This window comes from Macaca thibetana, chromosome 3 (genome assembly GCF_024542745.1).
Source record: "Macaca thibetana thibetana isolate TM-01 chromosome 3, ASM2454274v1, whole genome shotgun sequence".
NCBI classification, from domain to species: Eukaryota; Metazoa; Chordata; class Mammalia; order Primates; family Cercopithecidae; genus Macaca; species Macaca thibetana.
In genome coordinates this window covers 87,191,362-87,335,540 of record NC_065580.1, presented here as the reverse complement: position 1 = coordinate 87,335,540, position 144,179 = coordinate 87,191,362, and the positions used below count along the sequence as shown (strand labels likewise).

Sequence of the window (144,179 nt, the reverse complement as noted above, 5' to 3'; positions counted from 1 at the left end):
AGCAGCATAAATATAAGCATACACTACAGGGCCCCATCTTCGTGACCTTATCTAAACTTAATCACCTCCCAAAGCCCCATCTCCAGACACTATCACATTGGGAGATAGACTTCGACATTTACATTTTGTGCGGGACACAAACATTCAGTGAGTAACGTTTTGCTAGGGCTGCTGGGATAAATAGAATTTATCGTATCACAGTTACGGAGGCTGGGAGTCTGGAATCAATGTGGCCGCAGGGTGGGTTCCTACTGAGGGCTGCATGGGAGGATCTGTTCCATGCTGCTCTCTCGGTTTCTGGTGGTTTGCTGGCAACCTTTGGTGCTCCTTGGTTTCTGATGAATCATCCCAATCTCTGCCTCCGTCGGCACATGTTGTTCTCCCTCTGTGCATGCCTGTGCCCAAACTGTCCCTCTTTATAAGGACACAAGTCAGATTAGGCGACCATCCTACTCCATTATAACCTCATCTTTTTTTTTTTTTTTTTTTTCTTGAGACAGGGTCTTGCTCTGTCACTCTGAGGCTGGAGTGTAGTGGTGTGATCTTGACTCACTGCAGCCTCCACTTCCCGGGCTCAGATACTCAGGCGATCCTCCCACCTCAGCCTCCTGAGTAGCTGGAACTACATGTGCATGCCACCATGCCAGGCAACTATTTAATTTTTTTGTAGAGATGGTGTTCACCATGTTGCCCAGCCTGGTCTCGAACACCTAGACTTAAGCCATCTGCCTGCCTCTGCCTCCCAAAGTGCTAGGATTATGAGTGTGAGCCACTGCACCTGGCCCATTATGCCCTCATCTTAGCTAATTACATCTACAATGTTTGTAGTTTCAAATAAGTTCACATTCTAAGGTATTGGGGATTACAATACCAACGTATAAATTTGGAAGGTGATGCAATTGAACCCATAACACCTAGTTACCTTTGATATCTATACAGCTTAGATAAGGATATGAAACCTGGTTTTTTTAAGCTCTCAAGTGTTCACAGGCTATATTAATTTTCATACAATTATGAAATATTGTGTGATCTAAGTTTTTTCACTTGATATCTTTCTTCTGTGAGAAGTATTGGTAATACCGAAATAAAATTCGGAGCTGTGTGTAAGGAACATTTATTTATAAAACGGAACTGAATCCTACATGTAATCTAGGAACACTGCCAGATCAAATTAGCAATGTGCTAAGTTTCCCGGTATGGTACTTCCAGTGTTAAAAAGTGGTCTCTAAATTAGCTATTAAAAAGCATTTAATTTTGCATAAAGCAGCTTTCACTACAGAGCCTTAATTAAAAGCCAGTACTCAATTATTTATGTACCACTCAGGGTATTCAAATGATTTAGAAGAACTAGCAAGTGACATTTTACAGATTTGGGCCCATTGGCATAAAGGAACTCCAGGGTAAATTCAAAGTCTTGTTGTGACTTTACTTCTTTGGGTTTGTATTCATTAGCCTTTAGAGAACATTGCCAGCTAATGCAGTCTCTGCTGAGATCAAAAGCCAAGGAGATGCTGGAAGTATTCTGAATACTTCTTTAAAAGTTCTGAGAAATTTGAAGCTGTAAAAATTTTGCTAGCTCAAAAGAGAACAATTAGGCTGATAATACAAACAGATCCTCCCTGCCCACCCCCCACCCGCCCCTCAGATGGAGTCTTGTTCTGTCACCCAGAGCTAGAGTATAATGGTGTGATCTCGGCTCACTGCAACCTCTGCCTCCCGTGTTCAAGCAATTCTCCTGCCTCAGCCTCCCAAGAAACTGGGATTACAGGCACGCGCCACAAGGACCGGCTAATTAATTTCTCTGTATTTTTATAAGAGATGGGGTTTCACCATGCTGGCCAGGCTGGTCTCAAACTCCTGACCTCATGATCCGCCCACCTTGGCCGCCCAAAGTGCTGGGATTACCGGTGTGAGCCACCATGCTCAGCCATACAAACAGATTTTTAAGAGCTAATTAATAATCACAGCCAAAGAAAGAAGACTCGGGTATCTAATGCAACTAGACCTCTGCAGCTCAGTGGTGACTAAGTAGGCTCTGAGGGTGTTGACCTCCCCATTGTGGTGAACTCCAGACATGGGCAGCTGCCTGCCTTGAGGATGCCTGAAGGGAGAGGAGTTTAAGGGGATATCCATGCACCTCTAAAACAATGAGCAAAATTAGCAACACGGGCACCCACCCCTCCTCTTTGATACCTTGATGGTGTCCATGAGGTGTTCTGCCATCGGGACATGTACTGCAGGACAGCTTCAGAGGCTGACACTGCCCATCATGGGCAAGGAGCTCAGGGATGAATTGTAGGAGTTACATTCCATGTGTGCAAAAGCAAGTCTAGTAGTTCCAGGTGTGACTGTTTTGGGGCAGTGCTTGAAACCCAGTGGCTCAGTAGGGACTCAGGCCAGGTATGGCTCCAGCCAGCAAACCTGAATCTCCGATTTTACATACATGGTGTCCCAAAAGTCTTAGTTCAGTTTTGAGTTTTAATATGTTTAGTAGTACAGATACTGTGAACATACAAAATGAGCTTACAAACTTACAAAATGAAGAAGACTATTTAAATTTATCTGTACTTAGTTTTGAGATATTTGAAAAATTAATTTTTAAAACATTGTAATCCCTCTAAAGATGGCAGACACTGACATCACTAAAGATTAAATTAAAAATGTATTATTTGGCTAAGTCTATGAAATAATCATTAGAGAAATGCAAAGAAAAACCACAATGAGATATCGCTGCACACCCATTTGGATGGCTATTATCAAAAAAAGGAAAGAAAAGAAAAGAACAAGTGCTGGCACTGATATGGAGAAAGTGGAACTCTTTGCACCATTGGTGGGAATGTAAAATAGGGCTACTGCTATAGAAAACACAGTGGTTCTCAAAAAACTAATAATAGAACTACTGTATGATCCAGCAATTCCACTTCTACACATATATCTGAGAGAATTGAAAATAGGTCTCGAAGAGTTATTTGTACATCCGTGTTCATAGCAGGATTATTCACAATAGCCAAGGGGTGGAAGAAACCCAGTGTCCATCAACAGATGAGTGCATCAGCAAATGTGGCATATACACACAAGGGCATATGACTCAGCTTTCAGAAGGAAAAAAATTCTGACTCATGCAACAACATGAATGAACCTTGAGGACATAATGCAAAGTGAAATAAGCCAGTCACAAAGACAAATACTGTATGATTCCACGTATATGAAGTAACTAAGGTAGACAAATATTTAGAAAGTAGAATGGTGGTTGCCAGGGGCTGAGGGGAGAGGTAAATGGGGAGTTATTATTTAATGGTGTCTTAGTTTGGACTGCTACAACAAAACATCACAGACTAAGTGGTGTATAAGCAACAGAAATGTATTTCACAGAGAGCCTGGAAGTCTGAGATCAGGATGCCAACATGCTCAGGTTCTAGTGGGGGCTATCTTGTAGGTTGCAGATTGTTGACTTTTTTTGTAACCTCATAAGGGGAAAGAGGGCTAGAGAGCTCTCTGGGGGTCTCTTTTATAAGGCCTAATCTCATTCATGAGGGCTTCACCCTTATCACCTCCCAAATTCTCTTCCAAAGACCCTGCCCCCTAATACTTCACATTGGGGGATTTCTACCTACAAATTCTGGGGAGATACAAATATCAGTCCACTGCAATGGATACAGAGTTTCAGTTTTGTAAGATGAAAAAGTTCTGGAAATTGGTTGCACAGCAATGCTAATATATTTAACACTACTGAACTATACATTTAGAAATGGTTAAGATGGTAAAGTTTATGTTACATATTTTTTACTACAATAAAAAAGTATTATTGAAACTTTCTCAAAATGTCCTGATTGTAATATATTTAAATCATTACATTTCACTTTTTAAATTTTGAAGGATTTATTCTTCTGAAATTACTAAAACTTAAAACTGCAACAGGACTTTTGAAAGATCCTATGCTTTGGGACTTCTCTCCATTTATAACAGATGGTGTGCACTATTAGTGGGCTTTAGGTTTGCAGAAGTGTCATTGCTCTAAAATCCATGTTGCAAATCAAAGCTTCCATATTGCTTTGACATACTTAACATTTACAAAGTTTGTATGGATTTGAAACCATTTGCATTATCACAGAAATTTCAATATCACATGTGGCAATGAAAGAAGTGAAGTGCCATTAGATTCTTAAAATATAATTTCAAATGTATATTTTTGTTTCTTTTCAAATGTATATTTTTGAATGGTCACAAGCACAGTTTAAATTTTTTCAATTATAATTATGAAAATTTCACACCTATAACAAAAAAGAAATGCTGGGAGAATTGGACATCCACATGCAAGGCACAAATGCAGTCTATTGAGAAGAGTCAGAAGGATCAGAAGACACAAACATATTGTGCTACAGAGAATGGGAAGATTTTTTTGTTGTGTTTTAAAAATGACAATTTAAAAAATCAACTAGTATTGATTTGTAAATAAAGTTTTCCAAGTAAGAAGGCTATGAGTAAATAGCCTTCTTAACTTATATAACTGAACTTCTATTTTTTTAACTGGCTGAATTGATTACAACAGTATCAATGAAGTCATAGTCAATAATGATCACCAGGCTGGTGAGTAAATTCAACCTCCTAAGCAAACATTGTTCGCAACTTTAAGTGAATAAACAATTCTCTAAAATGAATATTTTCACAAACATTGTTTTTCATAACATGAAAGGGTTCTAAGGTCAATAGTCCTTACAGCGTAACTAATAAAAATAATATAAATGTAAAAAAAAAATTGACATATTAAGGGAGATTTCCCTTCCCTTTTTAGTAAACGGACTAAGATATTCTGTTTTAGGATGATAAGGGACAGACTAAGTGTAGATTTAACTTATTTTTTTATGGCAAATAAAGTCTAAATATCTTCATTCATTCTTTCTCCCTTACCTCTCTAAGCACATAGTAATGACTAACCTAGTACCTTGCATTCTCAGTCTATTATTTCAATACCTTTTCATTTTTCCTTACAGTTTTGCTTTTAGAAATCTTTGTCTAGTACATTTTCTTTCCCCTTAATTTAATCAAGGCTTAATTAAAGTATCTGGGGATTATAATTTCTTTTACCTTATTTACTGTGAATGAGCATTGTAATAAAACTGCTTTATATTCTGATTCACATTTTGACAGTTGTTGTAGGTTGAATAATAGCTCCCAAAGATGTCCTTTTCCTAATCTCTGGAACTTGTGAATATGTTACTTTACATGGCAAAGTATAATTTACAGATGTGATCAAGAAAGGATTTTGAGATGAGGAGAGTATCCTGGATTATCCAGGTGGGTCCCATAGAATCACAAGGGTCCTCTAAGAAGGGGAGTAGGCCCTGTGACCAGAGAGGTAGAAGCTATGCTGCTGGCTTTGAGGCTGGAGGAAGGAGCCACTGGCCAAGCAATGTGGGCAGCCTGTAGAAGCTAGAAAAGGAAAGGACCTGGATTCCTCCCTAGAGCATCCAGAAGGAATACAGCAGCTCTGCCTATTGTAAAATAATACATTTGTGTGGTTTTAAGCCACTACATTTGTGGTAATTTGTTTCAATGTCATTAGGAAACAAATGCAATGATCTGTATGTAATCAGCTATCAGTCATCTCTGTTGTGGGATTTGCACATTTAGTCTGTGGTGTCGCTTTTAGGTTTGTGTTTGTGAGATTAATGCTGTTCAAGTCACTGCCTCCATTTGCTGACCAACCTGAAAGGTAGTCGAAGTCTCAGGTGAGTTGTGTTGCCTAAGCTGTCTTATAATATAGCTAGAAGCTGGTGCAGGGTGCCTCACGCCTGTAATCCCAACACTTTGGGAGACCCAGGCGGGCGGATCACTTGAGGTCAGGAGTTTGAGGTCAGCCTGGCCAGCATGGTGAAACCCCATCTCTACTAAAAATACAAAAAGTAGCTGAATGTGGTGGTGGGCATCTGTAATCCCAGCTATTTGGGAGGCTAAGGTGGGAGAATCGCTTGAACTCAGGAGGCGGAGGCTATAGTGAGCTGAGATCGTGCCACTGCACTCCAACCTGGGCAACAGAGTGAGACTCCATCTCAAAAGAAAAAAAAAAAAGCTAGGATTCTCCTACATGTGGCTAAGATATAGATTAGAAGGCTTATTCACTATAACAAAATCACTAACAAATTAATCTAAGACAGACAATTTAGAGGACGATTCAAGGAAACGCTAGTACCTAGACTCAGTTAGTGACTCTTATCGGGAAATGTTAACTGCTCATCCCTGCTGAATCTAATTTGGGTTTCCTGCAAATTTGAGTAGAATTAACTCACCCTGAACCTTTATTATTTGAGATAAGTCTAGAACCATCAGACCAAATTGATATAAAAAATGTTTCTCCACTGCAATACTTTTATTTTCCTTAATTAAATATTGATCTTGGAAATTTCCTCTAACTATCCTCTCACCTATTTGATTCAGAGCCCAGATTGTCTACTGCTTACTTCTGCCTCCACGTAGAATAAAAATATTATTCCATCCCCCTTCATTCTCTAGGCCAAATTCAGTGCTTGCTCTCTCGTCCCGACCTCATTTATGTTCTGAGGCAGTAAACGGAGGGTTGTTCTGCTGTGTGTGTCCTCCAGCACTTTCTGCTACAACCCTGCTGAAAGATGGGCTGTGGGAGTTCACATTTTAAAAAAGGCGAGGCACAAAGTTAAATTTAGTTCATTCTGGGTATCGCAATCCTGGGAACTAGCACCACCTCTAACCATGCCAGTCACGTTGCAAAACTGAGATCTTCAACACTGTTTTTCATTTTTTAAATTTTGTTTTCAGTGTTTAGGGGAAGAAAAGAAGAATGCATCCAAAAGAAACACTACTAGACCATAATCCTTAATTGATTATAGGACAATTCAAATTTATTACCTGAGCTTTGCTGTTGTTGTTGTTGTTTTGTTTTGAGACAGGGTCTTGCTTTGTTGTCCAGGCTGGAATGCAGTGGTACAATCACAGCTTACTGCAGCATTGAACTCCCAGGCTCAAGTGATCTTTCCACCCTGTCTCCCAAGTATCTGGGACTACAGGTGTATGCCACCATGCCCGGTTATTTATTTATTTATTTTTTTGAGATGGAGTACCACTCTTTTGCCCAGGCTGGAGTGCAGTGGCACAATCTCGGCTCACTGCAGTCTCCTGCCTCAGCCTCCAGAACAGCTGGGATTACAAGTACAAGCCACCACACCTGGCTAATTTTTTATATTTTTGGTAGAGATGGGGTTTCACCATATTGGCCAGGCTGGTCTCAAACTCCTGACCTCAAGTGATCTGCCCACCTGAGCCTCCCAAAGTGCTGGGACTACAGGCGTGAGCCACCACACCAGGTCCTGGTTATTTTTTTTGATTTTTTGTACAGACAGGGTCTCACTGTGTTGCCCAGGCTGGTCTTGAATTCCTGGGCTCAAGTGATCGGCTTGCCTCAGCCTCCCAAAGTGTGAGATTACAGGTGAACCACTGCACTGGACCTATTACCTGAGTTTTTAAAAACAAAAATATAATTTGAGTTATCATATTTCTTAGAACATGGGCTTTTGCTTTTTAAAATCTTTTTCCCCTCAAACAGTATTATGCAGTGTTCTTAGGCTAATTGCTGAGTTGTGAACAGGAGAAAGGGGCCATTGGAGCAGGCACTTAGTTATGTCAGCACCGATTGACATACAATTCCTTTCTGTAACTCTCTTACTCTTCACACCGCATTTTCCCCTTTCTTCTTCATTTTTCCATTGTGAGAACATGTCAGAAGGAAGAACGGCCCTCAGGACAAAAATGAGATTCAGTTAAGAGACTGATATTCAAAATGGCACATACATTTCATGTGGGAGGCAGGCTATTGGCTATAACTAACTTCCATGAGTTACTTTTGGGAAGCCCTCACTAGCTGGGTGCTATTTGTTTTTTGTAGAAGTGGCATATTCTTTCATGTGTCCTATGTAATTTTCCTGAGTGCACACATTTTTAGCATATTTTGCAGTCCAATTTTCAAAGGCATCTACTGTATTGCTTCAGTTACAAATCTTTCACTGTTAGAATCATTCTTTACTTTCAGAATGATTTTAAGAATTAGAATATTTTCCCCATATCTAACATAATGCACAAATCATAATAGATTCTGGGGAGTTAATTTGTTTGCTTCCAACTTTGTTGGTCATTGTATATAGAAATAACTTTTTTTAACAGAAGGGGGCGAATATTAGTGGCTTTTATGAATTTCATCAATTGTTAAAAAATTGTGATTTGTGGAATTAGAAAATCTTTCAATCTCTCTGTGTTTTGTTTTTGTTTTTGTTTTTTGTTTGTTTGTTTTTGAGATAGGGTCTCTTTCTGTCACCCAGGCTGGAGTGCAGTAGCACAATCATAGTTCATTGTAACCTCAAACTCCTGGGCTCAAGCGATCTTCCTGCCTCAGCCTCCCAAGTAGCTAGAACTATAGGCAAACACCACCACGTCCGGCTAATTTTTTCTTTTTTGTAGAGACAAGTCTCACTATGTTGCCCAGGCTGGTCTCACACTCCTGCATTCAAGCAATCCTCCCTCCTTGGCCTCCCAAAGTGCTGGGATTACAGGCATGAGCCACCATGTCTGGTCTAATCTTACTCTTATAATCGTTTTTTAGGGTATCCTGTGAGTGTTGATTCAAAGAGGTCAGAAGGCAGTTCTGGATCATCTCCAAGTCTCAGGTCTTATTTATGGAAGTGTGGAATAGTTCTTAGAAAGACTCAGAGAAATACTAGAGGTCATCATGTCTAACCTCTGACATTGCAAGAGAAGGAACTCAAGACAAGAGGAGATAAGAATGAACAACAGAGAAGCTGTGATCTTTTGACTCCCCACACAATGCACTTGTCTCCAAAATTATGCTAATTCGGACTCTGAACATAAACAAACATGGTTCCCCACAAGCTATTGTAAGAATAAAAAGGTTGTAATATCTATTTTAGAGATTTTTCTGGACGGTTTAGGGAAATATAATTTTGATCTGAAGAAAACGTGAATTCATAATATTTTCAGCACTTAAAAAATGTAATCTTGTTATCCCCATGTAATGATGTATAAGTCTGTTCTCATAATGCTATGAAAAAATGCCCACAACTGGGAAATTTATAAAGGGAAGAGGCTTAATTGACTCACAGTTCAGCATTGCTGAGGAGGCCTCAGGAAACTTACAATCGTGGCAGAAGGCAAAGGAAAAGCAGGCAACTTCTTCACAGGGTGGCAGGATGGAGTGAGCGCAAGCAGGGAAAATGCCAGATGCTCGTAAAACTCTCAGATCTTGTGAGACTCACTCATTATCATGAGAACAGCATGGGGGAACCGCCCCCGTGATCCAATCACCTCCCAACTGGTCCCATCCTTGACACGTGGAAAGTATTACAATTCAAGGAGTGATTTAAGTGGGGACACAGAGTTAAACCATATCAAATGGAATAACCACATAATGGTTAAGAACATGGTTTCTGAAATAAGATTGCATTGGATCCATTTTTATTATCTGTATGAACTTGGGTGTGTTCCTTAACTTTTCTATCTTTGCAATATGTGAAAATATAATCAATCACATTGACTTCAAAAAATTTGTGAAGCTCAAATAAAATAAGGGATACACCATGTTGAACATGATTGCTAGAAATATAGAAGTCACCCAATAAATATAAACTATTAATTTTATTGTTGTTAATAAATATAGAAAGACATTAATTTTGCCATCAAGTAAGAATATGTCTTTAGAGAGATATGATATGTCAGAGAAAATGAGTTTTTTTCCTTTGTTGCTATTCATCTACTCTCACCCCTGATGAAATGAACTAAAAAAGAAGCTAATCTGAACTGAAAGTAAACTACAGAATTAATAGATCTATGGTTACTAATTTTTTAAAAGGATGATAACTAAAGATACTCATATAGATACACACACACACACAACGTAATAAGGATCAGTGTTCTTATGCATTAAAATATGCTATTTCTAGTCTCCAAGTCTCTTTGCTTTGGCCATAATTAAGATCTGTATGCATCAATATGTGGAACTTATTTTTTTAAAACTACTCAAGTGAGGCAGGGCACAGTGGCTCACACCTGTAATGCCAACACTTTGGGAGGCTGAGGTGGGTGGATCACTTGAGGTCAGGAGTTCGAGACTAGCCTGGCCAACATGGCAAAACCACATCTCTAAAAATACAAAAATTAGCCAGGCATGGTGGTGCATGCCTGTAATTCCAGCTACTCAGGAGGCTGAGGCAGGAGAATCCCTTGAACCCAGGAGGTGGAGGTTGCAATGAGCCGAGATCACACCATTGCACTCCAGCCTGGGCAACAGAGAGACACTACATCTCAAAATAAAAGAAAAAAAGAGAGAGACTCTGATATTCAAAATGGCACATACATTTCACGTGGGAGGCGGGCTGTTGGCTATAAGTAACTTCCATGAGCTACTTTTGGCAAGCCCTCACTACCTGGATGCTAGTGGCTCTGTCTCAAAAAAAAAAATTTATTATTTTTTTAAAAGACTGGTCAAGTACAGTAGTGAGAAGGGGAAAAGAATATATGGAATTTAAAAAGAGAAAAATGGAAATCTTCTACCTACCTCTTCTCATTCTCCTTTTACTAAGCACTAGAATTTAACCTTAAATGAAAACAACCTGTGAATATACATTTGCTTCTAATGTAGAGAAATGTGAAAAATCCATTTCTTTTGCCAAATTTAATTATGCACTAAAAGAAATATTTTAGTAGTATTTTATGAGATTGTTAGAAATTTTAAATTTTCATAAATAATTAATTAATTAATTAATAAGAATTTTTAAAAACCAAGAAAGTATTTTAGTAATCTGCCCTGATTTCTAAGGATATTGTTTGTTTAAATTTTTACTAAAAGTCGAATAGGAGGAGGGGATCGTAAAACTTCCTCTGTCTATGCTAAGCCCTGTGTCTGTCCACATTTTACTTATGCCTCATCCTTACTTCCAGAGAAGAGAAGCTGCTGATCTCACCATTGTATTTAAAGCCATGGATGAGGAAATAGTTGCTCATGAGTAGAAACACTGTATGTGTCAGAAAGTGAACATCTCGGTATTGAACCTCTTCCTGCCTCATGCTGTAAGTACAGATAGCAGGGCCTGCCCTCTGGCCAGTAATATCTCTTCTTCTTTTTCCATGTGGCTTGTCAGGTAAATAGAATCAGGGTCTCTCTGGGAGCCTGATAATCTCCTTCTGTCTAAAGATGCCTCTAAATATGCTACAATCAAGATATAGACAGATGTGGGGAGGCAAAGGGAAGGAGTAGGTTCAGAATGTATTAGTGTTCTCTTAATTTTACCCACACCCTGTAAAAGATATTGTAATATATATGACATTGTGATATTATCATTTCTATTTACTCTTGATTCTTGTGTGTATGGTTCTCTTGGGACCCTCATAGGGAGTGAGAGTGGAGGGGGAGAAGTAGAGTAATTTATCAGGGGAGGATTTCAACAGTATTGGGACTTTTGCCATAACAAACAAATCTTATTTTTCTTCCTACTAGGCTACACGTTCTCCATTTCCAGCAGGTCTGTAACTCACAGTATTTTTTTTTTTTTTTTTTTTTTTTGGTTATTCCATGATTAGTCCTATTTAGTACTTAATGTTCTTAAATATGTAAATATGTGATGGTTTGCTTTGTGTGTCAACTTGGTTAAGGTGTTTTGTAGATGTGGTTAAGATCTACAGTAAGATGACTTTAAGTAAGGGAGATTATCCTCATAATCTGAGTAGGACTTATCCAATCAGTTGAAAGGTTTTAAGAGCAAAAATTAGGTTTTTCTGGTTTCCTGGGTCTTCACAGGAAGAAATTCCACCCATGAACTGCAATCTTAGCTCTTGCTAAAGATTTCTAGCCTGCCTTTTCTGTGAACTTTAGACTTGCCTAGTCACCCCTACAACACATAAACCAATTCTGTGCAATAAATCTCTCTCTCTCATACACAGACACATGCACACACTTACATACATGTACATGCATCTGTATATCTGTGTGTATGTGTGAGTGTGTGTGTGTGTGTGTGTGTGTGTGTATATATATATATAATCTCCTGCATTCTACTGGTTCTGTTTCTCTGGTAGAATACTAATATAGATTTTAGTATCCTTATATATTGATATCACACTACAGTAAATAATTGAGACATTGAGTCAGCTCTAGAAAGTAATGAAACCCATAATCTGTTTCTAAAATGGTTTATTATCATTATCTCTTAAGTGCTTTGAACAAGTTGCCAATGGAGGTGATTCAAAAACTATCAGGGAATATGGCAAGATTTGTAATTTTGTGTTTTTCCAATCAACTAGAGCATAAAATGGTATAATATGTTTTGAAGGTGCTAGAAGCCCACAAAACAATCAGAGCCCTGACAGCTGCCATGCCTTGGATCCCCTGCTCAGATGGTATGATACTGATTCTCATTCACTGTGTGATATTAATTTTGTGATGTGATAAGCTATGACTTAAAGGTAGTGTTTCTTTCCCACATCAACATAAATTCCCGGTTCCTAAGTTTTAATCAAGATTTTTATCCTATAGGACCTAATCAGTAGGTAGGTACATAGATAGATAGATACAGATAGATAGATGATAGATAGATAGATAGATAGATAGATAGATAGATAGATAGATGATAGATAGATACACACATACATACATACATATGTACATACATACATAGTATAGAGAGATAGCTTTTAGCCTGGGGGCAGGTCTAGAACAATGATTTGAAAGCTCCCTGACTGCTCATCAGGAAAAAATGGAGCCATAAGAAAATGTAACAAGATCTTTAAAATGCTGAAAGATAAAAACTGCAAACCCAGACGAACACTCTATCCAATAAAAATATACTTTAAAAATTAAAGCAAAATAAAGACATTTTCATACAAAAGGAAACAAGATCATTTTTCAGCAGATTTACACTACTAGAAATTCTAAAAGTAGGGTTTTGTTTTTGTTTTGTAATTAATTTGTACAATCATTATATGTATATGTAAAAAAAAGAAATGATACCAGATGGAAACTCAGATCTTTAGATGGAGGAACACTAGATATAGTAAATAAATGGGTAAATATAAAACATATTTTGCTTTTTTTATTTTGTTTTTAAATTTATTTTTAGTTTGTCTAAGTTTCAGGGTCCACGTGTAGGATGTGCAGGTTTGTTACATCGGTAAATGTGTGCCATGGTGGTTTGCTGCACAGACCGACCCATCACCTAGGTATTAAGCCTAGCAACCATTAGCTATTCTTCCTGATCCAGTCCCTCCCCCCACCCCAACAAGCCCCAGTGAAAAACACATTTTTCTTAATTTAAAATGAATAGAACTGTTTAAAACAAAAATTTATAACATTGTATTTTGGAGTCCAGAATCTTTGCAGATGTAATATATATGACAACTGTTATACAAATGATTGAGGAGAGGGTAAATAGACCTGTACAATTACACGGTATATTTTATGCAACAGGTTACAATATTAACTCTCACTAGACTGAAAATTGAAGATTGTACAGTGAAATCCCTAGGGCAACCACTACAAAGATAACATAAAGAGGTACAGCTAAAAGGCAATAGATAAATTAAAATGGAATTCTAAAAAATATTCAATTATCCAAAAAGAAGGCAGGAAAAGAGGAGCAGAGGAATACAACCGGAAGGAAAAGCAGGAGAAAACTAAAATTATAGACTTAAAGCAACCATATTAATAACGAGCCAAACATATCATTTAGAAGGCTGGAATTGTCATAATAATTTTTTTTAAAGCAAGACTTGGCCCAGTGCAGTGGTGTACATCTATAATCCCAGCTACTCGGGAGGCTGAGGCAGGAGAATTGCTTGAACCTGGGAAGCAGAGGTTGCAGTGAGCTGAGTTCGTGCCACTGGACTCCAGCCTGGGCGACAGAGAGAGACTCCATTTCAAAAAAAAAAAAAAAAAGAAAGTTAAACTGAAGACTGTTAAAGTTGTTTTATAAAAATCAGATATCTGTGGATTAAAAAGGGGACAAAACCAAGATTATTACCAGGTAAAGAGGGACATTTCATTGGCCAACTCATGAGAAAGACATGACAATCATAAATCTGTACGCATCTAATAACAGAGTTTCCAGATGTATAAAGCAAAACTGGCCAAATTAAACAGAGAAACGTACAGTTTACAGTCATAGTCTGAAATTTTAATACCCATTTCTCGCAACTGATACAATTACCAGGCAAACAAAAACAAAACGAAAACATTAAAGACGCAGAACTTCTGAACAACACCATCAACTACCAAGACCTCATCAATATTTGTAGAACACTCCACCCAACAACTGTAGAATACACATTGTTTTCAAGTGCAAATGGCATATTCACCAAGATAGACCATATGCTGGGCTATAAAACAAGTCTCAATAAATTTAAAAGCTTTGGAATCTTACCATTTATGTTCTCCTACCACAATGAAATTAAACTAGAAAGTAATTTCAACCATATATTTTAAACCTCAAATATATGGAAATTAAACAATGCGCTTGTAAATAATTCATTGGCCATTGTCATTGCTCAAAATATTTCAAAGCCATTTAGCAGGTACAAGCTATGATGTGAAACAGGTTGTGATTTAAACAAAGCACTAGAGGCCATATTGGCAAAGTGAACAGTTTTTCTAAAATCCATGAAAAAACTTTAAGGTTGGTCCAAAGCAAGATAAATAATCAAATATTTCATATGTTATTTTATCCTCAGTATCAGAATTTTAAAATCCTTTGTTGCAAGCTAGTTAGCCTGGTACCCTCCTATCTAGACTGCTAGAAGCATATACACAGAAAATTCATCTTTCCCTACTCGGTAGCCTGTGTTACTCTCTATTCTCTGAAAGTTTTAGATATGTTGTAAATAGTCATCTCTTAGATTTTCTTGTATTTAGAAGTTTTTGTTTGGTACCACAACAAAAATTGTTGTTTAGTTGTAATTGTGAGCACACTGGAAAAAAGAAAAAAAGCTAAATACATTTTCACTTTATTGCTCACTAAGATAAAAAAATCAAGAAAGACCAGTTTTAGGACTATTACTTTTCATAGTGTTCCCACACACTTGGGAATGAGTTCAGATTAGCTGTCATATAGCTATAGGGCACTGACGTCTTCTAACCTCTTACATCAGGTAAAACCCACTGAAGGATGCCAGGACATCTTGCCCCGAGAGATATCTGCCAGACTTTAATCAGCTTTCAGGAAAAATGAAATCTACCATCTCACTAATCCCTTATCCTGTGCCAAAGCCTGGTCCTGCCTCAGTTCTTGTCTGCTTGCCTTTATGTCTCCTTGGGAATGTGTTCCAAGATGTTTTGACACCTGAAGTTTGGGTTAGGTCAGTACTCTTAAGCCTAAGCTTGCGTCCGAATCACCAGGAGGGCTTGTCAAAATAGATTGCTCGGTCCACCTCCAGAGTTTCTGATTTCGCATGTCTTGGGGGGATCCTGACAGTCTTCATGTCCAGCTAGCCCCCAGGGAATATCCGTGCTGCCAGTCTGGAGACTACACTCAGAAAACCATGAGGATTTCCTGCTAAAAAGAAAAGATAATGTTACAAAAAGGTCTAAGATTCCTCAAAGGATTTAGTTGGTTGTAAAACATCAAGGACTGCTTCTTCCCTGGGAACTAAAAAATTTTTTTAAAAAGTCAAGACTATTTGAATTGAGATATTTCCCACCCTCCTGTACCTCTTAAAATACTTTAAAAGTGTTTTGTTTTATTTTATTTTATTTTGAGACAGAGTCTGGCTCTGGCACTCAGACTGGAGTACAGTGGCTCAATCTCGGCTCACTGCAACCTCTGCCTTCCGGGTTCAGGCTATTCTCCTGCCTCAGCCTCCCAAGTAGCTGGGACTACAGGTGTGAGCCACCACACCTGGCTAACTTTTGTATTTTTAGTAGAGATGGGGTTTCACCATGTTGGCCAGGCTGGTCTTGAATTCCTGACCACAGGGGATCCACCCGCCTCAGCTTCCCAAAGTGCTGGGATTACAGGCGTGAGCCACTGCGCCTGGCTGAAAAAAAAAAAAAAAAAACAACCTTTAGGATTTTAGGAAAAAAAAAAAAACCCTCAGAAACAGAAAGTCAAATATCACATGTATTGACTTTCACAAGTGGGAGCTAAACAATGGGCACACATGGACATAGAGTGGAAGAATAGACACTGGAGACTACAAAAGGCAGGGGTGGGACTGAGGGGTGAGAAATTGCCTGTCGGGTACAATGTATACTATTTGGGCGGTGAGTACACTAAAAGCCCAGACTTCACCACTGTACAATCTATTCACCTAAGAAATCTGTACTTGTACTCCCTAAACATATAAAAATTTGAACAACTTTTAAAAAAGAGTAAGTGGCATTGTTACAGAACCTGGTTAGACAATCCTCACAGTAAAGTTCTTTTGGCTCCGTTTGAAAAATAATAAAAGAAAGTGTCAGGAATATTTTGTAAATAAATTATGGGCCCACATTGTATTTGGCTCTGTTCCAGAGAATGACACAATCAATAATGATGCGTTTTTATTTAGTGCATTAATCCAAATTCTCGAGAAGTAACAGCCAGGCTGTGGCTCCAATGCCAAAATTTTTAAAGAAGGTATAGGACAAATTTAGGATGAATTTATGATCAGCTCTTTAAAAAGGATTTCTATTTTTTTGTTTTTTTTTTTGAGATGGAGTCTCACTCTGTCTCGCAGGCTGGAGTGCAGTGGCGCGATCTCGGCTCACTGCAAGCTCCGCCTCCTGGGTTCACACCATCCTCCCGCCTCAGTCTCCCGAGTAGCTGGGATCACAGGTGCCCGCCACCACGCCTGGCTAATTTTTTTATTTTTAGTAGACACGGGGTTTCACCGTGTCAGCCAGGATGGTCTCGATCTCCTGACCTCATGATCCGCCCGCCTCAGCCTCCCAAAGTGCTGGGATTCCTTTTTAGGCCACCATGCATGGCCTAAAAAGGAATTCTTAATACACATTCGCTCATTTAGACATTCAAACTTTATGGGACACCAACTTCCTGCCAAGCTATGTGCTACACTATAAGGCAATTGAAGATACAGAGTTGAACAAAATACATTTGTCTCCTTAATTGAAGACATAATGGACTTCAGAAAGTCAGCGCAGAAATGGAGCTTAGTAACCATTTGGCCCTGCGGTTCTCCAAATGTGGTTCTGACACAGAATAGTGTCATCTGGGGACTTGTTAGACATGCAGATCCTTCGACCCAGACCTACAGAGTCAGACACACGCTGGCAGGGGTGCAATCAACCGTAACAAACCCTTGGGTGATCCTGATGCATGCTGAAGTTTGAGGATGAGCAAGGTAGCCCCGTCATATTTTACTTTCCTTAAGTCACAGACCACTGACAATCTGATGAAAACAGAGTTTTGCAGATTACTTTGGGTGGCTCACACTATTGGTTTAAGGCTGAACCTTGTCCAAGCTCTTATTTTTACAATTAAGCAAAGTAAATACCAAGAGTTAAGTGGCTAATTAGTTTAACAGCAAATTAAGTGGCAGAATGGTGTCTACATGCTCAAGCCAATCAATTCCAAGTTCCTATCTCTACCTTTCTACTTACACAGCCACAAAAGCCAAATGTGGAAAGAAGTCCAGAGGACTGAAGCCACAGTAGTTTATGATTTCATTTAAAACAATCTATCTTGTCCATAAAGATGTGACTACTCTTCCAGAGAAGACACGGATGATTTTTTTTTGTAATGAGGAAAAGCATGTGCTCCAAAGATTATCTCCGAAAAACAGGTATGTACCTAGAAATTATTCTCTGCCAAGAACATAGTGCAACATTCAGGCTCGTTAAAAAATAATGTTCTCATTTCACAGGTTTCTGCTGAAAGAGCTGGGCATTATTGTTGGTAGGTCAACTGTGTCTACTTAATCACACACCAGAAAACAACTAAACACAAAGAACAACAGAAAAGGTAAAACAAGGTTGAGTAAAAGAAGACATTAACAAAATAATATTAAATGCATCCATTTCAAACACAGGCAAAAAGAATCCAGGATCATGATTTCTCAGGTGAAGGCTAAGGTTGGGAGAGGCAGAAGGAGGCTAATGTTCCATTTCTTCATTGGATCGCTGATTACGCAGGTGTGCTATTTCCATTCAAGCCAAAGACTTAGATGCACTTTTCTAGATGCTGTATGTCAATAAAATAGTTAAAACACACATAAAAACAAGATGTAAAGGTTTCGATCATGCAAAGATTAGTTCTAAAAAGGTGTTTTATGTGGAAGAAGCATTTTACACCCATGTATTTCACAAGAAAAGGTATACCAGGGTATATATCAGGTGTAGGGTATACCAGGAGGGACTTCGAAGTCTATGATTCCTCAAAAGTACAGACAGCAGAAAGGAAATGATTTCCATTAGTTCAGAGAAGATGAGGTCAGAAACACTGAATGAGCATGAGCTGGGAGGTGTTTTAGAATTAGTAATGGGACACACATTGTCTCAAGCCAAACAATTCTATGACTATGCAAGACATGATACGTTTCACGACTGTTGGTTTCTTGGTTTGAAAATGAAAGATTTTTATTTCCCTCTACCCCAACAAAATTTTGCAAATTGGAAACTGCTGAATTCCAGAAGTTTCGAAGTGTAGTGTTCTATTTTTAGACACTAACACATAATTTTTAATTTCTTATTGAAATGATATTGCCTTGAACTATGTCCAAAATGGGAGTAAAATGTATTTAAATGTATAAATGCAAATCCAGAAAGTGAGATCACATTGTGTTAAAATGTTCAAACTCTTTGACTCAAATTCCATGTTTTTTCTAAATAACCACACATGAACAGAAATTTATATAAAGGAATATTTTAAATGGTAATTTTTAAAAGCAAAAAGTTAAAGATACCTTATACAGAATTCTGGAATAATTAAATAAATTGTGACCCTTCTGGATGAAGAACACATGTTTTTGAAGAATAGTTATTGATATGGTAAAAATACAGAGTATGATTAAGGAGCAGGATATAAAAATAATATAGAATGGACTTAATTTTTTAAAGAATTAAGCAAAACTGTATTTGCAAAAATATAAGAACATTAGAAGTTCTCATTTTTCTGATTGAATACTGTGTAATGTCTATTTTTTTTCCTAAAGCTTTTTGATGTTTTTGAAAATAAACACATTAATTTTAAAATTATGAATGTATCAGATACTCTTTCTAAGGAAATCTAAATAGGTATGAAGAATAAAAAGAAAAATTATTCTTTCCCTTTCCTCATCCCATCACTGTCCAAGATACATGCAAAAATAACATTTATAACAATTATTAGATAGTATTTCTTTTCTCTTTTTATGTATTTATAAGGGTAAAGTATACATACACATAACTTTTTTGATGAAAAAACATTCTTTAAAACTTGCATTTTTCCTTGAATAATATATTATTAACATCTTTTTTGGTTTACCTTAACTTAAAATCACTATCTCAAGTTTTGTTTGGGAAAAATACTTTGCGCTAGAAAATATCAAGCAGTATTCTAAAATTGTTGAGTCATAGATTGATAGAAATGCATATATGGGACCACCCTGCTAAGCTGCTTCCAGATTCCTGACCCACAGAAACTATGGCAGAAAAAATGTTTTAAAAATGTTCATTATTTAAAGCTGCTAAATGTTAGGATAATTTATTCCACAGGAAAAAAAAAATTGTTCCATGATATAGATTCATGATATTTTTAAGGTAGTCATTTCCTCCCTTCCTTCCTTCCTTCCTTCCTTCCTTCCTTCCTTCCTTCCTTCCTTCCTTCCTTCCTTCCTTCCTTCCTTCCTTCCTTCCTTCCTTCCTTCCTTCCTTTCCTTCCTTTCCTTCCTTTCCTTCCTTTCCTTCCGTTCTTTCTTGAGGCAGTTTCTCTCTTGTTGCCCAGGCTGGGGTGCAATGGCACAATCTTGGCTCACCAGGCTGGTCTCAAACTCCTGATCTCAGGTGATCCACCTGCCTTGGCCTCCCAAAGTGCTGGGATTACAGGCGTGAGCCACCATGCACAGCCGGGTGGTTTTTTTCTTGTACACATTTTACATCTACCAGCCTATCACTAATACAGTGATCAGTGCACATAGGTCTTTGGGTACAACTGTAGAATGATTTCTAGAAATAGAGTGGTGGATCAATGGACATGCATTTAAAAAATCTTGACATTTATTGCCAGATTGTAACTGTAAAGGCCATATGTGAAAATAACTCACTTTTCATACAACCAACGTTATTGATTTTAGTAATTTTTTTTCTGACTTTATTAAGTTGTACAGCTCCAATTAACAGTAAGGTTGAGCATCTTTTCATTTTAATTATCCATTTGAATTGACTCATCATACTCTTTGTATATTTTCAGTTAAATTCTTTTTCTTATTAATTTATAGAAGCTGTTTATATTGTATTAACTCTTTTGCTATTTTTATCCATCTGTTGAAGCTCTACTGATCTCATATGTATTTGGTGTTTATCATTCATATGCCTTTCAGTATAGACACATTTTAAACTTTCCATATTCAGAGCTTTTTATTTTTTGCTTTTGTGTCTTGTTTTCTTTATGTGAAGGCTATAAAGACATTTCTCTGTTTTTTTTTTTTTTTTTTTTTTTTTTTTTTTTTTTTTTTAGTGCTTTGTTTTACCATTAGGTGAAAATTTTAATTTTTAATTTTTTTTTTTTTAAGACAGGGTCTCACTCTGTCACCCAAGCTGGAGTGCATATTATGATCACACCTCATTGCAGCCTCGACCTCCAGGTCTCAAGCAAATCCTCCTGCCCCAGGCTCGAGAGTAGCTGGAACCACAGGTGGTGCCACCATGCCCAGGTTTGTTTGTTAAACTTTTGTAGATATGAGGTCTCACTATGTTGCCCAGGCTGGTCTTGAACTCAAGGGATCAAGGGATCCTCCAGCCTCGGACACCTAAAGTGTTGGGATTACAGGTGTGAGCCACCATGCCTGGCAAGGTGAACGTTTTTAATTTATCCAGAAATTATTTTTGTGTATGTACTAACTACTGTGGTAGCCAGTCTCCAGGTTGGCCTTAAATTATCCTGATGTCTTGGTATTCACACTCTCATTCAGTTCTCTTATACATTATATAGGGTTGGTCTATGTAACCAATAAAATATAGCAGAAGTGATGTTATGTCACTTCCAATATTAGGTTATTAAAGATGACTTCCTTCTTGGGCTCCTTGTCTCTCAGATCACTCAATCTGGAGGAAGTCAGCGATTATGTCATGAGGTCACTCAGGCAGTTGAGATTCTGGCTAAAAGTCAGCAAGAACTGAGGTCCACCAACAACCTTGTGAGTCCCCTGAAAGCAGATTCTACAGCCCTGGGAAGACAGTGGCTCCAGCCCATGGCCTGATGGCAACCTCATGAGGCTGAGCTGAAGCCACACAGCCAAGCCAGTCCCAGATTCCAGATTCCAGACCCACAGAAGCTGTGGCATCACATATGTTTATTGTTTAAAGCTGCCAAATGGCCAAATGTTAGGGTAATTTGTTCCACAGCAATGGATAACTAACTTAACTACTTTTAAAATAGAAACTGGTTTTACATAAAAACAAACAAAAAACAGGAAATTGTCTTTCAGAGAAAGACAGGGCTTTTGGTTTGAGGATTCATTATTGAGTCCCTGCTGTTTGAGCATTCATCTCCCTTCCCGATGCGTGCTGACCTTACAATCGCTATCTCAAGTTTTGTTTGGGAAAAATACTCTGTGCTGGAAAATGTTAAGTAGTATTCCATAGACTTCTAGTTCCATGTTGGTTCCATTCTTAGCCCTTGGATGACTATGCTTTTTGGTTACCTTGGAAATGCTGGAGCCAACAAAGTTGTTGGCTCACATTTTTTACTCATATTCTGCTAAAGTGGAGGAATAACTCTCTTACACATTGACATGTAAAAACACATAAAAGTTGACATAACATTTGTAGCATGTTTTCAATATTTCATCTTTAAATTTTGTCAATATATTAGATATGATATTTAACTTTTTCAATTTATAGAATATTCTAGCCATGTATCCTAACTGGCAGTCAGGATGTGTCAAATTAGTTGGCCAAGTTTATTTTTCAGTTAAAATTTTGCATTTTTTCATTTCAAATAAGCACATTAATAGACATACATGGTGTAATTACTATTTATCTTCAAAATTATAATTTTTAGATATATGGAAGGGGGCCAAGAACAGTGGCTCACGCCTGTAATCCCAGCACTTTCAGAGGCCGAGGTGGGTGGATCACCTGAGGTCAGGAGTTCGAGACCAGTCTGGCCAACATGGTGAAACCCCCACCTCTACTAAAAACACAAAAATTAGCTGGGTGTGGTGGCTCCCGCCTGTATCCCAGCTACTCCGGAGGCTGAGGCAGGAAAATCGCTTGAGCCCAGGCAGAGGTTGCAGTGAGTCAAGGTAGTGCCACTGCACTACAGCCTGGGTCACAGAGCAAGACTCTGCCTCTAAAAAAAAAAAAAAAAAAAGATAGATGGAAGAGTAGACAGATAATGGAGACTTGCCACGAATTGATGGCCTGTTAGAAATCAGCCACCTCTCCCATCAGTTTCTAGCTTTTCTCTCAAGGGACTAGCCTAAAAGAGCCACACATTCTACAACTGTCCCTTTGTTTAGTGCCATCTGCCTGTCATCCTTGGGGCAGTGTACCATATTAGAATGGATGCATTAGTATTTTCTTTTATAAAATAGGAGGAAAGCAACCGTGAAGGAAAATCAGGATATAAAAAAGGGACATTATCTAGTAGGTCAATTTTAGGAAAGAATACGTATGTTACCTCCAGGGCTATGCTAAGCACTCCAAGGTGACATAAGCTTTTTATTCTATGACTTTCTTCTTGACCACAGCTGTCCTGTCATTATTTCTTGTACAATGAAAATAGCATTCTCACATATAGATGATTTTTCAAAGGGAGGCTGAAGCAGGAGAATCGCTTGAACCCAGGAGGTGGAGGTTGCAGTAAACCGGTATCACACCACTGCACTCCAGCCTGGGCAACAGAGCGAGACTCAGTCTCAAAAAAACAAAACAAAACAAAAACATATCTATTTAAACAGATATTACTTTGTCCATAGCTGGGACAGAGAACTTGACAGAGCTCTAACTACGCAGAAAGACAGACATTTATCAAATGTTTAATATTTAAAAGATGGGAAGACTGGTCCAGTACAGTGGCTCATACCTGTAATCCTAGCACTTTGGGAGGCTGAGGTGGGCAGGTTGCTTGAGCTCAGGAGTTCAAGACCAGCCTGGGCAACATGGTGAAACCCCATTACTACAAAAAACTTAAAAATTAGTTGGGTGTGGTGGCACGTGCCTGTAGTCCCAGCTACTTGGTAGGCTGAAGTAGGATCGCTTGAGCCTGGGAGGTTGAGGCTGCGGTGAGCTGTGATCATGCCACTGCATTTCAGCCTGGACCACAGAGGGCGCCAGCCCCTCTCAAAAAAAGAGAAAATGATCTATCATTTTATGGTTATAAATAGTGGTCAAGTCATAGGGAAAATATTTTTCTTTCCTGAAGACAAACAGGAAATCAGAAAACCCTCTTTAGATACAGGATGATGATGATACAATGACAATTTTCCTTTTGCTTATCTGAATGAGTACAAGGGTTACTGATGTATCATCCTTTTGCTTCTAGTCTTAGATAAAATGTTTCCTTCTTAAGAGATTACCATCAGGCTAGCACCAGGCAGTACCTTAAGCTTTTCAATAGTTAAAAAAAAGAAAAAAAAGACTTCTGTATAAAGTTTTCTGAAATGTTCAGATGTTTTATACTGTTATTAATACTATTGAGAGAAGAATAACTTAAAGGATAAAATAACTTAGTCATAAATAAATATAAACAAAGACCTAAACCTATATACATAAATCTTTAGCTCTCCTCTAAGTGGGGAGAAAATAGTGCTGAGAAAAACATGAGCAATGTGGAACATATATTTATATGCTTAATTATTAATAATATAACCACGGTATTATTAATAAGACCAATGTGCATGTATTTTGGGGTTAATTTCTCCTTTGCCATGAAGATAACTGAAATGTATTACTCATGAGATGAGAGAAATAGCATAGTTTTTTGTTTTTTTTTTTTAATTTTATTTTATTTGAGACAGAGTCTTGCTCTGTCTCCCAGGCTGGAGTGCAGTGGCGCGATCTCGGCTCACTGCAAGCTCCGCCTCCCGGGTTCACGCCATTCTCCTACCTCGGCCTCCGGAGTAGCTGGGATTACAGGCGCCCGCCACTTCGCCCGGCTAATTTTTGTATTTTTAGTAGAGACGGGGTTTCACCGTGTTAGCCAGGATGGTCTCGATCTCCTGACCTCCTCGTGATCCGCCCGCCTCGGCCTCCCAAAGTGCTGGGATTACAGGCATGAGCAGAATAGTTTTTAATAGATGACAAGAAATATTACCATTCAATATTGTGGATAGGAAGAGAAAAAAACACCGAAATACCATCTGTGTAAGAAGTCACGTACAGGAAAGAAATAAAAGCTCTGACAATATAAGCCCAGATTTTTAAAAAGCCATTTATTTTAAAAAACTGGTTTGTCAAATCACATACATGAGCAGATACACAACTACCAAAGTGGCCTGTAATAGACACCAGTGGGGCGGGCACCACACAGTACCTGAAAAATACAGCTAAAAAAAGAGGAGTCTGTTGAGTATTTAATTTCAGATTCCTACTTGACTCCTTGTTGAATGGCTTTAAGTTAGCATATAGTGAGTGAGAGGTAGAGTCCCAAGTATAATAGGTGATGCCTCAGGGCTCCATTTAAAAACAAAACAAAAACAAAACCATTTCTCCCTCTGCACAAGAGAAGCCTATCCTATATTTTTTCCTTTGCGAAAACAGAAGCCAAGTTTCTCTTCTCAAATGGTTCAGCATTCCCAATCAAAAAGTGGTGTGTGGTAACCTAGGTATTGTGCTTGTTGAGCCATTTAATTTTCCTCACCCTCCGATTCAGATTCTAGGAGAGAAGAAAGAAAGAATTTAGGTATTTCCCCCCAGATTCCTCTAATAAAGGTCATAAATTACTACAGTCACCAACCCAGAACCCTGCCATTGCGCCAGCATACTTTTACCCTAGGCACCCATTATTAGGTAAAATAGTCACATGAAGGCAGATGGCAAACTCTTGCTCTTTTCTGCTTTCAGGTAAATTTTGCCTGTCTAAAAATGCAACATGCATATATATACGAATACTTATAAATGAATACATTATATATATATTAAATTTATACATATAAATTATATAAAAATTATATATAAATTATATAAAAATAAATTTATACATATAAATTATATAAAATTACATAAAAATTTATACATATAAATTATATAAAAATATACAAACATATATACATATAAATTATATAAAAATTTGAATATATATAAAATTAAACAATACAACTTTTCTTCTTTGGATCACCTAAGATAAACTTTTTATTCTTTGTCTTTTTTTTTTGAGGCAGAGTCTTGCTCTGTTGCCCAAACTGGAGTACAGTGGCACGATCTTGGCTCACTGCAAACTCTGCCTCCCAGGTTCACGCCATTCTCCTGCCTCAGCCTCCCGAGTAGCTAGGACTACAGGTGCCTGCCACCTCGCCTGGCTAATTTTTTATATTTTTAGTAGAGACGGGGTTTCATTGTGTTAGCCAAGATGGTCTCGATCTCCTGACCTCGTGATCCGCCTGCCTCGGCCTCCCAAAGTGCTGGGATTACAGGCATGAGTCACTGCGCCGGGTCTAAACTTTTTATTCTTAATTAAATTCACTCTATTTATTTATTTATTTATTTATTGAGATGCAGTCTTGCTCTGTCATCCAGGCTGGAGTGCAGTGGCGCGATCTTGGCTCACTGCAACCTTCGCCTCCTGGTTCAAGCGATTCTCCTGCCTCAGCCTACCGAGTAGCTGGGACTACAGGCATGTGCCACCATATCTGGCTAATTTTTTTTGTATTTTTAATAGAGACAGGGTTTCATTATGTTGGCCAGGCTGCTCTCGAACTCCTGACCTCAGGTGATCCGCCCTCCTCAGCTTCCCAAAGCACTGGGATTACAGGTGTGAGCCACCACACCTGGCCTGAATTCACTCTTATCTATTATTATCCTTCCATCTTACATTTCCATTATTTAAAATTGCCAGTTAATTGGTAAAGGTGTCATAAAAATCTATAGAATTCCATAATGTGTGATTAAGCTAAATGTATTTTTCTCCTTTCACATCTACTGATCATTTCTTCTTTACTGTCCTCCATCAGAGTGGATAATTTAAGCACTTCATTTCGTTCTTTGTTTTTACATGTAGAGATTTTTATTGCCGTGATTTCAGAAAGGAAAGCTAAGATGTCGGCAAAATGTTTGATACAAAAGATAACTCAAGAATTTTAGTTTTAGGAAAGCAAGTAAAATCTGTGGTAAATATTTTGACATATAATGAGACAGTGTTTAAAGGTCATCAAAGTTTTTAAACAGAATCATACCTTCTTCTGCATTTTGTAACCACTCAACAAATTTCTTCATCTGGTCAAGAAAAACACTTTTGCCTTTAGCAACATGTGCTTCCTTATACCATTTCAGTATTGCTTCTTCGCTCAGAACATCAGCTGCAATTTGAAATCAAAGATTTCAAAGTTACTACACAAATGTCATGTTTCAAAACAACTTCATGTCTTACAGTTTAATAGAAAGCAATCATTTTTAATATAAAGCATTCTGTTACTTATCAGAAGAGAGGAACCAAGTTGATTTTCATGTAGCACAGTGCCCTATTTTGATAGCTTACTAAAGGCTTAAGTAGGCATCTTAGGCATGATATAATGCAAGCCTATAGCTCACTACTAGGACTTGGAAATCTCTCACAGTGCTAATTTGCTGGTAGGAAATAGAATTATTTTGTAATTTGGCAAATGAATCAGCAATTCCAGCATTTTAGAACATTTTGTGTCCTGCCAAGTTCAACCATATCTTGATTAAAGAGCAACCTCAAATCACCAGTGTCTTTTAAGGGGATTGGGATTTTCTTTTTTAGGAGAAAAATGGCAAAGGAAAAAAATGTAGATAATATGCAATAATGTTAGCAATTAGATATAAAAAGGAACTTCTGGGTTGTGGGAGTAATACACACATAAACTGAAGTTCCACACTTTCTCCATCACTAAATCACGACTTATTTTCCCACAGTATATCAAATTATAAGAGTAATATTTTTCCTCTACTACATTAAGGGAAAATAGACACATTAGCTAGTTTCCTACAGGTTTCTGACAACAACAAAAAAATGTTAACTATCTTTTGTCTAAAACTCTAAATTCCACAAATGTGCCTTGATATTCTCAAGATACCATTAATTGAGAGTATTTAATGTTAAGAATGAGAATATAAAAATAAGTGTACATATTCTCCCAATGTTCTAATGTCCTAATGGGTTGTTGTTTGGGAATTTGTAGTGGGAAACGAGATAGAAAACAGGTACAAAGCATTTATTATTGTCCCTGAGATGTGCTCAATTCAGTACAAATACTGATAAAGCCATATAATGTTAATAAATTACTCGAATGATATATTTTCAGTTAAAATGTAATTTCAACTTATGAAAATGACAGAAACAGTTTAATACTGTTTTCATTTAAAACATCACTGATATTTTCATAACAAAAACACTAGCTTTTTATTTTTAAAGAATTATTGGCTCTTGGAAAATGTTCTTGGATTAAATTGAAGAGACTGACCTGACTAAAATGAACAAGATTTGTTTATGAAAATAAAAGTTGTTTTTTTTTTTTAAACTTGTTTATTATTATCACTAAAAACACTACATTTTGCAAAGGAAGCAAGAAGTCTGAATTTACTTATAGAGACTGGATGCAAGAGTTACAATCAGGGGTCCTATAGAATTACTCTTAGCTTCTAATTATTTTAGCTCTTTGTTTCCAGCTCTCCACTGAGATAAAAGAAATTTCTACTAGCCATCAGAGCCTAACTGTTATAGAGTTGAGGAGCAGGCAGTTGTGTCCCAAGGAATTGACCTGTTATTATGCAAGACTGCCTTGCAGAGACTTTTAAAGAACATTAACAGAGATTTTAAAAGTCCCTTTTATGTAATTTGTAATTTGTCTTTAAGATGCTTGTGATTAGATCCGTAATTATCAAACTGGATCATGTCTTCCTGTCTGTAGAATAATTTTGGGCATATACACCCAACGTATGTATATTTTTGAGTTTATAAATTATATTCATGCACTACTGAACTATCGTTATTAATGTTCTAAACAAACAATATAATTTTAAACTGTGACAAACATGGAAAGGAGAATTGATTTTTTTCTCCACACCTTACTGAACTGAGGATGATACAAAGTACAGGTTGGAAAGCTGATGTAGACTGCAGTTTAGTGATACTATTTGTCTGAGCTTTCCTTTTGAAGGTTGAGAGCTCATTCCTGTGTTTTATTGCCCCACAGAGGCTGAAAGAGACCATGCAACTACTGAAATGCTTGTCGACGTCAGTGCTTGTGAAAAGCACACTAAATGATAGGCAAAACCTATCAAATGCATTGTTTACTGCAAATCCTGTGCCTTGGTATTCTTAAATTGCCATTAATTGAGAATATTTAATGTTAAGAATAGGAAGGAGAATTTAAAATAAGAGCAGTCTACATATTAATGGTGTAATGTTGAGTTCTTAGAAGAACCCAGTTTGGTAATAACTACTTGCTGAAAGATCAAACTTCTAGCACCGGAGAATTATTAACTAAAAGCTACTGAAGTATCTACATGGAACACCACAGAGGCAAAGCATTAACATCAAAGAGTGTAAGAAGAAATTCAACTTCTATTTAGTGAAAGGAAAGGTCTGAAAAGGAAAGAACTCCTTGAGGGATAAAGAATCAGACAATTTTTTCCCTCACTAAGGATAAAGTGGGGAAAAGAGTTAATTAAAACTGAGAAATCATGTTTGGTGGGATATTCCACAAATGCCTCTTAGGAATACAGAATAACAGTAAAAGACAGTAAGAAAGGAAGACATTGTATGATGGCACATAGAGACTGGAATATATGTTTTCCCTTCTATCTGGCCAACTTCTTCACAATGTTTGGTGAGATGCATGCACCTCGAGAGCCTTCACTTCTCCCCCTCCAAATTAGCTTTAACAAGTTAGGTGCCCTTCCTCTGTGGTCCTATTCCTTCTGACACCCTCTGTGTGAGGCTTATTTCAGCAATTGACATGGTGACTGTAATTCTTTGTTTTCTTCTACATCCTGAAATTCAGGAAGTCAGGCACTATATTTTGTTCATCTCATTTCCAGCATTTAATGAAACACCTGCCCCATAGTATCTATTCAACACATGTATAAGGAATAAATTTGTTAACTTGATGAGAAAAAAATAAATATTTCTCAATTTGTAGAGTTCTAATGTATTCATGAGGATCAAAGAGACAATATTGGAAAAGTGGCTTGAGAACTGCTAAATTTTAGATCATGTTAGTTATTTAGAAAGTTAGTCTAAAACTATGTCACTTGAAACTCTTGAAATTCAGAATTTTTTTATTAGGAATGTCACATAGGGACACAAGTCAAAAATAATTTACCCTAAGAATGCTGGGAATATATGCTGAGAAGGGCACTCACCCTTTTTTAGAACTAGAATAAAAAACTCCTTTTAGAAAAATTTGCATGCAGGATAGAATTTAACCTAAAAAACTTCTGCAAACAAGAAAACCCATGACAGAGATAATAACAGTACTTGACAAGGTAGTTTTATATGTTTTAGACCATGCTGAGTCTATGGGACTTATCTTCAGGGAAAAAAGAAGAGAAAATTATTTTTAAAAGTCAATAATGTGATGCTTGAAAGTTAGCAATGGATTTACTCTTTCTTACTGCCTGAAATATACAAATCTAGATTTTAATACAGAAAGAGAATCTTTGCAAAATGACCCATCACCACTTTTTTCTTTGCTGACTAGTATTATTTAATTTGCTTTTATTCCACTGTTATTTATATAAAAGATTCATAAATCTTTCAATAATGATATTCAATTAAGTAATTGGATTTGCCATGGCTAATCACATGCCCAAGTTTCTGTTATCCTCAAGTTCTGGACATGTTGGGAAAGGGGAGCTGTGTGTGTGTATGTCCATGTATGTGTTTGTGTGTGCTGTGTGTGTAAGAGAGAGATAAAAATGAGAATTAAAAAGGAGCAACGGTTTCCATTACATTTTAAAAACCACATTTTAAAAACTATGTTCCTTATGACAAACTAAAGGAATCCACAGAAACTTGGTAAAAGCAGCAGAGAAGACACTATTCCATATTTGTAAGATGTGGATATGTACATGAAATCAAAGGTAAGTATAATCTTGAACATGTTACTGGAGTTCATAGCATCTGTTGCTTCTTGAATTCTATATACTTTATACCAGTGGTCCTGGTACAACAGTCAGAGCATCACTTTGGAAACTTGCTAAAATGAAAATTCTCAGGCCCAATCCTGGCCCTACTGAATCAGAATCTCTGGGGGAGCTGTGTTTTATACCAAGCTCTCTGGGTAATTCTTAGGCATATTAGGAAAAGAGTGCTTTAACACTCACTGTTTATTAAGTCTTTCTAGGCATATAAAACACAGAATGAGAGCATCAGATCTTTACAGAAACAAATCAAATACATGTCTCCTGGTGCACAAGTGTTTGGTGGACAAAATAAGGTGAAAGTAAAAATCTGGCAAAAAAGAGACAAGACGGTAAACATAGTTAACACAGTAATGCTCTTAATGTGGTATGGAACAATCATTCCTCAGGGATTCCATGTTCTCAAGAGAAAACATGGAATTATTTCACTTAGGAAAACAGACTATATATATCATTTTGTGGAAAATTACAAAATTACCTAGAAAATGGTATTTAAAATGTTAGTTCAGTGATGTATTTTAGGTTTCCACTTTTAAAAAAGTTTCCCAATTTCATTTCCAAAAATAACTAAGGCAGAATTAAAATTGATGTTGACACTCACCCTTCCTGTGTTCCCTGGGGCCAGGTCATACTTGCCACAGACCTAACTAATTTTAGGTTATTTAAATGCTGATTACCTAGTTAATCAATAAGCCTAAGAGCTCATGCCTCTTCTTTTTACTTCCCAGTGCTTACTTCTTGAGTTATTTTATAATTTTGGGTCATACTGACCCTTAGCATCTGGGGCTGATGAATGAGAAAAAACTCAAAGTAGCCAGTTTTACTACCTGTCAGTAGTTGTTATAAGAAGTCTAAAGGAAAAGGAGGTTGGCATTAGTGGTTAAAATAGAGAAATCTGCAGGATTTTAATAGTTCATATGCCACCTAGATGCCATTTCCCATAACAAGGGGTTTGCTGATTCTTTGTGATTTCATTGCAATAACAAGATAGGGTGCTCCTGAAGATGAGACTCAAACAATGATGTCTCAGTTAAAAAAAAATTTGGTGAGAAACACTGGTTGAGTTATCTTTTAAATGACAAGAAAGCAAACTATGTTCAGGTAACTAGTTTATGAACAGTTTGGTTTTCTGTAGTGGAAAAAATTTACCACCCTCAAAACAGTGAAACCTGTTCCATAAGTCTCTCTGCCAGTTTTACAAATGGAGCCAGCTGTGGCCACGGAAGGTTGGGCCCCACTTCTCATTCTTGGCTGCTGGGTACCATCTATGAGTTGGTAACACGGCTTGCAGGTTTGGTTCTGATGGGTGGATCGCTTTGGGTATCATTGGGTGGGGCCTAGTTTTAGGACACTGCTATCTTATGACTAAATCCAAGAAGACCCAACTCAGATTTGGTTGGAGAAAACACCAATTACTGAACCTCAAGTGGTAATGGGTGGCCATCATATTTTCCTACTGACTATTATAATTGTTGCTGAATACTTTGTGCTCTGAAAAAGTAAAATATCACCCAAACACCTGTGGACAAGATTCATTCATTTGAAGAATCTATGTGGCCAATTAAAATTCATTGTGAAATGCTATTAAGCATTTTTAAAAGAGCTATTATTTATGTAAAACTTTTATTTTCCAAATTCCCAAGATATAATTCAAAATAGACAAATTTAGGAACACATCAAAGAGAAAATAAACATTTGGCTGGTATTAACTTTTCTGATATCATGATATTTATGAATATAATAACATAAACATGTTACAGTGTTCAAAATGTATCATTTCTTAAGTGTTCCTTTTTCTCCCTCACAAAACTATACAAATTTAGGCCCAAAAAATAGCCTAGGACATTTTTGTATGCTGTAGGTATACAGATTGAGATCAGTTAAAACCTTTAGCATTCATTTTTTAGTGCCAGTTGTCATGGCAACCTAATCCTTATAAATACAATGAAAAGACAGTAAATGTGAAAACCTAAAAATAGCCATTCCCTTGGAAAATAGAAGAATGGCTGGGCCAAGTAACTAAAATACAAAGTAAAAAGGCTAATTACTTCAGTAATTTTAAAGTCAGATTTATGGTACCTAAAAGGGTCTGAACATAATATATATAGCATTTTGATAATCATTGTTATTAGAGCTAATCCTTACAATTCAAAAACAGGCTCAATTTTATATAATTACATTTTTTTCCACCATCCCCAAGAAACAATTACCAGTTCATCTACCAATGAGAAGTGCCCAGGGGCCTAAGCAGGGTTTCCAAGCCAACACATATGTGGCGTGTATGCCTCCTCTCTCTACGTGGTATGGCTGCCTCAATAAAACTTCCACAAATTAGCATCTTGCTGTCCATCTCTAAACAGAGCCCTATGACCTCCTCTGCCTCATTCCCTGCTCTGCCCCTCAAAGAGCTTCAGCAAAACACAGAAGCACAGCAGTGGCACATGGATGGATACCTTTATAAAAGAGAACCACAATCTTCTGAAAGGCTTTCATGAAATGGATGTTGTCGTAGCAGTATTCCTGAACCTTCTGGAGGAGGATCAGCTCTGACTGGCCTTGGGAGCTGAACACGGCCAGCAGGGGAGCATATTGCTAGAACAGAAGTGGAGAGTAAAAGCCATCACTTGTGTGGGAGGTACACAGCTGACACTGCTGGAACCATAACAATAACCTGGAGGGTTGCTTAGAAAAGACTGACTTTAGGATTAATACCTTGTTATCATCATATTGTGTCCAACAGGGTGAGGGGAACAGAACAGTAGGAACAAAGCAGTATGGCAGACCTGTGAGGGAACTGGGAAGAAGATTTACACTTTCTCAATGGCAGAGCCACAGTCCAGTAATACAATGGATATTGTATGAGGATATGACTGCATTTTCACAATATTTCTTAGACATAGCAGGCATAGCAATTATCTTTAATATAGGCAGATTCTCATGTTTGGACTCTTAGTGGGTACAGAGAAAGAATCTTGATGAGCTGCTGGGATAAAAAGCATTCATTTAGAAATATCCTTGACTTTCTGACACTGATGCACAGCCATTGTTTTTCTGAGACTTACTCAATTCAATACTTATCTCTTCTAAAGGGCCTTCCCTGATCAAAGTAACATGGATAGTTTATTCACTGCTATGTTCTCATGAACGGTGGGTGCAAACTTGAAAAAAATTAGGAAGTATATGTTTAGTCTGAGTCTGGGGTAATTGTAGTTGGAACCCATTTGTCATACTCTCAATTAAGACAAATGTGGGCCAGGGGTGGTGGCTCATGCCTGCAATCCCAACATTTAGGGAGGCTGAAGCAGGAGGATAGCTTGAATGCAGGATTTCAGGACCAGACTGGGCAACATAGCGAAACAACATCTCTACCAAAAAATGAAGAAATTAGCCAGATGTGGTGGCAAGCACCTATAGTCCCAGCTAGCTGGGAGGCTGAGGAGGGAGGATGGCTTGAGTCCAGGAGTTCAAAGTTGCAGTGAGCCCAGATTGTGCCACTGCACTCTAGCCGAGGCAACAAAATGAGACTCTGTCTCAATTAAAAAAAAAAAAAAAAAAAAAAAAAAAAAAAAGCTGCAGTTTGCCCTTGGCTGGGTCAGTTCCTTGCTAAGGGCTGTTACCTTCAGGTGCTTCAGAGCCTGCTCTGCAACAAGTTCTTCCTTCTTGTTCCACTCAACGGCGTTCATTATACAGGTCCACAGAAGACCAATCACTGCTGTTTCTGGAAGATCATTCCTCTTCATTTCTTCTTTGACATAAAGCACCACCTACATTTCATGGAAATGGGGTCAGAAAGTAACAGGCAGATGGAGAGCTCCCTCCTCCCTCCTAGCTGCCCAGTGAGTCAACGTTTTGGGGCAGCTAAGAAACAATCTGCTTGGCTTCTCCTTTCCTTGTCTGCATTCTCAGACTGGAAGAGGGAGAAAAAATACAATGATTTGTTCTCAAGCAGACTTATTTTTAGTACCAAAATTAATAGGCTTAGCTCTGGTCAGGAGCTGCTGGATAATGTGGAGTAAGAGAGGATTTTTGTTTCCTCATACAGAAACCCCTTTGAGTCTAGTACAGTAGGGATACTTGGGCCAGTTTGACTTTTTGGAGATTTAAAGAAGGCAATAGAGTTGTGAACTTTTATCTACATCCGTAAACTTTAAAACCTCTTGATGGATACCATCTTGGGTTTGTACAGGTTCATTCTCCATAATTTATTCTTCAATCATTACTTTTGATGATCGTTATGCCCCATCTCAGTGAAAAGTTAATTTGTAAATAAATTGTAAAGTGCAAAGGCAATTTTTAGATTTCATATACATCAATTCAGCAGTATTCAGTAACTTATTTTCCCTTTTGAATTATGTATAAATATGCAAATTTATACTCAACCCTGACAGTATGGAATATAGGCTTGCCTAACAATGTATTTTATATCAAATTTATTTGAAAGGCTTTTTCCTTTTAAAATAAAATAATAAATAGAGGTTTGGACCTCAGAAGTGATTAAAAGTCATCATGATATCTCCAGCATACTAGTTTGCGAGTAGTAGTAAAACCTTTTTCTCCTCCCTTTTCTTGTTTAGTGGAAACACATTGCTTTCTTTACCTCTGGCCTGGCGTGCAGAAATGCCAGCAGTGACCTGAGTAGCCTTTGAAAGCAGAAGGAGCTGGGCAGTCCCAGTCCCTGTGCTGGCTGGAGGAAGCCACATGAAAGTGTGACATCCTGGCATCCACAAGCATCACAAGGCTTTTTATGTTTCCTTCTTTTCCCCATGGAAAATCATGTACAAATTCTTGCTTGGAGAACTATGACTGAATATACTGCTATCCTTAATATCATGAGACTTAAGAATATTTGTCATTCCAACACCTCCACCTGCTGGATAGTATCAGTCCTACATTCTCCAGCCTTCAACCATGTGAGGTGCCATGCAGGGCTTGGAGCATGGAAGTAGGTGCAGGTCAGGCATTTTGGAGCAGGTGGAAAAAAAGAAAGGATGCTTTATATTAATTTTTAGATTGTTGTGTGAAAGATTTGAAACTTCAAATAGAAAGCTTTCTCCAGATACATTAAAAATTAAAAAAAAGATATAGTCATAGCTTTGTGAACGATAGCATGTATATATGAACTATGTATATGCATATTATAAAAAAGATAGCTTTTACATTGTAGGGAAACACAGCTATTTCAAGTGTGAGTGGGATTCAACAAGTCACACATTCAACTAGTCTTTTCCCATGATAGGAATTCAAGCTTTTTTCAAATAAAAAGCCTACATATTCATACAGAGTGATGAACAAAAAATCCAGTGTTAATTCCAAACACTAGGCAGATGCTTAATCAGGTTAGATAATCTGTAACAAAATTTAAAAACTACCATATAATGGGCTATACTGATAGTGGATAGTCAAATCTATTTGACAGATGACATATTTTGAAAATCATAGCAGCCTGGTAAAATGTCATTTGTGTGGAAATCACTATTAATTTCTGGACCATCCTAGAGTGTTAACAAAAATGGAGGATTCTAAATCTATACTTTGAAGCTGAGTTAATTTAAATGGCAGGAATAAGTGGATAAATTTACAGCAATAAGCATAGGGCAGACTTTTTAAGGAAAGCCTTTGCTACACAGCCCATGTAATTCCTCCCATTCATGTATATTGCAGTGATGTCTGCCCGTGTTCTCCCACCTCCTTGATCGGGCATTCCTGAGAAAGACGCTCCTGGAGCTCCTTCTGCAGTTCCTTCCTGGTGCCCAGGGACTGCTGGACTCGGAGGAAGTCAGAAAGCTCCTTAAGACCTGCGTCAGTGAAGTATTTAGCAAAATGATCCACACTCTGTCTGTTAACTGGAAAGAGTTCCTGAAAGAGAAAAAGGGAGACTGTTATACACAAAGCCATTCAAATTTCGGCAAGCATAAAGGACAAAATCTTCATTTCACTTAGAATATCTCATATTTCGAAGAAAAGAATAAGACTGTTTTACAAAACAACAAATCACTGGTCTATTTATTGAGCTATTGAGCTAAACATCTTCTGAAATTAGGCAGTTTCACAAAGAAAAAGAAAAAAAGGTAAGCAATTGAGATAAACTTGGACCCTATTGTGCCAGTATTGAGAGGTGAGGCTTTTAAAGAGTTACTGGATTATAAGGGCTCTGCCCTCATGAATGGATTAATAGGTTATGTTGGGAGGGGACCTGGTGGCTTTAAAAAAGAGGAGGGGAGACCTGAGCTAGTACACTCAGCCCCCTCGCCATGTGATGCTCTGAGCCTTCGTGGGACACTGCAGAGTCCCCACCAGCAAGAAGGCTCTCACCAGATGCAACCCCTTGACATGGGACTCCATAACTGTAAGAAATAAGTTCCTTTTCTGTATAAATAACCCAGTTTCAGGTGTTCTGTTGTAAGTAATAAAAAAGGTCTAAGACACCCACCATACCAATTCTAGTTTATTACATAATTCTGATGGAAATTTTCAAAAAGAGCAATATACCATAGCTGCTCTCATATTTTCACCTCATTTCCATTTTACCCTACACAGTTTGGCAGAATCTCAGTAACACTTAGTCACGATCTAATCCTGGGTGAGTTCAACACCCATCTATGAAATTAAGATGATTTTCAAAGCTCTCACATTTTTCAGACTGCTGCAGGGTCTAAAAAATATATCCAGGCTTTTGTATTGGTTAGATTTGCATACATATGGCCAATGGCTATGTGGTTCCAGGAAAAGCCTCAGTAGATCTGTAATGGGTTTGCCACCACCTATAGGAACACAGCTGGAGGGCTCCTATGTCAGGATTCAAATTTCAATGTTCTATCATCCTATTAATTTCCCCGGTTGAGTCATATGTTTCAAAATGTCAGAAGAGAGCTGGTGGGAGCAGCTATCAAACATGCATTCATAATAAAGCAAACATTTTATACCACACTGAAACTGCATCACTGATATTTCCTCTACCACTCCACATCTTCCAAATCTCCAGGGCAGGGAACTAATGTACTTTTATTGAGTTTCTGCTATGAATCAAAATGTACTGGCACTTTTCCTCATAACAACTGGGTAAAGCAGACATTTTTTGTAGATGATAAACTAAGTTTCAACAAGGTTAAGCAGCTTGACCCAATTTATGCTGCCAAAAATATTTAAGAACAGAGCTGTGTGCCCCAAAGTCAATACTTATTCCATTACTCTGTGCTAGCACTCAATATTCTATTTAGGAAGAGTGTGACTGCAAAGTTTGATTTAAAGTTATGTTCATATCACTCATACATATCACTTATTGAACTACATTCCAAATTCTTATGAATAGTATAGAATACATTAAAAATTATTATTCAGATTAAGTTGAGGGGAAGCCAGTCTGAATCATACCATGTCATTTTTTGACTTGGAACATGGTTTGTATTTTTTAGAGAAACCCTACCGTGGTACAAATCTCTATCATCTCATCCCTAGATTAAGGTCTCCCTGCTTTTGCTCTTGCTCCTGAGTCTATTCCCAAAGTGACAGCAAGAGTGATCCTGTTGAGACTCAAAATCACATTACACACCATTCTGCAGAGAATTTCCAAAAGCTTTCTATCTCATTTGGAATACAAGCCAAAGCCCTAGATGATACGGGCCTTGCTACTTCTCTGAGCTTATCTAAACTTTCGCTCTTACCTGCTCTCCCCTTGCTGTCCCCAACGTGGGCCTTCCCATTCCCCATTCCCTTTGCCTGGAATGCTCTATGTGGAGATACTTAAACAGTTCGCTCCACACCTCCCTCAAGTCTTTACACAAATGTCATCTTATCACAGAGAGCTTTCCACCACTGAAAATCACAGCCCACATTTGGAAGCTCTCTAACTCTTTCCTACTTAATTTTGTTTTGAGATGGAGTCTTGCTCTGTCATCCAGGCTGGAGTGAAGTGGCGTGATCTTAGCTCACTGCAACCTCCACCTCCCGGGTTCAAGCAACTCTCCTGCCTCAGCCTCCCGAGGAACTGGGATTACAGGTGTGCACCATCACGCCCAACTAATTTTTTGTATTTTCAGTAGAGATAAGGTTTCACCATGTTGGTCAGGCTGGTCTTGAACTCCTGATTTCAAGTGATCCACCTGCCTCTGCCTCCTAAGGTGCTGGGATTACAGGTGTGAGCCACCACACTGGGCCCCTACTTAATTTTTACCTTTATTATAATACATGTTTTATGGGTTTTAGTTTATGGCCCACTCTCCTGAAATAGAATATAAGCTTCATGAAGGAAAGGGTCTGTTCGTTTGGTTCCTTTCAATCTCCCCAGCTCTTGGAAGTTTCGGCATATAATATAATCAATACATACTTATTGAATAAATAAAGGAAGAGAGCAATATCTTTAATTTCTTAATCACTACTTGCTTTGTCAGTAATAAGGGTTGTTTTTTCCCATTCCCTCTCCTCTCTGAGTTGCTATAAATTGTTCTTTCTTCTGTGTTATAATAGTGGGTGAGAGCTAAAGTCTGGTAATACACTAATTTTCCTAAAATGTAGTAGTTCAGAGTTAAAGAGAATTTTGTTGTATATGTTCATGAAACAAAATTTCCTCCTAAAGAGTGGGAACTGACTCACTAGTTCCTCATTCTCTTATTGATTCAACAAATATCAGGCAGGCATAGTGCATAGGTAACTACCCTGTTCTCACCCAGTTTATGTGTTTCTCGCAGAAACCACCACCTATGTTCCACGTATACACACAAACACACACAAACCTAGTAAAAACAGCTAGATGGCATGTGTTTCCAAAAAGAAAATGAATTTTCTAAATGAAGCCACCTAATTAAGCTAACCGGGCTATAGTTGTGAATATCTTTAAGAAAATTACTGCTTTAAGAAATAACCGGATAGACTGTATCTTTTTTCCCAATCATCCACCTCCTCTGCTTCAAAAGAGTATTAAGAGAACCCCCTCCTTGCTATGTCTATCTGCAGAGGTGGAGAAGCAGCCTATTAGTGGACTGGATTTTCCCAGTCTATTGCCAGGCATGGCAGCATCCATAGGTGAGTTTTTAAGATACTTGAGAGGTTCAGTTCAGTCTCTGTGTTCTGGTACTCTGCCGTGAAGACAGAATGGGCCAGATGGGAGCTGCTCCCTCAGCCTGCGCCCGAATGAAAAGGCATGTGGAACTAAGTCAGGCTTAGCCAAGATAGAGCTAACCTATAGACAACCCACAGCCTCATGGACAACAAATATGTTCCCTTTGTATGAACCTCCACCTTCCTCAGCAACCTATTCACTTATCTTCTGTGACTTTTGCTTCTGTTTACAGGGATTTGCCCTAAGTCCACTAGAAAGTAGGTTTCACAAGGGCAGGCAACTTTTCTGTCCTGTTCTCTACTGGCTCTGCAGCTTGTCGTACCATGCCCAGCACAGGGTAGGCATTCAGTAAACATATGAGGAATGAAAATTATTATGAGCTAGAACCTAGACTTTTACCATAATGTAAAAACTGTAAACACACAAATCTATTTAAGGTAAACGTCAAGAAACAAAGTATTCTTAAGTGATTTAAATTGCAAGTATTTACATTTAAAATTACTTTCATGTGTTCTTGAGGAAGAGAGAGAGTCTTAGAATTATCTCATGGGATTGGACCCTTGCACACTGAAACACACTGGAAGAGAACAACAGAGAAAAGGCCAGGTGAAAAGAAGATGGCAGGGATGTGTCTTATTTTTACACTTTATCCTAGAACTGTAAAAGCAATTCCACCTGGAAAAATCTTGGCATTTCACAGCTGCTGCATCAAGAAGAAAGAAATTGTAGGGAGCACATAGAAAATAATAATAAAATGAGATATTGCGTGGCAAAAAAAAAAAAAAAGACATTATAAAAACAAAACATTTTTCTGGATTTTCTTAGAAATACACAAAGATGGAGAAATAAAAATATAATCAAGCAACTGTGACACAATTAACTTGTTTACTTTCTGCAACAGCTTAAGTATTTCCAAGGCAATCTTGTTTAAACTTTTTTTTTTAAGCAAACTATTTAACACACATTTGAGATGAGCACAGTCTGACTGCTACTCAAAATAGAGATCACAAGTATTTGATTAAGTGAGATTGATGAAATTTTTATCATATTAAAACCTTAAAATGTCTAGAAGGTTATGACTATAGGCTGGGTGCGGTGGCTCACACCTGTAATCCCAGCACTTTGGGAGGCTGAGGTGGGAGGATCACTTGAGGTCAGGAGTTTGAGACTAACCTGCCCAACATGGTGAAACCCCATCTCTACTAACAAAATCCCAAAATTTGCTGGGTGTGGTGGAGAGTGCCTGTAATCCCACCTACTCAGGAGACTGAGGCAGGAGAATCGTTTGAACCCAGGAGGCAGAGGTTGCAGTGAGTGAGACTGTGCCACTGCACTCCAGCCTGGGTGACAGAGCCAGACTCTGTCTCCAAAAAAAAAAAGTTATGGCTATAAAAGAAAGTCTTAATTCTGATTAAATATTAACACTATGTCAACAAACTTACAAATTTGGAAGTCTATATTCCTCACAATTCTTTAATTTTATTGTGCCATTTGGTGACAAAATAAAGATTAAAATGAAATCAGTTTCTATTAACAATTACACAGAAATAAAAGGAACAGTGCTCCAAGTCAACATAGATCCAGGGATATTACTCATATACTACATTGCAGGCATTGCTTAAGCTCCAAGAAAGGCATCATACATACAACCCTTTCACCAGAAAACACTTACAAGCAGCCTCTTGTCTAAGTTGGCTTTTCTCAAAGACGAGGTAACAGAGTTGGCATCTTTTTCTGCCATCCATGCTTTGAAAAGCTTGACAGCAAATGAGGCCGCAATGCCTGTTCAAAAACAAAAGAGAATTTCATTCCTTTTATGAGCAAAACCAATTGTGATGGTGTGCAAAGCACCCAGGTTTCCTGAAGTGGGTAAATAACTAAAATACTAAATTTGGTACAAAGGAAAAGTCAATAGACCTCTAGGCAAATTCTCCTCTTCTCGTTACTCAAAATAGAACATTTTCAGGAAAAGGAAAATAAATTAAAATATTTTTCAAATTTGGACTCTTTGAATCCAACCTGGTCTAACTGTAAGTTATTTTACCTTGGTCAAAAACATATTTAACACCCAGTATCTTCGGTGTTATTGCCTTTATTTCACCCTCTGGTTCATATGTATTTCATGTTTATAACAGTGATCTTGAGGCACAAGAAAATTAGGAGACACAAAACTGTAATGTCACCTTTATCAAGTAATTTGCTAATAAAGGATGCCAGTACAAGAACACTGATAGTGATAGATATAATAAGTACTGCTACGAATAGATGAACACACATCATTTACCTTAGTTTTACTTTTTATAAAAAGCATTTTATTTATTTATTTATTCCTATTTTTATTTTTTAGGGGATGGAGTCTCACTCTGTTGCCCAGGCTGGAGCGCAGTGGCACGAGCTCAGCTCACTGCAATCTTCACCTCCTGGGGTCAAGTGATTCTCCTGCCTCAGCCTCCCAAGTAGCTGGGATTACAGGCATGCACCACCAAACTCAGCTAATTACTGTATTTTTAGTAGAGACAGGGTTTTGCCATGTTGGGCAGGCTAGTCCTGAACCCTTGACCTCAGGTGATCCACCTGTGCTGGCCTCCCAAATTGCTGGGATTACAGGAATGAGGCATTGCGCCCAGCCATAAAAAGCATTTTAAAATATTCTTGAGTTAAGCTATAAAAATATCAAGGCTGTTTCAAGTTAAACTTTTCTGGATTTTAAAAAAATCGTTATTAAGCTAGTTATATTAAATCAGGAAACCATTCAATCACATGTTCACATTTACATTACCACTTATTTCCAAATAGAAATAATCAGATAATAAGAAGACAGTTCTATGAACACTTCAAATTTCTAAATTTATGTTGTGGTTATTTAATGAAGAGTTAAGATGTAGTTGAAACATTTAACTGAGTTTTCTAAACTGAAGGTTCTACTATTGTTATGAGCGAATGATAATGTGGCCTAAGCAGCCTCTATTCTCTTTACCTCTTTCCTAAAAGAGGTCCCATTTTATCCAGTCCAGGTGACTCCTCATTAGCCTAAGTTCTGGTACCACCTCTTTCTGATGATTAATTTAGTGACCTCGCTCAAGCTCATCTGCCCAAGGCACCCCCCTGGCAATTGCTACTGGACCTGTACTGGTCATGCAGTCTGTGTCAGCCAATCAGCTGAAGGGAAGATAAATTATCCTGTGTTCAGGAGAAGTGTTCTTTCACTGAACCGGAACCAGGAAGAATATGCCATAACTGTATCAGCAGACATTTATAACAAGAGGGGGCAGCATCCTTGGGATGAAGTTAATGCTATGAATGATAACAGGAGAAAAATACTTAAGTTCTGAACGATATTGCTGTTCAGCCTGAAGTCTGTCCTAATTTTCCATTTATTGTTACATAAGAAATACATGTCCTTATATACCAATTTGACCCAGGTCTTCCAGTAACTGGAAAGTCAAAGCATTTAATTCGTCTATCATTCATATAGACACCAACTAAACCTGATTTTCTTCCCTTGAATAAGCAGATAAACTAATTTAAAAAAAAATGGCCATGACAACAAAACATGCATTACATCTTAACTGAAAGTTCATGTTAAACAACTTGTTAAAATGAATTTTTAGCATTATCATTAGCTCATACAACCAATATAAAATTTAATATAAATTAATACTAGGCTGTAATCTGTATTGTAAGTAAAGAAAAACTATGCTTGAAACTAGGAGCCTAAAATTGAGATTTAACTTTCTTTATAGTTACTCCTCTACTGAGTAGGATAATCCCATCTCCCTTGGTCATGTATTGGATGAGTTGGTGAAAATGATTAATTTCTTAACTATTTTCGTTATTTCTTTTTTTTTTTTTTTTAATCTTAGATAGTCTTTCTCTGTTGCCCAGGCTGTAGTAAGATGATGTGATCATAGCTCACCGTAGCCTCAAACTCCTGGGCTCAAGTAATCCTCTTGCCTTAGTCTCCTGAGCAGCTGGGATTGCATGGTGTGCCAACACACCTGGCTAGTTTTTACTTTTTTTTTTTGTAGAGAAGAAGAGTCTTGCTATGTTTCCCAAACTGGTCTCAAACTCCTGGCCTCAAGCAATTTTCTTACCTCAGCTTCCCAAAGTGTTAGGATTTTAGGCATGAGTTACCATACCCAGCCATTTTCTCAATGCTTTTCCAATTAGGAAGCAAGAGTTTAAACCTCTAGTTTGTAAAAGATGGCAGAGTTTAAGGAAAAGCCATATAACAGAGGCACTATACTACTTCCATAGCAAAGTTATTTTTCTCCTCACCACCCCTCAAACATTTTACTATAATAATTTCCAGACATACAGAAAAGCTGAACAAACTGAACAATGACCACTCACATGCCCACCATCTAGTTTCTATAACTAATATTTTTCCGTATTTGCTTTATCACATATCTATCCATCTAATAATGTAATTTTTGGATACATTACAAAGGAAGTTACAGACATCATTTAGGTTTTTAAAATAACTAGAAAGGCAATTATTTTCTGTTATGTTGGCTAGGATAATTTAAAATAATGAATGGTTAACATTTATATACTATGTTGATTTTCTGTGTGCAAAATGGCTAATAGCAAAAATAAGATGTGTGTTGTACTGTGAATTTTCTTCAGGGAAATACTTTAAAATGTCATAATACTAATAACATCCAACAATTACAGAGTCTGAATTGTCATAAATCTGAGTGATTTTAAGCTAAAAACTAGAGTCTTTGAATAAGACCAATTGACTCTCAATTTACTATTCTTTTCTTAGCTACAAGAAAACTATAACCCCTTTCACTACAGGCATGAATGAGGCTAGGACTTCATATACGTAGGAGGAAAACTTTTTAAGTTCTCAGAAGAAACAGATGTTCGCACAAAAGCTCTTTTAATTTGTTTTTAAGGAAAAATAACTGTTTTGTGTTGCATTGTAATTTGACTATCATTATCCTCCTACAAGTAAACAGCCCACTTTTGTTTTATTCTATAACCAAATCATGGTATGCATGCCTACCCAACTCTTAATGCCTTAAAATTAAAACAAGACTCCTTCTATTGCAGCAGACTTAAAACTGTTTTCTAAAACTGAGACAATGAATATCTTAAAAAGTGCAATCAAAATGAGTATCTGAGCATCAGTTTCTCTAGACCTTGAGAGGGGAGCAGTTTTTGTTCTTACAATAGGGGTGAGAGTTAAAGGCTGCCATTTTGTATTGAAGGGCAAAAAGGTCACCAAATCAATTTCAGGGTATTTGACCTAGGCATCAAGTCTTCCATGAGATTTTAATTGGCTATTAGTCTTTCTTAATATGTCTTTGTACAGGTGTGCATATTTTTTTCCTTCAAATGTCCTACAATTAACATGTCCACTCCTTTTATTATTTGAAAGGCAATATACACACATACACGGATATTCTCTTATGTGAAGAATGAGTAGTAGAGGATACCAAAAGGAGCAACTGGCATTTTTATAACTATCTGTGGCTTTATTTTTCCTTTGTTGTGTGACAGGCGAGAAAACAGGAGCCTCATTACCTTCTTTGACTAAGCTGTCGGTGAAGAGACTGGTGAGGATGGTGGCGGGCAGGGTGCCGTTGCCGAGCAGAATCCCTGACAGCATCGCCAACTTTGTCTGCTCTGTTTCGGAAAAGGCTTTAAGGAAGAGGAGAAGCTGTGGGTCAAAAAAAAAAAAAAAAAAAAAAAAGAAAAAGAAAAGAAAAAAAAAAGGAACCATGTCTATGAAGCAAAGGACTGAAGTGGGAAGATAAACAGTGTGAACATCCATGGCTACGTGGCACACACACAGGTCATATGCAAAGCATAGTAATTCATTTCATGATAAATTGGATGCCGTGGAAAGTGACTTGAGCAGGCAGGTTCCTTTCTTCTCAGTTCATTTACTCACAGCTGTAGATAACATTCACGGAAAGGAAAAGAGATATTTGGATGATATGTAAACAAATGGATTTATGTTTGACTATGTGCATGCAAAAGGGTTAAGTATACACGATGGACATGTTTCTGAAATGTATTGTTTTTCAAGTTTTTCCACTTCTTTGGGTGACTACCTCTTCCCCTGCTACATATGCCCGTTTTCTCTGAATAGAATTTTTACGGCAAAAACAGAAACAAATAAAAAGCCCCACAAAACAAAAAACCAGGAAAGAGTCGAAGTTAAGCTTTTGACATTTAATATATACTTTTCTGAGCTCACAGAATACAACAGTCTTCAAAACAAGACTGTTCAGGGAGAAAGGGGTTTTCTAGGTTCTTGATGTTTTTTGGGTACACTTTTAGATTCTCTTGCCCCCGAGGCAGGGAACTGAAAAAGTAGCAACCCTAGAAAAATATGAATGTAAGCTCAAAGCAAACAAAACAAAAAACCCACTTCCTATATTATATTTTCCTATAGTAGTCAGCCCTGTGGGATGTCCTTCTCTCTCTTAACTCTCCTCTGCTTTGACTACATTCTACTGTTACTTTCTCCATTTCACCAGTTATTAGGCTTTCCATGGAAATTCCTCAGGGGCCACTATCACTACAGGAGCCTTGCTGATTTTCCATTATTTTGTGCCAATGCAAAATTCACTGGCATTGATAGAGACTTAAGTGTCTCCATCCTGATGACGTGATTATTCCACTAGCTGCATAGGGGGTAAGAAAATATTGACTTACTATTCCCCAATAATTTAAGGATTATTACATTATAGACTATTTACATTATGTGAAAGTGGCAGAACTGGAACCAAACCAGTCCATTCGCCTCTCAATGTATACCTATTAAATTCTCAACAAATTAAAAAGAAGTTAACATCTAAGTAAGTGCCAGGGAGTGAGGGAATGAGGGTTTCAAAGGCTTAAGCTCCAAGGAGCATCAAGAATGGGGAAGAATGAAAGAACTAACATAAGTATAGACAGTTCATGTCAATTTGTCCTTTTTCTCCATTATAAAAATAACATTTAAATGAGAATAATAAAAAATAGCCTCTAAAATAAAATTTTAACACCACTTCTTCAAGTTCACGCATATGACCAGATTCATTTAAAATATACTTAATCACATAGAAATGGCACAAAAATTAGGTCATCATAAAAATAATAACCACATTGCTCAATTATATTAATCAACATTAAAACATAATTACATGTATACACACATATTGTTTTTCACTGCATTACATACTAATGATAGCTAAAACTTGTGGAGTGGGCCAGACAACTCTTCTGATCACTTTATGTGTATTAATAAGTACAACAGGCTCCATCTCCAATTACAGAAAAGAATACTAAGGTACAAAGATATTAAGTAATTTGCCTGCCCCAGGTCAAACTGCTACCAAATGGTTGCTTTGCACCTCGCATTTCCATTTAATTTGTCATGGGCATTTTCCCTTATTAATACATGTAGTTATGCCTACATGTATAAAAGACTGCATAGTATTCCACTGTATAGATTGTAAATTAATTAACCAGTCTTCATCTCCTACCAATGAACATTTAGGCTATTTTTCAATACTGTGGTGACATCTTTATACATATAGCTTTATATATCCATGCTAATGGATTCTTATAAATCCATGAAGGCCGGGGCATGGGTTATATAAGAAACATTTCTTTTAATGACTATTGTCAACTTGCTCTTCAATATTATACACGGAACTACTTTAAACTGGGTGGGGTGGGGGGCAGTTAGTGTGGGGAGGAGTGGGGAGAGTAAGTAAGTAGGGAAGAAGTAAGTATATGTTATGGTTACTTTTTTCACTTGGTGTTTTACTTTTAGATAGATATCTAAAACTGGAAGCAATGACAAAGTAACGAACAAATCTGAAACAGGTAAAGGTAGTGGGTGCTATATATAAATACAGGAGTTACAAACTGGAAGAGGGAACGTGCAATTACTCTAAAGAGGACATCTTTAAGGAGATGCTACTGTTGATTTGACTAGAGACCAATTACTACACTGAGCTCCTTATATGTTATTTCATATATTCCCACAGCAACCATAAGGTATATCCTCTTACTACAGCTATTTCACTGATGAGAAAGACTACTGAGATTTACACCCATACACTCTATCTCCAAAGAGGTGCTTCCATTCCCTTTGCTAAACTGCATAGAATTAAAGAATTTTGCTGAACATTAGCTGCTGTGCTATGTTCTTTCATAGGCTTTAACTACTTAAACCACTTTATCTTGATTCTAGTTTTCATTTTAACCTCTGCACGGTCAGAGATTATATCCCATAAAACTATTCTTACTGAACAAAGCACACTGTCTTACATTAAATATTAACGGAAAAAGTCCAGAATAATCACATATTTCTTCCTATAGCTATTAGCTAATGATCTTTCATACTCATTTATTTACCAAACATTTATTAAAAACTCACTAAATGTTACCACATGTATGGCACTTTTGGAATATCATTGTACATGTAAAATTTTATTTTATTTTATTATTATTTTTTCTGAGATGGAGTCTTGCTCTGTCGCCCAGGCTGGAGTGCAGTGGAGCAATCTTGGCTCACTGAAGCCTCTGCCGCCTGGGTTCAAGCGATTCTCCTGCCTCAGCCTCCCGATTAGCTGGGATTATAGGCCACCACGCCTGGGTAATTTTTGTGTTTTTAATAGAGACGGGATTTCAGCATCTTGATCAGGCTGGTCTTGAACTCCTGACCTTGTGATCCACCCATCTCGGCCTCCTAAAATGCTAGGATTACAGATGTGAGCCACCGTACCCGGCCACTTATAAAATTTTTATCCACCTCCATTTCATTACTATAAAACAGATAGGCATTATATTTGAATTTTTACCTTTTTCATTTCATCTTCAAATGCCTTCTCCAAATACTTATATCTCCTGATGAGTTTATTGAAGACCTAAACATGAAACAGAACCATTAAATATTAGGTCAACCAAAAAGACACAGAAGGAGGGTATAGAAACTCACTGTAATGACACCATAGATCTACAATAAAAAAAGTGTATAGTTAAACAGGCTCACACTGTAATATAAAAACTATAAGCATTTCAAAGATGCTACCATGACCTAGGGGAACAAATACGATCAAAATGTACATGTAAGATAAAACAAATTCATTCATTATAAAGATATAACCACTTAGATAATGATGTGATGGGGAGGAGAGCAAAGTGCAGGACAGATTCTACTCTAGGTAAACAACAAACATGTTTCTAGCAGATGAGCAAAAAATGTTATAATTTACTGGCAATAAAGGATGACTGGCCCCTATGGTTGTGTTAGAACTGTGAAGCAGAGTTGGCAACTGTATTAGGATCTAGACAGTCTTAAGTGGAATGATGTTTTTAAATGGGGATTTTGTAAATATTGGTTATTTTAATAACTGTGGAAATGATTTCTTAATCTAGTTCCTTTTTCTCCTACACACAAGCTATACTCCTACTTACAACTCTTGGGTATTCGTTTCCTAATGTAATCAAGATGGAGTCCAAGAGTAAAAATAATAATTGCCCTTTATGGGGAAAGAATGACCCAGGCAGGGAATTAACACACGATAAGCAAAAGAAATAAATTACATTAAAATCCCATAAATTTTATTTCCAATTTACACTAATACTCACATATTCTTTAACATGTATACAAGAAAAACAAATTCTCCTGATCCAAGAATAAATTCCCATGAGAGATTAACAAAAAAAAAAAAAAAAAAGAAAGAAAGAAAAGAAAAAGCATTATATTATTGCAGTTCTTTTTGTTTTGTTTTGAGATGGAGTCCCACTCTGTCATCCAGGTTGAGCAGTGGCACGATCTCGGCTCACTGTAACCTCTGTCTTCTGGGTTCAAGTGATTCTCCTGCCTCAGCCTCCCAAGTAGCTGGGATTACAGGCACCCACCACCACACCCAGCTAATTTTTGTATTTTTTAGTAGAGATGGGGTTTCACCATGTTGGCCAGGCTGGTCACAAACTCCTGACCTCAAGTGATCCACCCACCATGGCCAAAGTGCTGGGATTATAGGCTCAAGCCACTCTGCTAGGCCTATTTTTATAGTTTTAATGCCCATTATTTTCATATGTTTAAAGGCTTTTTCTAAGATTCCTATTTAAAAAGTGGGTGGGCTGTAGAGCTTCTATAGAGTTTTCCTCAATCCTCTTCAAATGCTTCCCTTCTGACTCAAGGGCAATCTCTCAAATAGGCTCTACCTGAGCATAGTTTCGGATGGTTTCATGATCTTCATTTGCTGAAAACACACAGTGGTTGGTCATCTTGGTCTTGTCACCATCATCTATGCGTGTTCCTCCAGGGGCTGAAAAGAGAAAGGTAATTATAGTTAGGATAATACTGAAATTGAGAACAGCATTTACAGAACAGATCAATTCTGGCAAATGAAAGAAAATAATGAAAGTAGATGTAAAATCTAAGAGTCACATAAAATGTCAAAGAATGACACACATAGATGTACACATGTTGCTGTATATTTTTTCCTTTTCTTTGAGATGGAGTCTTGCTCTGTCATCCAGGCTGGAGTGCAGTGGCACAATCTTGGCTCACTGCAACCTCCACCTCCCGGGTTCAAGCAATTCTCCTGCCTCAGCCTCCTGAGTAGCTGGGATTACAGGCATGCACCACCATGCCCAACTAATTTTTATAGTATTAGTAGATACGGGATTTCACCATGTTGGTCAGGCTGGTTTCGAACTCCTGACCTTGTGATCCGCCCACCTCAGCCTCCCAAAGCGCTGGGATTACAGGCTTAAGCCACTGTACTTGGCCTTGTATACTTCATGTTTCCAATATAATATAAATTAGTTGTTTCATTTCATGCTCCCACCATAGTGTACTTCATTTTAGTTCCACATCCTCAACTTCACTACATTCTATCACTATAAGTCTGGTTCTTTCCAAAGTATATTCTTAATCATGGAAGCAAAGAACAACCTTTATTCAGTAAATTTAATTTCATTATTCTCAATGCAACTCCAGATACTTCCCACTCCAGGACATAGTTGTTTCTTCAGGCTTGCTAACATTTTGCAAGTATTTTGTGGATACTCTACCTAGATATCACCAACTACAGAACGGACCAGACCTGACTCATAGATCTTTTTGCTTTCTACTTGAGTAGCTATTACAATTGCTTCCTCCTTCGCTAACCCAGTTATCCATGACTGGTTGAACAGCATGGACTCTGATGCTCGCTATTTGAATTTAATCACCCAGCAGCTATGTTGGCTAGAAGAAATTATTTTATTCTCTCTCATTTTTTTTCCCCATGGACTCAATAGATTAGATGCCTTTTTCTTCAATTAACTTTCCATATTCAAAGGGTCCTCCTACAAGTTTCAGTGGTAGCCATTAGAAGCATTAGTTGATTAGAAGAGCAGAATGACAACATTAGGAATTTCTGTTTTCTAATTTAGGTAGAAGGTTTCTAATTTCTGTTTGTAATTAAGGTAGAAGGTTTGAGCAGTTAGCTTAATATCTTTCATATACACAACAAATGTTTGTAGTGTATATACTTACACCAGCTACTGTGCTAGGCACCGAGGATACAATAATGGTCAAAGCTGAAAAGACAAACACTCTCTACTCATTAGCCACTCCCTTTATTTGTTTGTGTATTAGTGTATAATCACCTTGATTTAACTTGTGATTTCAGATCTCTGGATTAAAAGGGCCACCCATAGTCACCTTTTTTAGCAGACATAGGCAAATGAGAATTCAATTGAGTTATACTTTCCTTAGCTTATCATCCCCTCTATGGGCTTCAGACTTCAGCATACGATTTAGTAAGTAAATTAGTTTTTGGAGAAGTCAGCCCCTTTAGGAGTCTATTTTCACTCAATTAATTTATGCATGAGATTTAATTAGCCCTTTTAAATGAATATAACCATCTGGAACTGTTGCGGGAAGACAGGGAACCCGAATGGAGGGACCGGCTGAAGCCACGGCAGAAGAACATAAATTGTGAAGATTTCATGGACATTTGTTAGTTCCCCAAATTAATACTTTTAAAATTTCTTATGCCTGTCTTTACTGCAGTCTCTGAACATAAATTGTGAAGATTTTATGGAAATTTATCACTTCCCCAATCAATACCCTTATAATTTCCCATGCCTGTCTTTATTTTAATCTCTTAATCCCGTCATCTTCGTAAGCTGAGGATGTATGTCGCCTCAGGACCCTGTGATGATTGCGTTATCTGCACAAATTGTTTGTGAAGCATGTGTGTTTGAACAATATGAAATCTGGGCACCTTGAAAAGAACAGGACAACAGTGATTTTCAGGAAACAAGAGAGATAACCATAAAGTCAGACTGCCTGCAGGGCCGGGCAGAACAGAGTCATATTTCTCTTCTTTCAGAAAGCGAATAGGAGAAATATTGCTGAATTCTTTTCTCAGCAAGGAATAACCCTGGGAAAATGAATGCATTCCCAGGGGAAGGTCTCTAAAATGGCCGCTCTGGGAGTGTCTGTCTTATGCAGTTGTAGATAAGGGATGAAATAAGCCCTGGTCTCCTGCAGTGCCACCAGGCTTGTTAGGATTGGGAAATTCCAGCCTGGCGAAATTCTAGTCAGACTGGTTGTCTGCTCTCGAACGCTGTTTCCTGTTAAGATGTTTATCAATGACAATGTGTGCCCAGCAGGACATGGGCCTTCATCAGTAATTCTAAGTTCGCCCTGGCCTTGTGATCTTGCTCTGTCCCCATTTGCCTTGTGATATTTTATTGCCTTTGAAGCATGTGATCTCTGTGATCCACATCCTATTTGTACACTCCCTCCCCTTTGAAAATCGCTAATAAAAACTTGCTGGTTTTGCGGCTCAGGCCAACATGTGATGTCACTCCCAGAGACTCAGCTGTAAAATTTCTTCCTTTTGTACTCTTTCTCTTTATTTCTCAGACCAGCCAACACTTAGGGAAAATAGAAAAGAACCTACGTTGAAATATTGGGGGCTGGTTCCCCTGATATGGAACAAACTTAGATAATAATCTTCTAAAACCTCTGGGCTAATTATTGCTATTGCTTTTGATAGAAATTACAAAACTGAAGTTTGATATTGAAACTACAGACTTTTGAGAGGTATGTTTTTAAAGTTACATTGTTTAATGAAATAAAACACTTATTATATATTAATAATATTGCTACAGCTTGCATTAAAATTTTTGCTGATATTAGGACCAAGTATTATTTGCCATTTCTAATGTTTTTGGAGTGCCTGCTGTTTTTCTCAAGGTAGAAGTAAACTTAATATATTTATTGTATTTACTATACACAAGGTAATATTGAAAGACCAAGATAGCTGCTGTTTTAAGAACAATGGGGCTGGGCGTGGTGGCCCATGCTTGTAATCTCAGCACTTTGGGACAGATCACCTGAGGTCAGGAGTTTGAGACCAGCCTAGTCAACATGGTGGAAACCCCGTCTCTACTAAAAATACAAAATTAGCTGGACATGCTGACACATGCCTGTAATCCCTGCTACTCAAGAGAATTGCCTGATCCCAGGAGGCAGAAGTTGCAGTGAGCCAACTCTCCAGCCTGGACAACATCAAAAAAAACAAAAACAAAAACAAAAGAACAATGGAAGAAGATAAATTGTGAGTGTCAAGAAAATTTCTACATAATAATTAAACAAAGTATTTATATAAGAAGAATGCACCTAGCAGGCTTCAGTCCTTACATTACGTGTCCAGACTCAGCAGACATCTGGTGTTGTACAGCTTATGCTAAGCAAGTCATACCAAACATTTGGCCCTATGTTCTTCTTGAATGTAGAGACATGGAGTGAATAAGTGAAATCTGGGCTGCACTAACCAATGGAAATTGCTTAAAACCCTTCACCAAACCTTTCACTTAGGCATTGATAGCACCCATCAGATGGCCAAATTATTATTTACTGGACCAGGCCTTTTCAAAACTATCAAGCAGATAGTCAGGGCCTGTGAAGTGTACCAAAGAAATAATTCTCTGCACTGCGGTCCATACATTTCAATCCCTGTATCTTTAACCTCCTTGTTAATTCTGTCTCTTCCAGAATCGAAGCTGTAAAACTACAAATGGTTCTTAAATACAAATGGAGCCCCAGATGCAGTCCATGACTAAGATCTACCAAGAACCCCTGGACCGGCCTGCTAGCTCATGTTCTGATGTTAATGACATAGAAGGCACCCCTCCCAAGGAAATCTCAACTGCACAACACCTACTATACCCCAGTTCAGCAGGAAGTAGTTAGAGCAGTCGTCGGCCAACCTCCCCATTAGCACTTGGGTTTTCCTGTTGAGAGTGGGGACTGAGAGACAGGACTAGCTGGATTTCCTAGGCCAACTAAGAATCCCTAAGCCTAGCTGGGAAGGTGACCGCATCCACCTTTAAACACGGGGCTTGCAAATTTAGCTCACACCCGACCAATCAGGTAGTAGAGAGCTCAGTAAAATGCTAATTAGGCAAAAACAGGAGATAAAGAAATAGCCAATCATCTATCGCCTGAGAGCACAGTAGAAGGGACAATGATTGGGATATAAACCCAGGCATTCGAGCCAGCAACGGCTACCCTCTTTGGGTCCCCTCCCTTTGTATGAGAGCTCTGTTTTCACTCTATTAAATCTTGTAACTGCAAAAAAAAAAAAGAAAGAAATCTGGGCTGCAGATATAAATCTGCTGATCATGGTAAATGAAATTTTAAGAAACTCAATACAAAGTACACAGATAATTTTATATGGGGAGGTGGTTAACGACGGAAGCCAGGAGTAATGTAAGAAGTGGCATCCAGAGAGTCAGGAGGAGGTCTAAGTGGTCTCGTGTAAGGGAAGAAAATAAAAGAGTTCAAGAATGACAAAAGGGCCAACAGTGCTGCCTGGAGGTCACTCAGTCTGAAAAGGGTCCATATAAGCGACTACTACAATCACGTGACTTTGACAAGAACCAAAACTCGCTGAAAATCACTCTGATAAAAATATATCATAATTAATGAACTACTAAAAGTCAATAATATGTTAGGAAATATTCAACTCCACTATTAAAGTTTTAAAATGAAAATACTTATCACTTACCTAATTTCAGATATCTAGAAAACTGATGAAATTAGGTAGCTAACATTGTTAAAGGTGTATGTAAATAGGAACTCATAATTTTTGATAAAATATTAAACATAATGTTCCTTTTGAAGACTTTTTCTCTCTCAGCTAGGTAAATGGAGATAAATATAGATAAAAATGTCTCCATCTTTTATTTAATCCATTAATCCGTTGCTAAGTAGATAAAGATGTAATCAGGTAAAAGCACAAAGATAGGTGCATACAGACACTCATAACTGTTGTTTATAATAGCAACAACTGCAAACAGCCTAAATATTCTTTTTTTTTCTTTTCCTGAGAGTTTCACTCTTGTCGCCTAGGTTGGAATGCAATGGAGCGATCTAGGCTCACTGCAGCCTCCGACTCCCAGGTTCAAGGAATTCTCCTGCCTCAGCCTCCTGAGAGGCTGGGATTATAGGCACCCACCACCATGTCCAGCTAATTTTGTATTTTTAGTAGAGACGGGGCTTCTCCACATTGGTCAGGCTAGTCTTGAACTCCAGAACTCAGGTGATCTGCCCACCTCAGCCTCCCAAAGTGCTGGAATTACAAGCGTGAGCCACCACCCCGGCCTCTAAATATTCTTTAACATCCGTTTGGCTTTAATTCTTTTTAGAATCATCCAGTATAACACTCATGGGTGTGCAAGGCAGCAACATATTGCTGAATAAATACAAATCAGCATGCATAATATCATATTTGCATAATATCATCCATTCTCCAAAGTTTATGAGGTAAAGATAGTTCCTTTTTTTTTTTTTTTGAGACAGGGTCTTGCTCTGTCACCCAGGTTGGAGTGCAGTGGCTCGATCTCAGCTCACTGCAACCTCTGCCTCCTGGGTTCAAGTGATTCTCCTGCCTCAGCCTCTCTAGTAGCTGGGATTGTTATAGGCAGCCGCCACCACGTTCTGTCAATTTTTGTATTTTTTTTAATAGAGACAGGGTTTCACCATGTTGGCCAAGCTGGTCTCGAACTCCTGACCTCAGGTGATCCACCCGCCTCAGCCTCCCAAAGTGTTGGTATTACAGGCGTGAGCCACCACACCCGGCTGCTAAAGAGATTTCTAGAAGGGAAATAACCAAAATGTTAACAATGATTATTTTTGGGTAATAGGATTTGAGTTCAATATAGGTAGCTGTTATACTTGAATTATCTACAGTCATAATGTAAGCTCTTCATAACAATAAGAACAACAAAACTAATTCATTATGTGGTGAAAACTAGCAATGCAGAATGACAGAAGGCCTAGAAGTCAATTGGGCCACGTACCAAACAGATTGCTTGAAATAAGAGCTCAAAGAAAAAGGAATTTATGGGCAGTTCCACCTCAAGATGGAGGAATGTATGCACATTCTTTTTCAAAGCCAAGGTAGGCTGGCTTAAGCAGTGTTTTCTCAAGGAAAGACAATGATGGCACTTTGGGCAAGGCAATCTTTCATGATGTTGCATGTTCTTTGCATAGCAGAGTAGACACATACCTGCCCTCCCCTCTCAAGTCTTTTTAACAACTGAAACACTTGCACACATTTGCAAACTAAAAATTCCTGGCCTAGGAAATTCGACCATCTCTAGTGATTTACAGCTACCACAGGAACTAACTATAAGAACTCAGATCTAAAAATGACTATGAGAGGAAAAATGGGTGGTTGTTATACTTAATAAATATTAGAATCATCTACTTAATAAACTTAAATAGTATTCTGAAGCCTTCTTTCCTGATGCCTCTGTTCTAAAAGGTATAGCTTTTATTTTGTTTTTACCTATCTTTAACAATTTCTAATCTTCTATCTTTAATTTTTCTACCTATACTTACAATTTAAATGATTTTTCAAAAACCAGGTTTAAACTATATTTCTTGTAAGCTTTATTTATGGATGAAATGTCATTAATTAAACCTTGGAAATTTATACACTAAGTTACAGTCTTTTGCAGAAATTACCCCTTTTATGGCCCCTCCAGAAACACTGACAGATTATGGACACATGAGAAAGGTGGCTTTTAGGAAAAGCAAAGCGGCCGACTTCATTGTAACGTTAACCAAAGTCCTCCGTCCTATGCCTCTATTAACCAATCATTACTTCACATCCGCATTAATACCATTCCAAATCATAAATCAGGTAAAAATTATAGGCTTCCATTTGTATTTCTATCCACTCTAATAAACATAAACTTATAAAGACTCTATCTTATAAGGAAATACCTCAATAGAATTAAAAATACATAAATATACTACAAGAAGCAATAATGCATGGTTTACCAAGCATACTGCCAGCCACCAGGATATCGAAGAGTGTGTCTGCATAGCGACGATAATCTAATCTTGAGCCTGTAGAGTCCAGAAATTTGGCTACAGCTTCAAGGTCATCACCAGCCTCATTAAGCCCCTGGACAAGTGTATCCCTGAAGACTGTGGGTTCGAATTTCTCTTTTTCATCTAAAATAAAACAATTCAAAATAACAGTCAAATAAATAAATAAATACTGAGAGTATAACAATCAAAACTTAAATTCTATTTTATCTAAGATAGGAAAAAACATCCACAGAGCATCGCCAAAGAATGTAGGAGAATATACAAATATAAACAAACAAATAAAGATGGTGGAGGGGAATAAGGAGGGATGTCTCTTTTAAAATAAGTTACTGCAGGCCAAGTGTGCTAGCTCACGCCTGTAATCTCAGCACTTTGGGAGGCAAAGGTGGGTGGATCACCTGAGGTTAGGAATTCGAGACCAGCCTTGCCAAAACAATGAAACCCCATCTCTATTAAAACTATAAAAAATTAGCTGGGCATGGTGGCGGGTGCCTGTAATCCCAGTTACTTGGGAGGCTGAGGTAATCACTTGAACCCGGGAGGTGGAGGTTGCGGTGAGCAGAGATCATGCCATTGCACCCCAGCCTGGGGGACAAGAGTGAAATGTCGTCTCAAAAAAATAAAAATAAATAAAAAAGAATTTATTGCAGAGTATTTAAATATTTAATAGATGCAATGAGCCATATATGTATATCTACAGCTTCAGGACACATGTGCTAAACTTTTAGGTCTCATGATCTCTTGACACTTAAAATGTACATTTATAATTAGGATCCCAAACTTTGGAACTCTAATTCCAAAGTTTTGGATCCTAATCCAAAAACTCTTTGGAATCCTAATTCCCAAGCATTCCAAAGGGAGTTTTTGTTTATGGAGGTTCAATCTATGGATACTTATTTTAAGAAATTAAAACAAAACATCTTATGTATTTATTTAACAAAAAAATTAGTGAGAAGGACAGTATTGCTTTATACTCTTGCAAATCTCTTTAATGATCGTACATCTTTAAACTCTAGAAAACTCTTCTGTAAAATTATGAGAGAATGTGTGAAAGATGTGAATAATATATTGGTATCATTATAAAAATGGTTTTGATTTTGTGGGGCTTCAGAGGACTGACAGGGATATAGATATGATACAACTTTTTTTCCTTAGCAAAGTGGATAAGACAAATACAGAGCAATCACAAAGGCACACATGAAAAGCATAAATGATCTGTCACAGTGAAATGGACACATGAACCTACAGAAGTAGTTTGGTGTGGTGACTGGAAGTTTGGGTTTGGAAGGAGTTTTGGTCTAGACTCTAGCAAAACTTTGTGGAAGGTCGACTTGGAGCCAGGTCTTGAACAAAGCAGGGATCATACACTGTTGATAAGAAGTGAAGATCACAAACTACATGTCAGATTTGGTGGAAAAAAATTAGTGGATTAAAGGTAAAGTGTCTGTAGTTCAACTCAAAGGACATCACCTTTTTTGCCTACACTCATGGAGAATAACTCTGGATGTGAGGAGAGAGGAGCAAAGGATAAACCCAAAACTTCAAAAGAAAAAATCGCATCATAGATATCTCTAGTGGTGAAAGATACTGCAACAGAAGTGGGAGGGAGGGAAGAGAATATTACAAAAATATTTCATAAATAAAGAGTTCTTAGAAATAAAAAATATGATAGAAAAAGTAAACAACTCAATGGAAGCATTAAGAGAAAGCTAAGATTATCTTTCAGAAACTAGAAAAAAGGTCAAAGACCTAGAAAATAGTAGCAAAAAGAGTAGAAAAAGGGCAGACCTGTCAAATATCCAAAAAAAAAAAAAATTCATCTAACAGAATGAGAAAACAAAGGAAAGGACATTTTTTGAAAAATCTCAATAAACCTCATAGAAATGAAAGATTGTTTCCAAGTACATGGCTGTCTGGGAACCCAGCACAAAGATTGAAAGTAGATTCACATAAGGTACATTGATCACTGTGAGATTTCAGAATACTGGGAACAAAGCAATTATCTGAAGTTTCCGGGGCAAAAAAAAAAAAAAAAAAAAAAGTGGTATGTAAAAAGTATCAAGCAACTCAATTGCTCGACAGAAATACGAGACACAGAAGACATTTCTTCAGAGTTCTTAGGGAAAAGTATTTCCAGCCCAGAGTTCTTGTCAATGTTCAGCCAAAAGAAAAACATTTTTTTTTTTTTTTTGAGACAGAGTCTCACTCTGTCACCCAGGCTGGAGGGCAGTGGCGCAATCTTGGCTCACCGTAACCTCCACCTCCTGGGGTCATGTGATTTTCCTGCTTCAGTTTCCCAAGCGGCTGGGACTACAGGTACTAGATTTGTATCTTCAGTACAGACAGGATCTTGCCATGTTGCACAGGCTGGTCTCAAACTCTTGGCCTCAAAAGATCCACCGGCCTTGGTCTCCCAAAGTATTGGGGTTACAGGCATGAGCCACTGTGCCTGGCCCAGCCCAACTACTAATCAAGGGTAAGAGCAATATGAACATACATATACTGAAACACCCAAGGCCTCAAAAATAGATAATAACTGAAGAGTAAGTCATGAGACCCCAGGCAAGAGGGGAAAAACAAGACAGGCAATAGTACTCTTGTGGATAATGGTGAAAGGACATTTAAAGCTTTTCCTTAAGTGTTTTGTATTAAGAGATTTATACAACAAAGGGAAAGGTTAGAGTTGTCTAATTTTAAGGCACAGAAAACTAAGCCCCACCCCACTCAAGAGATAATTACATTTATTAAATCGAGCGATAACAAAATAATGTTATTTTTTTAAAAATGCAGTCATGTCATAGTTCAGCTGTGAATAGCATGTACAAAGTCACAAAAATATAAACCCTAAACATTGGTGTAGCTGAAACTATGATACAATGAAAGAATAGAGAAGGACAGGAAGTATGGGGGTGGGGAAAAGTGAGCAATGAAAGAGAGCGGAATCATCATTTTCCATAGTAGAAAACGTGTATTTAATATCTCCAACAGAAAAATCAACAACTAGCCATACTATGTGCATGCATAACTTTGACACAATTAAAAGCTACATTTTAAAACCATACAGCAACTGCCTAGTTTGTACTGCTTGTAAGTGGTCTAACAGAAGGGCTGGGTTGTAAGTGGTTAACCCTAGTCACATCAGCATGAGAACGAGAGAAGAATGGCATTCCCGGTACCAGTCAGAGTCACGCAGCGTGAGATACCAGAATGGTAGAAGTAAAACAACTACATGCTGTTATATTAAGTCTTGTGACCAGTTTCCAAAATCAAATAAGGTCATTCCCACAAAGGCCCTACAACATGGTTGGATGTTGATTCAGGTGGTAGAACAGATTTTGATGATTTGAAAATTACAAATGGAGGTACTGGGAAATGTAAATGGATAAATGAGGAAAAACCCAGACTATGCCAAGAATCCAAGCAGAGGACTTTGTTTTCAATTTAAGACACAACTTGAAAACTTGTTTGTAAAAGGATCTTCATCCTCCCATTCCAAAAGAATTACCAGCAAAGAGAAAAAGGAAGATAGCATACTACAGCCAAGGATATTTCAACAGTGAGCAATAAGGGTGGTAGGTCAAAATGATTACTTACAGCTTGGGAATCTTAAAAACTTATGATGGACCGATACGACTAATAATTGTTTTGCAGGCTGAAAAAAGCTCCCAGCTGCTAAAACAAACTGCCCATCAAAAGGACTAGAAAATTCCTATATAAGAAAATGGAAAGAACACTAATGGAAACTTGAGAAACAAGACAACATTGGACCTAAAGAGTCTTTTTCATCTGAAAGGACAGTAAATGTAGTTTGTATTTTATTAGAGGACAGTCTAGCAGAAATACTAACAAAATTCGAATGAAAATATGCCATTGCTTCCTTGGATTTCCATTTGGCAGTTCAAGTCTCCCTTGAAGTGAGAAGGATATAATTAGGGGTCTCCAATTTAAACTGTGCTGGTGAATCATAATTGTGATACTCAAGAGTTAGTCATAATAACCCTGTACTGACACAGAGAAGAAATGGGCCTAATTCTGACACTCAAATATGCCTATACGTTAACTAACTTGCTTATTGTGGGAACTACAGTAACTAGTTAAAAACACATTAGTGAAGGCACGCCAGGCACGCCTGTAATTCCAGCTACTTGGGAGGCTGAGGCACAAGAATCGCTTGAATCCGGGAGGCAGAGGCTGCAGTGAGCTGAGATTGTGCCACTGAACTCCAGCCTAGATGACAGAGTCTAGATGACTCTGTCTCCAGCAACAACAACAAAAAACATTATTACAGAGCTAAAGTCTCAGGGAGAAACCTGAGCGCATGGTCATGCTGAATGCCTGCAGTTTGACCTTTTTTTCTCTCTCTTGTTTTCGCTAATTGTAATCCAATTTTTCTAAAAATGTGCAGAAAGACCAGTTCGATTATTAAATGTTTCATTTAGCAAAGCATAATCCAATTGCTCACGGGAGAAATTTTCATCCTTTCAGATTTCCACAAGCCACAGTAAAAAACATAATTACTTTGGAGAATATATCATAAGCGAGATGTATTTCATAAAGGAAAAGAGAATCTGATTAGAGTTCTATTACATAATGTGTCCTGCCATGACGTTTCTATTTTACTGCTAAGCAATAACGACAATGCAATAAGAAATACACTGTCAGTACTAACTTGGCATGCAGGAGCATTCGCTTTGCTAGGAAATGTTTCAAAGTGAAGACATATCTTCAGAAAACAGCCTATCACAAGGACCTTGAAATATCCTCAGTAGTAATTTTCCCCAGCTCTACAAAATTGCTAACCACTTATTTGATGTCAGCCCCTTCATAATAGCAAAGAAAAGTTAAGGATGAGAAATCATCAGGAGGCATTTCACTACTAAGAGGAGCAGAAAATGAGGTTGACTCCATTTTTATTCCCCCATCAGGAGTGTGGCACAAAATGGCTCAAGTGTTGCTTAAATCCCCAAGAGATATGAGTTATATAAATCCAGATCAACTGGCAAATAATATATATTTCTCGGTGGCTCTCCCTGAGTACTCCAACAGCACAATCTTGACCACCAAGTGATTCAGAGGCAAACCGGTTCTGAAGGAGAGGAAACTTTCCGGTTCTAAACTGAAGACAAACTGTAAGGGCCAGTTTACTCGCTGACTCACGTCTGCTGTTGTGCAACACATTCTGAGGCCCTCTCTTGAGCTCAGTTCCAGTGGATTAGCGTCACACTAATAAAGATGCTTGAGCTGGAGATCCAGCTCCGAGATTAACACGATCCCCCAGGGGCAGGCAATAGCAAACGTTTCTGTGCCTCATAGCTGGGCATATATTGGCTATTATCACAGGTTTCTGAACCATATTGTTCATTACTGATAAATCCTTTTAAAATCATCCATGTCCTTTTTTCCAAGACTGCTTTGAACAATAAGACAATGAATTCTGGTTAGCACTTTGTGTTTGATATCCGCTTCCAGATGACAAGGGGCAATGCAGTGGGTCACAATTTGAAAGATTAAGATGAGGACTAAATAGAGAAGTGGCTCAGGTTATACTTGCACTTACTCTTTTTATGGGGATAGGCCAGAAATGAAAAAAATAGAAAAGGGAGAGTGCAAAACAGAAAAATTGTACAAAGTATTTTTTGGTTAGTTAATTTTTTTATTTTTATTTTTATATTTTACTTTGAACATGAAGCTTCCCAGCAGACAGCACACAGTTAAATTCAGTCTTACTGCTTCCTAGTGACTCTTACAAACACTTCTGATCCAAATGATCTATTATATTGCAATTTCTTTTCTGTCTACATGACTAGACTTGTTACTTAAATGGACATAGCATTGCAAGACAACACAGGCTGCTTAGCAGTGACTGCCAAAGGCATATAGTCAGTTATCAATGAAATAATTTAGTCCTCCAAGATCATTACATGGGATTCTGCTCCAACATCTTTTATCTTTATACATACTACCTTAAATATTTTTCAGTAATTCCCTTCAACTTTATTTAACTTAATCACTCATATCATCTTTCCTCTTTGAAAAAGTTTCCCTATTGAGTTTCAGTTCAGCATTTTTTTTTTTTTTTTTTTTTGAGATGGAGTTTTGCTTGTTGCCCAGGCTGGAGCTCAATGGCGCGATGTCGGCTCACTGCAACCTCTGCCTCCCGGGTTCAAGCGATTCTCCTGCCTCCGCCTCCAGAGAAGCTGGGATTACAGGCATGTGCCACTACGCCCAGCTCATTTTGTACTTTTAGTAGAGACTGGGTTTCACCATGTTGGTCAGGCTGGTCTCAAACTCCCAACCTCAGGTGATCCACCTGCCTCGGCCTCCGAAAGCGTGGGATTACAGGTGTGAGCCACCAAGCCTGGCCCCAGTTCAGCTATTCTTATATCCAAGAGGACCTCTATATAATTATGCAAAACTGACTAAATATGAAATCATGTTTAAAATATTCTTGGCTTGGTGTGGTGGCTCATGCCTATAATCCCATCACTCTGGGAAGCTGAGACAGGAACACTGCTTGAGCCCAGCTTCAACAACATAGCAAGACCTTGTCTCCACAAAAAAGTGGTTTCTTGGGTGGCTGAGGTGGGAGGAGCGCTTGAGCCCAGGAGGTCAAGTCTGCAGTAGCTGTGATGGCACCACTATATTCCAGCCTGGGTGTCAGAGCAAGACCCTATCTCAAAAAAAAAAAAATAAGCCAATAATTAATTTAAAATAAATAGGTGGATCACAAGGTCAGGAGATCGAGACCAACCTGGCCAATATGGCGAAACCCCGTCTCTACTAAAAATACAAAAATTAGCTGTGCATGATGGTGGGCGCCCGTAACCCCAGCTACTTGGGAGGCTGAGGCAGGAGAATTGCTTGAACACAGGAGGCGGAGGTTGCAGTGAGCCGAGATGGTGCCATTGCACTGCAGCCTGATGACAGAGTGAGACTCCGTCTCTAAATAAATACATACATACATACATAAATGTCTTTATACAGGCCAGGTACAGTGGCTCACATCCACAATCTCAGCACTTTGGGAGGCCAAGGGAGGAGGACTGCTTGAGGCCAGGAGTTCAAGACCGTGTCTGTACAAATTTTTTTTTTTTTTAATTAGCCAGGTGTGGTGGTGTGCACCTATAGTCCCAGCTACTTGGGAGGCTGAGGTGTAAGGACCACTTGAGCCCAGGTGTTTGAGGCTGCAGTGAGTTATCATCACACCACTGCACTCCAACCTGGGCGACAGTCAAGACCCTGTCTCTAAAAAAATGTATAAAATATTATTTACACAAAAAGAATGCTAAGATGAACGTTATAAAAGAAAAAAGTCACTCACACAAATAGAAATTTCAGCAGTCATCATCAACATGGGTCTATAACTACCCTTACCACAATGAAAGACACTTGAAAATATGGTTTTTAAGGGGAATTTAGGGCAGTAGATTTATTTTGACTTCCTCATTTCTGAAAAATTAAGAAACTCTTCAATATCTCACTTCCTAATTTACTTTTTATTTTATCATCTTTGCCATCAACGTTTTCATAAAACGACAAAGAAAGCAAAAATCAAATACAATGCTAACGTCAAAACCAGTGAAATTCACCAATTGCCTTCATAACCTCACATGAAAGTAAGACAACCTGAACAGAGATATCTATCCCATTCTGTAGCGTAGGCCAATTAAATAACTTGTCCAACAAGTAACTAGAAGTTCTATGGTTTCACTAAAGCACGTCAGATTCTACACTCAGAGCTCAAATGAGTAGAATCAGTGAGGTTGGGGGAAACAGGAATCATTCAGCTTCTTCTCCAATCTTACATTTTGGTTACAACTTTAAACACACACACACACAACCTACCCCTTTTCCGAGTTTTGAACCGCTGGCCTGTTAGCACTGGCTTCTGATGCTTATTCATAAAATTTCTGAAAACAAAGAAAATAAAGATTATGTATTTCAAATAAGCAGTTTATATAAAAAAATATGGGCAATAAATTTGGTTGAACATATGTTTAACCTCTCTAATTACTGAATATGCCTTTTATTTTTTAAATTGAGACAGAGTCTTGCTGTCGCCCAGATGGGAGTGCAATGGTGTGATCTCAGCTCACTGCAACCTCCGCGTCCCGGGTTCAAGTGATTCTCCTGCCTCAGCCTCCTGAGTAGCTGGGACTACAAACGTGAGCCACCACGCCTGGCTAATTTTTGTATTTTTAGTACAGACGGGGTTTCACCATGGTGGCCAGGTCTTGAACTCCTGACCTCGTGATCCACCTGCCTTGGCCTCCTGAAGTGCTGGGATTACAGGCATGAGCCACGGCGCCCGGCATAAATACACTTTTAAAAATGAGATCTAATTTTAACTCAGACTAGCCAAAATTTTAAAGTTTACCAATACTCAGTGTTGGCAAAAGACATAGGAAAAACCACCACAGACACCAACTTTGATGTAAAGGTTAAACTCTATGAAATACTTTGAGGAAAATTTCGGTGAGTATCTATAAATATTTACAGGGGCATAACCTTGGTCCAGCAATACCTTATCTGGAATTTATCCTATAGTTATGTTCACACAAGAATGCAAATATACTTGTATATGTAAAAGGATTTAGTTGCAGCATTGTTTTCAGTTGCAGCATTGTTGTATACATAAAAATAGAAAATGAAATGTCCTCAAATAAGCTATAATGTAGCCACCAAGTGGGACACCATGAAGCTTATGAAAGCATGAATTAGATCTAACTGTACTACATTTCTGATCCTGGCTACCTTTCTGACTATATATGTATATTCAATACACATCTTGTCTCATCCCTCATTGAGTTCCAGTCACATGGATCTCTTTGTTGTTCTTCCAATAGGCCAGATAAGGTGTGGCTTCTGAGGCTCTGTTCCTGCCTCTCTTTCAGGAAAGATCTTCCCCAGCTGTCCACATGGCTATCTCCTTGCAATCATTCAAATGTATCCCTGAAAAGGGAGGTCTTCTCTGACCATCTCCACCAAAGTGGCCCATTGTCAATAGCTCTCCTTACCTAGCTTTATTTTTCTTTAGCAGTGCCTGCCATTTTATTATTATCTCTTTGTCTAGGGTCTATACCCCCAATGAGTGTAACCTCCACTAGGACAGGAACCTTGTAGGTTTTTATTCCATAGAGCTCCTTTAGCTCCTCCATTCTGCACCTTTTACATTGAGCAAAGTATAAACATATAATAAATACTTTTCAAATAAGTTGCTGGACTGATATGGAAAGATGCTCAAGGGATAATGATAGTGGAAAAAAGCAAGCTGAATAAAAGAATGTAAAGTATTTGGTTATAAGGAGGGTGTATAGAATATATGGTTTTCTACGCAACAACAATTTAAGAAGGATAAAGAAACTATTAATAAATTTTTTATTTTTTGGTTTACCTTAATGGACAGGGATTTGAGTACTTCATACTATTTTACTGGATTTAATACACAATTTAAAAAATGTAATATTATCTTTGAAAAAATGTAAGGCCTGCTCCACAAGACTTCTTAAAAATTGAGAATATGCTTGTTGATATACATATCATAAACTGAAAGTATGTCTAGATTGCTTCAATTATGAAGGCCAAACATTCAATATAACATGCATTACTCAAGCAAATTATTTAATTACCTTCCAAAGATTTTAGCATTCATTTGAAAATGTCTAGATTTCCTTAATTACTTATGCCAGCAAACAATAACAAATTTACATTATTCAAGTAATTTAATTACTCCTGAAAGTTTGTTTAAATCCTTAAGAACATGAAAAAACTATTTATGTACCAAATATTCCTTCTTACTGCATAAAAGAGAAATTTGTAGCTTCACATAATCAAAAATTTGTTTATTATTGAAAACTTCAAGTTAATCATTATTTTAGAAGGGAAACTAATTAAAAGTCACATAAAAACACAAAAAGTAATTACATGGTTTGAGAAGTAATTTTTATCAACCCTATAAAATAAAATGAACTTAATACATCACGCTTCGAGATACAAAGGTTATTAAGCCAGAATCCATGCCCTCGAGAAACTCATTGGGAGGGATAAAATTCAAACATTTGCAACACAATGTAATAGTTCAAACAGCAGAAACACAGACCAGTGCAAGAATAAAGTGATTGCTTATGTGTATGGGGCAACAGCAACATATTGAAGTCATTACAAATTCTATAAACTTAATCAATGAATTCCCATTTCATTTGATGGATGTTGAAAACAGAGCTTCTAATGCATCATTTATATTCACTGCAAAAGTTTCATTCAGAAACTTTCCTGCTGGCATTATAAACAGATTCACTCTGGATCAGCCAATACTTTATTGTTGCAAAAGTGATGATGATATACATATTATTGTCTCCATATCTTCCAAACACAAATATTATACAAAATGTATTTGTGTTAGCAAAGAAAAATATGTGTCAAAGAATTTGGGTGATGGGTCTTGTACCAAGATGCGAAAAGAATGTAGCTCAACTAGGCAGAAATCTCTCCAGCAGATTTCTCTGCCAAAGATGTTTTTCTTCTTTTTTTCCGCCCTTCCTTTTTCTTTCTCTCTCCTTCCTTCCTTTTTTTTTTCTCTCTCTACTTCCTTAGAGATGAGAGTGTTACTATGTTGACTAGGGTGACTTCAAACTCCTGGACTCAAGCAATTCTCTCATCTCAGCCTCTTGAGCAACTGGGATTACAGGCACACACCACTGTTCCAGGCTAAAAATGGTTTTTAATTTGTAATTTCAAAAATTCTAAAGTGTGAGTCCCTCCTAAAAGTTTTATTTTGGGGTTTAGAATACAAACTCATGGAATTCCCTAATTAACTCTTTGCACCTTGTTTCTATTATTTCTGTTAATGGAGAAGTACCACCAAACACAGCATATGAAAGAATTACTCTATTTTCAAAATCTTTAGCTTTTATACTTACTTCCTTTCTAAGCATAAAAGTTTGTTTCTTTATAACCCAGCTATGTGGGCTTACTTTTCATACCCTCGATATGTTCCATGTGCACAAACACATAATAACATGCAAACATAAAAATGTACACAAAGACTTTGATATAACAACCAAAATTAGAACAAACAAACAAAAACTCACCCACTGGTGGTGACAGACTAAATGAAGATATTCTGCTCTCCAAGAGTGTCTATCCTTTAGCTGTTACTATTTGGAGCAGAGGCCCCGCTTCCCTCTAAATTTAGCTCTTCATGCTACACTATAATCTGCTCCAGTAAGGGTCAGCCTTTATAAGGTACTCACTGAGCCCTTATAAAAGCCCTGGCCTAAGAGAAGCAAGGACACTTTGAATAAGAAATTGTTAGCTTCAACCTAGGAAAATAACAAAGAAACAGTAACAATGACAGTTCTATTAGGCCAATGTCAAAGGCTGTTAGTACACTGCCCTACAATGTAGTTTCAAATCTAATAACTAAAAATACATGTTTAAAAAAATAAAAGTTTAACAGTATCCTCAGAGAGAAATCCCTGTGGGGTACAACCTATGCATCAAGACAATTTGGATTCTGTTTTAAAAACTATAAGCCACACACAAAATACGCACATATTCTACCAAAATGGAACAGTTCCATGGTTTAAAATAATATTAAAATTGTATGTAAAATGGTAAACAAAATGGACTTAAGTATTTCACATGTCATCTAAGAGACTACATTTCTTGGATAGTCCATATAAAGAGTAAAAGAAGGTTATAAGAATACTAAAATGATCCAATCAATCAAATATTTAGAAACTTGATACTATATTAATGAATTGAACACTTTTGCAAATTCCTATTTTAAGTGTAAATTGAGAGGTTTTTAGGTCTAACCTATTACATCTATTTCTGTTACCTACCTCACTCTGTTAATCTTCTAACTGTCCTAGCATCTTTTTCAAATTCGGTCCCTTAACTCTGGGCTCAGGTGTAACAATGAGCCACACTGGCACAGGTGCATCTCATGGCAACTGTGCACTAATCCTTCCAGTTGCCCACCCCACCTTAAGTGGATTAGCACCTTCGATGTAAACTGATCAGTCTTACCTGGGACTCTTCTTTACTTCTCTCCATTTTGGAAAGGAACTGATCTACCAGAAGACTTACCTTCTAGTTGTCCCTACAAGGGAATGACTGCTCCTGTCTAATTATCCAGCACTTTGGTCTTAGATTCTATTTTTGACTGTTCTCGTCTGACTCATCTTTGAACTATGATAACCTGCCTTATGTAACATGCTATATTACTAACATGTGCTATGCATATGTTATTCAAACAACTTTAACTTTATGAGCATATATACTCTAAAGCAGGGAATACAACATTTTTTGTAAAGAAAATATTTTACTCTCTCTGTGGGATATAAGGTTTCTGTTCCAACCACTCAATTCTGCTGTTACAGTGTGAAAGTAGCAATGGACAATGTGCAAACAAATGGTCATGGCCGTATTCCAATAAAACTTCATATTAACTCAAGTCGTGGACCAGACTGGACTCCCAGGAGGTCCTTTGTGAACTCCTATTCTAGAGCAGTGTATCCAACAGAAGTGACTGTGATGATGGAAACGTTCTATATCAGCACTATCTAATACGGTAGCCACTACTGATCCCTTGAAATGTGGCTAGTGACTAGAGAAATAAATGTTTAATTTTATTTTATTTCCATTAACTAAATTTAAACAGTGTGGCTAATAGTTACTTATGTTGGGCCATGCAATTCTTATGTCCCAAAACGCTTAAATTTGATACAAAGGTAAAAATAAATCTAAAGAATAGAAATTTTTAATTAATATTTTTCAAATAAAGCAGCTCTAAGAGTATTCTGCACATATTTCAAAGCCAGGTGGCCATAGTGAGGAAAAAAGAAAAATTACCACATTTCAAAGTAATATTCTGTGTGCAGTCAATATTGTTTAAGACTTGAGGGAAAAAAGACTTTTTTTTTTTTTTTTTTAATATGGATTCTCGCTCTGTCACCCAGGCTAACAGGCAGGGGTGTGATCTCTGCTTACTGCAGCCCTAACCACCTGGGCTCAAGAGATCCTCCCAAGTAGCTGGGACTACAGGCATGCCAGCAGGCCCAGCTAATTTTTTATATAGTTTGGTAGAGAAGGAGTTTCCCCATGTTGCCCGAGATGGAAAAAAAAGACTTTGGAGTCTAAAAATTATAGGGCAACAATATCATTCCCAAAGTATAAAATGTTTCATAAAGATATAATAACAACACACAAAACTCAGTAAAATTGAGACACTTCACTGCAGTGTTCTCATGAAGTACTTTGTATTTAATAACAAGTTTCAAGAATTACCTTTTATTCAATATTTTAAATGAGTAAAATGATCTACTATTAAAATAAACTTTAAAAATTACCCATATCTATACAGCATTTTCCTTTCCATTAATGCTAAAATTAAAAGAACAAGCAATATAAAATCCTTTACAGAAAATAAAGGAATCCAGGAGTCTTTTGGGTTGATAACATTGTATTATCATTTTCTCCAAAGAAACAAAAAATAATTACATTGGTTTTAAAAGTTTAAATTATTGATACTCTAAGCAATAAACTAACTATATGCCTATAATAATAACACTAACAATTTGTTGCCTGAAATAACATTAGCTTGTTTAATATCCTTATCATGATTTTGTAACAGGCTCTGCCTACTCAAAATCACTCAGCCAGTACAAAAAGCTTAATTACCAACAAATACTATGAAAGTTGTAGTATTTATAACAATTTTAAAAAATTAAAATTCAAAAATAGCTGATAGTCCAGCTCTAAGGGAAAAATAAAGTCAAATGCTCTTTTTTCTAATATAAAAATATTGCTGTTGGCCAGGAGCAGTGGCTCATGCCTGTAATCCCAGCACTTTGGGAAGCCGAGGAGGATAGATCATGAGGTCAGGAGATCGAGACCAACCTGTCCAACATAGTGAAACCCTGTCTCTACTAAAAATACAAAAATTAGCCAGACATGGTGGCACACTACTTGGGAGGCTGAGGCAGGAGAATCACTTGAACCCAGGAGGTGGAGGTTGTAGTGAGCCGAGATCGCACCACTGTACTCCAGCCTGGGCAACAAAGCAAGACTCCGTCTCAGAAAGAAAGAAAAAAAGAAAAAAATATATATATAGTTATCATATCCCTATTCCTTTCATTCTTATCCTGAATAATATAAAAGAACAAAAATAACTTTTAAAAAAAAAGCATTAAACAGGGTCAGGCGAGGAATTCCAGCAATTTGGGAGGCTGAGGCAGGAGGATTGCTTGAGCTCAAGAGTTGGAGACCAGCCCAGGCAACATAGCAAAGCTTGGTCTCTTAAAAAATAATAAAAAAAATTTTTTTAAAGTATAGTCTCCTCAAAAATGTATGTATTTTCCAGTGACGAACTTTAATGGTGGACTCTTTACTTGCACCAACTATCTACCTTATGAAGAGTTATTAAAGCCCAAATAACTTGTATTCTGTGAAGAGAGCACTTCAAGTTAAATGTTAATGTAAGTCTCCTTTAATTAAACATAAAGGCACCATGATAAAGTTTTCATTTTATTATACTTCCAAAACCACTTTACACCTTAAACTAATTAGTAGACCTAAGTTGTAAATGCTTGTTTTTAAAATTTCCTTTTAAATAAAAATAAAAATATTACAAAAATTACATTTTAAATATCCGTGTAGAAACAATTTAAGGCAACTACACAATGTCACTTACTTTATCTCAGTGAAGCTTTTTTCAAAAACTTTTAAGAAGTATAAATTAATTCCTAAAATCCTTCCGCTCTAGGAGTCACTTCCTGGTCTCTAGTTAATGCAATTCTACTTTTCTAAGAGGCCCCTTAAGGCATGTGCATTCCTTCCTCTGGGCCCTTGCACTTTCCCCAGATGAGTTATCTCCCAGGCCCTGCCCTTCCCCCAACAGCTGGCCAGCTCGTTCAATCTTCCAGATGGTCTAATTTTGCTGATGTCATTCTTATGTCTTTCAACACTCAGAAAGACATAAACACATCTACACTACCCACATCGTAGCATACTTTGGCTTTTAGAAAACCCATCCCTCAAATATAATGTTTCAGGGTACTTTAACAAAATGCCCTAAAACCTCTGCCCTCGATAAGTTAAGACACTTAAGTCTGAAATTTCAATGAAGTGCTGAGGTTGAGAAACCCTACTGTAGAGAGAAAACAATGGTGAGCAAAGCCAGAGATGGTCCCTGCTCTCAAGGGCTGAAAATTCTGCACCCAGGTCTAAACACACCCGTGGCAACTAAGCATGTTTTCATTGAACTACTTACTCGTATTTGCCAAACACTGGTGTCACATTTTAGAAAAAACAAAGTTTATCACTGAATAGATAGTCATATCTCAAACCAAAAGTACAGTTAGAATGTACAAAATACATGTTTCCCAGTCTCTGATACTAACAATTTATTTCTGAAATTGGTAATTTTACATCTTATGCAATTCAGTGGGAGGGCAGAGGACAGGCAAGAATATGGGCTTTAAAGAGAGCAGAGAAAGAAGCTCAATACCAGCAAACTTTTTCTACTTTAGGGTATTGCATCAATGGAAACAAAAAACAAGAAGGAAAAGAGAAATTTTAATATACAATGTGTGACTTAAAAATGAAATTGTCTAATTTCTATGACTTTGAGAAAACAATGACATGCTATGTAGATACAGCAAAATGCAATATTCCATATACATGATGTGATCTTGGCTATGTAAAACACACTCACATCCAGTGATGGTCAACATGAGTAGTGGGTTCAAGGCACCTTTTATTCTTCTTACCTATCCTTGTACATATTTTCTGTAATATAAACACATATCCTTTTTATAATTAGAAAAATGTATATACTTAAGTGAAAAGGTTTTAAACTCTTTTGACGTTCAAACCAATTCTCAAAGAGTCACAAGCAATAATAACATTTTTGCATAAAAAGACATGTGCCACAGGATCTAAATATCACTCCCTACTGAGAGAAACCAAGGTTCGTTGGATAAATGGCTGATTCCAAGGTTGGAGCAGGGGAGATTCACTACGATCCTGGGATGTCTTGTGTCAGAAAATTCACAAGTGCCTTAAAAAAAAATCAAGCTAAAACAAAACAAGAGCAGTCTTGAGGACAATTCCACTGGCCTAGCCCGGGGCAATTTGAGGACCCAAATAACTAAGGACAATAGCTAATAACCCATTCAACAAAATACAAACCCACAGGTCCATGCTCATAACTTTTTGGTTCATGTGAAAGAAAACAAATTTTTCAGTACACAAGGAAAGGGAAGGAGGTGAAAGATTTTCTTTCAGTAGAATGTCAACTAATTAACAGAGAATGAAACATTGAATTAGAAAATCACCATTTTGCAACAATTAAATAAAAAATTGATTCATGCAAGAATAATCAATGTATGCTAAACCTATATGGGTGGGTAGATGGGTGGGGGGTGTGTGTGTGTGTGTGTGTGTGTGTGTGTGTGTGTCTGTGCGCTGTGCGGGGGAGTGCTTGATGATCAACAGGATACTTACATAGCCTTCAAGCATCTTCACATAAAATTTTTAAAAAATATATAACTACACATTGGAGAAACAAGACAACACCTTAACCAAAGGACAACATACAATCGCTACAACTTCAGATGTTTTACACTTAGAAGGACATATTGCTCATGTGGTACTCTAGACAAAAACACATGATCTGAAGAGCTAATCATGAGGAAATAGATGTATATCTAGGAACATTCTCCAAAGCAACTGGTCTGTATTCTTCATAAATGGCAACATCTTTCCAAAACAAAGGCTTAAGAACTGTTCCAGGAGAATTAAAGGGGCGTTGCCGAATGCAATACACATTCCTCCACTGAATGCTGTACTGGGAAAAAATATTTATGTATATATATAGTGGTTCATATATATACACACACACACATATATATACATACAAATATATGACACTATTGCGACAACCTAAGAAGTTGCAGTGTAGAGATAAAATTATGGTATCTATGTTAAAATTTACTGAATTTTTTTTTGCACTGTGGTTCTGTAAGAAAAGTATCTTACTTTTACAGAATAAATACTGAAGAAATAAGGGATAAAGGCAGAAAGTGTATGCAACCTACTCTCAAATAATGAAGAAATAAAATTGATTATGTATACATAGAACCCTGAAGCAATGGCAAACACAGGAAGCCATATGTATTTTAGGGCTGGGCATGGTGGCTCAGGTCTATAATCCCAGCACTTTGGGAGGCAAATATCATATGATCTCACTCCTGTAGAAACTAAGTTGGTATCATAGAAGTAGAGAGTAGAATAGTAGTTTCCCGGAGACAGAGGAGAATAGGAGTGAGGTGGGGATGGGGAAAGACTGGTGAACAGGTACAGAGTTACAGTTAGGAAGAATAAGCTCTAGTGTTCCATTGCACAATAGAGTTATTATAGTTAACAATAATGTATCATATGCTACAAAAGAGCTAAAAGAAAGGATTTTGATTGTTCTTACCACAAAGAAATGACGTGCTCGATGTAATGAATATGCTAATCACCCTGATTTAATTATTACACAATGTATATGTGTATGGAAACACTACACTGTACCCCATATATAAACAATTACTATATGTCAGTTAAAAACAAAACTTTAAGAAACTATTCAAAAAATTATTTTTTCTACAAAGTATTTTAAATACATTTATCAAAGCAATACACATAAACACAAAATGTTATATAGTATCTTAAAGTAATTTAAAAAAACATTTTCCAGCATTTACCCATCAAAGTAATTTCTTCCTTCAATAAAGAAAAACTACAAACTAATAATGTTTCCATTAATCAAAACCCCCTTTAATTAATAGATTTATGAACCTGTTCTAGAATTTCCTCTAGAGTCTATAGAGCATTCTTTTGATTATCCTCAATGATGAGAAATTTCCTTGTTTGATAGAAGATTTAATTTTAGAAAATTGCCAGAGATCATTCAGAGTCTAATCCATTGAAAAAAGTAGGTGGCCACTTTGAAGCTATCTGGTGTGTCTAACCAGGTTTTTATAACAAAATACTGAAAAAAAGCAAAAAAGTAGGTGATTAAGCTGAGAAATAACAGCATCTTTAATTGAAAGTGAGAGGTAACCTTTAAAAATGACTGATTATAAGGTTAGCTTATCATGTATATTATAGAATATTTAAGGAAAAATTAGAAAAAAACCTATCAGCCTAACTTTCAGTAACGACCACTGTTCACATTTAAACATAGGCTGGGCACGGTGGCGCATGCCTGCAATCCCAGCACTTTGGGAGGCTGAGACTGGTGGATCACCTGAGGTCAGGAGTTTGAGACAAGCCTGGGCAACATGGTGAAACCGTGTATCTACTGAAAAAAAAAAAATTAGCCAGGCATGGTGGTGCACGCCTGTAATCCCAGCTACTTGGGAGGCTGAGGCATGAGAATCACTCGAACCCTGGAGGCAGAGGTTGCAGTGAGCCAAGATCGTGCCACTGTACCACAGCCTGGATGACAGAGCCAAGACTCTGTCTCATAAATAAATACATATCCTCCGTTTTTGGGTTTTTTTTTTTTTTTTTTTTTTTTTGGTGGGGAGGGTTACATACAGAAAAATATTAAAATTCAGTTCTACCATCATTTCTCATATTATGCTAAAGTACAATTTAAAAAATGATTTGCATTTGGACTTGGAGTTATATAAGTTGATTCAGTGATATCCTCTAGAATCTTTATTTTAAAAGTCATGCGTTCCACTGCATCACTTTAGGAAACGCGAAACTCTAATAGAGAGGGAAATGTCCTTGAAATTTGTTAATAATATTATAATTTTAAGCTTAGAAAAAAAAGCAAGATGGTCTTTATATTACTATTACTACTTTTTGAGACAGAGTCTTACTCTGTCTCCCAGGCTGGAGTGCAGCAGCACAATCTTGGCTCACTGCAAACTCTGCCTCCCTTGGATTCTCGTGCCTCAGTCTCTCAAGTAATTAATTTTTGTATTTTTTTTTAGTAGAGATGGGGTTTCGTCATGTTGGCCAGGCTGGTCTGGAACTCCTGGCCTCAAGTGATCTGCCCACCTCAGCCACCCAAAGTGATAGGATTACAGGCATGAGCCACCATGCTCGGCCAGTCTCTATATTATTTTAACGAGTCTTCTAAACTATAAAGTAATAATACACTGATGGCAAAAACAAAACAAAATCAATCAAACAAACAAACAAAAAACCCCAACACAGTACAGAAGGGTAGTGCTCTACCCAATCTTTCACTCCTGACCTTATATCCCAGCCCCACTCCATGGAGATAATAATTTAAACCCTTTAACATCATCCTATGTAACCTTTTAGAAAATGCCTATGCATTCGAGATTTTCACCTCCACTGAAGACAAAAGTAATATTAATGAGTCTTCTCATCTCCAATGTTCCTTCCTCCAGAAAAGTGCTTTTTCATTGGAAGATGTCTAACTATATGTTGAGCTTTATGTAGTAGAGGAGAAAGATGATTTTATATGAGATTTACTTTCCACCTAGAGGAAAGGAGCTATGGACAGCACACACAACACCGGCCTTGCTAACTGAGGCAAGGAAAACCAGGAGATGAAAATCAGAAAGGAGTGGAGTGGCAATGCCAGAGAGCAAGTTAGTTTATGAAAGACATAAAACTGATAGGAATGTTGGTGACTATTAGTCCAATGGGAAGTCAGAAGAAAAGTTACTACAGTAAAAGGGTGTTGAAGTGTTTGCCTCTCTTCAGAGGATTTTTAATCAAGGAAAAGGGGAAAATAAAATCTTCGGAAAAAAATAAATAAATAAAAAGAAAAGAAAGGCCTAGACTGGTAACCAGTGAGATAATTTTGTTTGGAGCAATTGCTTAAGAACCGTAATAATGGGCCTTCAGGAAGCTCAAAGGTGGTGGTGGGCATGAGTCCAAATATTTGCTCACTTACTAGTTCTCTCAACCAAGGAACTCCCATCCTCCCAGAAGGAGACCTGCCCAAGCCTGTCTAGCAGGTGAAGCTTTATTTGAAGGGCTACACACACACACAAAGTTACTTTCCATATGCATGCTTATTACACAATGAGAGCATGAACTGGCTAGAAATGCCAAGCCATGATATCGGACTGGATTCCCTGACACAACTTTATAGAAGTGGACCATACAAAGTCAAATTAAAGGAAATAAAAAAGAACTAGGACAGAGCTACAAGTTCTCTCAATCATACATTTTAAAAAGGTTTAAGTGAGGTATGGTGGCTCACGCCTGTAATCCCAGCACTTTGGGAAGCCAAGGTGGGTGAATTACCTGAAGTCAGGTGTTCAAGACCAGCCTGGCCAACGTGGTGAAACCCTGTCTCCACTAAAAAATACAAAAATTAGCCAGGCATGGTGGCAGGTGCCTGTAATCCCAGCTACTCAGGAGGCTGAGACAGGAGAATCACTTGAACTCAGGAGGTGGAGGTTGCAGTCAGCTGAGATCGCACCATTGCACTCCAGATTGGGCAACAAGAGCAAGACTCCGTCTCAAAAAAAAAAAAAAAAGGTTTAAACCTACAGAGAATCATTCATTTATCTGTTTACCAAATATAGTAGGTCTGGTACTAGTCAATAGGGATGCAGCAAGCACTAAATCAGGCAAGTTTCATGGAGGTCACTTTCTAGCAGGTGGAGCTTTGTTTCAAGTATTACACAATCAGGCAGAACAAGTTAGCAAGCACGGATGGTCTCCAGTATGTTTAAAGACAACAAACGATGCATTTGAGTTGCAGTTGTGTTTATTAACGTTTTAATAATTAAGTGCGGTTTTTTTTGTTTTTGTTTTCGTTTTTTACTTTTTAACTTACAAGTGGCATTCATGCAGAACGGAAAACCATGGATTTAAGCCCAGTCCCTAAGCTAACCCTCAGATAAGGCACTGAGATGTCAAACCACTTGGCTGAGGTCAGGAATTCCATTTTAGCATTGGTAAGACAGTGGAGATCAAAGCAGAAAGATCCCTGCCCATCTGGAGCTTATGTACATGGAAGAGTTGGGGCCAGAACCTGATCCACTGTCTCCACTCAGTGCATTTTCCAGGGAGCCAACTAAAGCTGCTGTAATGTCTTAGAGAATTATTTATATGATTCTCGAAGGCAGCTTTTTCATTATTTGCCTCATAAATTTTATAGTTTAGAATTAGATGGAGTAGAGCATAAATATTAAAGTTGGGTTCACCACTTGGATAAATTGAATTAGCATATGTTACTTCCAAAATACCAAAGAGTTCTCCAAAGAGTTCTATTAAGGGGGGGAAAAAAGGTATTTATCTTTAGAGAGAGAATTTAACAATACTGCCTCTTAGGGACACACAAATATTAGAAAATTTATGGCACCATAATTTCTAGCACTATAGGATACAGTTTTTAAATTGTTTCCTGCAGAAGCTCAACTCTAACAAAAACACAATCTTCACACTCCCAAATACTAACACCGCATCCTTTTCCTCCAGCCAGCAGTTTCCTCTGCACCAACAACCAGGGGTTCTCTTTCCTGTTTATAATAGTGCCATTCAATTACCTTGTACACTGAGAAAAACATATAACATTTTTTTTCTTCTTAGAAATGACCATAAATCCAGGTTAGTTTGAAAAGCATTAAAGTCTTCTGTGCGGATTATAAAAAGGATGACAGTAGAATATCATCCAATAGTAGCTTATGATATATTCTCTACAGTGCTGTTATCCCTTATTATTCATCTCTGCCCTAGGGCTTTTCTTGAGACTTATTTAGAAGTCCTCAAAAATAACAGTACACCTGTTATATTTTTTACAGTTCTCATCTAGCATAAAAATAAGTTGAGATGTGAGAAGAAGATATAATTCTACATCTGACACAAAAAATAATTCTACATCTTAAGTTATTGTTTTCCTACTAAAATATTAATATTTTCAGAATTAAAAGGATTAAAGATAGCCAAAGGATTATACTATCTTAAATATTAATACAGCGCTTTATTCTTTCTTATTGTCATTATACTTTTTTCCTTTCATTTTTGACATAAACTTAAAAAACATCAATGGAAACACCTATTGCTAAAAATCAAGACAGGATAATGAAAACATCTTTTTGGCATTTAACAAAGAATGGTTCATTCAATGAATATCCAAACCTTTATTTTCAAAATAGTTTACAAATATGACTATCTGAACATTTTTGGCACTCTTCACTTAATACATGCCAAATTTAGAACAGGGCAAATCATTCCATTTGGCACCTAACTGTCCAAAAGATACTTGCTAAAGAGCTCCATGGCCTCCATACACAGACATGAGTGAGTTAAGAATGAAAAGTATTCTTGTTTATGACCTGCTAATATTGGTGGATTTCATATTAATTAAATATTCTTTTAAGATCCCAAAGTCTAGAATGACATGCTATAAAGGGCATTTAATATATCTAAAACACAATAAAAAATTTAAACATCAAAAAATAAGTTTAAAAAATTGCACAAATTATAAAGTAGGTGTCAGAGTAAGTACTCAGCTAAGCAAACATTGAGTAAGAACCTACCAGTCACACCCTATCCTGGGCCTGCTCCTGATTTTCCTAGACTAATATACTTATCCTAACAGTGCTGACATTGCTTAAAACAGTTTTGGTACTCTTTTTTTTTGAATGCCTTCTGAGTTGGATTATGACACACAGAAGAACGTCAGTATCTCCACTTCATTCACCTCTTGATTTTCTCAGTTAAACTAAATATATCTGTACCCCTTCTTCAAAATTTTCTGAAAATTACTTTGTCAATTTTCAAAAAAGATGAGGATTAACTACCAGTAAGATATTCATCAATTTGTTCTACAAGCACTGAGTAATGCCACCAACCTTTCATTTTTTGGAGAAGTTAAAATGTGATCTGAAATGTTTATGGAAATGCATTGTTCACAAGACAGTTCTTTGCAGATTTAGGTGTAACTGTTTTAACACTTAAACGAATAATCACATAAGCGAAACTCTAAGTATAGAAAAAAGAACATTTGTATTCATATTACTTTCTTATGTTGTGTTAAAAAAAAAAAAAAAGATTTCTTAGAGGCTGTAATACTTCCAAATTTTCTTTTTAAAAACTTCATTATGGAAAATCTCAAATATATCCAAAAGTAGAGAGAACAGTATAATCAAGTGAATGTACTCATCACCCATCTTCAACTGTTAACATAGTCAATTTTATCTCATTTATATTCTCATTCAGTCTCTCTTCCTTTCTGTCACAGAATTATATTAAAGCAAATCTCAGCTGTCTTCTCATCCAGTTCTGCAATAAATCTGTTCCTATCTCTAAAAGATAAGTAATCTTTTAAACATACAACCATAATCTACTTCAAATTTAAAAAAAATCAAAATTTCTTAATAAAGATACCTAAGTCTAAGGAAAAAAAGTCAAATGTCAAGCAAAACAGTACCCTGAAAGATGTAATACTCAAACATGCAATTAAAAGGCAGCATTCTCTTAGAGAGCTGGAAATCAGGGTCTTTAATGGGGAAATCTAAGAATGGCATGCCAAATTTGTAACATGTGCATAGGAACAATTTTTCTTGGTTGACAGCATTCATCAGAATGTCAAGAAGCCTGAGATCCAAAACATTTAAAGACTTTCTGCCTCTGGTTATGATTGTGCGTGCTTAGTGCCACCTCACCTCACATTGCCAGGAAGGATTAGTCAAGTAGGAAAACAAATCCACCTAAAATAACTTAGAGATCAAACTGAATTCAACTCAGCTTGTACTGAGCATACACTAGGTGCAAGACACTGGGTTAAACCTTTAGAAACAAAGATAAATTTGACCTAGTTAATGTATACTCTAGAATGAGAAGGGACCAAACAGATTAATAATAATAAGTATAATAGAATGTGATGAGAAAGTGCTTGCTTTAGGTGTTTTCATGGAGATTCAGATGAAGAAGCAATGATGTCAATTTAGGCAGGGGGGTGGTAAAAGAGGGTTCGCTAGAATCCATAAGAAGAGAGAATTAAAGGCTGCCAGCAGTGATACCAGTAGCCATGTTGCATATCAATATCCTCCACATACAAAGATTTTACTTATAACCCTTGCCAAGAGACATGAATAAATGTATTTACTAGCACGTATATTTCCCTTACTGGACAGAGACAGAGAGAGATGAACACAAAAGCTGAAGAAAAGAGTTTTTGTTTAAATTATGTCTGAAAAGTTGAATAGTTCATCAGATCTGGAGAGGAGATTCAGTGAAAAGGGAAGGGAAGTCATTCGGAGAAGGAGAAAAGCAGGAACAAAGGGGTGGAAATTACCGGCAGGTTGGGGAACCAGCAGAGTGGTGACCTTAGAGCTCAGTGTGTGGGAGGGCCCAGATGACTGGAAATGCCTGCTGAGACCATGGATGGATGGGAACCTTCCAGGCCAGACCCAGCCCTCTATTCTGTGGCCAGAGGAGAGCCATTCACAGAATGATGGGTGCTCAATGTTTATTGAACTGGTAGTTCCCTGAATTAGCTAGACAGAGACAGGTGAGAGAGAAGCAGGCTACTTAAGATGCATTGCAATAGGTCTAGAGTGGTAGTAGTAGAAAAAGATATGAGAGGACACATACAACATTTCACACATTTCAGAAATCATTATTCCAATTCTGACTCTGACACTTCCTAATATGGGGTTGTGGACAAACTATTTCCCTTAGTTTCTGTCCTCTTATTTGCAGAAGTGGGGATAAAATTGGCTAATTCCTGAGTTGTCATAACAATAGAATAATTATATGCAAAGCATCTGGTAGAATATCTAGCACAGACTAAATACTCAATATGAAGTAGCCATCTTATTATCAATAAAACTTCTTTGATGTGAATCTATTTTAATATGCTCATTATCTAATCTTATTCCTACATTAAATATTTACACCATACAACTACTAATGTGATCAATCCATCTAATGAACAGTACCCATTATGAATCTGTTTCTAGAAATGTAAACTGAACATGATTTATCTGCATTTCTAGGTAGATGTTAGATTCTCTTTCAATGTTATTGTCTCTAAATTCACTGGTCATGTATTCAGAGAGCACTAAATACCAAACAAGTGTCATAAGGCATCAAGAAAATAGTTAGTTGCTATCCTCGAGGAACTGACAACCCCAGTGAGACAAACAGGTGTGACCTTCAAGTAACCATGGCCCAGATTTGGCACAAGAGATGGAAATACTAGCAATGAAGTACCCAATTCTGTGTATGCATCTGCTGGTAAGATGCTAAATCACATGTTCCAGGAGGTTACTACTCACGCGTTTTTTTAGGTTTGTGGGTTTCTTCCGCATGATACTGTATTATAAATCAATTGTAACTCTGGAACTAACAGCATTACAAAAGATCGGTCACTCTCAGAAGCCTTACTACTTGCCTGAACAGCCACATCATTATTAAAGCATCATCCAACAAAAGTATCTTTGTTATACACTGAGATGAATAATTTCAAACCATTTTCATGTAAGATGTTCTGGCTCAGATCTGTCCCAGCCTTTGAAGCTGAAGCTTTAGGGGGCAAAAACAGCTGGAGTTTAGGAAAGATTTTTGCTAAAGGCAGGAAATAATGATAAACATACTCCAGGAGATTTCAGATGTGTTAGTGAAAGCTTCACACAAAATAAACGCCTAAGGCCAGAGGAAAATGGATTTCGCTTTTTGTATGGCACTATGAGAAGAAACAGTGGTCCTGGGGATGCTTAACAAAAACCACCTACATAATTATTCAAATATTTCTCTTTGACACATACATGTCTCTTTGACACACATATTGAGAGAAACATCAATACTACTCTGTAGGGAAACAACAGTAAAACATAAACACTAATTTTCAAAGAAACTTTCATTGATGATGTAAATATAAATGTGTACCCTGGAGAAATCACTGATTCCCACATTTTAGCAAGCAAATCTTATTTCTGAGTACACACTTGTATTTATCCCCATCTACCTATGGTTGAAGCTCCAGGCTACATATTACAGTTGAATGAAGGTTGGATTAAGAGGCTAATCTAAGGCTATATATAGGCAGCAACACCAATTTAATCTCCGCCCTCTCCAACCTCCCCACCCTCCACTCCCTATTTCCATAAATCTCAAGATCTGAGTTACAAAGAGAACCAAGAACTCTAGCAGAGCAAAGAAGCCCTTTCCTCCCCCAGGCTGTCTCTCATAAACGAAGTATTAGTGCAAGTGTAAATTGTTTCCAAACATCGTTAACAAGCAACATTAGGCGATCAGGTCCGGTTTTCTTCTACAGCTTCCACAGAAGCCAAAGAGATGACAAGTAGTGGGGAGGGCGAGGATTACCAACGTAAAAACTACCTTCTCCCGAGTCTGTCCTCACTGACTCGCTAGTAATGGGGCGCTCTCCTCCCGACCCCTAGCCCAGAGCCCTGGCCCCAGCCTCCCCGGGAGCCGCGTCTGGCGGTGCCACGCACGAGACCATGTGCACCCGCCACTTCTCACCGCGTGGCTGGCCCCCACCCGCCCGCTTGCGGTCCCACGGTCTCCCGGGGCGGCCAAACGTTGCGAGTCGGAGGTCTTCATCCCAGGTCACTGACACCCCGTAAGCGCGGTGATGATGAGGTGGAGCGGGGGCTTCTCCACCGCGAGGCAGGAAGCCGCCCCAGGAGGCACATGCTTCCTCCCCGCCAGCTCCGGCCCGATGGAAGCCCCGGCGGGGCGGCAGTCGCTGCTCTCGCAACCCTCCCGGCACCCCTTGTCTCACCTGGGCTGCTTCTCACCTGTCCGAGGAGGTAGCGACGACGCGCAAGGCTGGGGACTGCGGCGATTCGTGCAGCGGCAGCGGCGGCAGCGGCAGCAGCGGCAGCAGACAATGGAGGAGTGAAGGACAGACACATTGACATAGACACACGGAACCCGGCGCAGCCCCGCCTCCCGTACCGCCCCCGCCTCCCAGACCGCCCCTGCCCAGACCGCGCCACTCCTGGGGGTATAGTGGGGGTACGGCGACAACCGGGAACCTCTGCACGCCCCAAAAAGCCGTCGCTGAGCACAGAACTGCCAGATGTAGCATTTTCAATATTGCGTGTGGCGAAATATTTGAACCGGACAGGATAGGGGTGCGGAACGTATAAGAGCAATTTAATTCCCCCCTCCAGCTTTCTGCATTTGGTTTTTCCCTCCCCGCTTTCTCCAATGGCGATCTCTTGCTGACACCTCCTGCGGCTCCTCCTCCTCGGCCGGGCCAATGACAGGCGGCGGGCGGTGACTGCCGCTGGGCCTGCAGAGACCGCCAGCCTGGCTCGCCCGAGCTCGCCCGCTGTCCGCCAGCCCGCGGGAGGGAGGAGAGAAGCGCAGCGTTTCCGCGGTTGGCTACTCAGTGTCTTGGTCTCAAGTTGCCTCATTGCGGCTGGCGTTCCCAATACAGACGCATCTTTTCTTTTTTAATACTTCCTAAGAAACAGAATAACCTTCAAGCTGGCGGGAGCAATGGTTCACATGAAGAAAGGCGAGCTGACCCAGGAGGAGAAGGAGCTGCTGGAAGTCATCGGGAAAGGTACGGGTGCTGGGCTGCGACGCCGACGCGGCCAGCCTGGCCGGGGGGCGTGGCAGATCCGGGGGGGCGCCCCTGGCCTGCGTGACCTTTGGCTGCGGTTCTGCAAGGTTGGCAGCCTGGAACCGGGAAAGAGCGTTTCTCCCTTTGGTCTGGGAAGGGTTGCAGGGGCGGAGAGATGGGGAGGTAGAAGCAGTGCTGGGACAGGAGAGGTAGTTACAGAGGCTCGGCCTCTAAATCCGCTTTTGGTAACGTAAGGATTTCCACGCCCCGCCTTAGATTAATGCGAGCGTCCCGAGGTGTGGGCCCCAGTGTGTCAATTCTTCACTGCTCCCCAGGGATTTTGACTGCGTTCGGTCCTGGTAGTTTCAGGTTCTTAGGCGGGTGTCTAAATGGCTCTTTAGACTTCCGCAGGCCGAATGATCTGGATCCTTTGCCGATCCCCGCCCCCGCTTGGGAGTGGAGGGCGCCCTTAGGGAGAGGGGTGCTTCATAAGGGCACAGAACTAGGTCTGTAATTTGCTGCATTGAGACTTCCGCATCCAGGGCCTCCCTGGCTTCCAGAAGCTCCGACAGCCTCAGGAACCCTAGAGAGACAAGGAAATTGGTGAGGCCTCCACACCCACCCCTCGGCCCACGTTGCACAGATGCGACCTTCTAATCGCGCTCCTTCGCGCTTTCTTGTCCACTCTCCCAGTGCGTGCCCCACTTCCGCTGTGCTGAGTCCCAGCGGGGAGCCCCGAGGACGAGCCAGAAGCCATATTTCCCCGGAGTCCCCGAGTGGAAGTCCTAGAGGAGTTCCCTGCCGAGTCCCGTTACCTGGCAGGTGACATCAGCGTGACTGCATACTTCTCCTGCACCCTCACGGTGCGGGAATGGGGATGTGTGGGACTCCGGGCAATTAATGTGGTGATTTTAAACTCAATAATAGGATGGCTATGTTTGTCCTCGAATGGCAGAGGTGCCAGTCATTGCAGCATAAGGCTTCCCAGTTTCCAGTTTTATTTACTTAGTAGCCAGGCCGAAATGTGGGATCCTAGAGAATAAGGCAGATTTATTCTTCATAGCGACAAGGAAATTCTACAGGCGAAGGAGAAAAAATTCAGGTTTGAACTCAACAGGTGCTGATGAGCTGAGCCCACTCGATCTGATCTCAACTATTCTAAGTCAGTCACAGCTATGTATATCAATGATGTGTTCTTTGCCTGGAATTTGGGGATTTGGGTTAGAGTTTATATTGTTGTACTGCATGGTTCTCGCTGACCTATTTGGCATTTCAGTCTTTCAGTTCTTCCTGTCTCTGGGTAATTTCTCCCTGCCTTTGATGGCTCCGGGATTCAATTAAGCAAGCATGTAAGTTCTCGCTGTTTGCCAGGTTGTGTGTTGGGCACAAAGGAGACAAAGGATCAATCCACCAGGGACAAAAATTATTTTAAGCAGTACAGAGCTAGTACATGTCCTCTCTCTCTCTCTCTCTCTCTCTCTCTCTCTCTCTCTCTCTCACACTCACTCTCCCTCTGTCTCTCTCGTTTGTTTGAGACAGGATCTCCCTCTTCACCCAGGCTGGAGTTGCAGCTCTCTGCAGCCTCCGCCTCCCTAGTGGCTGGGACTATAGATGTGAACCACTATGATGGCTACTTTAAAAAGATTTTTTTTTTTAGAGATGGGGGTCAGCGGGGGGGCGGTTCTCCCTATGTTGCCCATAGGGAGGTCTGGTCTCGAACTCCTGGGCTCAAGTGATCCTCCTGCCTCGGCCTCCCTAAGTGCTGGGATTACAGGCATGAGCCACTGGGCCTGGCCCATCCTGTGATCTCTTAAAAGTGAAAAATAATGAGCAGTTTTATAAATTGAGTCTTTGAGAGGGGAGAAAGGATTCCTTGGATATATTCTCAGGTGTCCACCAGTATTTATTTCAAAGATTATATAAACCTAAATTAATGGGCATTTATTTTGGTTAGTGCCATGATATTTCTGGGCTCATAGGGTGCATCAAGTTGCATGAGTGCACTGATGCTTTCATCACTTTAATTGGACCATGCCAGTGAGAAAAGAACTGATGTGGACCTAGTATGTGATGCATTCTTGCCAAATGAAGGTCTATGGGACATCACTTGCACTCATAAAGGAAAGTAATGGGAGATATGAGAAAAACAATCACAGCCAGCGTTTATTGACTGTTACTGCAAGCCACACAAAATTTTAAGTACTTTACATATATTAATGCATTTAATTTTGATGAGCTATTTTAAGCTATGGCAGTATGAGAGACAGCATGGGATAGTGGTTAACCATGCAGGTCTGGTTTGAAATTCTAACTCATTTACTGGTAATGTGGCCTTTGGGCAAGTGACTTTTCCTGAGCCTCAAGTACTCTGTGTGAAAAATAGTAATAATAATAATAATAGCCACCTCACAATGTTGTTACAGGGATGAAAGTAGTTAGTATAGTTAAAGCATTTAAAACACTGCTTGTGTTTGTGATAAATATGGTAATCTTCACTTTATAGGCAAGGAAACTGAGGGACTGGGAAGTTAGGAAACAGTGTCAAACAGGTAAGTGGCAGAGAAGAGGTATCACAGGTATCACAGGGCCCATAGGTAATAAATAGGCTGTACTTAAAAACAAACTAAACAAAACATGAAACCAGTGCCATAGCAGTCCATACAATATTCACTTTGAGAGGCCATTTAGTTTTAGCAAAACAACATCTGTCAAGTTAACTCAGTTTTAAATGTTACTGATTTTGTAGTTCTGTGTGCATTAAATTTAAATTTTTGTTTTATAGTTGAAGAAAGGTCATAAGCAAAGTTTATATTTGTGCCAAAGAGAGGCATTTTTTTTAAAGTGGGTGAAGTGAGGAGTTTTTTTTTTTTTTCTTTCATAGATTTTTCAACTTTGAAAAACTCTAGACTAGACAGTAAGTTCAAGTACTTTGAACTAACAATAACTTTTCAGCAAAGTCTGGCCTGGCATCTTGGCCAATCTGAAATAAACTCGGCAAACATTTAAGTGATTTCCATCTGCCAGCCACTGCTCTCCAGAAATTACCAGACTGTAAGTGGGGCTTTTTATTTATTAGAATGCCAAGAAGTTCCAGATGAAAATGAAAATCTGTTTCCAACATACCCATTTAAATCATAGTTAATGACAGCATTCATTTAACAATATATAAGAGAAAATTGAACTGTGTTTAACTGGCTTATATTACTTGTAGAGTGACCCATTCTCCTAAGCTTTGATACCTTTTTCATTAATCTCCAAGCAAGCACTATTATGAAATAAATTAAACCTTTTTTAAGGCTATGAGCTAGATAATTTTCCCATTACTTCTCTTATTTAGTACCTGAAATTCCTGGGCTCACTGTTGCTAACAAGAAAGTATTATACTTCCTATTTTTTTTTTTTCTTATCTGTGTAAAGGAGCTATGAAACAGGTTTAGATAATAAGGCTTTTTCTTACCAACTTTATTGAGATACAATAAATTGCACATATTACAGGTACACACTTTTTTTTTTTTATCAGTTTTGATTTAAATATACATCTGTGAAACCATCACTAAGATCAACACAATGAACATCTTCATCACCCCCTAAAAAGGCCTTATGCCTCTTTGTGATTTGTCACTACCTTCACCGCTATCTGCAGGCAACCACTAACAGATCTCTGCCTCTGTTGATTAGATTTCTCTATTCTACAGTTTTATATTGGTGAAATCATACAATAAGTATCCTTTTTTTGAGGGGGGCTGGCTTCTTTCATTCAACAGTATGATTTTCGGGTTCGTATTTATTGTGTATACCAATAGTACGTAGATTATTTTCTTCTTTCATTTCCACTGGAAGGATATACTACTATTTGTGCATCCATTCACATTGATGCCCAATTGTTGTTTCCAATTTGGGGCTATTGAAATAAGATCCTATTGTAAGGTCCTGTGTCATTAATAATGCTTCTGGTGTCGTTATGGTTGAGAAACATTCAAGTCTGCTTATAACCAATTATAATACAGCTTTCAGAGAAAAAAATTAACTTAAAATATATGGTTACCATTAGTTGGATGACTGAACAGGTTATGCAGCCTATATGGGCTTCATTATCTTCATTATGTTCATTTTCACAACAACAGCTCTTTTAGCTACTCTCAATTTTATACAGTGCTCCGTAATACTAATTTAAGATCATTTTGTTACAAAGTCTAAAAATAGGTATGAGTAGGAGACCTTTTAGAAACATCACACAAATTCACGATTTCAAAATGCATGTTATACTTAGAGGTCTCCACTTTGTGTGTGTGTGTGTGTGTGTGTGTGTATGTGTGTGTGTGTGTCACGGAGTCTCACTCTGTCACCCAGGCTGGAGTACAGTGGTGCACTCTCGGCTCACTGCAACCTCCATCTCCCAGATTCAAGCAATTCTCCTACCTCAGCCTACTGAGTAGCTGGGATTACAGGTGTGTGCCACCACGCCTGGCTAATTTTTGTATTTTTAGTAGAGATGGAGTTTCACTTTTAAAATATATTTACAGCTTTATATCTATGATTATATCAAAATCTATATCCATATGTTCTTGTTTTAAAATTAAGGCACTTTAAACATTTTTATATGATTTTACTTATACGTAAACACTCTAACAACTAACAAAGCCAAATAGATTTCTAAATCCTTACCTCGATTATATATTCCTTAAAATATCCGTTTTCATGGATTCCAATAAATAATGATTGCTGTCCAGCTGGGCACAGTGGCTCATGCCTGTAGAGTGACGCCTCTGCACTTTGGGAGGCAGAGGCAGGAGGATCACTTGGACCCAGGAGTTTGCAACCAGCCTAGGTCTCAACATACTGTTATAAAAAAAATGTAAAAATTAGCTGGGTGTGGTGGCATGCACCTGTAGTCCTAGCTACTCAAGTGGTTCAAGCAGGAGGATTGCTTGAACCCAGGAATTCAAGACTGCAGTGAGCTGTGATCATGCCACTGCACTCCAGCTTGGGCGATGGAGTAAGGCCCTGTATCTATAAAAAATTAAAATAATAATAATGAATAATGATTGAAATCTATACGTGTTTGAATCTCATGGCTGTGTGATGAATTGCCGAAAACAGAATGTTTGTTTCTCCTGTTCTGTTTGTTTTGGCTACATCTGCTTGTCTTTAGTAGAGACCCGTGTTCCCGATCTAGATATTAGAAATGTCACAATGAATTATATTGTGCTGCTCTGAATACAAAATAAAAAGATCTAATAAAGGCTTATATGTGCTCCACAGTTATCCCTCAGATAACTGTGGGATGGATATTATTATCCTTATTTTGTAGGTAAGGAAACAGAGTTTTACAGGTCTTTTTATTTATTTATTTACTTATTATTTTTGAGACAGAGTCTCGCTCTTGTCACCCAGGCTGGAGTGCAGTGGCGTGATCTTGACTCACTGCAACCTCCGCCTCCTGCGTTCAAGCAATTCTCCTGTCTCACCCTCCTGAGTAGCTGGGACTACAAGCACGTGCCACTACGCCCGGCTAATTTTTGTATTTTTTTTTTCAGTAGAGATGGGGTTTCACCATGTTTGCCAGGCTGTTCTCGAACTCCTGACCTCAGGTGATCCACCTGCCTTGGCTCCCAAAGTGCTGGGATTACAGGCATGAGCCACCACGCCTGGCCAAGTTTTGCAGGTCTTGTTCCATTTTATAGTATTCCTGAAAAAGCTATAATGTAGTAGAAGAGAGAGCAGTAACACTAAGAATATCATTCTTTTTTGAGACAGGGTCTCACTTTGTTGCCTAGGCTGGATTACAGTGGCATGATCATAGCTCACTGCAGCCTCGACCCCCTGGGCTCAAGTAATCCTCCCACCTCAGCCTCCTGAGTAGCTGGGACTACAGGTGCATGCCACCACACCTGGCTAATTTTTTAGAAATTTTTTTGTAGAGATGGGATCTCATTATATTGTCCATGCTGGGAAAATATTATGTACGTAATCTCTTCTCTCCTAAAATGCTTGTTCATCCAGATAAAGTGATCAATTCCACCCTAATGAGGCAGGTTATGCTGTATTTTCTTCTTTGGTTTGAGCAGTTGGAGAAATTCTCTAAAGTGAAATAAATCACTAATTATTACATTCATTAGTTTAGGTCTGTTGTTTCTTATCTCCAATGAAGGTAAATGTTGGCTCCTTGCACATCCCTTCTTATGGTACTCTATCTTCCACTCCCAGTAGTTTGTTAAATCAGATTTAACACATTTATTTCCCAGAATAAAGCAATTAATCTTTTACACTTACTTGTAAAATATTATTTAAGTCTACTGTGGACAGTAGGAATGACATAAAGTAAAAATCCTTCTGTGTGAGCCATGTGTTTCACATTTCTATGCTATTCTGGACCTTCTATAATTTCTGACCAATGTCATTACATTGTGAACAGCAAACTGGAAATCAACACAGTCTTTCCTCTTGGAGTGTTTTGCTCATCCATGTTCCAAATCTATTTTTATTCTCTAGAAGCCCAATCTGTTTCAGATTATTTTTCTCATTCCAGTCCCTGCATTTCAAAAGGCTAACCTTAACCTGTTGAGTGGTGCGTGTGTGATTGTGGATGTGTGTACGTGTGTGATATAATAAGAAATATCTATTTGGTCTCTGCCCCTGGCTCCTAACACAGAGCTCCTAAAACCCATATAATCTCCTGAGCAATAGGGGTGCTGGGTGCATCTATTGTTCTAATATTTGGTCTTTGACCCTGCTACCTGACACAGAGTTTCTAATCCCTTGGAATTTCCTGGGCGTTAGAAATGTGTTTTGTTCTAATGAGGTGACTGTTGGATAGCTTCAGGATGGGGGCTGGTCATGAGAAAGTTCAAGCCATGATTAGAAGGTTGAAATTTTCAACTCCACCCCTCCCCCCATCTTTAGGAAAGGGAGAGGAGCTGAAGACTGACTTAATAATAGGTCACGCCTATGTGATCAAGCTTGCATAAATATTATTGAACTACCAGTTGCTGAGAGCTTCCAGATTGCTGAACTCATGGAAGTTCTTGGAAGAATGGGTGCCTGGAAAGAGCGTGGAATCTCTGTGCCCCGTGCCACATACCTTGCTCTTTGTCCCTCTTCTATCTGGCTGTTCATCTTTTTCCTTTGTAATATTATTTGCAATTGATGGGTAAATGTAAGTAGTGTTTCCCTGAGTTCTGTGAGCTGTCCTAGCAAATTATGGAACATGAGGAGGGGATCATGGGAACCCTGACTTATAGCCAGTCAGAAGTACAGAGGCTTATGATTGGCATCTGAAGTGGGGACAGTCTTGAGGACTGAGCCCTTCACCTATTAGTTGTGACTCTAACTTCAGGTAAACAGTGTTAGAAATGAGTTAAATTATAGGATACCCATTGGTGTCCAGTGGAGAACTGCTTTGTGTATATGGGGGAAACCCCCATATATCTGGTGTCAGAAGTGAAGGATTGAGACTATTGAGTGAGAGTTTAGCAGGAGAGAACAGTTTGTTTTCCATTATATATACATCATCTTTAAAATGTATTGTTCCCTTACAGAGTATATTAACTTAGATTATTGGCTGTTGGGCAAACATCTTAGAGAATTATCAGCCTGTTCTCTAATGAGAACCAAATGTTTATGGTCTTAATCCCCATTCTACTCTTCACATGTAGTAGGCTTTGACATGCTCATAATCCCTGTAGTATTCTCCTTTTCTTGCAAAAACATCTCCTGGGCAGATAGAAAAAGATAGAAAATAACTTTGGTTCTCCGTGGAGAATGGGATTTGGATGAAGCATCTTCCTCAAGAGAAAGTGGGGTGCAGGGTTTTTTGCTCTGCTTTTATTCTTCTATAAAGATTTTTGAGAAATTCTCTGATGAGAAGCCACAGGTATGAATAAGGTTTCATGTAGAACTGGCTTGCATGCTCACACACACAAGAGCTTGGCCCTCTCATAGCCATTCAGCCAGTGATACTAACTGCTTTCAGATGGAATACAGGGTCAGAAAAATGCACTATTTTATATATATATATATATATATTTTATATATATATATATAAAATAGCTGCCATCATACTCCAGGGGCATGTAGATCATTCACTTGACGTTTTCCCAACAGAGCTATTTCTCTGTCTATCTAGGAGACATTTCTGTTTCTCCTGTTGGTGAGGGGAACTCGGGTGACTTGCTTAAGAAGTGGGTCAGAGAGAAAGAAGCATGCTCATCTTTACTTTGCATTTCATCTTTAACTCTAGAAGGCTAGCAGAGTTTAGCACATTCTCACACTACAAGTCTAAACTTAAAGAGAGGAAATAACCTGGTTGGGAGATTTACCTATTCTTTTATATTCTTTTATAGGAGAGGCTTATCTTAGCCTTTCTCCCTCAGCACATTCAATTTCATTGTTCTCTTCCCAGTAAATCAGAAATTTCTTGGCAAAATGTGTGGCTGACTTGTGCTAATGATAATAGCAACATTCTCTCCTGCAAGTATGCTTCTGTCATTATGCCTTGTAGAAGACTGGAAAAACCTGCCAACTGTGGCCCAATTATAGCTTCTTTCCAAATTTACAGAGGAGTGACCTTCAGGTTTACATTAGTTGACTTTCGGGGTGGTGAGTACTGATCACAGAGCACTTTTATATAGTACTAGACATTAAAGATATGTTTCACCTAAGTATTTCCAAACCAAGCATTCTATTATAAATATGCCATCAATTCACCAGATGTGGTGCTGACAAATTATATAAATACTGACTGCATTTTGAATTCCAAGTATTACATTGACTGGAATTTAAGCTTCAGATGGTGATTTGGATTAGATGCCCTTTAAGATTTTTTTCAGTATTAAATCTTATGCTTTGTGGTTATTGTATTACTGCCAAAAGGAAAATGTGGCCAATGTAATATACTTTAAGGTCAGTGAAAATAAAAACAAGATGAAGCTATTTTTAGTTTCTGTAAATCTATTCTACTGGACAATTAATTTGTAAAATAAATAGTTTGTGATTGGATGTTTCATTTCTTAGCAACCTACACTGACTAGACTTACTTTTACAGGTAACTCCTTAAAGTTTATTTCCTTGATGTTAGATTTTTCTCTTATTCTAGTGATAAATAACCTTACTTTTCTTTTCTTTTTTTTTTTCAAGGTACTGTCCAAGAAGCTGGAACATTATTATCCAGCAAGAATGTTCGTGTCAACTGTTTGGATGAGGTAAGATTTTGGAAGTTTAATAAAGGATTTTACTTCCTAAAAGAAGAGATAATATATCAGTTTTTTTTTTTGAGATGGACTTTTGCTCTTTCGCCCAGGCTGGAGTGCAGTGGCACAATCTCGGCTCACTGCAACCTCCGCCTTCCGCTTTCAAGTGATTCTCCTGCCTCAGCCGCCCGAGTAGCTGGGATTACAGGCACCCACCACCACTCCCAGCTAATTTTTGTATTTTTAGTAGAGATGGGGTTTCACTATGTTGACCTGGCTGGCCTCAAACACTGACCTCATGATCCTCCTACCTTGGCCTCCCAAAGTGCTGGGATTACAGGCATGAGCTACTGCACCCAGCCTTCAAATTTGTTAATACAAGTTTTTTTTTCTAGCATTTTTGCTCATATTATCCTAATAATTCCTAAACTAAATGTAAGCAAATAGGTCACAAAAGACAAATAAGCATGTAAAAGTAGTTTAGTCTTATTAATAATCAAATAAGTGCAAATAAAGTCAAAATCATATTATTTCTTGTCAAGCATGGGGAAAAATGGACTTTTAAATGCTAATGGTTAAGTGTAAATTGATATACTATTCTGTAGAAACTTTTGGAATATGTATCAATTTTAACTGAGTATATTATTTGATCCAGCAACTTCACTTCTAGGGAAAGTTAAGTGAATGTAAACTCAATTTCCTAGGATAGTGGGATAGCTTCTAAAATAAGTTTTGGAAATGATGGTAACATCTGAGCATTACAGTAGCCATTGGCCATGTGTGACCATTAAACACTTCAAATAAGGAAAGTTTGACTGAGGAACTGGATATTTAGATTCCTTCATGTCTTTCAGTTATTAGCAGCTTTATGGAGGTATAATTAATATACAATAAGCTATACATATTTAAGGTACAAAATTTGTTAAGCTTTGACATATGTATATACCTGTAAAACCATCACTATAATCAAGATAATGAAGATATCCATCACCTCAAAGGTTTCCTCATACCCCTTTGTAATCTCTCCTTCCTGCCCTTCCCCACCCACTCCTGCAGAAAGCATTAATTTGCTTTTAGTCACAATATATTAGTTTGCATTTCCAAGAATTTTGTATGAATGAAATCACACAATAGGTACTCTTTTTTTTAATCTAGCGTCTTTTATTTAGCATAGAGATTCACCTGTGCTGTAGCATATCTTATTCCTTTTTCTTGCTGAGTAATTTTTTTAATTGTATGTGTATACCATAGTCTTTTTATCCATTCAACGGCTGATAGAGTTTTGGGATGTTTCCGTTTGGGGACTATTACCGTAAAGCTTCTATGAACATTTATATACAAATGTTGGGATGGACATATGTTTTTATTTCTTTTGAATGATTTATCTCCTCTTTATGGGTTGTATGTTTTTATTCTTTCCATGTTTGATTGTTTTTTATTGGGTGCTAGACATTGTAAATTTTACCTTATTGGGTGCTGTATGATTCTGTATTTTGATAAATACTCCTGAGCTTTTTTTCATGAACACAGTTAAGTTACTCGGAAGCAGTTGGATTATTTCAGTTCTAGTTTTTCATGTTTGTTAGGTGGAACTAGCAAAATGCTCAGTGAAGGATTTTTTTCCTGGTGTTGAACTAAGGTACTTCCTTGTCCTCTATGCAATGTTCTCAGATGCTCGAGGTTTTTCAGCCTGGCTGGTCGAACAGGCACTCTTCCTGGCCCTGTGTGAGCTCTGGATGCTGTTCCTTGTAATGCTGTCAGCTAGTTCTTTGCCCAGGCTTGGGTAGTTTCCACATATGCATGTGTTGATCAGTACTCCAGCCAAACACTCTGAAGAAACCCTCTGCAGATCTTTAGAATTCTCTTTCTGTGCAGCTCTCTTCTCTCTTTTACTCTTCCTGGGAACTTAAGTCAACCTGGTTACCCTGGATGCTCAACTCCATTGCCTCAATGTAGTCTGCCAGGCTCAGTCTGGCTGACCTCTCCATATACTGTAACCTAGAAACCCTCTTAAGGTGATAAGCTAGGCAATTGTAGGAGCCAATTCAGTTGCTCTCCCTTTCTCAGGGATCACGTGTTTTATTGCCTAACCGACAGTGTCTTGCAAATTGTTACTTCATCTGTTTTTCTGTTACTCTGGGAAGACGATAACTCTGGTTTTCATTACTAATCTTGGCTAGAAGTACCAGTTTCTAATTTTGTTTAATTTTAATTAATTAGAAGTTAAATTTTAATAGCCATATGTGGCTAGTGGCGACTATATTATATAGCACTAGTGTCTAGTGCTAAAAAGTTCATTGAACTTCAATTTCTCATGCAGAAGGGAAAGGGGTTCTGTTAACTCTTTACCCACACATGGGTAGCAAAATTAATATCAGACAAAATAAAGTTTAAGGCAAAAAATAATTATATGGACATTCTGTCTTATATGTTAAATTAATCATCCACCAAGAACATAAAAGCCTTAAACCTTTTCTTATAAACTTATCAACTGTAAGCATTGAAGTTCATAAAGAAAAAAATGATGGTGCTCCAAGAAGAAATCTGTAAGACCGCAATAGCACCTTTTAGAAACTAACGGATTAAATAGAAAAAAAGTAACGTAGGATGTAGAAAATTTGGATAACCCAATTAACAGTACATGGACTGTATATTAGCAGAAAAAAATAGTATATCTTCTTCTTTACATGTAACATTGATAAAAATTAATCCATGTATTATACTATTTTATAAAGGAAATTGTAGCTTATTTCAGACAGCTTTGCTAAATGTACTATAATACATTCGAAAAGAAACAAAAATATAATCCAAATAATGAAGCACATATCTTGGAATTTGTATTTTTGACTCAAAATAATTCTTAGGTTAGTGAAGATAAAGAAATAAAAATTGCCAACTGTTTACACCTGAAAATACAACATTTATCAAAAGCTTTGTTTGCTGGCCAAAGTGATACTAAAAAGAAATTTTGTAGTGTTTATCATTGCACTTGTAATCTTCGTGGTGTTCTGAGCTTTCAATTCATGAAATTATTTAAAAAGTAAGTATACTAAGAAAAATAGAAATGATTTAGAAAAAAAGAGAAATAAATTGTAAAGCAAATAAACATAAGCAACAATATAAAAATAGATAAACTGGAAATAATCAAAATTAAAAACTATTGTGTTTCAAAGCATATCACCGAGAAAGCGAAAAGACAATCTATAAAATGGGACAAAAATTTTACAAATTGTATCTGATAAGGGACTTGTAACTAGAAAATATTAAGAACTTCTACAACTCAATAATAAAACAATATATAACTCAATTAAAAAATGAGCCAAGGATCTAGATAGATATTGCTCCAAAGAAGATATATAAATGATCAATATATAATGAAAAGAGGCTCAACATCATTAACCATCAGGGAAATGCAAATAAAAAGTACAGTGAAATACCACTTCATATCCACCAGGATAGCTATAATCAAAAAGGTGGGATAGCAGGTATTAGCGAGGATGTAAAGAAATTGGAGCCCTCATACATTGCTGGTGGGAATGTAAAATTGTGTAGCCACTTTGGAAAATAGTCTCTAAGTTCCTCACATGATTAAACATGGAGTTACCATATGACCCAGAAATCCCACATATATACTTAAGAGAAATGAAAACATATATCCACACAAAATTTTGCATATGCAAATGCATGTTTATAACAACATTATTCATAATAGCCAAAGATAGATACAACCCAAATGTTCAACTGATGAATACATCAACAAAATGTAGTATAATCCTACAATGGGTATTATTCAGTTACAAAGATGGAAGAAATGCTGATATTTGCTACAATGTGCGTGAACCTTGAAAACATTAATGCTAAGTGAAAGAAGTCACTCACAAAAGACTGCATATTTTAGGGTTCCATTTATACAAAATACCAAAAATAGGCAAATTCATAGGGACAGAAAGTAAATTAGTGGATGACTAGGGCTGAGTAAGGGAGTGGGGTGAAGTGGGAAATGACTGCTAATGGGTATGGAGTTTCTTTCAGGGATTATGAAAATATTCAAAAATTGATTGTGGTGATGGCTGCACAACTCTGTGAGTATATTAAACCCATTTATTTGTACAAATTAATTGAGTAAATTGTATTCTGTATGAATTGTATCTCAATAAAACAGGAAATAAAAAACAGGAAAAATTATCAACTTAAAACCAAAATATAGATACAGCTTGGGAAGTACAAGAAAGAAAACAATATGTATAAACAGTAAGGAGGAAGGAAGGAAAGGAGAAAGGGAGGGAGAGAGGAAGGAAGGAAAGATGGGTGGAAGGAAATGAGAAAGGGAAGGAGGGAGGGAGGGAGAAAGAAAAACATAACTACAATTATAAAGAAGATTGTCATAACTTTTTTATTAAGCCAACACATTTGGAAACCCATATGATCTTTATAGAAAATTAAAATGGATATATTCATCTCATACAGAAGTAGAAAAACTGGGCCCCGCGCAATGGCTCACGCCTATAATCCCAGCACTTTGGGAGGCCGAGGTGGGTGGATCACCTGAGGTCAGGAGTTGGAGACCAGCCTGGCCAACATGGTGAAACCCCTTCTCTACTAAAAATACAAAAAATTGGCCAGGCGTAGTGGCGGGCGCCTGTACTCCTAACTACTTGGGAGGCTGAGGCAGGAGAATTGCTTGAACCCCGGAGGCGGAGGTTGCAGTGCGCTGAGATCGCACCATTGCACTCCAGCCTGAGTGACAGAGTGAGACTGTCTAAAAAAAAAAAAAAAAAAAAGGTAGAAAAACTGGAATAATCAATAATTGAGGAAAATTTGTATAAATATTTTTAAATCTCCTACCGCCTTCAAAAGCTGCAAACCAGAGTAAGCTTTACCAAACTCTAAGGATCTGTTAATTCTCATTTTACACTAATTATACCATTAGTTTAGAAAAAGATGGGAAGATATTCATTTATTTGATAAGGCTAGCATAATGCTGATGCCAAATAGTAAGAAGTTCCACAAAACTATGGACCCGGGTCACTTTATAAATACAGAGGCAAAAATTCTAAAAATGTTAGCAGGTTGATGCAGCCATCTATTAAAAGGATTATAAGACATGATAGCCAAGTAAGGTTTTTCCAAGAATGTTACGATAGTTCAGTTTTAGAAAACCTTTCAGTGTAATTCACTATATTACAGAATAGAACAGAAACAAATAGGATCATCTCAACAGATGCTAAAATGTATATTATAAGATATAATAACCTTTGATGGTATAAACTAACAAATTAGGATAGAATGACTCTTCTGTAACCCAATAGAAGATTTGCAGAAACCTTCCACAAACTTTAGCATCATACTTAATATTCAAATAGAAGTACCAGAATCAAGACAAGAAACTTCCTGCGTGTTCCTGAAGATTGAGTGGGCTGCAGACAGACTTGGCCTCTGTGATCATCCTTGAACACAGCACAGAGTTTTTTGCACTTTCATTCCCTTTCCCTGGAGCATTCTTCCAGTAGTTATTTGCATTCCTAGCCTCCCTAACTTCTTTCAGGGCTTTGTTCAAGTGCCACCTTTTCAGAGGGACATTCCTTGAATGTCCTCTTTAAAATAATAGTCTTCGCTTTCCCTCTGGCACTGCTCCCCTTTACTTAATGTTATTTTCTTCTAGCACTTGTATCACTATCCATCTAGTCACCTGTACTGTAAATCCCAGGGACTTAGACTGTGGGAGTCATGAAGTTTGCTTATTGCTACCTCCAATGTATAGATCAGTGCCTGACATATATTAAGCACTCATTAAATATTTGCTGAATGGATGCTGCATTTAATGACAGAATTCCAGTGTAATAGCCTAATGTTGATTAATTCTTTGACTTAAGAATTATGGGAGAGGAACTTTATATTTAAGGTGATTGTATCTAAAGAATTGTAGAAGCTCGTTTCTCATGCAGTTCAGTTAAGCAGGCTACCTGCAAGGTTATCTTTGGGAAATGACAAGGACGTGAGGATTTTTACTCTTGCATATCATTGAATCAGAGATGCCATCGATTATAAAGTCATCTAGATATTTTTTAAATGAGGGGAGTGGAAACTGATGGTAATTTGTGAGACTTTAGTAAAGTGACAATTCTGGAGATTTTAAATATAAAAGTGAGATGCATCTTAGAATTGATGAATTACAGTATGATAACATTTTATGAAATCTTATCACTACCTTTCTAGTTTGAGGTGGACATTTATTTTAATATTCTGTCTGATGCTAAGTTATTTCATCTTTACAACTGTAATATAACATTTTAAATTAAGTTGCATCATGTATTTTGAACATGGGAATATTCTCTTCTACTTCTAGTAGATAAGCAGTATTGTTTCAAATTATTTCCTTTTCTGGATATTTACACTGAAATACTATAAAAACACTAGAATAAATAGAAAATTTATAGCATGGTGGGTTTATATCTCTATGGAGCATCAAAATTTATTAATATTACTTCTTTTCTCTTTGCCCATGGAAAAGTTTTTATAAACAACGTGGTACTAGAACCAAGATAATGCATAGTAATCATTGCAGTCAAAATTTATAATTTTCCTTCGCACTGTTCTAAATTCTCATAACACAAAATTGAACTAAGATAGGAAAGTATATGTGATATCCACTTCTTTGAAAAATAAGTGTAAATTTGTTACTTATCAGTAGTTTTTTTTTTTTTTTTTTTTAAATACCCAGGACCATCTACCACAGCACTGAAATTTGATATGGGAAAATCATATACTGAATTATAAACATGACAAAAGGAGCAGGTTCGGAGATTGCACAGCAGATGCTATGATTGGGATATTTACCTTTTTTTTTTTTTTTTTTTTGGAGACAGAGTCTCGCTCTGTCGCCCAGGCTGGAGTGCAGTGGTGCCATCTTGGCTCACTGCAACCTCCACCTCCCTGGTTCAAGTGATCCTCCTTCTCCAGCTTCCTGAGTAGTTGGGACTACAGGTGCCCACCACCACACCTGGCTAATTTTTGTATTTTTAGTAGAGACAGGGTTTCACCATGTTGGCCAGGCCAGTCTTGAACTCCTGACCTCAAGTGATCCCCCCACCTTTGCCTACCAAAGTGCTGGGATTACAGGTGTGAGCCACCTTGCCCGGCCGATATTTACCTTTCTGGAAAGAAACTTCTCTCATTGGGTTGCTCTAAAAACCACTTCCAGCTAAGGTGACAGCTGGTGAACAAAAAACAACAAGTGAGAAAGAGAAAAGAGACAGGACTTTTTTTTTTTTTAAATGAGAGGAAAGGGAGTAGTAGGAGACAGGTAAATGGGCAGAATTGATTAACACAGATGACAGTGAAAACACAAACACAAGAAAATAAAGACAGTTGGTGATGTGAGATTCAAAAGCGTTGCATATCTCTTTTGCTCTTAAGCAGATCATCACATTCTGTTGAAAGCTTTGTGTTTTGTTTTGTTTTGTTTTTTAAACTATAGGTCAGTTCTGTAGTCTGGGGATTATTCATTCTCAGAGCTAGATAACCTCTTGTTGTAGGATTGGATTGCTGGGTGATTGACTGCCCACCTGTTCTGGATAAACAGAAAAAACTAACTCCATGGTGAAGTCTGGTCCTAAAATCTGCAAAAGAAACAGCTGTTTGCTTCTTTGTGGTGGCCTTTCTGATGGTCCTGTGTCCTTCCCCTACCACCCCTCAGGCTACACACTAGCTTCTTATGGACAGATTCTATCATCCTTTAGGAGATATCACCCAAGTCATGCTCGCGATATGGTTTTGCCTTATTGAAAAGCTAAAGGCCATGCAGTCCATTCCTACTCCCTTAAAGCACTCCATTGGCTGCCTCTGTACAACGAGATTTACCCATACCCACCCACCCACTCCCAGCATGCTAACATTCCATCTCTGTAGAGACTCCTAGCTAAGGGAGTCTTCAAAGTTATCATCTGCTTATCATTTTTCCGTTCTTACTCTCAAGCAATGTCCATGGCTTCCATGGAGTTTTCTCTTTTGCAATGAAAGGTCCCAGCCTCTCTATCATTCTCGTCTCCACAACCCTCTGAACATAGTGTGTACTGCATTAACAAGATGATGGCTTATGTTCATAATAATAATTTGGAAGCATCAAGAATAATTCACATTATGTTAGCATTCTAAGCTTCACTAAGGTAACGGATTATATGTTTTACAGAGCTTTTCACCCAAAACAACTTTGCTGTTTTGGTACTTACAGCGTTTTGCCTACATTACTGAGAAAATTCACTCACAGTAACAGCTCATCCATGAATCTACCAAATAATAGTAGTAGCTAGTACGTAAAAGGTTGGATGTTTCGTTGAATATGCACAAAGCATATGGAGACCAAACAGTGTAGCCTAGCGTAAATACTACCAACCATTTCTCCATATATGTATAATCACATATAATCAAATCATATGTATGATCAAAATACACGTGTGATTTGACCAGTGTAGCCTAAATACTACCAACCATTTCTCCATATTTATACAATCACATATAATCAAATCATATGTATAATCAAAATATGTGTGTGATTTAGGGAATCATGGTTTTAAAAAATGATACCACTGTAATATGCATTTCCTGCACCTTTTCTCGTTGACAATAATTTGTGAAAAATGTTCCATTCTGTACATACAGATGAGGTCATTCATTTAAATATCCCATGTTATGCATATGCCATACTTTATTCAACTTTCCTCTTGAGAGGCACTGTTTGAGATTTTTCTTCTTTTTAAAAATTGTGTTTGTATCTGTTTGTTCATTTGCTTTCTGAGAAAGTAAGTATGTTTGGAAAATTTGGGTTTCAGTCCCTCCCACCACTATTAGTCATGTGAGGTTGAGCAAGTCCTCTCTGAATCTGTTTGCTAATCTGTAAAAACATCTCCAGTAATAAAACCATCTCTTCCTCAGAAGTTTATGGAAGATCCAAATGTGGAAGTAAATATACAAATACATATTATAAAGATCATTTTAATTAATTCATATTCATTTTATATTTCTAATTGCAGAAATTGTTCATAGGTACAGAAAAAACAGTAAAATTAATACTTTTTCCCTCTTTCTATTAAAGAATGGAATGACTCCTCTAATGCATGCAGCATATAAAGGAAAACTTGATATGTGCAAATTACTACTGCGACATGGAGCCGATGTAAATTGCCATCAGCATGAACATGGATACACAGCCCTAATGTTTGCTGCACTTTCTGGTGAAGTTTTAGTATTTATAAATATTAGTTACCTATACAAACTTGTTATAAGTACATATATACTAGAAGATTAAATGCATTTTGATTTTATTAATTTTATGATCAAGTTTTATGGAAAGGAATGATGGCGATTGGTTTTTGAAAAGCTATAATGCAGGAAATAAATTATATAATTAATTTGGTGATCTGTTTCTTTTGTTATTTAAATCAATTGATTCTTTATGTGGACAACATTTTGATGGAATTGAGGAACTGGATCTGTTTTTCTTTCAAGTTACCGCTTTTGATATTCTTTATCTTTATATTTTCAAGTGATATGAAAATTTCTTTGTTCTCTTGAACAAACAGTCGCTGTGATAGAGCTATCTGTTTGCCTCACTGGCACTTATGTGCTAAATATGATGATCCATTTAGAAACTTACTTGGATTTGTATTGTTTATTATTTGCTGAATAAGGACAATTTAGAAACACTGTCTAAAATTAAGTGGGGTTATCTGTAATTGGTGTAGCTCTTTGAAAAATACAGAAGTAATATAATATCCTTGTAGTTTGAAGATAATAATCTATATTTTCATAATCCTGGAATCCAGAAGCATTTCTAAGCACTGTATAAACCACAGAATCCAAAAAGAACAATATTGATAAAAATTTAACATTTTCATTTGTAGGATATACCATAAATAGAGTTAAAATACAAACGAAAAACTAAAAATATTTATTATATACCTTAAAGGATTATATTGTTAAATATAAGAAGTTCTTTTAGCTGGGCACAGTGGCGCACACCTGTAATCCCAGCACTTTGGGAGGCCAAGGCAGGCCGATTACTTGAGCCCAGGAGTTCGAGAACATCCTAGGCAACATGGTGAGACCTTGTCTCTACCAAAAATACAAATACTAGTCAGGCACGGTGGTGCACGTCTGTGGTCCCAGCTACTCAGGGGGCTGAGGAGGAGGATTTTTGAGCCTGGGAGGCAGAGGTTGCAGTGAGCCAAGATCATGCCCTGGCACTCCAGCTTGGGTGACAGAGTGAGACTCTGTCTCAAAAAAAAAAAAAAAAAAAAAAAAGTTACTATAAATCAATTATAAAAAGAAAAATACTGCAGTAGAAAATTGGATGGAAAACTTGGGGGCATGGTGGCTCACGCCTGTGATCCCAGCACTTTGGGAGGCCAAGGCGGGCGGATCACGAGGTCAGGAGATCTAGACCTTCCTGGCTAACACGGTGAAACCCCGTCTCGACTAAAAGTACAAAAAATTAGCTGGGCATCATGGCGGGCGCCTGTAGTCCCAGCTACTCCAGAGGCTGAGGCAGGAGAATGGCCTGAACCCGGGAGGCGGAGCTTGCAGTGAGCCATGACCGCACCACTGCACTCCAGCCTGGGCAACAGAGCGAGACTCAGCCTCAAAAAAAAAAAAAGAAAATTGGATGGAAAACAAAAGAAATACAACTGGCTGATCAAAATATAAAACATTTTGCACAGTAATCAAATAAATGCAAATTAGAACAATAAATTTTATTTTTTAGCTTATTATACTGGCAAATGTTAAGAAAGAGCTATAATGCTCAGGAACTTCTTTACACTATTTTGGGGAGTGCATGTCAGTCCAACCTTGCTGGATGGCAGCCTGGCAAAATGCATTCAAAATATGCATAACCTTTGATCTGGCAATATTTCCCAGGAGCTGTTCCTAAGCAAATCATAATTCAAACTTGTGAGAATGAATGGAAAATGCTTTTCACCGAGTATATTTCATAATAGCAAAATACCCATAATGACTACTTTAGTAGAAGAATGTGAATAGAATAGCATGTGTATGTTTAGATAGAAAAAAGGTGTAGAAAGATAGATACCCCTGTGGTTAATAGTTATTCCAGAGCCTGTAAGTGTGAGGAATGGGATGGGTTAGCTGATATTAAAGGGGAGCCCTATTCATTTTATCTCTTTTTTAAAAATGTTTTTGTATGTGTATTTTGATTTTATTCTAAGCGTTACCTCTAGGAAAACATATTTCATTTTGTTTAAAAAAGCGATATTCAATTCCATACTGCTTTTGCATTGCTTGATTTGTTTTCCAGAAAATAAGGTTAATTTCCAAGTAGGTTCTATAGCATTTTATTCTTTACTGTAGTTATGATTCATGTTTTAAAAGAATGAAAATATCCACATGACCGAAACCTAAAATGAACTGGGGGAAGAAAAGGTATAAAGAGTTTAGAAAAGGGATGTTTAAATTGTGTCCTCCTTAACATTAACAAATATGTTTCCTTTAAAACTCTAGGTAATAAAGACATCACGTGGGTAATGTTGGAAGCTGGTGCTGAGACAGATGTTGTCAACTCTGTGGGAAGAACAGCAGCTCAGATGGCAGCCTTTGTGGGTGAGATTTTGCTGCAGTTTTACATTAGATTATACCCAAAATTTCCCTTGTGGAAAAAAAACCACTTTGCTTCTCTTGGTGGAAATATTATCATGTTGCTTTAAAAAACATAAGTATTTACAGTCCACTGTACCTTAATGAAATACCTAGTGACTCTGGAGAAAAACGGCTATTTCGAATTTCCAGTTTTTGGAATACAAAGAGTAGTGGGGCCATTTTAATTGCTCACAAATGCTTATAACGTGTATATTTATGTCTCTAATGAAAGTAGCTAACCCTACTGTTTAAGAATATGAAGAGTGAAGTCAGTAATCTCAAGTTAAATTTTGGCTGTGCCACGTGATAGCAAAGTACTTAATAATTCTGACCTTCACTTTCCTCATGGTAAAATGTTACTAGGTTATTGTGAGGATTAAAAGAGGTGATAGACTTGAGCTTTCCATGTAACACTAAATAAATGGTATTAGTGTTGTTAATAATTATTACAACAATGATGTAACTCTTAGGAAAGAGTACTTGATAATAATATACAACTACTTCATTATCATTCTCATCAACCACAGACATTTGTTTTGTGTGCCCAATAATTTTTGGCGTGTTAATCCTATTACTTGACATAATGTAAGGAGAGAGTGGGAGTGAATTCTTGTTCTTTGGTATTGTGACGCCATTGAATTGGTGGTGAAGAGACTCCACTGAGAGAAAAGCAAAGATAGCAACGTCTGATTTATTGGGAGTGCAGTAAGTGGCCTTGTAGGGACTAATAATTCATTAAACAAATAATGTTCACAACCTATAAAGCAAGCATCACTGTAGGTGTCTTGGTTATAGTGATAAGACAGGCTGTTCATACTTTCATGGCACTTAAAGGATAATAGCAATGACAAATGGTGCGAAAATATATACTCCAAGGTAGAACTTCAGAGCTCCATAAAAATACCTAGAAGAGGAGGATCTATCCCATTCAAGGGGGTTTTGAGAGAAGTCAAGTTCAGATACAGTGGAAAATTAGGTATGGAGGATGGTAACTGAATATTATGTTAAATTTTATTATAATATTTTCTTGAAACTACTAATAGAAGCTGCCATTGATTAAGCCAGACACTCAGTTGCCTTATGACAGCTTTTTCTGTTAGAAGAAATATCCTTATTTTAATTTCAGAAGGACTTGAGAAAGGTGTGGCCTTGTGTAAGCTTCAGAGAAATATTTTAACTCCCATACGTACAGGCCCCAAGTTGCCCCCATCTCAGTTCTAAGCTAATTTTGAGGGTATCACTGCAGGGGGAAAGAACACTACAGTAGGAATCTGGAGACTTGAACTTAAGTTCATGTGTGCTGATGATTAGTTATAGGATCATGGGCAAATTCCTTTACCTCCATAGGCCTCAGTTTTCTGATCTGTATGCAAAGAAGCAGGGGAATTGCGTGATCTCTGAAGTTCTATTTAACTGTACAAGTTTTCTTTATATCCACAATGTAACAAAATATTGCTCAGATAGAGGTAAAATAATTATCCCAAGATCACAGGTCTGGAAATGGAGGAGTGTCTTCTTTCAGGCATTAATACAATGCTCCTTTCTTTTTCTTAACACTACAATACTAACAAAATTTTTACTACGGTAAAAATTGTTTGCAATCCTATCCTAACATAAGAGTAATGTTTTCATTCCTTTTTAATCTATTTAATTTCACAGACAGAAAATTACATTGCACCCTTCCAGTTGTTACTGTATTTTCCAAATAATTAGCCTTTAAAAAGGATCATTCTCCCCTTTTTGTTTCCTTCAAGTGGATCAGTATGTATACATGTGTACATACATACATAAGATTTTTGTCATTTTTTTAAAATGCCATCCATCACACAGCAGATATTCCTTGTAACTTGTTTTCTTCACTTAGTAATATATCATGGAAGTTCCTCCCATCTCAGTAGGCATAATTCATTTCCTTCAACAGCTACGTGATATTCCATGATACAGATGTTCCACAGTTCAGTAAGCTCTCCCTTATTGACCAATTTTACAGGTTTTTAACCACTTTTCCACAAATAAGGTAATAATCATCCTTGATTTTCTATTTTTTATAAGTTAGTGTTTGAATATTTTTTACATGTTAGAACTTTAGTATCTCTAAAGTATTTCCTAGAAGTAAAATTGCTGAGACAGAGGATATAGACTTTTTATTTTATTTTTTATTTTTTTGAGATGGAGTCTCGCTGTGTCGCCCAGGCTGGGGTGCAGTGGCGCGATCTCAGCTCACTGCAAGCTCCGCCTCCTGGGTTCACGCCATTCTCCTGCCTCATTCTCCGAGTAGCTGGGACTACAGGCGCTCACCACCACGCCCGGCTAGTTTTTTGTATTTTTAGTAGAGACGGGGTTTCACCATGTTAGCCAGGGATGGTCTCGATCTCCTGACCTCGTGATCCGCCCGCCTCGGCCTCCCAAAGTGCTGGGATTACAGGCTTGAGCCACCGCGCCCGGCCGACTTTTTATTTTTTTATTTATTTACTTATTTATTTATTTTTGAGACAGAGTCTTGCCCTGTCGCCCATGCTGGAGTGTGGTGGCGCAACCTCGGCTCACTGCAACCTTGGCCTCCCAGGTTCAAGTGATTCTCCTGCCTCAGCCTCCCAACTAGCTGGAATTACAGGCATGCGCCACCACACCTAGCTAATTTTTTTTTGTATTTTTAGTAGAGACAGGGTTTCACCATGTGGTCAGGCTGGTCTCGAACTCCTGACCTCGTGATCTGCCTACCTTGGCCTCCCAAAGTGCCGGGATTATAGCCACCATGCCCGGCCTAGAGTTTTAATTTTAATGTAAGTCTAGATTCCTTTCCAAAAGGACATAGTAATTCACAGTAATGTCCTCACCAGAGCTGGGTATTATCATTCTTTCATTTTTTCCAGTCTGATAGTTAAAAAGATGGTAAGTATTTCCCCCTCATTATTCATGAAATTAAGCACTTCTGTTGTTGGTAGTTTGTATTTTCACTTTTGTGGATTACCCACTTATACTTTTTTTTCATTTTTTTGTGGGGGGATGCCCTTTGTTATTGCTTTGAGGAGCTTTATGCATACAAATCCATTATCTAACAAATGTATTTCAAATATTTTATGCCAGTCCTCCTCCTCCTCCTCCCCCTCCTTCTTTTTATTCCTTTTCCTCTTCCTCCTCCTCTTCCTCCTCTTCTTCTTCTTCCTTCTTTCTTCTTCTTTTTAACTTTATGGAGACCTTTGCCATAGGAAATTTATTTATTTATTTATTTATTTATTTAATTTATTTATTTTTTTTGAGATGGAGTCTCACTCTGTCACCCAGGCTGGAGTGCAGTGGTGTAATCTCGGCTCACTGCAACCTCCACCTCCTGGGTTCAAGCGATTCTCCTGCCTCAGCCTCCCATGTAGCTGGGACTATAGGTATGTGCCACCACACCCAGCTAATTTTTGTATTTTTCATAGAGCTGGGGTTTCGCCACGTTGGCCAGGCTGGTCTCGAACGCCTGACCTCAGGTCCTTCCCAAAGTCCTAGGATTACAGGCATGAACCACTGTGCCCATCAGGAAATTTACTTTTAAGTGGTCATATTTTTTCTTTTATAGCTTCTGTGTTTCTTGTTTTGCTAAAAGTGGGCCTCTTGACCAGAAGTTATATAAGTATTCTCCTAAATATCCTTCAGTTATTTTTTATGATTTTTTTGGTACCTCTAGAATTTGTTTAGAGTTCATTTCTCCCCAGATATATAGCTAATTGTGATGGTACCATTTATTACACCAGCTAACATTATCCTACTGAATTGAAATACCACCTTTGTGGTAAGTTAAATTATATTTTACTAAATGATTATATAATTATTTGCAGAGAATTAACATTTGTATGATGCTAGGACTTTCCATCCAGTTACACAGTATGCCTTTACGTTTCTTTTAGGGGAGGGGACTGACTTTTGGTCTTTGGATAATATTTAATAGGTTCCTTCATCTCAATCCTTTCTTTCAAAATTTATTTCTTAGTAATTTGTGGTTACTGTTCATATGGTAAGAATTTGCACTACCACCTCCACACTCAATCCCTTCCAGCTGGTTATGGATAATAAAGAGAAAAGTTATTGATTTCTGTATTTTTTTCTTATTTTTATTACAGTTTAATGGATTTTATAGCTATTATATTTTATCTTGTTTTCTATTTGAATTTGCTTTGGGCTTCAAAGTTAGAAAAAGTAATAGTGATAATTGACATGTCTTTTTCCTGTTTTTAATGAAAATATTTTTAGCTTTTCACTTTTAATTTGATATTGCTATTGGTTTTATCATTGTATCATGTCACTCTTTTTCTTGTTGAATTCTTTTAGTTCTACTTTTACTGATATTACAGCTATTCCTAATTCCTTTTTTTGTCAATAAGCTGTTTGCTCATCTGTTATTTTCAATCTTTATCATTTCATTTAAGTAGTATAACTTACAAATGTATAGATGGGTTCTGTTTTATAACCCAAAATGATAGTTTCCCTCTCCTAACAGGTATTTAGCTTATGTATATTTAATGTAATTACTGATATATGTGGTTGCATTCCTCCTCTTTGACCTCATTTTTACTCCTTATTTTACTTGACATTGTGCACGCGTGTGTGTGTGTGTGTGTGTGGGTGCACGCGCGCGCACACATGTATTTCCTTAAAGTGATTGGCTGGTCAAAACTGTACAGTACCACATCCCCCATCCCCAAGGCCCCGTATTTACCCATTTAGCAACCTTATAAGATGAAATCCTTATACTTCATTTATTTCTCCACATTCTCTGTTTTTGCCTTGTCAGGCCACAGGTCTTTCCTTTCTGCCTCCTCTGATACTTCCTCAAAACCTGTGCCATCATACCTGTAGCTGTGGACTTTGCTGAGAGAGTCTAGTATTTTTAGTACCAGCTGTAGTGAGAGTGTCATTGACAGGGTGTTGCTTCTCTTTCAGTAATCCACACCACCAGCTGTATGATTTGCCTGTCATCTATCTTCACCCACTCATATGAACTCCCTCTCTTACTGTCCTCTCTCTCCTCCCCTTTGTCTCCATTTTTGTCTTTAGATCTCTGTTCTCATTTAGATTTTGGTTATAGACCTTTTCAAATGGGTTACGTAGGTTGTATATTCTTTGAAACCCATCATGACAAAACTATTAATACCTTTCTCTCTGAAATGTGAGTCATATTTTGCCTAGCTTTCTGACTCATATCACAGTTCTTTTCTCTGAGACATATAGAAGTTATTCTACAGTTTTCTAAGTTCTGGTTTTGCAAATGAGAATTCAACTTACTTTCCATTGTAAACTTTACATTTCTCATTCTGGAAGAGCGTTTGATTTTCAGCTTATCCTTGAAAATAAAAAATTTGAATAGGATAAGTCTTGTTGTATGTGTGTGTTCCTATGAATCACACTCAGTGAGCCCTGTAAGTCTAGAGGACTCAAATCTAGTGATTGTAATATGGGAGCAACATGATGTACTGGCTTTTCCACCCGCAGCATTTATTTTCTATATTAATAGTATTATTTTATTTATGTATATTCAGAATTTATAAATTTAAAACCAGTAAAATATTTAAGAATTTCAATTACAAAAATTTAAACTTGAACAATTAAGTATTTACAAAGATAAACTTTAAACATATTATTCAAATATGTTATTAGCAGATTAATGAAAATATCAAAATAAGCACTACCTAAAATAAAAAAGCTTAATCTGGGAAAAAAGGTAAAGTAATACTATTTTTTCTCTTTAAAAAGGTATAATTAGGCTGGGCGCAGTGGCTCACGCCTGTAATCCCAGCACTTTGGGAGGCCGAGGCGGGCGGATCACCTGAGGTCGGGAGTTAGAGACTAGCCTGATCAACATGGAGAAACCCCGCCTCTACTAAAAAATACAAAATTAGCTGGGCGTGGTGGCTCATGCCTGTAATCCCAGCTACTCAGGAGTCTGAGGCAGGAGAATTGCTTGAGTCTAGGAGGCAGAGGTTGCCGTGAGCCGAGATCGTGCCATTGCACTCTAGCCTGGGCAACAAGAGCAAAACTTCGTCTCAAAAAAAAAAAAAAAAAGGTATGATAATAAATCCCTGACTGTACTAATTGGAGGACTGACGAGAAGATATAGTTGTAAGCTAATTCCATATTTTTCTCTGACTACTTTATCTTCAGGTCTTCCTGTGTCCGGTTCAGTACTTTTGATGAGCTACTTTAGAACTTTTTTTTTTTTTTTTTTGTGGGAACACCTATCTTTTTATTGAAGCTGGATATAGATTTTGTTTTAAGGAAGCATATGCAGTTTGTCTTCATCTTCTCTGGTTTCTTCATATACAGTTGTAAATTTCCTCACAGTTACTTGGGTTGATTTTGATGCTGTGTTCATAATCCACTTGCATTAGATTTGCTTGGTTGAATGTCATTTTTCTCTCTTGAAGATTCTGGGAGAGGTGTTCATTTTCTAAACAGAGCACCTTGGCTCATTTCACATTTTTAATATAGATTGCTACTGTTTGACTTCTCAAGACGTATATACTGGGGAAAGAAATAAAAGAAATACCCACCTCCCCCAATCCCCCCAAAAAGAAAGAAATTGGGTGTTCTGGTACTTAATAAAAGCACGGAGTACCAAAAATGGTATTGTGATCACTATTAATTTCTCTTTTCAAATCAGGGAGGTTTTCTTTTATCATTTGTTTAATTCTCTATCTATTCCTTTTTTTCCTTTGAGATTTCTGTTAATTTTCACTATTAGATTTCGTGGATTTGTTCTTTAGCTCTTTCATCTCTTGCATAATGATTTCTATATCTGAATTTTTCTGTTTTGAGATATTTCATCCACTCGATCTTTTTGGTTTGTTTATTTTGTTGAGACAGGATGTCTCTTACCCAGGCTTGAATGCAGTGGTGTGATCAAAACTCACTGCAGCTTTGACTGGGCATGGTGGCTCACGCCTGTAATCCCAGCACTTTGGGAGGGTAAGGCAGGCAGATAACCTGAGGTCAGGAGTTTGAGACCAGCCTGGCCAACATGGTGAAACCCCATCTGAAAATACAAAATAGATTAGCTGGGTGTGGTGGTACACACCTGTAGTCTTAGCTACTTGGGAAGCTGAGGCAGGAGAATTGCTTGAACCCAGGAGGCAGAGGTTGCAGTGAGCCATGAGCCAAGATCACACCACTGCACTCTAGCCTGGGCAACAGAGCCAGACTCTCTCACCAAAAAAAAAAAAACACCCTCACTGCAGTCTCCAACTCCTGGCCCCAAGCAATCCTCCTGCCTCAGTCTCCCAAGTAGCTGGGACGACAGGCACGTACAACTGTACCCAGCTAATTTTTTAAATTATTTGTAAAGAAGGGGTTGTGCTATGTTACCGAGGGTGGTCTGCACCTCCCAGGCTTAAGCAGTCCTCTTGCCTCAGCCTCCCAAAATGCTGGGATTATAGGCATGAGCCACCATGACTGGCCTTGATCCTCTGTGTTACTAATTTAGTTCTCAATAGTCACCAGGATCGCCTCTTTCAGTTTGCCTGTTAATTTTTAAAATTTAAATCTCTCTGTGGTTCTTGAAAGTCTATTTATATATTATAATTGAACCTGCTTAACTTAAATGCTCTTATTTGCTGTAGTTGTAGTGGTTATTGTTAGGGTAAATGTTATTCACACACTTCCAACCCAAGAAGCCCTCTGTTGGAGACATTGCATAATCTTCAGAATTGCTGGATCCCCATAGGTACTTTGTTCTGTACCTCCCAGGCAGTCAGGTAAAGCTGATAGGGTCCTGGATCAGTGGAAGAAGAAAGTTTAATGTCTCAATTAAGACATTAATTAGTTAGTTTAGAAAATGAAAACCCCTCCTTCCAGAATCTTTAAGAAGAGAGAAAAATGACATTCAACCAAGCAAATCTAATGCAAATGGGTTATGAACACCGCATCAAAATCAACCCAGGTAACTGTGTGGAAATTTACATCTGTGTATGAAGAAACCAGAGAAGATGAAGACAAACTGCATATGCTTCCTTAAAACAAAATCTTATATCCAGCTGCAATAAAAAGATAGCTGTTCCCATTTAAAAAAAAAAAAAAAAAGTTCTAAAATATCTCATCAAAAGTGTTCAACCATTTAATTGAGACATTAAGCTGGTTTGGTCAGCAAACCAGCTGAGGCACAAGGATGAAGCCCGCCACCCCTGGGTTCTTCCAGGAACTTTCAGGGACAAGCAGAGCCCTCTGCCAGCCTCAAGCACCAGGGTCCAGCCGGCCCACAGTGCTGTCCCCACGCAGGTCACCTGTTGTCGGCAGGATCAAGCAGACGCTCCCAGGACCAAGCACAAGCAGGCAGGGGCCACGCAGACTGCCCCAGGGGGACCACTTTCCGGGAGCGGGGACCATGGCGTCTGCACGCTCTGCCCAGGCGCGCCTCCGCTGGTCCCCCAGCCCTCATCGGTCAGAATGGAGGAAGAAGTCTCTCCTCCGGAGATCCAGTCAGAGCCTGCGCCCTCCTGTGTGCCCTGTGGGTTCTGCCTGCTTGCCCAGAGTGGCCACTGCTTTGCTACAGAGAGGTAGTGGAGAGGGAGCTAGGGACGGGAGGCCACAGGAGCACACTTGCAGGCCAGCAGCTTCCCCGGGGAAGAGTTTGCTTTCGTAGAACCATTTTTAATTAGAGATGCCTTAGAGAAGTGGCTTGGAATTCTGTGCAAAGCCACGATATGGATTCCAAGCTTATGGAAGCAAAAGCCTTTTCTCTACATTTCACAAAGAGGGCAAGCTTTTCTCAAATTCGGGGGGTAGTGGGTAAGGGGGAGAGGGTTTCAGTTTAATATTATCATTATAATAAGAACAATACTTTATATGGAGTAAATTTAAATTTTGTGTAAATACAACCGGATGTGATTAGGGAAACATGAGCATCATTTGTGTAGGCTGAGAAGAGGAGACATTTAACTTACAAGCAACTTATGAAATACTTAGGGTCTCTTACAAGTTGAACAGTGCTTTCTTTTGTAATCCACATAATCTTCATATGTATTTTGGATTCTGTGTCTTTCAAAGATTGTTTATCAACTTTACAAGGAATGTTTATAAATGTTCTCTAAAATATTTTACCTGTCCTCCTCCTCTACTCTCCTTTCCTGAAAAATAAAGATATGGGTGCATGTTTACATCACAAAAATGGCAACATAATTTTAAAATCCAGATGTGTTATTTTTAATACTAAAACACAACTTTTCTCTTTTTCTATGAAAAGGTCAACATGATTGTGTGACCATAATCAACAATTTCTTTCCTCGAGAGAGACTGGATTATTACACTAAGCCCCAGGGACTGGATAAAGAGCCAAAACTGCCCCCAAAGTTGGCAGGCCCACTGCACAAAATCATCACCACAACGAATCTTCATCCTGTCAAGGTAGTGTGCTGTCTACTGTATTTGCTTTTTATGTAAATATTGCTTCAGAGCTTAAACTGCTTTTATTATACAGGATCATAATTGTCTTGGGTTGGGTTTTGTAGATGTAGAGCTTGCAGTGGGCTCTTTTGGCCTGTTGATTTATTGAAGGAGCACTCTCCGTTGAAACCTGGCAGTGAGTGAGCGAGAGAGAAACAGACTAAAGCATCAGGAAAAGCCACGCAAAGAGATGGGTTCGCTGAAGCCTGGCTTCCACCTCATCCCACTGGGAGCTCTGGAGTGTGAGTGGCTCCAGAGAAGCAAGGGAGTCCAGCTTTTGTATTCATCAGTCTGTTGTTGGATGGGGCCTGTCTCCAGAGGGAAAGGACAGCCTCCCAGATAGTACCAAGTGAGGTGGCTCCCTTTCAATGAGGGCAGTCTTCTGGAGAAAAGACCATAGTAGCTGACCCTGAGAGCCTCTGAGGCCTGGTATACAGGCCTGGTAAAAAGGATGTAGGTGGGGCACTAACAGCATCTGTTACAATAATTGCCTTTTTAAGAAAGATTCTGAAATGTAATCACGGGAACGTTTTTAAGGTAAGTGGCTATTTGATGCCTTTAAATAACATAGTTTTTCCAGTAATTCATCAAATCAAACAGATTGTCAAATTTCATAGATGAACACATAAGTTCAAATGGCTTAACTGGGAAATTTCAAGAGCTATTCTGAAATATTTCAGGGCTATTGTCTTCTAGATTTTAAAAATATGGGCTTTTACTGTTTTTACAGCATAATTTAAAAAAAATCCAGCTAAACAAGTATAATTTCCTCAATAATCATCATAGAAAACTACACAGCTACATGTGTGCTACAGTGATGAGGTCCTATTTCAATTTCAATATCTGTCACATGCTTTTACTCACAGGGTAAAGATTTGATAGTAGTTCAGAGCTGTTTAAGTGAGCAAGATAGTAAGTTGGGTCAAAAGTTAAGGTTCTTCCTTAACATAAGGCGTTATTATCATGTAGAAAATAGATTTTCCCAGAAGTTTATTACAAAAGAAGAATCTGTGGAGTCTGCTGAGCATCATGAAAATGAGTGGACAGTTCTTATAAGTAACTCTGTTGAAGAGTGACCCTCATTCAAAGATATAAGATCCAAAATGTATATAATCTTATTGCTTTGCTGATGCATCCCTGTACATCTTTCTTGAGTATTTGAAGGTTGAGAAACAAACCAAATTTACTCATTGTGTGTTCCTCCACCCAAATTAATTTTCTAGGCCCTTAAGAGAGATGACAAACTAGTAGATACCTTTCCCATCAGACAGAAAAGTGAAATCTGCTGTTTTTATTTTAGAAAACTCAAGCATTTTTCTTAATATTCTGGAAGAACTGCCAGAGGCAACACTAGTGATACTAAGTGGGCAAATTCAGCTGTGAATTGCATACTCATGTTTTTAGTGGAGACTACAGAGGGCTTAGAATTTAACCTTTAAAAAATATGTATTTTCTTCTTTGTTAGTGGTTCTCTGCCTCCCAGCACACCTAGGGAAAAGAGAACTCCCTAGAGAAGCATTGGCTCCTCTCCATGGTGCTGTCTCAGGCATGGGCTGGCTGGGATGGGGAGACAGGTTTCTGTCAGGGGACGGTATTTCTCAATGTAGAGAATGTGTCTGGTTCTGTAAGACCCTTGTTCCTCCACTGCCTGAGCAATACAGGATATTCTGGCTTATATTGATTTGCCCTGTATTTTTCTGATTCACTGTCTTTCATATCTAGGTTTCTACCCCTTCAGATTGCAGTAAGGGTTTGTGGATTTTTTTTTTTTTTTTTTTTTTTTTTTGAGATAGGGTCTTGCTCTGTCGCCCAGACTGGAGTACAGTGGTGCAGATCTCGGCTCACTGCAGCCTCTGCCCTCCGGGTTAAAGCAATTCTCCTGCCTCAGCCTCCTGAGTGACTGGGATTACAGGTGCCTGCCGTCATGCCTGGCTAATTTTTGTATTTTGGGTAGAGATGGGGTTTCTCCATGTTGGCCAGGCTTCTGGAATATTTTTTTATGTTTACTTGGAACCCAGTCTTTCAGGGTTAAGTGTCCTAAAAATTATTAATACTCTGTCTTCAGTTATCTTTGAAGGTGTATATTTTAAGTAAATTAGATTGAGGGCATATTTATGCAGACAATAATTTGTAAAGGTGTATAGTCTGAAATAGACTACATAATATTTTTTAGAGTATAAAGGGGACTATCCTATTATATACCTTCCTCCAGCCCAGACCTTGCTTTTTGTAGGTTTAAATGATCTATTCACTCAAAAGCTTTTCTTTTATCCATCCTTTGGATATAAAAGCCACCCAGTTGCTTTTGTTGTTGTGGCCTGTTTTTATTGCTCTACCCCTTTCTAAGCTAGCATGGCCTTTCCTATGGAGTATTATTTAAAAAGTAATAACCACTGTATAATGTCAAACAGCTTTTAAAACAAGCTCAGAAATTCTCCCCAGTACACACCTCACATTTCATTACAGTGCACCTAACATAGCTATATTTGTGTCTAGGCTAAGTAGCTGCCATAGCAATAAGGATGCATTTGTTTTCAAAAGGGACTTGGAGGATTGTGCTGATGCCCAGAATATGAAGGTTATCTAGGAGAAAAACCAAATCACAGGAAAAAATGTCAGCAGAGCAGGGTCTATGAGTGGACAGGAGGCAGATGTGCACACAGCAATCCTGTCTTTGATTACTGTGATTTTCAAGCCTGGTATTGTAGATTTAGCAGTTTTTAAAAATGGGATTTAAAAACTACAAGGAATTCAAAATGCCACTACATGAACATATTCTCAGGTAGCAATCCTTTGAATGGTAAAAATTTATCTAGTTTTTAATGCCAATAGAAATATATTTATTAAATGCTCCTCCTCATTAATTAATAAAAAGGATTTCCTTTGTAATATATTACTTCATAATGCTGCAGAGATTAAGGAAGAAAACAAGTACAAATATTATTCTTTTGTGTGTAGCTACGTAATTGTTTCATTAAGCTCATGTTAATGATGTGGTTATTTGTCATTTTTCTTGGTGTATATTTGTGCTGTGTATTAAAAAATAGATAAGGTCTAATGTCTCCAAACAAAAAATTATTAATCTGGGTTCTGTTTGAAATTTTTTGAAAGAATTTCACTTGTAAGTTTAAGATTCTATAGTTGATTATAAATGCCACATATAAAAATACTGATCAAACAATTTTAAATGATTACAATTAGCAGAAGTATAAACAGATGATTACTGAGTCTTTTCTTCTCTACCATAAATTGCCAAAGTATGTTTTGGTAGAGATAGTTATCAAGAAATTTACCAATAAGGATTCTGATTATACTTGCTTCATTAAGTCTAATAACTTATTATTAAGTGCTGGATTTTTGTAAAACACTAGATTGTATATAAATCTAATAATGTCAAAAAGTGAAAATCATTTAATTTTACAGGGACATTTCATCTGTGTTAAATTTCTAATTAGAGGGCTAGCTATGGGCTTTACTAATAGATGATCTTTTTTCATGCCTAAAGAAAAGAAACTAATTCAGGAAACTCTACCTGTTGTTCCCTGACATGTACAGTCCCTGGGATATTGATTTAGCTGTAACAGGTAGGTTAGCAAGTACTGACTGGCTCTCTGCTCTGTGCATACAGTTGTGACCCTGTTACATTTATTGTGGTCTTTGTGCTCCTCAGTTCAGCTAGATCCGAGTTCTTGTCTTACAACCAGGAAGAATTAGACGTGGACACTGGAGAGTGAGTGGAGTAGAATTTATTAAGTGAAAGGAAAGCTCTCAGCAAAGAGGGGATGCAGGGAGGTGGTTCCCCTACCCGAAGGTGGGAAAGTCCCCCGTGTGCCTGGGTCCAGGTCCTTTTATGGACTCAGAATGGGGAGTGCATGCTGATTGGTTTGTGAGTATGTGAAAAAGGTTAAAGCGAAGACACCACTCAGTGGTGGGCAAGACAGTGTAGAAAACCAGTTAGGAAAGGGTAGGTGTATGTAAAATAGGTGAAGGGTAAGGATCAGTCAGAAGAAATTGAGCCAAACAGGAAGACAAGTTCTCAATCCAGTTCGAGGATTTAATTTGTAGCTTGCCTTTCAGGCTTTAAACTGTCTTTGGCTTGGAAATGGCGCTTCATCAAGGACCCACCCCATCTGCCTAGGCATTTGGCTGCCTCCTGCCACACTCACATTCATGTTTACATTACTATTATACCACCATGGATGTTTACAGCAGTCCTATGCAGACCCACTTCAAATAATCTACCCTACAACAATGCTAATACAAAAATACTCCTTATTACACTAAATTTGACTTATTACACTAAATTACACTTAATCTGTGCGTACATAGGAAATGTGGTACTCATAATGTGTAAGATTTGATCATTCCAATATTTCCCCCTTAAAGTTATTTATGGCTTCCTCTTTGACCTATTCTCATGACTGTAGATGATCGGAAGCATCTTCAGGAAAATTTCCGCAGAGAAATGTAGTTAATTGGAAAGTAAAGCATATTTCATTTTTAGACTTCATTCTGAAAAAATCTCATTTTCTTATGCTTAATAAGAATTAATGAGAATTGTAGCTCTCCTAGCCATGAAATTCTAGAGCTGAGTAATGTTAACTAAAAGTGGTTATTGCTCAATGATTTGATTCTTTATGTAAAATGTTCAAATTTGCCATGTTTATCTTTAGTCAAAGCGCACTTAACAGAGACTGTAAAATCATGTACTCTTGAGTGGCATACTGGCACTCTGGCATAGGTAGATGGCAGATCACATTATAACTTTGATATACAGAGTTTAAGAGATTCCACTATTTTACGGTCATTCTATATTGTTCTATATGTTTGTTCTGGGTAATCTGCATTCTAACAAATAGCATAATAGCTTCATGATCCTAAGGAAGGCTTTCTTTGGCAATCTTTTGAAATCAACTAAATGGACTACCTAATTTGTACATGGAAAAGTCTCTCCTTTAATACCTGAGTACACTGGGATTTCCTCTAGATCGTGATGCTTGTAAATGAGAATCCTCTGCTGACAGAAGAAGCAGCCCTGAATAAATGCTACAGAGTGATGGATTTGATTTGTGAGAAATGTATGAAGCAAAGAGACATGAATGAAGTATTGGCTATGAAAATGCATTACATAAGCTGTATCTTTCAGAAATGCATTAACTTCTTGAAAGATGGAGAGAATAAACTGGACACCTTGATCAAAAGGTACTCTTTTTACTACGTCGTTTATAAAATACACTCAACTGGATTTTTTTTTATATGAAGCCTGATTATTATGGGTTTCAAAATGAAACATTTTGGCAGCAATTGCTGTTGTTGGAATCACATTTAGTCTTTGACAAACAGACAATAATGTTATACTTACATTGAGTGATTATTCAGTTCTGTATTCTTTACTGTGATGTTTTTGTTGTTACCAGCGATATACAGATGAGGAATCTGAGGTTTGGAGAGGTTAAATAGCATGTGTAAGATCACACAGTGAGAAAGTGGCCCAAGTCTAAATTTGAGCATATTTCATGCCCTAGGTTGCAGCTCTGGATTTATAATGGCATCCAGGGTGTCTCTGTTACTGTACCTTGGAGAGCTGTGTTTTATGCTGGTTCTCTGACCACCAGAGATCAAATTCTCTTGCATACTTACCTAAAAAAGGGAACTAAGTCTGAAGGGTGTGGCCCTATGAGAGTTTTTATTCTTAGTACAAATAACTGACATGGTAATAAGTAACTAGCTAATCTGATAACAGTGTTTAACGTGTTTTATGGTGATAGTCACCTTTCCATATTCATTTAATGGGCCTGAAAACCTTATAAGGCCTAGCGTGACATATGGGTTGAAGAGCAATTTGAATTGAGCCCGTCATCATGATTTGAAGAGACAAAGGAAATCCTAAGTAACAGAAGATACTACTAAAAACTGTTGGGTTCAGCTAGGAGAGAGTGCTTAGTGATTCAACTCCAATTACTCTTTAAAAAATATCTTTCAGCTTGTTAAAAGGCCGAGCTTCTGATGGCTTTCCAGTGTATCAAGAAAAGATCATCAGAGAAAGTATCAGAAAATTTCCTTACTGCGAAGCTACACTCCTCCAGCAGCTGGTTCGAAGCATTGCTCCTGTTGAAATTGTAAGGCTCCTCTTACCTAAGTTGACTCTATCAGTAAGACCTAATTACCACATATTGTATTGTTAAAGGCAAGTTCTCTTTAGTATTTATTTTTATTATTTCAGAATATTTTTAGGAACAAAGGTGGAGATAGGTTTGCCTGCCAAACCTGTCCCTGTTGATTTATTTCCCATCTCACGATCTTCTTCTTACCTTATTATAGTTCATAGTTTAATAATCAGGATGTCCCTATGTTGAAATGTAGATAGTTAGGGTAGGAACTTACATTTTATATACATCCACTGTGTAATATAGGTACACACTTACACTTGTAGCTATATGAATTACCAGCACAAAGTCATACACTAGATGCAAGTATGAATTGATTGCCTAGGGTGATAGTATCCAGGCAGTGGGGATGTAGTGGGATAAGCCATGGGAAGGCTCCTTGTGGTTCCTGATAACAATCTCAAAGTATGCTCCAGCTTCCCATAATCCTCCTTAATGCCTCTGATTAGAAAATGTCCATACTAAAACCTGTTTATACTTACCCACTATATAAGTGCGTTTTGTTAACTTTATCTGTTATTTTAATTACTTGCTATTCATTTGTCATGTATTTTAATTTATTTGGCCTTTTCTATTTTGAGGCAGAGTCTCTTTCTGTCGCCTAGGCTGGAGTGCAGTGGCACAATCTCAGCTCACTGCAACCTCCGCCTCCCAGGTTCAAGCGATTCTCCTGCCTCAGCCTCCTGAGTAGCTGGGACTATAGGTGCGCGCCACCACACCCAGCTAATTCTTGTATTTTTAGTAGAGATGAGGTTTCACTACGTTGACCAGGTTGGTCTCAAACTCCTGACTCAGGTGATCTACCCACCTCGGTTTCCCAAAGTGCTGGGATTACAGGCATGAGCCACTGAGCCCAGCCACCTTTTCTATTTTGAATACATTTTTGTTTACCCTATCTATACCCATTCATGCTTTTATACGTTTCAACCAAAAACTTGATCAGCTTTTGTCTATCAGGCAAGAAATTGATCCTAAGACCAGTCCCACCCATGGCTTCCTCCCTCCCTCTGGCAAATCTGGTTCCCTTCTCTATGCTTTCTCTCTGGGTTGTTATGTCATCCTCAGTGTGGAACATCAGGGCTCAAAGTGGGCTCCAGATGCTCCTTCGTACATTAATAATTTACCTAGTCTGAACCATAAAATAAACAAGAAAGACCTGAGCAGGCAAGACCATCTCATAAAGTTCATGTATTGATTTATTCATGTGTGCTCCCCCTACTTTCAAGGGTTTCTTTACTCATACTTTTTAACATAGTTGGCTATTTAGTGGTTATGCTTTTGGAAGAATAAAGTTAGCAAATTATGATTTGTCAATTACAAATGTGTCTTAGCAGCACATATCAAAGCCCAACCAACCATGAATTAAATAGATAAGGGTTTATGTATTCACATATACATAGATGCCCAAAGGTAGCAGACTAGGTCTGGTATAGTGACTTAAAAATAGTTTGGGGACCCAAACACTTTCTCATCTTTCCCTTCCAATATTCCTTAGCTATGTAGGTTCTTATACGCATACTTACGATCTCATGGTTACGAGGCATTTGATGTTCCTCCTCCAGCTCATATTCCTATCCCAGGCAGGCAGGAAGAGCAAAGGGGTCCATATCTGGAAAACATAAGCTCTCCCAGAAGCCCTCTGCCTGTGTCACATGACTTTCCTTAGCTACACAGGAGTCTGGGGGAATAAGTATTTTTGGCTTTTCTAAACACTGCTGCTTTGAACAAAATTACACTTCTGTTAGTGAGGAAGCTGGGAGAATTGATATCACAGAAGCAACTAGCAGTACCTGTTATGTGGGATTTCCAGCACTCACAAATGGTTGCTGACCTTTTACCTTCATGAGAAAAAACAGAAAAACTAAAACAGCAAGCCAGAGTTCTTAAAAAAAAAAAAAAGCAGGTCAATATCATGGTCAACAAGTTATCTTAGCTCCATGTAATAGAATAATGTAATTAGAATTTATAGAGTATAATTATTATTTTTATTTATTTATTTATTCAGGGGGAGTCTTGCTTGTTAACCAGGCTAGAGTGCAGTGGCGTGATCTCGGCTCATTACAACCTCAACCTTCCAGGTTCAAGCGATTCTCATGTCTCAGCCTCCTGAGTAGCTGGGACTACAGGCACACGCCACCATGCCCGACTAATTTTTTTGCATTTTTAGTAAAGACGGGGTTTCACCATGTTGGCCAGGCTGGTCTTGAACTCCTGACTTCAGGTGATCTGCCCGCCTTGGCCTCCCAAAGTGCTGGGATTACAGGCGTGAACCACTATACCTGTCCTAGAGTATAATGATTATTGTTTACCCCAGTGATCTGAGTCATCAAGAAAAGGTTTATAATAAAGTTAGGATAGTATTTCATGCATTTTGGAAAGACTTTTCTTTAACAATTTTTGTTCTTGGAAGTTTTATGTTCTCCTCTCTGGAAAACTTGATCCCAAATGCTTGTGATTGTGCATATCACAGCTATTGTTTACTGCCTAATGCGTTTTCATATTCTGCAAGTTCTAAGCCTCTGAAGTGATGCCCACCTTTTCCCGGCATACCATGGTTCCCAGGGCTGGCTGCTGTGAGCTTCACTGTGTTGTTTTCTGACAGTGCTAATGCCTGGGCCCTCTGCTCAGCTTTTGGTTCCCTCTGCCTACTGTGGAACTCTGGCTTCTGCCTGTCTCAAGGCTCAGCAGGAAGTGTGAGGCATGGCTAAGTTTAGAAAGATTGCTCCAGCATCATAGCAGATCATACCGTTAAAGATAATTTTGCTTTATCTATTGACACTATGTATTTTAACTTCTGGAAGTTAAAATGTCTGTGATTTTATAGCATACATTGAATAAAACATCCTGTTTGTTTTTAGGCTGAGTATCTTTCTATGGGAGGAGCTCTGACACCCAAGCAGATTCTTCTCTAACAAAATAGATGACAAGATTTTATATAACAAGGGATTTATTGTCACAACACCAGTACCAAGAAACATGGTTACTCATCTGTACCACTGTTACTTTTCTTTGTCAGCCATAGTTCACATAACAGGTGTGCTCCTAGCAAAATATTCTTCAGTTTTCTCTTGAGTTACATCTGTGAGAATGTCAGTGTGTGGTATGACTCCCACAACTGTCCCATTTCGTGGGAGATTTTGAACACGTCTCAAGCAGTTTTGTGAAGAAATTTGAACATGAAAATATAATTGTCGTAATGTCTGTCGAATATATCATATTCTGTTGATTTGTGGGGCAGACTGCTCCACGATTCAGTACTCTACTTTTGAGGCAAAAGAATGATACAGATTTGTAAACATTCAGTGTAATATTAAGAACCAGTAATTCTCAAACTTTTAGTATGTCTTAGAATTACCTGGGAATATTGGTAATAATGCAGGTACCTAGACCACATCCTTAGAAATTCTAAGTTACAAGGTATGGGGCAGTGGGAGGGATCTGCATTTTTACCAGGTTCTCTGATGCAGTCCAGCATTTCAGGACAACTAAAATAGACATTCATTCCTGATGGAATTATTAACTGAAGTGTCTAATATCTGAAACTTGATTTCACCTAATTTTTCCTCATTATACTATCTTTATTCCAAAAGAGAATTCATAGCACTTTCATGTGAAAGCAAACCCAGTCATTATTATTTGTATTCAAGAAGAACATGGCAGTTCCAAAATGAGTGCTACTTTTAAAATGCTTCTTGAATCTTTGAATATTTTCTTTGACTATCTTGAGTATACAGAACAGTGAAGGACATTGTTCCTGGGTGATATTTTTAAATCTCTGTTATGTACAATTGGTAAGATAATATAAAACAAATATTCTTAGGAAGAAAAAGCAAATACTCAAAATGAAAATTATAAAGTATCAAAATTCTGGTTTGGAATAAATGAAGAAATTTGAAAAACTCAGAACAAAGAACTGTTAGGAACAGGTAAGAAAAATAGATACTGTGTAAATATTTTTTGCTAAATAAGTTTTAGTAGCATCGTCTCAGACATAAATACTTACCCCTTTTTTTTTTTTTTTTTTTTTTAAATAAAATGTCTTGCACTGTCACCAAGTCTGTAGTGCAGTGGCATGATCTCGGCTCACTGCAACCTCTACCTCCCGGGCTCAGGTGATCCTTCTGCCTCAGACTCCCAAGTAGCTGGGACTACAGGCGTGCCACCATGCCTGGCTAATTTTTGTATTTTCAGTAGAGTCAGGGCTTCACCAAGTTGGTCAGGCTGCTCTCAAACTCCTAACCTCAAATGATCTGCTTGCCTTGGCCTCCCAAAGTACTGGGATTACCGGCGTGAGCCACTGCTCCCAGCCCCTTATAATTTTCTTTGTAAAAAAAATATATAGACCAGGCGCAGTGGCTCACGCCTGTAATCCCAGCACTTTGGGAGGCCAAGGTGGGTGAATCATGAGGTCAGGTGTTCGAGACCATCCTGGCCAACATGGTGAAATCCCGTCTCTACTGAAAATACAAAAAAGTATCTGGGCGTAGTGGCGGGCACCTGCAGTCCCAGCTGCTCAGAAGGCTGAGGCAGGAGAATCACTTGAACCTGGGAGGTGGAGGTTGCAGTGAGCCGAAATCGAGCCACTGCACCTCCAGCCCGGGTGACAGAGTGAGACTCCATCTCAAAAAAAAAAAAAAAAATTTATAAATGTTTTTTTAACAACCTTTTTAAATTTTCCATTGCCCGCTAGTAATAAGTTTCACACATTTGGTTTTTCTTAATAGTTTGATTCAATTGCATGTGTGTTTCTTAACAAATTTGGAACATACCAATTATAATGGTGATAATTTATTTGAACTGCAAGCCAACATAAAGCAAATGAGTTTAAACATATTGCCTTTAAAATACTTATATTATACTAAACTTTTTGGAATTAAGATAAACATTTTTGATGTGCCCTATAATTGTTTCAAGGAATATGAACATTTGCTGGTTGTCAGTTCTCAGAAAAAAAATTCCACTCTGGAGTCATTGTCCTAAATCTGAATCGCTATGGGCTTACTGAATTATCCTCACTGGAAAAATACTTTTATTCTAGATTAAGGGTGTATTTTTCTCTTTAATTATCTGGACCTGTGACTGACTTTTCATATGTTTTGTACAGAAAATGGTATATTCTAAAAGATTTTTGTCATTTTGTCTTAAAGCCTGTGTAATCTATAGCCTTAATGATTTCTTCCTTTTTGTGTCAATATTGTAGGACAGCAGTATCCATGGGCTGATACCTCTGTAGTGTTTCCATGGTGATTTCAGAGTTTGTTTTTTCTCCTCTTCATGCCCACTCTAGGGTTCTGATCCCACTGCATTCTCCGTCCTTACCCAAGCCATCACTGGCCAGGTGGGTTTTGTGGATGTGGAGTTTTGCACTACCTGTGGAGAAAAGGGAGCAAGTAAAAGATGTTCAGTTTGCAAAATGGTAAGAATGGAGTTCTTTTTAGTTCATTGACCTCTGGTGTAGATGCAGCCAAGCTGATGATTGAGTTTTAATATTCCATAAGAATAGACATTAGTTTTCTAATAAATTGTAGCAATGAAAATATTTTATTTAATACTTAAAAAGTAGTTTTGGAAGAGAATTAATAGGATCAGTATAGTTATTTACTGTGTCTTCTGCTACACTGCCAGTCTTTTTTGCCCCTTTGTTGGTCACCTCATGGAAAGAAAGGATATGAATGAATGAATATGAGAAAATAAGAGAAAGATTATCTGTGGTGCAAGGAGACCAAGGCTGGTGCAGATATGAAACCTAGAATAGGACAGTTCATAAATATACATTCTTTACTCTTCTGATATTGACTTTAATGACAGTGTCTTCATCAACTTATCCTTGTAAAACTACAATTTCTGACTGTTGCCAGTCTTTAATCCCTATGGACTGTACTGCCCCCTTCTGCCAGAATTAACTTTGTAAAAGGCATATCTGATTGTGTTCTCATATCCAGATACTGAGCACATGCATGTGTCTGTACATTCACTTAATCCCATAGGTAGCATCAACTGCCTGTTGACTTTAAAGTTGAAATTCTTCAGCATGTTGTATGAAACCCATTATAATCTACTGTAACCTACTTCTTCAGCTTCATCTTGTTTAATGACTTACTTCTCTGAACCTGAGTTTCCTGAATTAAATGAAATTCCAGAATTAAATCAAACTATTCATATTGGTTAACTATTACTGCTTATAAAAACACACTGAAACTCAGTGCTTAAAACAATAATCATTTAGTCTTTCTCTCACAGTTATGGTTGGCTGTTCTCAGCTGGGGCAGTTGTGCTCCATGTGACTCTCATGCTGCTTGTACTAGCAGGCTAGGCTGAGCATGTTGTCTTGGCAATAGCAAAGGTACACATGGGCAGGTAGAAACACAGAAAGCCTCTCAAGGACTAGCCTTGAAATTGCCATGTTGTGTCATGCTATTGGCCATAACAAATCACATGGGCCAGTATGAAGTCAAGTCTCCTCCCTTTCAGTGCAGAGAACTTTGAAATCATATGAGAAAGTGTATGAATGCAAGGATGAATGAAGCATTGGGGTCAATAATACAATATATGTATAAGGGCCTAGCACAGTGCTTGGCATATAATAAGTGTTTAATAACGTTCATTCCCATCTCCTTTCCACCCCCACTTGCAAAAATATAAGGCCATTTACAAAAACTTCTTGCTGTCCCTGTTCCTGCATTTTTGTACTAGATATTTTCTCCAGTCAGAATTCTTCTTTCCCATTTTTCTGTCTACCTTGACTCACCACAGCTAGAGTGAGTTGCTGCTTCCTCTATGCCTCCATCACTTACATCCTGTACTATGTTTTAAAATTATGTATTTAGGTGCCTGCCTCTCTCCCTTCTTCCGTATCTTTCTTTTTCTTGACCCTAGCTACCTTTGGGACAACAACTCTATCTTCCTTGTCATTGTACTGTACCAATTCTGGCACATGGCGGGTTCATAATAAGCTATTTGCTAAAGTCTTTGGTAGACTGTTTGTTACATATTCATTATTGTTTTAAAGTAAAGCTACACACTATAAATCTAAATGAATACACAGATACTGTGTTAGGCTGTTCTTACATTGCTATAAAGAAATACTTGAGACTGGGTTTTTTTATATTTCTAAAGAAATTACATTTATAAAGAAAAGAGGTTTAATGGGCTCACGGTTCTGAAGGTGTACAGGAAGCATGGCACGGGCATCTGCTCAGCCTCTGGTGAGGTCTCAGGAAGCCTTCAATTCTGGTGGAAGGTGGAGGGGGAGCAGGCATGTCACATGGCAGGAGCTAGAGCAAGAGGAGGTGGGGGAGTTGCCACATGCTTTTGAACAACCAGATGTTGTGAGAACTCACTCACTATTGTGAGGACAGCACCAAGGGAAGGGTGCTAAACCGTTTATGAGAAAACCGCCCCCATGATCCTATCACCTCCCACTAGGCCCCACCTCCAACATTTGGGATCACAATTCACTATGAGATTTAGAGGGGACAACATCCAAACTATATCAACCACATATTATGGTTTTAAAATAAAGTATGGAAAATGACATTTTTATAACTTAGTCATAGTTGGGAAATCTTACAACCCGAGCTCTGGAAATGAAAATAAACCAACAATTGCTTTCAGGTGATATACTGTGATCAAGCCTGCCAGAAGACACACTGGTTTACTCATAAGAAAATCTGTAAGAATCTGAAGGACATTTACGAAAAGCAACAATTGGAGGCTGCCAAGGAAAAGAGACAAGAGGAAAACCGTACGTATATAAAAACCGAGTTCACCCTGCTTCTTAGTGGAGAGAGAGATAATAGGTGATCTTAACACACTGGAACTGAGTCTTCTCTGGAAGCCATAGGAGCTCAGGAGTGACCAATGAAAGAATCACATTTAAATTTAAATGTGTCCCTTTTTTAAGTTCTTGGGATATAGTCAGCCTAGACATCACTGGAAAACAGAGACGTTAAATTCTGAGGGATGTAGTTTATTTCATATTCCACATTCTAGCTTAGGTGACTGCCCTGGAACAATGGGATTCTTAGTGGGTATCAACTTATATGCTGCTCATGAAGGATTTTAAAGTCTTCGAATAACAGAATTAATTAAATTTCCACTAATGGCTACCAGAAGATTTTAAGGGTGGAAACCTTTAAATTCCTTAATTAAATTTCAGAACTATAGGTGAAATTACAGAGTACATTTATAAATCATTAAATTGCAGCTCTAATATACCGATCAAATTTCTACAAGTGTCAGAGCAGTGAATTTTGTATTATTTTTTTTCTCCATCCCTCTTGAGGTTTTGTGACCCATTTTCATCAGAAATAGTGAGTTGCTTCAGCAGTGATGATCAGACTGGAGAGGAGAACCGCCCCCACCCTCATGCCTCATTCCAGAGAATATGTCGTATGTTCTGGGGGAGTGCATGTAGTTTGAAAAAGATGCCTCGGTTACTCTGATACCAGGCATTTCTGCCTCCACCTCTCAAGGAACCATATCCCCTTTACTACTGGGTTGAGAAATACTCTCAGTGGAATTAAATGATTTGTACACAATTAAACCATTTATCCTTAATAGTCAGGCTTTCTAACTGCCATGCCTTCTCTTGTTTTCTTGACCAGACTTTTTTTTTCTATGTGCTAAGGACAGAAAGTAACAAATGTTCATTACTAACACACCACTGAGGGAGAAGATTGTCAGTAGAATGGGCACTCCCATTTGTTAAGCATCATTCATGCGCCAAACACTGCTCTAAATATTACAGACACCTTTATTCTTCACCAATGGAGGCTAGCCTTTATTACCTACATATTATAGACAAGGGAAACAACTGCATGCAGGCAGTTACCTCTCCAAGGACATCAAACGAATTCACAGAAAAGCTGTATTCAAATACAGGCTTTGTCAAGTCCCAAGCAACAATCCTGATTTAGAGATGGCTTTGGAACCAGAGGCCTGAGTTCAAGTGCTGGTTCTGCTGTTTCACTAGCTAGGAAACTTGTAGCAAGTTACCAAACCTCGCTCTTCTCAGTTTTCTCATTTGTAAAATAATGTTAGCGATGACAGTAGAGATAATAATATACCTCATGTAGTTGATATGAAGATTAAATAATACATGTAAAGCATTGAGAAGAGTGTCTGACACATGGTAGGAACAAAATAACAACTTCTTCTTTTTTTAATCAGACGGCAAACTTGATGTCAATTCTAACTGTGTTAATGAAGAGCAACCAGAGGCTGAAGTGGGTATCTCCCAAAAAGATTCCAATCCTGAAGATTCCAGGGAAGGAAAGAAAGAATCTCTTGAAAGTGAAGCTGAGTTGGAAGGCTTACAGGATGCTCCTGCAGGGCCACAGGTGTCGGAGGAGTAAAAGCCAGAGCAAGTGCCAGTGGGGATGGTCCTCACCCTGCAAGAAGCTGGAAAACTCATGGGAATGCATTGTCCTCGCCTCGTTATACCTGCATGGCACCATGGCAGGATTCCACATTTCATAGAATAGAGGTTTTCAAGGAAACCCCTGTTGACCATGCCCTAATTTCCTATTGATTTCTGTTCTATAATTGAACAGATAATCCTATGGAAAATGTTTTGTTTCAAAATACAGGAAAAACATTCCTATTCCCTTTCTGAGGCTGGCTTTCCAGCAGTTGTTTCAAAGGAAAATAGATCCCCTTAAAGAAAAAGTATAGGCTTTAGGGAACAAAGGGACAAGCAGAACAGATGTGGAAGAGAGATTTTCAGGAGAGAAAAAATTGATAGCTACAGAGATGGGTAGTTAGAAAAATCGTAACTTATATGTGAATAAAATACATATAAACAGCATTTACTGTAGTGGCGTTCTACTTATTAAGATGCAATGAAATGAAGAAAAGCTTCATGTCCAAGGACCTTTGCCACAGTTCAGCTAGTTGTAGTTTTATACAGAAATGATCCTGAACACTCTGAACTTGACATAGTCCTGCGGTGATATTCTATCTGCAGTATTTGTACCTCCAGAGTGGCAGATCCCTCAGCAGGAACAAAGGCGTATTGACGGTTCTCTCAGCATGTGCAAAAAAGGTACTTCCTGAAACTTTTGATTCAATAATGGCTAAACATACTATGTACACAATTATTGTAAGGCTAATTCACGTGCCATACTCCACCTGAAAGCCTGAGTTACCTTGCTATAAGCTTTTCATGGAGCACTTCCTTTCCAGAAACTGATTTGTAACTCTATTAGAGAATGTCCTGGTGTCAGTTTTTAGCATATGTAGTATTTAAACAGAGCTAGAATGTGATGTCTGAAGATAGTGCTGCATTTCTAAGTTTCTTGTGTGGATTTTAAAATAAATTGTGCCTACAAATATAAACAACTCATCTTGTTTTATAATTTATTGTTGGGGAGTGGCAAATATTGCAGAAATATTAGAGAACTTAAAAAATAATAGGGAACTTGACAAATATTGGAGAACAGCAAAGTAACAATTATTTTAATATGTACAATGGCAGAACAAAATGACTAGAATTCTCACCTCACTTTGCTGATCAAATTCTATCTTGTGGATTTTGTTTGTTTGTTTGTTTTTGTTTTGAGACAGAGTTTGGCTCTTGTCGCCCACACAGGAGTGAAATGGCACTATCTCAGCTCACTGAGACCTCCGCCTCTCAGGTTCAAGTGACTCTTCTGCCTCAGCCTCCTGAGTAGCTGGGATTACAGGTGCCTACCACCACACCCAGCTAACTTTTGTACTTTTTTTTTTTTTTTGAGACGGAGTCTCACTCTGTTGCCTAGGCTGGAGTGCAGTGGCGCAATCTCGGCTCACTGCAAGCTCCACCTCCCAGGTTCACACCAGCTAATTTTTTGTATTTTTAGTAGAGACGGGGTTTCACCATGTAAGCCAGGATGGTCTCGATCTCCTGACCTCGTGATCCGCCCGCCTCGGCCTCCCAAAGTGCTGGGATTACAGGCATGAGCCACCACGCCCGGCCATTTTTGTATTTTTAGTGGAAACGGGGTTTCACCATGTTGGCCAGGCTAGTCTCAAACTCCTGACCTCAGGTGATCCACCTGCCTTGGCTTCCCAAAATGCTGGGAATACAGGCGTGAGCCACTGCACCCAGCCTATCTTGTGGATTTTTATCTTCCTTACACTCTATTTTTTTCCTAGCCCTAACATATACCCTATACCACACAGACCCTGTACCATGCTGGTTCTAGGATGACTTTGAGTAAATTCAATGTTGAGGGTTAACTGGTTAGGAATTCAGCAGGTGAATTTAGACTGAATTTGTTAATCATGACAAGCCTCCCTTGGAAAAAAATAAAATCATTCATCCAAGTACTTCATCTATACACACACTGATGAACATTTATCTTTAGGTAGTAAAGGAGCCCTCCCAGTCATTCCTCTCCCACTGACATGCTTTTTACCTGAGTTTCCGGGATTTTCGTGATTTTTTGTAATGTTTGTGTTACCATCAATTCTCCTTTTCTTCACCCCACGCTGTCACACACTGTGGAGGACTCTGGCAAGAGGGCGTGGCCCCTGTCTTTGCATACCATGAGGGTTGTGGAAAAGCAGAAGAAATTGTCACCCAGTAAACTGAGTTATTTCCCTGCTCTGCATTAGCTGCAAAAAAAGAACATACAATTGGGGGAAAAAAGGCAGGCAGGTTTTATTCCTGGCCAGGAATGGAAAAGGAGAGAGCTCTTGCTCTAAAGACACCTACCTCCCAAGCTGTGGGAAGCTGGGGAACTTCAAGGAGTTAGATGTTGGGTGGAAGATAGGTAAGCATATTAGAGAGGAACTCCAGATGCACAAGCATAGATCATAAATGTGTCTCCATACACCCCACGTTCAGCAAAGGCAGCGATTCTTCTCTGGGTGAGAAGCTTAGCATTATAACGATATGCTAATGATCTAAAGGTAGCAAGGAGTCTCTGCTTCTGGTTTGCTGAGTTTCACTCAGGCCTTATCTTCCTGTAGTCACTGGGGAAGGATCCTGAAACTCCTGGACCACATGGAGTCCTTTTAAGCAGACTTACTTAAAGAGACTAGGGGAAAAAAAAAAAAAGCTGTTTAAGAAAATAATGAGCTTCTTCAGCTTTATCTCTTGGACTGCCCTGGTAACCAAATTAGGCAAATAAAGAGCCGAGGCAACAGAGAGGTACTTTTCTCCTTTATTGCCATGAATTACTAAATGAATCAGAACTAACAGATAGAGCTGGCATAAATAGGAACTTTAACGTTGGACAAAGAGAAATTCAAGCATAAGCCATTTCGATATCAAAAATTTCCTTAGATGTATGTTAGGAAAGGGGTGGTCAGAAAATGGGGTTGGTTCTGATTATCATAAATTATCTAAAACAGCATTTTCCATTATACCAACAGAACACACGGTCATCTTGATTATTTTTTTCCCATGTTGAATTGTTTTCAATATGCTATCAAAAAACTCTTCTCAAACAAAAATAGGACCTAAAGGATTTTGAATACTCTTACTATTCCAATACTTCTTGTACCGAGAGCTGATGTAATACAGTATTGAATTGACCAGTTGGTTTAAGAAATCGGATTCTGCTTTTTAATTCAGTGGATAATAATAGCTAACAGTGAAAGTTACTCTATCCCTGAAATAATTTTGTTTAATGTTCACAATGACCCTGTGAATTAGACTTTATCCAGTAGCACAGATGAGGAACTTTAAAGAGGTTGCCTAATTTATCCGAAATTGTAGAGCTGGTACTTGGCGAGGTCTGCAGTTTTAACTAGTACATTATACATTCTTAACATGTTAACCTCACTGTAGTATCCCTGCAGCCAGAAGATCATACAGGGTTGAAGACAAGCTGTTATTTTACAGGGTGTAATGGATATTCACAAGGTCCTGAAAAAAAAATCACTGTTTTTGGTCATCTTTCATATATATGAGTTTACTTGAGTTTTAATGTTATTGCGTATAAAACATCATAGAAATTCTCTGTCTCTTTCTCTCTCTTTTTTTTTTTTTTTTAGACAAAGTCTCACTCTGTCCCCCAGGCTGGAGTGCAGTGGTGCAATCTCAACTCACTGCAACCTCTGTCTCCTGGGTTCAAGAGATGCTCCTGCTTCAGCCTCCTGAGTAGCTGGGACTATAGATGCCTGCCATCATGATGGGATAATTTATGTATTTTTTTAGTAGAGAAGGGGATTCCCCATGTTGGCCAGGCTGGTCTCAAACTCCTGACCTCAGGCGATCCGCCCACCTCGGCCGCCCAAAGTGCTGGGATTACAGGCATGAGCCACCGCACCCAGCCAGAAATTCTTATAGTGGATATTCTTACAGTGTTTTCATCTTCTCAGGATCCTGTCTCCCCCACTTCTGAAGAAAATTAGTGCCCTTCTTGAGTGGAAACTGACTGTTCCGATTAGGTGGTTTTATGGTTGTTGCCAGTAGTGATTGGCCTCCTTGGTCACAATGAGGACAATCAGAGCAATTCCTAGAGATTTTTTTCATTCCTGAAGTTGAAGAAGGGAGGCTTTTATTATTTTTTTATTTGTTCTCTCCTTTAGAGAGTTGTAAAGTACAAGGATTTGGCTCCAGAACTGAGGCCATGACCCCTGACATGTGAAGGCACCTCAAAATGCAGTTATTAAATGGACACCAGTGAGACAGGGATAGAGACTGGAAACGCTATTTGAGTTGTCGAATCTAGTGGGCTCTGACAGAGTCCACACTTGGGTTTACAAGGTCCGCTTACATAAGCAAATACATTCCCATTTGGATTTCTGTCACTTAGAACCAAAGAATCCTTATTAATAACATCTTGTGGCAACTAGAAAACAAAAGCAAATTTCAAAAGTTAAATACATGCAAATATAGGTAAAAGAAAATTGAAGGCATAGAACTTGAATTTTATGATTATATTCTCTTAGAAAATTAACAATGGCAGTTCAAATTTCAAATTAGATTTAAGAACTAACCTCTGATTATTTATCTTGTCCATATTCCTACCCAGGGGGTCTAGGGGGTCATGCCCTACAAACCATGGATTCTCATCAGATGGGTGTTATTTGACCCTGTATATTGTGACTTGCTTTTCAATCTGACTGTGGCATAACATTATGAGACAAGGAAAAAATATTTCACTGCAAAATATATTTCCTTGCCATGCCTTGAAATTGCCCTGCAAAGTGTTTTGTGGAAAGGATCCACATTCTATAAAGAATCCCCTTCCCCCTTTGCTTTCCTTCTTTTTTTTTTTTTTTTTTTTTTTTTTTTTTTTGCAGATCCAGGAGATAATCAGCTAAGAACCAGGCACCCCTTTAGGTCTGATAAGAAACATTTTACAACCTACTCTCTCTCTCTGAAGTCTGCTATCTGAGAGATTCCTCTTCACAGCACAATAAAACTTGGTCTCCACAATCCTTTATCTTTAACCTGAACATTCCCTTCTGTGGATTCCAGGTCTTTAGACAAACTCAACCAATTGTCAACCAGAAAATGTTTAAGTTTACCTATAACCTAGAAGTCCCCTGCTTTGAGTTGTCCCACCTTTCTGAACCAAGCCAATGTATTTCTTAAATGTATTTGATTGATGTCTCATGCCTCTCTAAAATATATAAAACCAAGCTGTGCCCCAACCACCTTGGGCATGTGGTCTCAGGACCTCCTGAGGGCTGTGTCACAGGCCATGTTCACTCATATTTGGCTTAGAATAAATCTCTTTGAATATTTTACAGAGTTTGACTCTTTTGGTGGACAGATTGAAGTTATTTTTGTTGGAAAGAAAACCAACACAAAATGTTTTTGCATCTATTTACTAATGTTTATTTTGAAGAAAAAAAAACTTGTATTTATTTAAAATTGGAATAGGGCATGTTTATGTAAACTTTGATAATATCAATGCATCATTTCTATGAACAAAGACAATATCTTAATTTAGTAAAAAGAAATTTTCTTCTCATGATTATTTCAGTAGATGAGCAGAGTTTACCCCCAAAGGTAGCTCTAGCCTTGTTGGTAATGCTGGTTGTATATATCCTTTAAAGTCTTAGTTTTATAAATAGCCAAAGGCAAATGGTGATCATACTTTGCATAGAATAAAGCAGGTAGCTGTGTAATGGACCATTTCAGAGCAATGTAGCTAGCTAATTCAAGTACTCACACAAAACCACTTTATCTGATGATTCCAAATGGTTAAGATTTTAATGTGGAAAAAAAAAAATCCTAGGAGAAACCATGAGAGAATTATTTATGACTTTAGCATGAAGGAGGCCTTCATAAATATACTAAACCCAGAAACCACAAAAGGAAACAAATTCAGCTACATTTAAAACATAATCTGAATACTTCTGCCCCTGGGAAGGTGGAGTAGACATACTTTTCACTATTCTTCCCACTAAGGAAAGCTAAAAACCCCGAAGAAGAAGACTGTGAAAGTTGGAGAGGAGGTAGACTGGCTTGGGATCCTGGACCCAGGGTTCCGCGTAGCAACACCTGCTGAGTTCTCTGGGTTTTCTTCTTGCCTGATGTAGCCCAGACTTGGAGCTGAAGAAGCTGGAAACATGGAAACCCCAACAGCTACAGATCAAAAAAAGTCCCAACAAAGGCCTGCCAGTCTGCCAGCCTGTCCTGTGTATTTCCAACTCAAGATTGCAGCATCAACTCACACCTGAAGCTCTGGCTTCCTTCCAAACTTTGAACTTGCCACTCCCCCCAATGGCATAAGCCAATTCCTTAAAATGAATGTCTAGTTCTATATATGCGTGTATTCTATGGGTTCTGTTTCTCTGGAGAAGCCTACTAATAGATCATTTGTCTTAGGCAATTCAAGCTGCTGTCACAGATTACCATAGACTGGGTGGTTAAAACTACAGATACTTATTACTCACAGTTTTGGAGGCTGGAAGTCTGAGATCAGGTTTCCAGCAGGACTGAGTTCTTGGTGAGCATCCTCTTCCTGGTCTACAGAGTACTATATTACTTAAGTGGAAAAAGTAGGGTGAGCTGGTTCTCTGGCCTCTTCTATTAGGGGACTAATCCCATTCATGAGGGCTCCACCTTCATGACCTACTTACCTCCCAAAGGCTCCATCTCCAAATACCATCACAATGGGGATTAGATTTCAACATAGGAATTTTGGGAGGACACAAACATTCAGTCCATAACACCAAGTATAGTCCATAAGGAGCACAACTGCCCTTGGGATAAGAATAATAGTAATAACTAGCATACGGAGCACTTACTTTAAGAAAGACACTCTACCTAGCACTTAACATACATTATCTAACTTAATCTCTGAGACTCTATGAGGTAACTACTGTTATTGTTTTAAAAAAAAGGATATCAAAACCTTGACAGGTCAACTAACTTTTCCAAGAAACATCTAGTAAGTGGAACAGCTAAGCTACATTTGTTGGATTCCAAAGCCCCAGCTTTTAGCCAAACCCTCTGTAGATCTATATATCATTATTGTTTGTTTGCCAGTCATGAGAAATTCCACTGGATCCTAAAATAAATATGCTTCCACTTGAGACAGTTTGAATGGTCATCTTGTTGTGTTGTTGTTACTGTTTTTTTGTTTTTTTCTTTTCTCTCTTTCTCTTTTTTTTTTTTTTTTTTTTTTTTTTTTTTGTGAGAAAAGGTTTAGCTTTGTCACCCAGGCTGGAGTGCAATGGCACAATCTCAGCTCACTGCAACTTCTGCTTCCCAGGCTCAAGCAATCCTTCCACCTCAGTCTCCCAAGTAGTTGGAACAACAGGTGCATGCCACCATTCCCGGATTTAATTTTTTTTTTTTTTTTTTTGACAGAGACAAGGTTTCGCCATGTTACCCAGGCTGGTCTCAAACTCCGGGGCTCAAGCAATCCACCTGCCTTGGTCTCCCAAAGTGCTGAGATTACAGGCGTGAGCCAACCATCCGGTCTCTTGTTTAAAGCAAAGAACTTAATTTAAAATACTCTCTCAATAATGATGTATTCCATTTTGGCAGAGGTTTAGGTAACTTAAAGATCATGTCTTCTATTTTGTGTTTCTCCTGAAATGGTATTTCATACAATGTTTCCCATTCACAATAATGAAGGGCCACTCATTAGCTCTTTATTGTTGAATAACATATCCAGTATTAAGGAGTGCGTTCTAAAGCACATCTTTTTTTTTCATGCAGGTGACACAGTTTTGTAAAAAGAAAAATAATTTCTACCTCTTACCAGATTAAGTAAAATGTTTTAGACATTTTAAAATTGGAGTAAATGCTTTATTTTCAGTCATTGTGGGATTACGAATATAATGTCAAAGTCTACACATTTGAAAATGATTCTTTTAGTGGTTAACCAAGAGATTACATTAGCCTATCCTTAACTTACTTCAATCTGATTAAAAATTAATACTTCTTATGCAACTATGGGCCACTTTAAACCTGATGCCAAATATACTATTTCCATCATGAAATGGCTTGTTGCCACCCAATGTTGCTGCTTGGTGGACCTGATAGTACTCAGTTCATGATGAGTAGCTTTGGTCAAACAGCTACTTGGTCAAGGGTCGGACTCTCAATTAGTAGTAGAATCTATGCAGCAGCATGCCTGGACGTGCTATTTAAACAATAGTTCTCTGCTGCAGATGGTATGGCCTTGTTCAAGAACCCTTGAAACTGCACTGTGACTCTCCTCTCAGTGCTAGCTGGAGACTCCACTGAAGGACCCTGGATTACAGTGGGATATTGTATTAGTTATCTGTTGCTGTGGAACGAATTATCCCTAAATGTATCAGCTTGAAACAACAGTAAGCATTATCTTATATGATTTCTGCGTCCAGAAATCCAGAAGCAGCTTAACTGGGTGGTTCCGGTTTCAGATTTCTTTGGCTTGAAGGTACAGTGAAGGTTTCAGATAGGGCTGTAGTCATCTGCGAGTTTAACTGAGTCTGCAGTATAAATTGGCAGAAGGCCTTGCACTGTACTGGCTTTTGGAAAAAGGCATCAGTTCCTCAGAATATGGACCACTCCAGAGGGCTGTTTGAATGTTATAATGACATAGCAGTTGGATTCCCCCAATGTAAGTGATCCAGGAGAGACAGTAAGAGCAGTGCCAACCATAATTCCCAAAGATACAATCCCGAATGCCATAATCCCAAACGTTATTATCTCTAAAGATCAAAATCCCTAAAGTTAAAAATCCCTAACATTGAACCCCCCCATCACAATTAGTGCATTTACAGTTGTACACAGGATAGTGCAGCATATTAGACAGAACTATTACCTTGTTATTGTCGTTATTTGGAAATAAAGTATGGTTTAAGGAGATGCATATGGATGCCAAGCTGACAAGGGGTAGACTTGTGGAGTTAACCATAAGTGTCAATTTAACTGGATTAAGGAATGCCTGGAGATCTGGTAAAACATTGTTTTCAGTGTGCCTGGGTATTTCCAGAGATGAGTGTCTGAGTCTTAGTGGATTGGGTGGGGAAGATCTGCCTTCAATATTTCTAGTTCTTCAAAGGTCATCAAAGAAATGAAAATGCAAGCAAAAAATATAAAAGGCCGGGTGCGGTGGCTCACTCCTGTAATCCCAGCACTTTGGGAGGCCGAGGCCGACAGATCACTTGAGGTTAGGGGTTTGAGGCCAGCCTGGCCAACATGGTAAAACTCTATCTCTACTAAAAATACAAAAAGTAGCCAGGTGTGGGGCTGCATGCCTGTAATCCCAGCTTCTTGGAAGCCTGAGGCAGGAGAATCACTTGAACCTGGGAGGCAGAGGTTGCAGTGAGCTGACATTGGGCTACTACACTCCAGCCTGGACAATAGAGCAAGACTCCATCTCAAAAAAAAAAAAAAAAAAAGAAAAGAAGAAAAAGAAATCTCTCCTGCCAGATTATGCAGTTGTGTACTACTCCTGCCCCTTCACTCATAACACCATGCTTGCCTTTTAAAAATATGCCCTTCATCAGAGAACAAAAAATATTCAAGTTCAGAGATCTTCTGAACCAAAGATGTTTGCTGGTTTTGAGATTCCTCCAGCATTACAAAAAATTAAGTGGTGACCTATTCTTGGTAAGGGAGTTGACTATTGAAGAAGACAGACTTTTTCTAAAGAAGACAGACTTTTTCTAAATATAACAGAAAAGCTAGCAGATGCTTCACTTTGGCTCATGGATGTGTTGACCGAAATTAAGGCTATTGAGGCAGTAATAATTTGATAAAAATTTATTGGAAACTGAATGTGAGTATGGACATGGGAAGACACCAACAAAGTCAGGCATGTTCCAAAGTCTGTTACAAGCTGGAATGCTTTTATAAGGAAGTTTAGGAGAAGGGAGAAGGACTTCTCATATTGGACTTGTCCTTTTTCTTTGGAGGGTACAATATAGAGGTTATCATCATTGGCTACAATACAGGTTTAAATGTTCTAGGTGCAAGACAATCAATACAACTTCATGATTCAGAAACAAATCAGTGTCCTTGTCAATGTCAGTAAGTTATGTATTAATCAGTATATCAGCAGTTTGAGGAACTCATGATAAGATTTAAGGGACTCACATGAATCACAAGACTTTCCCCAGGCAGGTAATTTGGAAGCCTGCCAAATGTGACCTGTAAGTTATCAAATGGCATATTCAAAACTGTCCTCACTGTTTTTTAATCAGCTAGGTACTATTCATGCCCCTATTGGATCTGAAAATTACAGAGCCTATCCATTCATTTATGTATTAATGACTGCAAAAAGTGAACCACTTTACAAATGTTTATTTGAAGATTTGGTGGAGTTTGCAAAAAAACAAACAAACAAAAAGGATTCCAACTAAATCCTCAAACCATAATGACAGATTTGGAATTAGGTATGAGCAAGCCTTCTAAAAGTGACTTTCAAGGTGTTATCAATAAAGCGTGTGTTTTCCAATCAGCCCAATGCTTTCGGGAAAAAAAAAATCAGATAAGTGGATTGGTCGCATAATACAGCAATGACAAAAACTTGAGTTTAGAAATTTGTCTGCATTGGCATTCTTTCCAACTGTGAAATTCTAGGAGCTTTTAATAGCTTTCTCTGCATTTGCCTGGAGAAGCCAGTAAAATTACTGACTGGTTCGAAAATAATTATGTGCACAGTAGGACAGGAAAACACTTACACAACAGTTTTCCTGTTCCATCACCAATATAATTTCTGCCAAGTTAGTGGTCTGTCTATAAGTGCATACAGAACAGATTCTGAGCACTCCAAACAACATAGAAGCATGGTACAGAAGATGGGAAAATTTAAAAGGCAATGTTCCTGTGAATGTATATTAAATCACAGAAGAATTTCAAAAAGAGCAGCACCATGTAGAAAATGAATGGGGGCAGATACATTACCATAGTTCACTGCAGCCTCGACCTGCCTGGGCTCAGGTGATCCTCCTATCTCAGTCTCCCAAGTAGCTGGGACTAGAGAGATCGCTTGAGCCGGGGAGGTCGAGACTGCAATGAGCTGTGATCATGCCATTGCCCTCCAGCATGGGTGACAGAGAGACCCTGTCTCAGAGAGAGAGAGACAGAGACAGAGAGACAGACAGAGACAAGTAAAAAGAAACTTCCTTTAAGTACAATTAATTGTGATCTTAATTACCTTTGACCTTTGTTCACTCCCACTTGTTTATTGTTATTGTTATTTCATTGTTATTGTTTGTTGTTATTCATTTATTTATTTTTTTTTTGAGACAGGATCTCACTCTGTTGCCCAGGTTCCAAGTCCTGGGCTCAAACAATCCTCCCATCTTGGTCTCCCAAACTGCTGGGATTACAGGCATGAGCCATCATGCCCGGCCTGGTCATATTTTTGATGGGTTGATTCTCTCCAGTCCATGTTCCAGTCCAGATGCATAATAATAATACAAGAATTGAAAACGAAAATTTTGAAACAGATCCATCTCACAACCTGCCTTTCTTTTCTAGTGGTACAAGCCCCATTGAGTGAAGTGCTCCTAATCTCTGCTGATTTTAAATGCTGTAGAAAGCATTGTTGTATTTAATTCCGTGCACTGAAGATTTCTTATAGTCCTAGAATACAGATCAATCTAGATGTATGGTCTCGATCAATCACAAGAGGATCAATAAGCCTTTTTTCTTATTCTACTTCCCTTTTTTGAAAGGGCCTTGATTTGCATTTGCTGCCTATAGACAGCAATTTGTCTGATTTTTTTTTTTTTTTTAATATTCAGGGGACACATGCACTTGTTTGTTAAATGAGCATACTGCATTCTGTGGGAAGTGGGCTTCTAGTGTACCTAATACCTACATAGCAAACATCCCATCCCACAGGGAATTTTTCATCCCTTGTCCCCCTCCCACCCTCCTCCCTTCCGGAGTCCCTGAGTGTCTATTATTTCCATCTTTATGACCATGCATACCCACTGTTTGGCTCCCACTTATAAGTGAGAACGTGCAATATTTGCTTTTCTGCTTTGGAGTTGGTTCACTGAGTATAATGGCCTCCAGCTCCATCCATGTTGCTGTAAAAAGCATAAAATCATTCTTATAGCTGCATCACTGGAGAATTTTAACTTTTTTATTGGTTGGTCTTCCTTTCTCTCTCTCTCTCTCTCTCTCTCTCTCTTTCTCTCTCTCTCTTTCTTTCTTTTTGTGTCTCAGATGACACAAACCAATGTTTGTTTTTTGAGACAGGGTCTCACTCTGTCACCCAAACTGCAGTGCAGTGGGAATGATCCTAGCTCACTACATCCTCAGACCTCCTGCCCCAGCCTCCCCAGCCTCCTGATGATATAGGAGTTAAGAAGAAATTATTTAGACTGATAGTAAGAAAGTCCTTGATAAGGTTTTCCTTTTAATGAAAAGCATCCCCAAATTATTTTATTTTCTAATAAAGAGCAGCCTATAAAATCGAGCTGCAGACATAGACAAGCAAGCTAGAAGCTTGCAGGGGTGAATGCCGGCAGCTGCGCCAATAGGAAAAGGCCACCTAGGACTAGGAATGTTCAAAATGCTGGCTCCATTTCCCCTTTTCCTTTCCAATCACTTGTGCAGTAGGGAGCAGATAATATGGCACTGCGAAGTGGAAAGTCTATTTGCATAAGAAGAAGATTAGGGTGGGTTAGCCAGCTTCCCAAAGCACTATGTAAATGTTACACCTGGTCCAACCAATCTGTGGGCCCTATGTAAATCAGACACCTCCTCTTCAAGCCTGTCTGTAAAATCCGGTGCATTCTGCCATGGGCAGAAAGTCCCATTTGGAAGCCCCTCTCTCGCAAGAGAGAGAGAGCTCTTCTCCTTTCTCTTTCTTCTGCCTATTAAACCTCTGCTCCTAAACCCACTTCTTGTGCTTATTGGGTTTTTCCTTGGTGAGACAACCAACCCCAGGTATTTACCCCAGACAACGACATGGCTTCACTTAGTTGGGCTGGGTGTGAAGCCTGGGCCACCCACCCTGCCCGGATTTTATTTTTTAAAGAAGTGGGCTCACCCTCCCCATGTTGTTGCTCAGGCTGGTCTCCTGGCCTATTTTATTTTATTTATTTATTATTTTTATTTTTTGGCTACTGCTAATAGCTGTTCTATGTAGGAGAAATCTGTCCTAACAAGGATAATCCTTGGAAATTTCCCATTCAAATCCAGCATTTGGTTGTCAAATGATCATCTCTTGTAAAAGGTAAAAGATTAAAAAATAAACACAAAGATAAAAATATTAAAAGAAAAAGAAGAAGAAGAAGAAAAGAATGGAACATATTCTACAAGGAGAGCCATGCCTAAAAGAAAAAAAAAAGCAGCTATTCATCAAGCTGCAATACTGATAGATACCGGAGGCAGACAAATGCCTATGCAGATAAGAAAGAGTCCCTGGAGAATCTCTGCTCCACAAGTGTTTATGCCAGATGTTTTTGTGCAGATAAGGGAACCTGCACAGGGTCTTTCCTGGGCATGCCCACAAAGGACCGGAAGCCCAAACGCACTGGCAGAATGGGGTGGAGCCACCCGGAATTCACGCCTAACACATGGGAGGAGCCTGACCTTTTCAACTCGCGTTGTGGTCTGGCATTCAGTTTGTGAGGTGGAAACCTGCGTGCACGACCCCTCTTTTTGTTCAAAGCTTTCCTTTCACTTAATAAATTCTGGCCTCCTCACCTTTCAACATGTCTGCATGCCTAATTTTTCCTGGTTGTGAGACAAGAACCTGGATTTAGCCGAACTAAGGAGCAAAAAAATCCTGCATCAACATTTCAAAATATATTAAGTACTGGGGCTCTCTCTACCCCCGACACCTCAGGGTTCCCCCTGCCTGCCAATGGCGGGCCTGGCTGCCCAATCCCAGTGGCTTCCCACGCTCTCCCGCGGGCCCCAGCTCCGGCCCCCTCTCTCCCTCCCTTCCGTTT

General features: G+C 38.1%; 2 protein-coding genes across 7 annotated transcripts; one reads left to right on the top strand and one right to left on the bottom strand.

The window, feature by feature from the left end:
* Positions 1-24,574: 24,574 nt before the first annotated feature.
* Positions 24,575-83,843, bottom strand: BZW2 (basic leucine zipper and W2 domains 2). Of its 5 annotated transcripts, none has more exons than XM_050785379.1 (12): positions 83,660-83,843; positions 64,756-64,820; positions 56,857-57,033; positions 49,725-49,828; positions 48,353-48,418; positions 45,075-45,210; positions 41,212-41,321; positions 36,170-36,340; positions 34,102-34,248; positions 32,938-33,076; positions 26,554-26,676; positions 24,575-25,037 (listed from the first exon to the last, which is right to left on the bottom strand). In XM_050785379.1, exons 2-12 carry the CDS (start codon positions 64,811-64,813, stop codon positions 25,009-25,011), a joined length of 1,260 nt encoding a protein of 419 aa, XP_050641336.1. In that variant the 5' UTR covers positions 64,814-64,820; positions 83,660-83,843; the 3' UTR covers positions 24,575-25,008. The 5 variants fall into 5 exon arrangements, with proteins under 5 accessions (XP_050641336.1, XP_050641332.1, XP_050641333.1 ...); XM_050785375.1 differs by having other exon boundaries at positions 83,676-83,843; XM_050785376.1 differs by lacking the exon at positions 83,660-83,843 and adding an exon at positions 69,004-69,050.
* A 297-nt stretch (positions 83,844-84,140) lies between these two features.
* Positions 84,141-131,210, top strand: ANKMY2 (ankyrin repeat and MYND domain containing 2). Of its 2 annotated transcripts, none has more exons than XM_050785384.1 (10): positions 84,141-84,451; positions 93,587-93,651; positions 102,731-102,869; positions 105,154-105,252; positions 114,506-114,666; positions 119,693-119,907; positions 120,689-120,824; positions 126,160-126,288; positions 128,487-128,616; positions 130,044-131,210. In XM_050785384.1, the coding sequence occupies exons 1-10, from the start codon at positions 84,385-84,387 to the stop codon at positions 130,226-130,228; spliced, it is 1,326 nt and encodes a 441-aa protein (XP_050641341.1). In that variant the 5' UTR covers positions 84,141-84,384; the 3' UTR covers positions 130,229-131,210. The 2 variants fall into 2 exon arrangements, with proteins under 2 accessions (XP_050641341.1, XP_050641342.1); XM_050785385.1 differs by having other exon boundaries at positions 84,148-84,451; positions 119,852-119,907.
* Positions 131,211-144,179: the final 12,969 nt, after the last annotated feature.

Coding starts and splice junctions, on each gene's coding strand:
- BZW2 (XM_050785379.1), bottom strand. CDS start 64,813: ATGAATAAGCATCAGAAGCCAGTGCTAACAGGCCAGCGGTTCAAAACT. Junction 48,419..49,724: donor CCATCCGAAACTATGCTCAG/GTAGAGCCTATT, acceptor TTTCATGTTTAG/GTCTTCAATAAACTCATCAG. Junction 33,077..34,101: donor AGGCTCTGAAGCACCTGAAG/GTAACAGCCCTT, acceptor CTTCTGTTCTAG/CAATATGCTCCCCTGCTGGC.
- ANKMY2 (XM_050785384.1), top strand. CDS start 84,385: ATGGTTCACATGAAGAAAGGCGAGCTGACCCAGGAGGAGAAGGAGCTG. Junction 102,870..105,153: donor AATGTTTGCTGCACTTTCTG/GTGAAGTTTTAG, acceptor TTAAAACTCTAG/GTAATAAAGACATCACGTGG. Junction 120,825..126,159: donor GCATTGCTCCTGTTGAAATT/GTAAGGCTCCTC, acceptor TGCCCACTCTAG/GGTTCTGATCCCACTGCATT.